Below are 136,523 nucleotides of genomic sequence, written 5' to 3'. Positions count from 1 at the left end.
TTTGCACAGATCTTGAAGATGAGGAGGAGAACACACAATGCTCTCACCAGAGGTCATGGCTCCAGAGATGACAACCTCTCTGACGTTGGCATTTTCTGAACGGGGAGCTATTTTGGCTGCCCTACAACTTCTGCTTCAGACATCCTGGGTTCAAAAGTCACATAGCAAGCACGCAGTGATGTGACACAGCATTGCGGTCACTTAGCTCCTTGTTTCCTACAAGCTGGAAAACATTTCTGAATCTCTAATTTTACTCTCTTAAGTTTGGAGTCTGGATTCTTAAGAAAAACATGCAAAAATAGTCCGTTCCTCTAAAGCCCTCAATTGACCATTTGTTTACATAGCAACTTTAGCTAGCAATTGGTGAAGAGTCTGCACTTTTCATGGAGAAAATCACAGCCACCAGTGGCATTTGAGACAACTATAGCTTGGCATCTCCTCTACAGTAATTCCAAGTCTGGATCTGCATCTGCTTCGGCTGTTCAGCACCATTCAGGTACTCCAAGCACAACACTCAACCTCCACAGCAGTGTGCTGTGGGTGTAAATACAGCCATCTTCTAAGATGTCTGCAGCCACTAATTAAACTTCCGCCTTGAGGTAATGAGAAAGGCTATCTCTCCTCGAAAGCAGCAGCCTTGACTCAGCAAAAGGAGCAGAGGGAGGGACGGTGCTCAGTTTCTTCAAAGGTCAGCAAAGTAACGCCCCAGAAACAGTGCTGTAACACCTCATTCCGAATGAACGTGGAGGAGCTGTATTTATGCAGCTGCCTAATTGCAAGAGCTACATGGACACATTTGCTCAACAGCAACTCGAAGCATGGATGCCTTTTGTTAGCCAAACGTTTATTTTGTACAGCTTGGTTCTGAAGAGAGTACTCCTCTGTTGGTGGAAACCAAAGCCTGTGGAAGAGCTGTTTTCAGTAAAGCAAACTGCAAACAATGTGGCACTAAAAAGTGCTAAAAATAGAGGTGGTGCTTTAATAGACGGAGCGCAAAACTGGGACACTGAAGATGAAGATTCTCATCTCAAGCACATCAACATCCTACACAATCTTGGGTAAATCTCTTAATCTGCATGTTTCATTTTCTCAAGCTGCAAAGCACTCAGAAAAATGACTTCTCAGCAAGGATGCAAGGCTGAATTCCTAAAGGTCCAGGAGCACTCTGAAATCTCCACACAAGTGGGGATGACATCTCCGTGTAACCGCATGACAGTGGTGGCTGAACTGGCTCTGTGACAATAACTTCACGTCATTTATGTGCAACACAGGTGACAGTTCCAGGAAGGCTGTGGCATTTACCTTAAGTAGCTGAAGTCACTAATTGCTTATTAGAGAAGCAGCAGCTCTGGGGCCAGTTTCCAGATGGCCAGGCACTGCTGGAGCAGAGCAGCAGGCAAAGCCTCCCATGCACCGGCCCTCACACCGCCCCCATCTGCAGGAAGAGCTCTGCAGGGGGGAAACATGTGACTCATTCACTCCGTGTAAACTACAGTCCCTTTAAACATCTTCTGATTTGCATCTAGCTAATGGCCAGAGGCAGAGGCACAAAGACTTTTAAAGACATCGTAACAACCTCTGTTTCTCTACCAGACAAGCACGTTCTCAGCCTAGAGTGGTGAGGCTGGCAGGGACCTGGATGTCCATCTGCTCCAACCCCAGCTCAAGCAGGGACATCTGGAGCAGGGTGTCCAAGAAATGTGAGGACCCACCGCTCCTGTTCCAAATTCCTGGTATCCCAGAGAAGCTCCGATGGCCAATCTCTGACCAGACTTGTGGGGGGACCAATGCATCCTCTCACTTCAAAAATTCAACCCACTGATGGCTACATGCAGTCACTGCAGTGTACCCAGCTGTGAGCAGCATCTGGCCTGCCCATGCAAGCAGCAGTTGCATGGATGCAGCTCTAGAGTCACCATCGCAGTTTCCCTAGTTTTTCTCCCTTTGATGCAGCTGTGTGAAGATCGCAACAGTACTTAAGAAATTATCTTTAATGATGATGCAAACTGCTGTGCTAGGAGACCTATGCCTTAAAAACTTCACTGCAATATACTTTAATGAATGAGAAAAGGAGCAGAAAAGTCATGCACTCCTGCATCTTCAGAGTGCGTCATTTATATTTAAAACATAGAGAGACTGCCTCTGAAAATGAGATGATGCAAACCCACAGTGAGAAGCTATCCTACCTTTGCACTGATGTAAAAGAGATAAGAATCTGCCCTTGAGTGTTTTGTTACCTTCTCCTCGAGAGTTCAACATAATATTAAAAAAAAAAAAAAACCAGCAAAAAACATAGAAGCCATGAAAGCCACAAATCATGCCAGTTTCATTACAAACAAACAGGGATGTTTTTCTTTAGCCATTTGTACCATGGCAGAAGTAAGAAGCAGGCCATTCACGTGAGTATGGTGAAAATAGCTGCAGGAAGATAACAAAACCAGTGAAGTTACTGGTTAGCTGTAACCGTCAGCTACCACCATCTTGGGCTGCGGCTGTTCCCACATTTCATCTCTAACAGAAGCAAAACAAAACACCAAGCGGGGCTTCAAAATACCAGCATATGATGGCCACATCAGCAGCTTTCTAACCTGGAGCAGTGGTAGGACCCTCCTCAAATGGGAGGCTGAGGCTGGGGTAGGGAGCAGGAGAGAGCGATGGACATGGCACAGAAAGAGCAGCCTCCTTTTTCCTCCACTTTTCCCCTCCCTGCCCTTCATGACGCCGGGCAACCCAGAGCTCCTGCTGCCCATCATGTTTTCTAGCAGATGAGCAAAACCATCAAGGACAGTCACATCACAGAATAAGGTTATTCCTTGTGTCACAACTTATGAAAATAAAAATTGGGAAAAAGTAGAGGAGAGCTCATTAATAAGGATCCCAGGACCACAGCCACGCTGCCAGACAAAAACATTATGTACAGCAGGAGCCTTCCTCCTTGGAGATCTCCAAAAGCTGTCTGGACATGGTCCTGGGCACCTTGCTCCAGGTGGTCTTCCTCGAGCAGTGGTTGGGCCAGATGGACCCAGAGGTCCCCACCAACCTCAGCCATCCTCCTGGACTTCACAGAACTACAGAATCACAGAACACCCTGAGTCTGAAGAGACGTGAGCTGCTGAACCTGTCCAAGGATTGTACAGCAGGAGGGGCAGTCATTCCTCTCTTCTGCACCTTGTTCACTGTAATTCAGCTCTAGGATCACATCAGCCCAGGACCTCAGCAGGTGCATGAGGACTGCAGAGCAAAGCACCCAGGTCTATTTTAAGGCAGAATGACACCCTTCAAAGCAAACCATCTTTGAAAAGACAAGGAAACTGTAAAAAAAAAAATGTAGTGTCTTAAAAAATAATCACGTAACTCATAACAAAGTGAAATTTCATTAAGAAAAGGGAAATTCAAGCTAGATGTCAGGAAATCTTTAACAACCTCATGCCCCTTCCTGCCAGGGGTGGGGGGAGGGAGAGGGTTCAGGTGCTTGTGGAACCTTTTGCTGTATAAGGGACAAAGCAGAAGGGACAAAGCAGGGACAAATCGGGAAACTCCTCTGGCTCCAAGCACCTGAGAAGAAGGAAAGGCCACAGCTTCAGTCACTTGCTAAAATGTATGCTTTGTTGAAAATAGAGTGGTTTGCATGATTCTCAAAGAGAAAAAAAACAAATGTAGAATCCCAGGAAATAGCAAGCATCCTACTCTTATGAGTAATACAAGACTTGAGTCTACAATGTTGTTATTATGATGCTTTGAAATGGTTCTGTGAAGAATACATTTACAATAGCACAAAAATGAGATGGTGACACTGTATCTCATGTAATGAAATACACACAATCTAAAGTCATATAATTGATTTTAAAAATATACATAGCAGCAATTTATTTGCATGAGTGACACTAGGAAGACTGACAAGCAGCCTCCCAGCACAAGGATGAGCAACCACCTACTGAAATGAGCAAACATAGCGACAGACGCCATGAGAAAGCCTGCAGAGATAAGCTGGAATACACCACTTTTCTACGTAATGATGCTCAACTCCCACCCTATTTGGCAGGCGGAGCAGTTTCCCAGGGACTGGTAGAGGAGGGATATTCCAAGGGAATTTCTGTAGGTTCATGGATGCTTGTACACACTTCAGTGTTGTACACTGATCCCGTATTTTGTTTTTCCCCAAACCTCAGGGGCACCTGCTCCAGCTGAGAAGACTGCAAAGCACTGAAGCAGTGGAACCAGCAAGATTTGGCTCTGTTTTCTGCAGCTCTCTGCAAAGCAATCCTGGAACCCACTTTTTGAAAGCTGCACCAAGGTCAGCTCTCTCTAGACCACAACCCACTGCCTCCAGATGAGTTTTGCATTCCCTGAATACTAATACACAGAGAAACAGCTTCCCAACCATCGCCATCTGAAGCCACCTCTTCTCACACTTTCTGCAGCCTTTTTTCCCTCTTCTGCACTGGCAGGTGATTGCTGAGTTCCAGACTGAGCCAGGCCTGTGCAGAGGTGACAGCACTCACTGCTGGGTTTCTACACAGCCAAAACAGTCAGCAGCTCACATTACAGAGAACACTTGTACTACCCAGCAGAAAGAGCTGCGAATGTTTCAAAAGCAGAACACAGCAGCAAACTTGGAGAAAGGAGAAAAACAGAAGGGAAAGTAAAAAGGGTGGGGGAGAATGGAAAAAGTATGGAAAAAGAAGAAAAGACCAAGGCTGGAAGGAAGAAAAAGATAGAGTTGGTTGACTTTAGCAAGGCTCAGGCACCAATCCAGCCTGAAGGCACTGGTCATCTGGCACCCTGCCCGCCAAGAAACAGGTATCGCATCAGGTGCCAGTTCCCCCACACCTCTGGCACTGGGCTGTGGTCTGCCTTCTGCACAGACAGCCAGTGATCGCATTTCAATCTTATAAATTATTTACATCACATATGAGGAATTGGAGATGTTAGAGATGGAAAAGATGCACTAGTCCTTCCCCCAGGGAAGAGAGCTGGATGCATCCCTATGTCACACTAGCAAATCAGTGATGCTCAGTTTTTCTTTGGAAAGCTGTTTTGCTGCTCAGTGCCCCTCCCAGGCTGAATTTCTTCATGATAACTTTACATAAATTGCTTTTGCTTTAACTCCTCATTCCTTTCGCCTGGAATTACTGCCTTCTGCCTGCGTCCTCTGCAGTCACACAGCATCACTGGCATGCTTCCCTCTTTAAAGCTATTTAAAATGAAGGTTTTCAAAGGAAACTAATCATCCTGTGGATCCCAATGAAAGACACGTTAAAGGATAATCCAAAGATCACATATTAAAAAAGAATTCACGCTGATTTTGAAGACTGAGGACCTTTCAACAGAAATTCAGTCTTCCTTCCTTCGCCTCCTAGAAGCAGAGGGCAACAGTTGGCTGGCGATGTGCTCAGCACGCAAATATTTCCTGTGCTTGGGTCTGACCACTCTATGAAGTTACTCCTGCAGCACCAAAGCAAAAGAGTGACTCCAGCACAGCTCCATCCCACATCCCACCGTGCTCTGGCGGCTGCAGCCAGCGACTCTGGGCAGCTGCCAGACTGACTCAGCCACCATTGGGCTGACTGTGCTGGTGGGTTACCTCACCCTGAGCACGGTGCTTTCCATGATGGCCCATCACCTCCACCTGAGGCAGCCTCACAGGGACATGAGGCCCAACACCCCCACTGTACCCTGGGGTGGCACCAGGCCCACCACTGTCAGCCAGATGAGGGAAGGGGACGTCCTGCTCTGCTCTGCGCTGTGTGGCCACACCTTGAGAACCAGGTGCAGGTTTGGGTGCCACAGTATAAGGGCATCATATTAGAGAGTGTCCAAAGGAGGACTAAGAAGATGGAGAAGGGTATGGAAGACAAGACGTATGAGGAGCAGCTGAGGTCCCTGGGTTTGCTAAGCCCAGAGCAGAGGAGATGAGGAGAGGCCTCATGGCGGCTGCATTTCCTCACAGGGAGCGGAGGGGCAGCGCTGAGCTCTGCTCTCTGTGACAGCGACAGGGCCCGAGGGAACGGCATGGAGCTGTGTCAGGGGAGGCGCAGCTGGGGGTTAGGGAAAGGGTCTGCACCAGAGGATGGTGGGCATGGAACAGGTGCCCCAGGGCAGTGGGCAGAGACCCAAGGTGCCAAAGTTCAAGAAACATTTGGATAATGCTTTCAGACAAGGGGTTTCATTTCTGAGTAGTTCTCTACGGAGCCAGGAACTGGACTCGATGATCCTGTGCACCTCTTCCAGCTCAGGATATTCCGTGATTCTAGGATTCTAACCATGGCTTGCCACAGGATGTCAGGTACTGGGACAACACCTGACTGCACTGCATGGACCCAACCTGGAGCAAAGTCCAAGGGCCAGATGGCCATCCACCACCACAGCCCTCTGTCCAACAGTGATCTCAGGGGACAGGCATCGCACCATTGCTTAAGCAGTGGCACGTGGCCAAGGAGCGACAGCCCTGGCCGAGGACGCTGTGTGGGGCCAGGATGACTCACCATCATTCAAGGAGGAAAACACAGCAGAGAGAGGAACTCTGTGGAAGACAAGCCAGCCAGCAGGTGATGGCACAAAGGAGCTGGGACTTCTGTGCTGCTTGCTGTGACTCAGTGCAGGATAGAAAGCGGGAGGCAGGACACAGAAAACAGCCTATGAGTTGTCCATGAGCAGCACCAAAGTATGAGACCACCTGGGAGAAGAAATCCACAGAGAACATTTAAGTGGTCCTTCCCAGTAATGCATGGTTTCATTTACTACCCAGGAAAGCTCCACAAGGTAAAACTTCCTTGGACCAGGTGCAGAAAAGCTGAAGGGAAGACACTGTAAAAGAAGAAGCCATAGGGAAGTGTAAGTTTCTGTTTTGGAATGGAAGTTCACATGTTAACCTTCAGTTTGAGAGTGAAATTCCCCCATTTAAAGGTGATGGTGGGGGAGTACAAGTTTCTCCCTGTCTCTCCCCTCCCTGCTACACACCTGGAGAGTACCCTGAATCATTGGCAACTACCAGATAAACTGTAAGTAACACAAGAGAGAAAGGGAAAAAGAGAAGGAAAATAACTGTTAATTAGGAGGAAGAAGGATGGAGAAATGAAACTGTATGCAAGCTCTAAGTATGGAGAAAAGCTTCTGGTAGAAGGAGATGGTTGTTTGCAACCTTCCAGGCACACAGAGAGTTCTCAGAGTATCCATCTGCAACCGAATCTTGATGCAAACTCCTCTGACCTACAGACACAAATCCATTTATCGCCAGGCTGGGACAAAGAGGAGCGGTGTCTCTGAGCTGGGTGCCAGGGCCACTCTCTGATTCAGCAAAGCCCTTGATAAGAAATGTCATCCTCCATTGAGTAATTTTAGCCTGTGAGATAAGAATCTCTATCAGGCTCAAACATATGGCTGGCTGCAGAGCACGCAGCAAAATGAGACGGGTAATTTATTTGCTTGTGCTAAGAGCACTTCCAGGCTCAGAAAAGCTGATGCAAAGAAACAATAAGTGCCAAATTACACTCCATTCTTCTTCGGAGACTTGAAGGAGGCTCCTGAGAGATACAAGAGGCTCATCTATGCTCCCCAAGGCATCCCTGTCTCTCTTCTGAACATCAAGCTATCACAGATACCAGTACTATGACCAATGAATGTTGGGCTGCATGGGATTTTCTAAGATTTGTTCCTCTCGTTAAGTCCTACTCATTACACAGCAACTTAGACCCAAAGACATGCTGGGTGTTCTGTATGAAGTGTCAGTAATTACTGTGCAGAGGAGGAAGCTGAGGAGTTAAGTGACAACTATGCAGTGCTGGCTGAGCCAAGGGTTGAACTCCAGCTTCAGGAGATAAGCACTGGTCATTACAGAAGTTTAAAATTTATGGCAGGCAGCACTACCGATGCAGTCAGTATTACCATCTCCCAGTTCAACTTAGCACCTATGATTTAGGTGATTTGGGCTAATCCGCAGGAACACAATATTGGGCCAGGCACTGCCAGGCTTGGCTGCCTAACCCAGGCTGATACCAAACTGGATGGTTTCAATCTGTATGGCCATTTCTATTCCCTCTCATCTTTATCAGCGTGGCTGTTACTCAACATGTAACATGTACTCCCCCACCATCACCTTCAGCTGGGGGAATTTCACTCTCAAACTGAAGATTAACATGTGAACTTCCACTCCAAAACAGAAACTAACAGTTAAATGGCAAACATTTCAGTTTGGTTCTTCCAAGGAACTGAGTGGCCTCAGACTTTCAAAGTGCCCTTCCTCCCTCTGATTCAAAGCCACTGTAGAAACACAGTGGCTACACGCTTGGTCACAGATAGGTCTATTCATTGATGTGAAATCAATGTTGTCTCTTGACCAGCAGTATCTTCCTATCACCAGATCTATCAATCATCACCATTGTCACTAGAAATATCAGCAGTTAAGCCAGAGACTGAGTCATGAAGATTAACAATTTCTCACTAATACTAAAAGATGGCCCTTCCAGCTCAGTGCTGAGACACAGTGGTGAAGGACAGCGGGAAAACTCTGATCTGCCAAGAATGAAAGGGTTATCATCTCACAGGGTGTTCAATCCAACACCGTTCATCCCCATCGAATTTATCAGACAACATTAACATGACGATATGGGTCTAGGTGCACTTGCTGGCAAGGCTTTGACTGCAACATCACACACAGCAACCTCAAAAGACGAGTCTGATGAAAAGCATGATTCATCTTTTTCTTATTTTGTGGGTTACATTGCCACTTGGAGCCTTACTGTCTTTCCATTCTTACTACTACACAGCCTTCATGTGAACCAGTTGGACCACCTAACGCACATCAGAGGAAAGTCATGCATCCTCCCAGTCATGGAACTCTGCCACCACGACCAAGCAAGCCCAAGGCCCCACTGCAATCCCAGCCACCCTTTCCCTCTAAGGAACCCTCCCAACATGCTAGACCCCAGGGCACAAAACAAGAAGACACGTGTCTATGAGCAACAACGTTTGCAGCAGTATCAACTTTCTTTTCTGCAACTAACACTTTTCAGTCCTCCAGAACTGGCAAATCAAAACCAGGTAACTGTGCTCTACGTATCCCAGCTCCCATGCTTCTCCTTATGTGCCTTTGGACAAGGCAACGCAATAAAGCCAGTTACTTCAACATTTGGAAAACATTTGTCTCTTTTGGGGTTTTTCTACCTTGTGAAGCATTAGTCCCACTGCAGAGGTGAGGATGCACATCTGCGGGATCACCTCTTCTCTATCCTCCTATATCTTGTGCACTCTTCTGAGCAAAATCCATCTCTCCAAAATGAGAGCTACACTCCAGGCTTTTCTCCCTTTGAGTACTTCTGACAGCAACACAGTATTGATTTTGATTACTTGTAGAAAGCAGCCAACTCCATCCCTTCTCCTTGTGTGAGTGGAAATAAAAACTTAACACTAGCCAGTTCCGAAAGTCTGCAGAGGGGGCTGTCTGGAGAGTTCAGAATATCTTTCCAAATGCTGTAAATCCAAGCCAAATCATGGCCCATCAAACTTCATCATCCAAATAGTGGATGAACCTACAAAGAAAACACAATTGTAACACCTGGATTGGGACAGACTTACAAACTTTCAGGATTCATACAAGTTTTTTTGTTAGTATTAGAAGAGCTGGAATGTTTACTCCCATGAGAGTGTAATGTTTGGTCCACCCTTCAAGGATATCTTGACCTTATAGTACTGACAGAAGAACACCTTGTTTTTACTCACAAATTCAGACAACAGAGGTGAACATGAGATGTCAAACAGAGCTGGAAAAAAACAACAGAATGATTCCATCGTCTTTGGAAGGTTTCAAGATCTTGATTTTTTTTTCCATTTTAAATGAGTGAGGAAAAAAAAAAACAACTCTGAAATTCTGGAGGTTGCTAAAACTCAAAATAATTTTGATTGGAAATGCTTTGTTTCAACAGTTGTAAATTTTGCCTTCGTTGTTACAAACTTCTACATTTTTCACTGTAACTTGCATTAGAAATAGAGTCTCTTCAAACACAAAACAAACTATACAAAAATTCAAATGGACAAATCACTAGCCAACCTTCTCTAAAAGATTACTAAACTTTTTCCAGAAAAGTGTGGGGCTGCTGGAGCAGGTCCAGAGGAGGGCTGCAAGGATGACCAGAGGGCTGGAGCACCTCTCCTATGAGGAAAGGTTGAGGGAGCTGGGCTTGTTTAGTTTGGAGAAGAGAAGGCTCCGGGAGACCTCACTGTGGCCTTTCAGTATTTAAAGGGAGCTTAAAAAACAGAAGTGAGACCAACTTTTTACATGGTCTGACAGTGATAGGACAAGGGATAATTCTTTTAAACTAAGAGGGGAGATTTAGATGAGATGTTAGGATGAAATTCTTTACTCTGAAGGCAGTGAGACACTGGCACAGGCTCAGAGAAGCTGCGGATGCCCCATCTCTGGAGGCGTTCAAGGCCAGGTTGGACGGGGCTTTGGGTAACTTAATCTGGTGGAAAATGACCCTGCCCATGGCAGGGGAATGAAACCAGGGGATCTTTAAGGTTCCTTTCCAACCCAACCACTCTTTGATTCTATGATTCTATGACCGGTGTGCTGGAAGTAAACAGCTCTAGCTCTTACTGGGACCACGGGGATCACAGCTAGGAAGACAGGAGCTGAAAAAGCTTTATAAAAATATTCCTAGCATTTGTCCTATGAATCACTGAGCCAGGTCTGCTCCTGCCATGTAACCAAAAGCACCAGATGGCTGACTCTTGGCCGGGTCATGATGCTGTGTCATGTGTTACAGAAAGAAACACGGACCTTCAGGCCGTCCATCTCGCATGCATTTTCTACATGCACGTCTCCTCCCCACTGAAGCGTTCGTTACACATCAACCACAAGCTTCCACCTTCTTCTCCCACTTAAACAACTTCCACTGTCACCTCACCATCCCTGGAAGGAGATGACACACTAGCTTAATTTTGAGTGATGGAGATTCTCCTTTATTCAAACGTTTGTAGCTGCTGAGCACCTTTCAAGACTGGGTGTCTACATCACTGCTTTTTGATGAGCTCCACAAACTGGTCTGCTCTGAAGATGTGCTGTGACACTGAAAATTATCCACCAGTAGAAGTCTTTGAGGAAGGCAGAGAGCGGGGAGTAAGAGCAATGTGGTGTGAGGAGATTCAGTGAATGCTGAGGCCAGGTGTGTATCAAAAGAAATGTGACTGTAAGTTCAGAGTTTGCAGTACATAGCCTATAAAGAGACTGCATGGCTCAGGGCATCTGGAATAACAGCGTGTTATCCTCCAGCTGCCAGGAGTACTCCCGTCAGCAGGGCACTGCGCTGACCCAGTGACATGGAAAGCACAGCTTCCAGCAGTACCTCCTGCACGAACCCCTGCCAGGGGCAGCTGAGCTGTCCTGAAGCAGACTCTCCCCAGGGGGTGCAGCGCATGCTGACAATCCTGGCAAGGGGATGAGCAATGCAGTGTCGAAGTGCTAAACACAGATACAAGCCAGGGAGCCAAACAGTTTCCCACAAATAGGGGGACTGACGAGGATATCTACGAAAGCGGAGCTTACTCTGTTCTCAGCTGAAATGAAGTACTGCCACTTCAGACAGACAAACACTTTACACACATCACTGAGCTGCAGAAGGTAGACAGTCACCCGTAACCAGGCAAATCCACTGGGCACAGTGCTTACAACAGGCAACACTTATATGCAAGACTACCTTCAAACATGCGACCTGAATGCTAAAAGCAAGAATAATTTGTGTTATGATCTGTATTGCCTTCCTCTCTTGCATTTCCTCAGCAAGTAGCTGTCTGAACCACTGCCTCCTCCATTCCTGCATTACTAATAGATTAGCATCACACACAGCACCAGGCAGTAAAATGCACCAAATGCACTGGCAGGGCTGCTGAATGCACTGTCTTCAACCAGCTTAGCAGATGTGCTAAGGAAACATCTGGATATTATTAGCAAAAGGCTTTCTAGGTTCCTCATCAGATCAACACCCTTGTTTCCTCTGAGTCAATACACGTAAGAAACAAAATAAAACTGATAATAAAAGCATGTCAGTTGGAAATACTGTCAGCCCATTGTGTCTAATGCCTAGAAATAAGCTAGCACTGACCAAGTACCCTCAGCAGGGCTGTCATTCCATGACTCCAAGGCAAGGAGCCTGGTGACGCGATGACAGATTGTGCCAGCAAGGGGCTTGCAGGTTAACCCTCTCTGTGGTTAATTTTCACGAGATAAAGTGATCCAACAACAACTTATGTGGTAAAAGAAATCACTGGACTCTGGGGTTCAGTGGTACATGGTTTTCCCTGCACCAGTGTGATCCCCTGGTAATATAACTGTGAAATCCCTCCTGTGAACCACCTACCTTCCCTCAGCTTTGGAAAATACATACCAGCAACTCTTGGCCATATAGATTTTTTGACATGAGGCTGGTGCAGAGAGAAAGGCTGAACTAGACCTTCTTTCAGAATACAAATCAAGGGGAAAAAATGAAAAAGACTAATGAGACGCTTAGTGTATTAAAGAAATGGCTATATGAAAACTTTTCAAACATGTGAGACCTACAGGACTGGCTGAGGCAAGAGGCATAATTAGCCCAACATGAGCTCACAAGGCAGGTCCACAATGCTTGGATGCACAAATGAGGGATGTCACGTACCAGCAGAGAGGCCCTGTTATCTTTGGGCCATGGGTTGGCAGTCAGTGGAGTGCAAGGTTTCATACTTGTACCCACACTTCAAGAATAATGCTGGAAAAACTGGAGACAGCTCAGAGAAAAGCTGCAAGAACAAAACCAGGCTTGTACCAAGGTGCTCAAGGAAGTCAATCAAAGGGAAAGTTAAAAGGTACCTCACAACCTGTAAGTACCTGTCAGTAAGAGTGCTCTCCAGCCTACCAGACAAAGGCAAGCAAGACCAAAGGTTGAAAGTTGAAGCTCGACAGAAAACAAACCAGAAACAAAGATATCACTTTTCAATGCTGCAGTGAATGAACAGAGGGAAAAGTCCTCCAATTGGTATGGTCAAAGCTCCAGCACTGGCAGTTTTTAAATTAAGATCAGATTCCACCTTCACCTCTCCCTGCAAAAATGCACACCTTGGTCCATCCACAGCTACTGAACCCAGAGCGGAAACCAATTCAAGGAAGTGGTACAATCTTTGCTGGTCAGATTAAACAAATACAATGGCCTTAAAACCTCAAAGTCAATGAACTACAGAGAACAAGTAGCCCAGTTATCAGCAGCTTGGGCCGCACGAGCCCTCAGGAATCCCAATCCCACTTGCAGGTCCTCTGCACCCTTCCAGCACCACAGCAAGGGACTTTGCAGAAGTGCCAGATCTCGAACACAAGTGATAACGCAAGCCACAATTAAACCAAGACAACCCACACTGATTTTTTCCAATTCCAAGTAAACTTCCCAAAGAATTGGGAAAAACCACAACCAGACAGAAACAAGTAAAAAAATTACCCTGACCAGGCAGAAACAAAGCATGGTAAAAGGCACACAAAACAGAAAGGGCATTTAGAGGTGAATTCAGGAAGAGATTTCCTCTCACAGTCAGATTTCTTCCCGAATGGCTTCTCAGCAGGCAAATTCCCTCCAGCTCCCAGGCAGGAGGTGATGAGACAAGCATGGCCCCCCAGTGCTAGCTGTATTTTGGAGGGCTGTCCCTGTAATTAGCTTCTCGGCAGAGCTGACTGCAGATGTTTGGCAGCCAAATTTACCAGTGGACAAGGAAATGCAAATAAATTTGAGCAAGGAATCACCCTACCCAGGTGCTGATGTCAGAAGCCTTCTGTGCCAGAGTGCAGCCCGGTTGCCTTGGGTGGCAGGGACATCTCCATGGGTGTTCCACCACTGCAGGCAGGAAGATGGACATTTATCAGAGCGCGTGACTTTCTGAACTTGTCAGAGCAGCAGTTAAAACCAGCAGAGAGAAACTGTGTTTTGACATTGTTCCTTAATTCTTCCTTTTGAGATGTCACCGTTTATTGTTATATCTTTATTGTTAGCCTGGAGAAGAGAAGGCTCTGGGGAGATCACATTGCAGCCCTTCAATTCTTAAAGGGACTTGTGAGATAGATGAGGAGAGACTTTTTTACCAGGGTCTGTATTGACAGGACAAGGAGTGATGGTTTTAAACTGAAGGAGGGGAGATTTAGGTTAGGTGTTAGGAAGAAATTATTTATTTACTCAGAGGGTGGTGAGGCACTGGTACAGGCTGCCCAGACAAGTCAACGCTCCATCCCTGAAAGCGTTGAAGGCCAGGATGGATGGATGGGGCCCTGGGCAGCCTGACCTGGTGGGCTGCAACCCTGACCATTGTAGGGCGTTTGAACTGGATGGTCTTCAAGGTCCCTAGCAACCCAACCCACTCTACAATTGCTAGTTTGTCAGGACAAGCTATCCGAGAGCTGCTGGGCCTCTCTGCTGTGGGTGCAGCTGGCATGTCTTCCCAGACACAGCTGTGATTTAGATTCAAGCTGTGACGCCTGCAGACTGACCATGTACTTCATACAATACAAACTGGACAGGGAGCCCTTTTCTTGCTTTCCCCATAGACCAGCTCACTGCGGTCACAATTCAATTAAGCTGTGCTCCGATGCCCCGTCTGCAAGTGGCTTGCTCTCACACAGAGGACATGAATATAAATATCAAGTCATGCCTCCAGGCCAGAGACAATGTTTGGCAGGATCATGCAGAAGAGCACAGCCAATGCTGTACACAGCAAAGCAGGTTGCCCGTCACTCAAAAGCTGTTAGTAGAATGTCTTCTTGGAAAATTTGTGTCTTTTTAAAATTCAAGGATGGAAGCAGGAAATTTGGGCATCTCACCAAGACGTAAATGCGGTGAGTCAAGGGAGCAATGCCAGCCACAACCAAGATGTGAATCAGAGCTTGGTGCATTTCTAACAGCAGGAAACCTATTAATTCCTGCTGATCCATGCTCCTCAAAGCTAGTTTTACCTTATGTTAATACGGGTGTTTTGAAGTCACTCAGCTCAAACGACATGAAGCCCACAGGATTACAGGAACTGTCTCTCAGGCATCTGGCATTAGAAAGGCTCTAAATATTTTAAGAAGGAGGATTACTTCTGACCACGCTTGGTCTTAATGGCTTAGGAAGAGGGTGGGGAAGAAAAGGTGGAAGTGGGAGGGCTAATTTTCCTCTTTGAGGAATGGAGATCTGCCAAAACTTTCACTAGTAGCAGCAATAATGAAACATCATCAGCAAAACGCAAATCATCACAGGCCCGATCAATGTCGTGATAAAGCTGGCAGGAGGCCAAGTGGGGGATCTGAAAGACACAGACAATAGCGCTGACTTGATCTCCCATGACTGTTTTTGGGAAGTGCTCGCCTTCCCTCTGAAGGAAGGACACGGCTGTACTTAAAAAGTGGTTATTAGCTATGTGTCATGGCACACATGCATTGGCCCAAGACAATTTCCTTTCATTCAGCATGGACCAAGCCAAGCCTAAAGGCTGGACACTCAGGGTTCAGAGCATGCAGCTCATCCAGACCCACACTGCCAAGTACGGTCAGCTGTTAAAGACTGGGTGCACTTTTCACTGTGAAAACATAAACTTCAAAATCTTGAAGATAGCTAGGGAAATATCTGTAGATCACAAAAAGCACTTGAAAGTCACAGATATATGACAGGAGACTTAAATACATATTAGGCATGCACAGAAAAGAACATAATGTATGCACAGTTATTTTAATCTGTTGTCTTTTTATGCCCTACTGATGATTTTGCTTTGCTTGTGTTATTGTCACACCTCAATTCTTCTGCCAGCCCACAATGAGCATGAATGAGGCCCATGTCCATGGACTAAAGGCACTTAGAGTGAAGTCTACCAAGCTCCCAGCTCTGATGTGCTGCAACACTCACAGACATTAATTACAACTGGACATCCAGGCTCTAGTGTCCCTGCAGTCCAGGATTTTCACATCTCCCCAGATCCCCTAAGCCTCCAAAGACTGTGACCCAGGGCCCTCTCCAGACCCTTGCTTAAACAGAACTAAAAAGCCCTAAGGATATAAATGCCCCATCCAGTCCTTCATGTGGACGTAAAGCAAATCCCCACTCCCAGCTGGCCTTATGTGAGGTGTTCCACATCATTTAGACGTTTAGATATAACGCTGGGAGACATAGTTTAGTGGGGTTGGTGGTGGTAGGTGGATGGTTGGACTAGGAGATCTTGTAGGTCTTTTCCAACCTAGCTCATTCTATGATTCTATGATTTGCACAAGGTATTGCTTGGTGGCTGTCGTACGCACCTAGCTACTGCAAACCTGGGCAGGACACAGCTGGCACAGCTGGCACACCGTGCTCAGCTGAGGCAGAACCAGGCAAGAGCAGAGACCCGGGCAAGCCATGTGGCTTCCCGAAGCACCTCAAGGGCCATTGTCAGTGGGTCTGACGTTTGTGTAACTGAGGTCACAAGCTCCATTCGCTCCCTTTGATTTGAGCCCCACTGCTAGTGTTTGCCTAAGCCCCACCTCCCAAAGAGGCGTGCAGGCTCCACGCAGAGATTTCAAGATAGGGAGAACCTAATACACCTTTTTGATGGCTGGCTCAAATACTTGAAAGCCTTTGGTATTTAAAAAAGGCACTTTAACTCTGATTTATCTCTATTTCATTTGCAGATAGGGGTTCCTGTGATATAGCTGCTGGCAGTGGGAGGTGCTCTGCCTGGTGATTTCCTCAGCTGTTCACAAAACACATCCTCAGGAGAAACCATGGGGCCCCGGCTCTCCTCCCCTGGAGACAGCCTGTCTTCTGCCCACACCCTTTTATTTCTTTCTAATTGCTAAAGGAGAAGATGAGCTTTCAAAGGTTTTAGCACCAGTGTCTCAGAGGGAAGGGCTGCAACAAGATAACAGTGACATTAAAAGGAGTGGGACCAAAAGGAAGAAGGGCAGCACAAACATTTCATCCTCATTTTTAACATCCCAAGATGAGCCCACTCATTTCTCCATTCCACCTTTATCTCCCCAGTTTCCACCTGCTCTCCCATGGACTCACCCAAAGATGTCATTCCCCAAACATCCTCGGCAGGGGTCTCACAACCATCACAACCACAACCTCCACCGACCTCGTGCTGCTCAAGCTCCCTTGGCCTCTTGTCAATAATAATTACCCTAGTCACAAAACCTTCATTACCTTAGTTACAAACCTTCTCCTTGCTGCTCACATCTCAAAGGGTAAGTTACCCAGGCTAGCTGCGCTGCACTCATGGTGAAGCCAGGAAATCTGGTCTAAAGGAGATGTTCATGGCCACACAAAGTAGAAAGTAGCAGAAACAATCTCACTCCAGCACCTCCCCTTGCCTGAAGCATCCTCACAGAATCATAGAACTGTTTCAGCTGGAAGGGACCTTCAAAGGCCATCTAGTCCAACTTCCCTGTAATGACCAGGGACACCTACAGATAGATCAGGTTGCTCAGAGCCTCATCCAGCATGATCTTGAGTGTCTCCAGGGAAGGGGCATCTATCGCCTCTCCAGACAACCTGTTCCAGTGTCTCACCACTCTTACCGTAAGAAACTTCTTCCTCATATCCATTCTAAATCTCCCTTACTTTAGTTTGAAACCGTTTCCCCTTGTCCTATCCCCTGTCACAACAGACACTGCTGAAGAGTCTGTCCCGTTCTTTCTTACAGCCCCCCTTTTATACTGAAAGGCTGCTCGCTACCAGGACTCCTCGGGAGCCTTCTCTTCTTCAGGCTGAACAGCCCCAGCTTTCTCATCCCATCCCACATGCAAGGACATGAGCTTCTGAGGCACTGTACCAATGCTTTAGAATTTCCATACAAAACAATCTTCAGTATTCAAAACATTTATTTAAAAATATTTTTGTTTATCTCTAAGCATGGATTAATTTCCAATTTCTGTCAACAAAATAAAAAGAAAAACACAAAACGAAGAAAGAAAAAAGAGTCCGCCTGACGGCGAAGCCTAAAAATAGACGTGCATATTGTAAATAGTGAACTGTCAGGTAAAGGCTTTGGATTGAAGGTTCAGATGAATAATGTGTTTGCTTTTCCTGCTTCAATACTTTTCTGCTGTTATCACTGTACAAATAAGTCAGCGCAGGCTAATTACTCTGATGGCAATTTCCTGGGAGCTGGTACTTAAGCACCAGCCCAGATTTATCCCCAGGAAGGTGAGGAGTCCCTGTGCCCTGCCTGAGCCACCCGTGGTCCTGATGCTTGAACAAGGCAATCTATAGGATTCCAGTGCTGCATTTAACTCTTGCAAACAGCAGATTCCAAGTGGGATTTGTGCAACAAAACCGGATTTAATCTTGGGAGCCTTGAGTAAAGATGCTTCTTATGCATGGACCCATACTTGCATGCATGAAGAGAAAAAAGATGGGAAGGGAAAATTCTGTGAAGCATTTTACAGGGCACCCAACAAACTAGTCTGAAGCCCCTGTTCAGATTTCCACCCCAGAACCACCCCACATGGCTCACTGAGCTTTTATTTATGGACAAACTACATCAAAGAGCCACCTAAACAATGCCTATCGTTTCTGTCCTTTTTTTCCCACTTGGTAGTTATACAGCCACGGATTTGCACCATAATGCAGTCAAGCACGTAAGAACAAAGATGAAGGAGGAGAGAAGAGGAAAAAAAATTTGCTGTTACCTGTGTTACATACAAAGCAGCAATGAATTTCTGTACAAACCTTTGGTGCAACCCAAAATCACAGGCAAGCTGGTCACTAACACACTGCTTTTGCAGTACAAAACCATCATCCTCCCTTTTTCAGCCTTTCATGGTCTTTTTATAGGTGGTTGGCTTGCCCTGGATTTATTGTATTATCATTCCTTTCTTCTTTCACTGCAAAGAGTTAAGCGACCTTTCAGATCCTCCCTGGATGCAACCCCATGCGTAACAAGAAAGCTTCTAGCCCAGTGAAAACAACTTGAAAGAAGGGCAGTGACCCAGGCACAGGCTTAAGTTTCAGGTCACAAAATTCCTGCTCAGAACCATCCATCTTTCTCTGGCCACAAGTTCGTGGCGAGTCGCCTCCCATTAGAGTGATTTGTCTGCAGGGCTTACAAGGAAACATATTTTTGGGACCTGTTACCATCCTGTCTTGAACCTCAGGTATAAGCTGTGAACACAATACGGACACAGGATCCCACTGCACTGAGTAGTGTTAAAAATATATTCATTACTAGGAAAACGGTGGAAAAAAAGCAACAAAAAACTAATCCTCTGCAATAGCAAGATTTACATTTACTCTCAACTTCTGCAATCCTAGAGCAGGGAAACTCTGGAGTTCATAACCTCTGTTCACATGCACACCACACTGCATGGCAGAATTAAAGCCACTTCACCAATGCTGGAACTCTGTGCTGTGCTCCTAAAAGCCCTTGGATAAAAGAAGAGAAGGGGTTTGGTGTCACCACACACCGAGCCTGGGAACACCAATGATGCTGGGAAGGAACTGTGGCTGAGCGTCAGCAGAAGGCTTGATGCCTAGCTCCTTCATGGCATTACGTGTGGTAACGTTCAGTGAGCACAGTCCATGCAAGCTATACAGAAATACAGGTGCTGGGAGTGAAACCTCAGCTAACTTGGGACAAGAATGGTCAAGCTTTGGTCACGCACTGGAACGAGGTACCCAGGGAGATGGTGGAGTTCATATCCCAGAAGGTATTTAAGAGACACGTGAACATGGCACTAAGGGACATGGTTTAGTGATGGGACTCGGTAGGTCACGGTGGTGATGGTGATCTTGAAGGTCTCTTCCAACCTAGGTGACTCTCTGACTCTAAGAAGGACAAGAAAGGCCAGCAGGGGCTTCCTGTTATGACACTGGCACTTGGCTCAGCTCTTCTCAACCTCACACTTCCACGCTCTGGTCTTGCTCTGGACTGATATTGTTGAAGGGTATAATGATGGCATTCAAAGAAGGAAAAAACTTGAGCATATAAAAATATCATCGAAAACTCCCAAGGAACATGCTGCATGTGCAGGTTAGCTGGGTGCACAGACTTTCCCTTCACCATCACCAACAAACCAGAGCAGGGAGGCAGAAAGCCCAAGGAGGTGCACGATTCAGCTACAGATCTCAAAGTTTCTGTGTGATTATGCCCATGGCTCCCCCAGCACAAGATTACTGGCATCAGATCCAACTGATGACATTGTTTCCATGCATTTCTCCATCTCAGCCATGTCAACACATGCCAGTTTGTGATGCAAAACCATGCACTGCATCAGGGAACTCCTTCTACAAATCAACAACTCAGGCAAGAAATTTTTTTTTTGCATTATTCAAAAATTGCTGAATTCGCCTCCACCACTAAGTGATGGCTTTCTGTACAATCCCACAGAACCCAAGAAACCAACTGTAAATACAAGTTGCAAACTTAAGAGCAGTTATTTCTGACCAGCTCTGCAAAAGAGTAAAACACTTGGCTGAAGTTCAGTGTGCACTTGAGACAACAGGTGAATGAGCTACAGCATCATAAGGCTGGACAAATTCACTGCTTTCCCCAACCAAGAAGTAGTGGATGAATAACAGAGTGGCTGAGGTTGGAAGGGACCTCTGCGCCTATTTGCTCCAAGGAGGGACACCCAGAACAGTGTGCCCAGGACCATGTCCAGGTGGATTTTGAAGATCTCTAAGGAGGGAGACTCCACAACCTGGGTCTGTGTGAGATAGTGATGGCCTTTAAAAGTGGCTTCAGAGACACAAATTTCGGGAGTAATTTGCTCCTAACTGAAAACAGGAGTAATTGAATAGATATTCTGCTTCCTCTCCTTGCACACATAAATCCCTTTGCTGCTCACCAAGCTATATATATAACTCTCCCTCTCTCTACATATAGTTATGGATATATATCTACTTACCTTATATTTTTATCCTTTAGATATCCATGAGGATAAAAAAGGGAAGGGCACAGGCTCCTGCCCCACAGCCCCAGCCCTCCTGAGAGCGAGAGCTGCCCAGAGCTCCTGCAGGTGGGACCAGCCCCACCGAGCCTTAGTTCAGCCCTGAGCCCCATTACTTCGCTCTAGCAGCTCCTGAAGTTCCATGAAGAGGCCACGGGAACCCATGTAAATAAATAACCCCAGCCTCTGCTTCCACCTAGGCACCATTTAAAATTAGACTATTAGTGAGAAGCGCAGGGAGGAGGCTGCAATCCCAGCCCTGAACCTCAGGAAGGTTCCAGCCAGGCCCTCGCCCAGCAGCTGGGCTGAGTCACCCTGCATGGAGGAAGGCTTTCACCATCCGTCGTGCCCCAACAGGCCGCAGCCATAACGGGTTCCTCACCGCTGGGCACAACGTGGGGCCGCCAGCCAGGGTGAGATCTGGTGAGAACAAGCCCTGGGGAAGAAACTCATCTCTGCCCTGGGTTTACTGCCTGTCTGCTAGGTGGCGAACCAGCCTTTGCACCGCACCCGCCCTGCGAGACCAGAGCCGACCCACAGGGCGGGCGGGCATACAGAGTCACACCCGTTCCCAGGAAGGTTTAATGCCACTGAGAGCCTGCACTGGAGCCAGGGTGACTGCAAGAAAGAGGAGCAAACGGGTAATGTTTGCTTTGATGCTCTGCCGCTCCAGAAGCAAAGCCCTGCAGTGGGGAGGAAGAGAAGGAAAAGGAGGAAGAGAAGGAGGAAGGCTGGGCTGCCAGGGCTCACCCCCGTGCTCCTGCCTGTGCAGACATGCAGGGCTGAGCTCACGGCAGGTGAAGATCACGGGAGGGAACAGGAGCACAGCAGCGTCACCGCTGAGCAAGTGCCTGCCATTTCGCAGCCCTGGCCGTCCCTGGCGTCACCCGGCTCACCAAGCTCCTCCACCCATCACAGCCCAACAGGACCCAGTGCAGATCCACGTGGGCCATGGCTCTGAAACTCACGAGCCAGCGAGGAAGGTCGGCACCCGGTACCCGACTGCATCACGTGGCTCTGCATCACCCTAACATATCGGCATGAGGCAAGAAGCACGCTCTGGCTTTATAACTCAGTAGAATCTGTACTTCAGTTGTAACACTGACGGATTCAGGATCCAGAGGAAGAGAAGGTTTCTCCAGGCACATGGTCTCAAGCCATGTTGTATTTCCTGCCACTGCGGTGCTGCACAGAGGCAAGTTGTTCTGAACGGGTACGTGGGTACAGGGCTTATTACAAAAGAAAACAAAAGACATGTGCAGGAAACTAAAAATCATTATCGGCACCTAAATCTGGGCAGAGCGCCGTGCCAGGACACAGAGGGTGCCCTTTTCATCCCAAAGAGGTTATGTTCCAGGAGGCACTAATGTTTTTTATCAGCATTGCCACTGCTGTTAGCTCAGTAATGATGTCAAGCATAATTCGGCAGTGACAGCAAGGTTCAGGGCCTTGCATGAACCACAGTCTTGATCTACCTCTAGAAAGCCGACAGTAGCAACGGGATCAGAATAAATATAAAGGTGATATGATGGAAAAGATATCCTGGTGCCATTCCTGACACTTGCATCCTTCCTGTTCTTCCTCTTTAACTCTCCTCCAGAGATCTCAAAGCTCTTTAAACCTGCTCCAGCCCTGGGACCACCACCTTCCTGAGGGACAAGCCACAATGCAGAGAGGTGCCCGCTGTCCTTTCTAAGACAACCTGCTAAGACCAAACTGCATGACTTGTTTCCTTTTTTTCCATCCCCATCAGAAATGAACTCTTTAAAGCCTGAGGAATGCTGACTTTCTGGAGGGAGCAACAGTTCTCATAGGAGGAAGCAGGGGTGCCTGTTTTCCTATCCATGAAATAAAATCAATGCCGGCACGTGTCTGCAAGCACAAAGCACCATCTGGGTCAGTAAGGATTTATTTCTGCTCCACTGTTCTGCTCCCACTGTCCAGTCTCAAACTCTCTGTGTCCAAGGGGACTGGATCATGGTTAAACCAGTAAGCATCAGGGCAGGAAAAGACAACAAACACAGAATCACAACACAGAAAATACCTCCCCAGACGAGCATTCTGGGACTGGGGTGACCCAGCGATCAACTCCAGCTCTTCATCTTTCCTGAAATGCAGGGGCTGAAGGAACTCCCTGTAAAGAACAGGAGGGTGGGGGCAGAAGCAAAGGTAGGGGCTGGCTCTGATTTCATGCTGTCATGATGGGAATTGTGAAGGCAAGTGAAAGTAGAGAGATGGAAGAGCTGCCCTGACACACAAAGTCTGGAAGCAGGAGGGGAAGATTTAGATTCAACAGCAAGAAACTCATTGGGGTTTTGCTGAAGTCTCCACAGTTGTGATTTTTGTTAATAACAGATAAGACAGCCATGCCAGAAGACCAACAACCTGGACATGGCACTTGTGTGCATCACATCAATCCTGCCTTCATGTGGCTGCAGTGCTCCTCAAAATCCTAAAGACTCCCCCACCTCTGTCCAGCCTAAGGCAGCATGTGGCTGGGGCATGGTAAACAGAAATGCCCGTAGTGAGGAGGGCCCCAGTCAGAGGACCACCAAGATTATAGAACCATAGAAAGATTTGGGTTGGAAGAGACCTCAAAGCACACCCAGTCCCAATCCCCTGCCATGGGCAGGGTTGCCACCCACCGAATGGATCAGGGCCCCTTTCAACCTGGCTTTGAACACCTACAGGGATGGGGCATCCACAGCTTCTCTGGGCAGCCTGTGCCAGCGACTCGCTGCCCTCTCAGTGAAAGATTTCATCCTAACATCTTTCTTAAATCTCCTTTCTTTTAGTTTAAAGACATAAGATGAAGCAACGTATTTCTGTTCTCCTGCATGCTGTGAAGAACTGCTGCTTCTCAATCCAGGGCGCTAAATGTGTCAAGTGGAGAGAACAGTGTTTCTCACTTTGCCACAGACACAAGAGGTTCCTGTTTGCTCTTGTTTAATTAATACACTTGCTCTACTGACCCCATGTTGTCCACCCCATCCCCTCATATTCCTCATATTAATTCCTCTGGCCTTGTCTTAACCTCCTAAACTATCTTGCAAATGAACACCTAAAGGATTATCACTGTAACAACTAAGGATGACATGTCCAAAGTTCACACCTCCTGAGAAGCCTGTCAACCTAACCACGTAGAAATTGGACAGGAGCTATCCACCAGCAATGCCCATGACCAAAAATGAATGTGTCTGACATGTAGTATGGAGAGCTACCTCTGCTTCAGCTCTGGCTGTATGGAGCATGGGAGCAAGGCAATAAAATCCAGAAGCTGGGTGCACTACCCCTGAGCACCTCAACTCCATCCCAATGCAAGTACGCAACCATCGATTCACCATCACACAGTCCTGCTGGGAAAGAGGGTTTAACTAACATTTCCCGGTATCAGTGAGTGCAATTGCTATGCTCTGAATGCATCCCAGCTTTGAACGCACCACTAATTTAACCCTTCAGGCATGACAGTCTCCCGGCAGTATGCATCACTGGGAGCACTGGTGTTCCCAGCTAGTGGCAGGGCAGACTGACGGGGTTAGGCTGCATCCATCCTCACTAAAGACCCTTCAAGGCAGCATCTGTTAAGGACAGACCTTAAATAAAAACCTCCACGTATGTCTGGGGCTCAGACTCAGCTGCCTCTATTACACTGTCGGCATGACTGTCCATGGGCAGCTTGCTCCTGGAGGCAAAAGCTGGAGCCACCGCGTCTCTGCACACATACACAGCTAGCATGCAGCATTCACCTTCGTGATACAGATCTGGTGTCACTCATTTCCCAAACTTCCCAGGCCCTTTGGCTTCACGTGAAACCTCCGCAGCAGAGCTGGAAGTGGTGACGGTGGCAGCTGGCCGTGCTGAGGACCGCATTCCTCCCCCGGGAACAGGCAGCACACATAAACCAAAAAGCCGATTTGACTGCATCTTTCACATTCTTAGCAAGCCAACAAAAAACACTGCTTTTGTTGTTGTTGTTGTTTTTCTTCCTTTCTTTTTTAAAGTGACAAGGCTTTTAGGATTAATATTTGATTTTTAAATGCCAAGGTACTGTTAGATGCATCCGGGGACAATTCATTGGAAGCACAAAATATAGAAAAGTAAAATACATTCCGCAGCACAATACATAGGAGCTAGGTAATAGCTGTCCTCCTCCTCCCTGCCTGAACTCCACAGCTAAAAAGCTCACATCCTTCTCAGCATCCATGCACTAGGTTAAAGCAGGGAGGCTGTGGGCTCACAGGACAAGGGACAGCCCCACACTGACACAGCCACCCCACAATGACAGCTACTTTGCTCCTCCTGGCTCCAGCCCTTCTCCCCAGCTGCACTGGGAGGGCAGGCAGGCGGCCAGCTCAGCCAGCCAAGAGGTGCAATTACCATTAAAGCTAAGCAGGCTGGAGCAGGGGAGAGGAGAGGACTCCCCGACAAATGAATAGGTTTAACGCCACTCACATTCCTGCATTCCTGCATTCCTCCGCTGCACTGTAGTGAATAAACCCTCACAACTGCAAAAAATGAGGCGGTTTTGGTTAAGCTGCGTGAGTGTGTGTGTGTGTTTTGTAACCTTACACCTTTGCAGACAGAGCCCTGCTATGTTTGTAATCTAGGAGCTGAGGTTTTCCAGAGCCAGCTCCTGTAACCAGGCGGAGACGTCAGCACATGACTATTTTATGGGAATAGGATCCCATCACAAGTGTGCAGCGATGGAATGGAAGTGTGCAGAGGCACCTCGCTGTGCAGCACAGGTCCCTGACACACACACACAATGCCAATTCTGATCATGTTACACTCAAGCCTTTTCACTATCTGTATAGGTTGAGCTGCAGAGGATCCAGTCTGGGTCTGGATGCAATAATAGTACTTGTTTGCTCACGGTTTTGTTGAAAAATGCAGTGCCTTATTAACCAAAGGTCAGAATTCCCAAGAATCTTGCCTTGCTCCTTTCCCATCTCTTCGTAATTCCCCAGCCCAACTTCAGGTCTCCCTTCCGTGGGTTTTGACCATGGTCACATTCTTCTCTTCCTTCCCTTCACCTCCATCAAAACATACACCAAGCTCTTCTCCTCACACATGACCCACAGACTTCCCTCTCTACTCCACACTGGTCTCCTTAAGCTCAAAATAAAGTCCTGGGACATCATTTGGATGCTCCTACATACAGCATCCAAATCCACCGCTACCACCCAGGATTTTATTTTTCCATATACCAGCCAACCCAACGACCCCTCCTTCAGAAATGTAACTTCTGTTTTCTCTACCCCGCTTCACCTTCTCAAAGCTCCCCTCCTTCCCTACCTCATCACACAAGAGCTCCCTAACTCTCAAGGCCTAACTCAGGCCCTACGCTAACTGCTACCTGCTGCTCACTCTTACAAAATCTACTACTTCATTGCAAGCAGGTCTCCTGGGCCAATCAATATAAAACATATATGATAGCAAATGATACTTTCTCCTTTCCCGCCCCTTTCTTGCCTGGTAGGAATTCCCCTGATATCTGCCAAACAATCTCACAGACTTTATCAAAACTCTCTTTTGCCACGACATTTACAAGAAACCTCACTGTGAGGTTGCTAGTGTTGAGATGCATCTGACAAGATGATCAATAGCATCCTGGCATTCTCATTTTACTCCCTCATCTGCATGTATTCAACCACATCCTTCTGTCACTGTTACAGACCATGACCTCCTTGGGGGATGGGCAGTTTTGATTCATCATCTGTACAAGGTGAATCTTGGGGCACAGTTAGTGCTCCTAACGTCACACTGGCATGAATAGTATGTGTAACACCCATCAGGGTCTGATATCCCTTTGTATTATGTATGAATCCTACATTTACAGCACAGAAAATGGCCCAAAAGTCCACTCACAAAATGTTGCCAGGAGACCACAAACTACCTGATGTCATTTCACAGTGCAACAAGAGCCTGTCTCAGCTAGGTGTGCTGTTGTTGCATCTGGGTATATTGGGTATATAAGATGTCCCATTCGTTCTCAAATCACGGAACAAACCATTCCTACCTGTTACTATGAGCATCTCTACATCATTCTTGGAGGCACAGAAGGCACCCTATGGCCAGAAACACACATCAGGCAGCTCTGACACTAGCAATTCAGCAAACTGCCTTTGCAAGGCTCTGTGGATGCTACTGAGCAAATGTGCAGGCATCTTTGAAAAAACATACTCCTTGTGGATATGACTTTCCCTTGGCTGTGTCTGTCCAGAAAGGGCTTACATGGCCAGTCCATCCACAATGTTATGTGGGTTGATCCTGCCCCACATCACCACTAGTGCCACCAGCTCACTGCCTAATGAAAATTCAGTAGTCACATGAGATGCGTACTGCATCACATAGCAGGATGCATTTTGTTTTTTTGCTTTTCATCCTTTATTTGCACTTGGTCTGAGTCTATTCAGAAACAAAAGAAGCCAGGCACAAGCCGCAGACAACACACTAGACCTTAGAAATAAAGTGAGAGCTCTCTTACCACTTTCAGTGCTCCTTCCTGGGACTCAGCCTCATCACTGCCAACCTGCCTCATGCAGAGAGACTTGCTCTGCCTTCCCCCAGGCCCACACTAGAGCCTCAGATGAAATCATTTTTCAAGGCTCAAAACAAACCATTTCGCAAACACACACGCAAAAACGTTTCTTGTGCTACACTGTATTTTTCATCTTGCAATCACTTGTCCTTTAAGTCAGCTACCAGAGCTTTTGGGCAGAGCTCCTCCAAAGATGAAAACACTTTTTTCTGAGAATCAACAAGATTCTGCTTAGTTGAACGTAAACAACTCCCTCTGTTTTATTAACACAATGTTTTCAAATTGCAGGCATTTTCAGCATCACTTTGATTATAGCCATGCATGTTCCATACGTCCAGTGCTAGGCACAGCCAAAGGCAAGGTCTAGGACTCAGACGAGCAGATCAAGGAGGAATTTCACAGGATCCTAGTGGGACACGTCTACCTAGACATGTTCAGGCAGACCTGGGCTTGCTCCACTTGTGCTAAGGTCAACTGGACTCAACTCAGCTTAAGATAAAAGCCACGGAGCCACATCAGCACAATGCTCTGCCCAAGCTTGTATGTCCGAGGTGTGTGCTCTGGGCAAATGCCAAGCAGACTTTGATTCTGTCTTCCACAACAGTTCCATGAGAATGAGAGGGTTATAAACCCACTATGGACCCACTAAGATCTGGAAATTTCCTAGCAGCTATGACCAGTAACTACTAGAAAGAACAGATTTAAGCGCACAACACTACCCCATTTGAATGGTGGCTTTCAAGCCAATTGCTATGGGAGCTTCACAGAGATCTGTATAGCATACTGTACAAGTTCATGGAAAACAACTAAGAAAGGCAAGCTTATTGTCAGGAGGCTTCAATTTCCTCGAGAGGAACCCACACTTCCACAAAACATAAAAATATTTAGGAACCCAAGAGGTGAGAATGGTGGAAAACCAGTTAAAAGGTGTATTTGGAAGACATATAATGAAGGGAAATCCACCGTTGGGTGGCAACAGCTGCTTAAAACCCAACCCAACTCAAACAAACAAAACCCCCACAACAATGACTTCACTGCTATGGTTTGCAAGGAATAGTTTATTCAACAAAAAAAGAATTGTTCACAGGGAAGTAAGTGAATTGAAATTTAGCCAACGCAAAGATAAATGTGAAAACACAAAAGCTTTAAGATCCTAAGTGATCATCAAAAGGCAACTCCAAAATGCATCTCTTAAAGAAGGGAAAATAGCCATTTGCTGCATTGCCAACTTCCCTGTGTACAGATGGCACCTGGACGTGCACAACAAACCATCCCAGCAACCACCAGGCTCAATCACATTTAGCTTGAGTGCCTCAGTAAATACATGAGAAGAAAGCATATTTCTAGATGTACATGGGTGACAAGACAACCACACACAGAAATAAAAGGAGATGATGTACTGGGCTTTTCCCTCCAGTTGAAATAAAATTATACCCTATGCTGTGCTTATCTGTGGAGGGTTTGTATTAGTTTTAGTACAGTTTGAAGAGCTGATCCAGTTTAGCAGGATGCTTGCAAGCAGCTCATCCTAATGGAACGATTCTGATTTTCCTTAAGGATTTCAAGCTGCCTCAGACAAACAGCAAAAACTATTCTCAGGTATCAAACACATTTATTTTATCTCTTTTCAGAAGGAAAAACACGTTTTGCTACTCCCTGCCTCTGTGTGAATGAACCAGCTAAGAAAGAAAATAAGACGGACACTTAGTCTAAGATATGAGGAATGGAATACAAACAAGAAGTTTTTAAAATTGCACAGAATACAGAAGTGGGAAAGAACAGTGAATGAAGAGACAAAACACCAAAATGCCCTTTGAAGTGGTGTGCAGAAAGGGCTCCAACATGGCCACTCATCAACCTGATGCTGCTCTCCCAGCTCCATGTTCTACCAGCACCAGTGCTGAACTAAATTCCTTGCAGTGCGCTGAGCATCCCACCCCATGTGGTCCAGCAGCCAAGCCACTGCAGACGTGTGCCCCACAAGGTGGCTCAGAGGTACAGTTTGGTGGCTTGCAGCTTGCACGGTGTCAGTGTGGTGATGCAGAACCAAGCCAAAATGATGAGTTTGGTGGAAAGACTTCATGAGGCACTGGCAAGAGTGCTCAGGAATGCACAGCCCTAGGGCAGGGTGTGGGAACATTTCAGTAGGGACCAGTCAGAGCATACAGTTCCATAGTGTCTAGGTAAGTTTTGATGGTTGGACCTGCTCGGCACTCATCCCACGGAGAAGCCCACATCTGACCTGGATCAAAGGCATGCTGTGGGGCCATCCCATGGTTCCAGGAAGGGTTGTAATGGTCATGAAACTCCAGTCTGCGACGGAGATGGAAGTGGGAAGTATCACCCTGGAAGCAGGTTCACATGGAGGAGGAGTGAGACTGTCAGTAGCTGCTGCGGTTGGTTTCCAATCCAGAACACTGGCAAACGGTGGGTGTAAAGAAATTACTGAGGCTCCAGTTTTGTGGCTTTCTGCTGCCTTCTGTGTAAAGCAAGTTTGAGTATTAAGACACACAAAAAAAACATAACAAAATAACAAAACAAAAAAAAAAACAGCTGAAGTGATAAATGCCTCATGTTTGAAAGAAACAGTGCTCCCAAAATAAACCATGTACGCTCTCGCTGCTAACTCAACTTTGCAAAGAAATACGTTCACCAACCAGAAACGAAATAAATGCATTATTCCCCACACCTCTTTTGCTCTTTACTTCTCAATGAGATGCTGACTTCAAAGACCGGCGGGAGCCATTTGGATGCTAATAGCATTAAGCACCTGCAATCTAAGAAATAAACCCTTTCCTGGAATCCACACCCCCACCTAACCCAACCCCCTCCTCATGCTCTTTCACCCACTGCTTGTAGATCCACCTTTCCCAGGGATGGCTCTTGTATTTCAGCATCCTTCTCTGGACTTTAACCCACCTAACTCCTCCTCTCCCCAGCTCAGTAGGCACTGGGAACAGCCTGAGGCAGAGCTCCACACACTTCAATGTTTGATTTTTCTATTTTCCTTTAACACTATTGTCTTTGGAAATTGTTTTGGTGGGGTCACAGCTGGTTTACTTACTGCTTCATCTATCCGAAAAATTACACAAGTACTCTGCAAGGCTATGGAAGTGCATCATCCCAATCCAAAGTGCTCAGCACTTGATCTATAGGCTCCTTGCTTGAGTTTCAGCTTCAGCTTCACCACTGAAGCCCTCTGCGTCATTGCAAGCAGCTCTCACTTGCTCCCAGCCCTAATTTCCCAGCTATTAGATGGGAGCAGCCAGACTGGAGCCTGCCTGGTAGGGACAGGGTGAAGGCTGCGCCCATGAGACTCACGGGCGCTGATGCATTAGGAAGCAGCAGCATTAGCGCCTGCGATGCCTAGCAAAACCACACAGCTCCTCCTCAGCTGGACAGTGTCAGTGACATCCATTAATGTAATTATAAAAGGAAAGCAGGTAAAGGGGGGAGTTCACGGGCTGCCAGCTCCATCAGACTCAGGTCTGCTCCCATCTTCTGCTTCTGGACCAAATGCAGCCACTGAGCCCTACCACATTTCACTCCCAGCATCTCTGACAAAGCTCAAGTTGCCCTCTTGAAACATGACAACATGGAAAGCTTTGGATCCAACCTCAACCAACCTTCCCTTGCAAATTCACGTCCAAAAAAGGTGTCTGGAGAGGTGCTGTGCAGCCTCAGCTGAAAGGCAGCTATCTTAGCACGAGGAAGGAGGAAAGGTGGGGAGCACTGAGCAGGAGCAGCATCCAGTGGTGAGGACCATGGGGTGCCTGGGGACACGGTGAGGTGGATCCCTCTCACTCCTACCTCGTTCCCAGGAGGACTGCGTTGGATGAGCTCCACTCCAGAGCAAAACTAACTGAAGGAAAAGCATGGATTTAAATAATCCCCTTTACCAAAAGCTATCAAAGAAGAAGCGAGTGGTAAATTTGGATCAGTTCTGAACTTAGAAAAGAGGAGGCTCAATCACGTTAAGCACATGTCTTCCCTGCAGAGCTCACCCAAAAGTAGCACACACCTGAAGTCACATACATGCAGAAGAAATAAATGAAAAGAGGTTTCCTACTCCTTTAATCAGCTTCTAACTCCAGCTGCTCGGTAAAACAGGACAGCTGCTCAACAGGAGCCCTATGTGAACAAGTCGGAGGTGCAATGGGCATTTTTGTGGAAATCTTCCTTTTTTCAACAAATGTACCTTAGAAATCAAAAGCAGCCCACGGGAAGACCCAGGGAAACCTGAGATAACAGCAGTCATTCAACTGATGTGTCATTTTCAACAAAGCAAAGGCAAAGCATTTAAACTCAGTGAAGTTAAAGCACACCTTGAAAGTTGTAAATGAACAAAAAGTTAAAGAAGCGCGAAGCAGAAAAACCTGAAGTTATTAATGGAAAAAGAAAAGGAAATGGAAAGAGAAATGGAGAAGGAAATGGAAAAAGGGGATAGCAGCTCTTCACCCAACCCACCACTGTTTTTAATGGGCCACAAGAGCATTTCAACACCTTCCGTCAAAAGACAACATTTATTTAACTTACACAAAACAGTGAGCTGGCACAGACTTGCTGTCCCCAAACCTCTTCACAGCTCCTTATTTTGCCACACTAAATCCTGGCTTTTTGTGTGCAGGCTCCTTGCAGGAGGCCGTGGCGACCATCAGGGCTGGGGCTTCACCCCAGAAACTGCACTGTGAGGGAGATATTCTTTACACAGAGGGTTGTGAGGCATTGGAATGGTTTGCTCAGAGAAGCTGTGGATGCCCCATCCCTGGAGGCGTTCAAGGCCAGGTTGGATAGGGCCCTGGGCAGCCTGATGTGGTGGGGGGCTGTCCTGTTCATGGCAGGAACTAGACGATCCTTAATATCCCTTCCAACCTAAGCCATTTTATGATTTGATGATTTTCTGCAGTATCCTCTCACTCAAACCATCCTCTGTGCTGTAAGTGCCACAGGGATGAGCACCAGCAGCCTGCTCCACATCACCAGGCTGTTTATGGTTTTAAGTGATATGCTTAAAGCAGAGGGAGGGGAAAATCTTCACTGAGAGGCAGAAAAACTGGGGAACAAGCAGAGAGCCCACTGCACATCACCAATTCGGAAAGTGTCAAAATACAAGGTCTGCAAGGCTGTGGGTGCTAAGACAAGGTGGGAACACGATGCTGCTCATATCACCCCTTCCTTGACACCTGACAGGATAAATTCTGTCTTCCTCATGCCACAAACATAGCTGTGAGGATCCTGGCTGCTGTGCTTTGCACCAGCTGTGCCATGAAAGTGAGAGTAGGAGGAGCCCTTCTCTGGGCCACCTGAGAATGGAGAGCATCTCCTGCCCTGTCAAACATGCACTGCTCAGAGCTGCTGCAGGGACAATCTGCAGCGATTCCAGGGCAGCCTGGGGAGTTTCAACAGCTACCTGAAAAGCAGCTCCCTCTGAGTGGCACACAAACACAAAAAATACAACATCAACTAGTGAAAATATCCTTTAAATATCCTAAAACACAGGATATTGCAACATGGTATTTCAACATCAAGAAAGGGGGGAAAAGACACCCACTCCTCCCATTCTTTTTCAAAACAGATCATCCACCTTATCAAATTAGAACAGCATTAGTAGTACCACTGACTGGCCAAGCAGCGTCCCCAGCTCAGCAAACTGCTGAATCCCAGGACCGATGAACTGTGGATCTGCCGCTCCCCTGCATGTAAATGGCCAGCCTGTCCTGTCTCATCCCATCCCACCTGTCCCATCCACTGCCATCCCATACCATGCCATGCCATGCCATGCCATGCCATCCCCTGCTATCCCATTTCATGCCATGCCGTCTCGTTCCATCCAATTCCATTCCATCTCACAGAATGCCTCCAGCCTCAGCACCTCACCCCAAAACTCCCACTGCTCTTTCCAACCTCCTTACTCACTCATCACAGTAAAGCTCTGAGCAATTTTCAGCATTGATTCAGAGGTCCATATTTCCTGATGATTTTTTTTTGTTTCTTACTGGCTGTGTATTTCTGGCTAAGTCAACAGCTACAGTCATTGCTACTACACATTGCCCTCAGTTGCAGGGCTAATTTAGCCCATGGTAAAAGAAACTGCAGTTCTTTCTGATTAATTCCACAGAAATGTCCATTGCTCAGACAGAAGTCTGCAAAGCCGACTCGAACTAGTCACTGAATTAGTTTAAAACAATTAAATTTCTGCGGATGAGGATCCTCTGGCAACCCAAAATATCCTTCCAGGGCTTTTATTCACTTTTCATGTAATTTTTTTTGTTCTGTTTTTATTGTCACCATCAGGTTTAATCACAAACAGACCAAAAACACCCAAACTGGTCAGCCCATCACGGTGTAACCCCAGTTAACAGTTTGTTTCCGTAACCAGCTTCCCTGCAGAAGGACCTACCCAATTTCAGGGTCAGTTCTGCACACACTTCAAGATTCACTTTGAAGGAACAGATGTCCACCAAGGAGGTGCAGGAGCTCAAGCAAACCCCAAAGGTGCCCCATGCAGAAGGCAGTGAAAAAAAGCAGGAGGCGATTTGGCAAGCAGGGTGTGATTTGGCAAGCAGGGTGCTTGGATATCATGTGCCATGCTGCAAGCGCTGGACAGCCATCCTCACCAAGAGAAGGTTTCACCGTGTCACTGCAAGCCACCAGGACCCAAAAGACTCTGAATCGGACCTGGGGCATACAGAAAAAGCCAAGTTTGCAAAGCAGAGATGCACAGTGCTCCTTCACGCACCTCTCTCTCAAATTTCATGAAATAAGAAAACAAGGCTGCAGGTATTTCCATCAGCTGGTACTTTACGAAACAAAATGCCTGTCTCGATGCTTAGAAGTAGAAGCAGAGTCAGTGCAACCCCATGCAACTCCCCATGCAACACCAGAAATGCCTCTTCCTCTCCTTTCCCTTTTGTTGAAACATCATTTGAAGCAAAAGCCCTGAAATGCAGTAACCACAGAAAAGCAAGCAAGCAAATTACAAAGTGAGCGCACAAAGCACATGATGACATTTAAAAGTGAGGTTGCTCTTACTCATTTGTATTTCAAAGGCCAGGTTGACACAAGACATTTTTCCTGTTATAGCTTTGTCTATTAAGGGAACAGTAGATATTTTTGACTGTACAGTGTTAGCCAAAGCCTTCCTGTAGATGCAGCTGCAGTGACATTCAGATCTCGAGTGGAGAGCTTTGGGTCTGACCTGGGAAACCCCTACTAGGTCTGATAGAGCCCACGCTAGTCTCAGAAGGCTTACTCATGTCCATATACTCATCGACCCTTCCAGAACCAGCTATGTCTTGGGTGACTATGAAGCCGAAAATGTTGAGTGTTTCCTTTCCTTCGGCAATTTCACACTGCTGAAACCTTCTCAGCTTCAGCAGAGCTCTCAATGAAAAAGGTGACAACAAGTGAAAAACCTCAGGCTCAACGTTTTAACACCTCTGTAGCCCCTATCAAACTGCAAGGTCTCCTTTCTTTGCAGAAAAGAATGTTTCGATGAAATCAACAGTAACAGCCCCAGTACTGAGGAAGAGGACCACAAGTGCTAATCTGATTATCTGGTGGCAAGCTGTGGTACTCCTCAAAGCAAGAGCCTCATTTTCTTGCAGTCCAGCATGTCCTGGTTTCAGCTGGGAAATTTCCTCATGGTGTTTCAGCTGTTGCTGAGCAGTGCAGTACAGAGCCAAGGACGTTTCAGTTTTTCAGTTTCTCGTACTGTCCTTCCAGTGAGAGGGGCTGCAGGGGCACAAGGAGCTGGGTGGGGGCAGAACCAGGACAGCTGAGCTGAACTGGCCAAAGTGATATTCCGTACCATATGGCATCATGCAAAAAAAACTTGAAGAACAGTGGGGAGTTGGCTGGGGGATATCAGCTGTTCAGGGACTGCCTGAGCATCGGTCAGTGGGTGGTGAGCAGTTAATTGTGTTGTGTATCACTTGTTTTGTGGTTATTACTATTATTTTTTCTTCTTCCTTTTCTGTCTTATTAAATAGTTTTATCTTAACTCACAAGCTCTACTTTGTGTTGTTTGTTTTTTTTCCAGTGCTCTCCCCCATCACACTGGGACGGAGAGGTGAGAAAATGGCTGTGCGGAACTGAGCAGCCTGCCAGGTTAAAGCACAACACAGCAACTTGATGTAAAATCAAGGTAAAATTGAACACACCAAGGCCCTTGTATGAGACTCTGATGCTCTGCTTAGGCATAACACCTCCCTCAGCTGACAACCTCAAAACTGGTAGTCAGGGTACATGGCAAATTTAGTTGTAATAATTTCACCCTTTTATCTTTCTTCTGTCTCGAGGAAACTAACCCTCCACGCCACCCCACAAGACATACCTTTTTAAGTGCCCATTCTCAGGTTATCAAACTCGAAACTCCGGAGCTTCTTGTAAACCTTTATTTGCCTATAACAAATACACCTGTCTCAATTCAGCTGGGCTGGCATTTACATTATGCAAACACATAAAACTGACATGGTCATGGCAGACCAGGTCTCTATCTCCTCTGCAAACACTATCTTGAGGCCTTAAAGACACGACACTGAAACAAAGGTCATTAATGTCCTTGCAATAGGAACATCATCTTCTGAGCAGGACCAAAAGATGGGCCAGTCAAATGGCCATCATGCTCCTTGGGTTCCTTCAGGTTGGAGCTGACCACAAGGGATCACTTCTCTTCCATGACTTGACCTTAGGGTTAAATATTGCTCCTCTTCTGCTTCAAGAGCACACTCATGCTGTTAGATTCCTCTTCCCATTATTAAGTTGGAGCACATGGCCCTAGCACCATCCAAATCCACCCCTACCCCATCACCTCAGGAGGAAATTTTAGTTACTCAGTTGTATACTACCCAAAGCAAGGCAAAATTCCATCTTGACACAGACCCATTTGAAATTACTCATTCAAAAGGATGTGAGGACGGAGGACAAGAGGGAAGAGAAGATGTCTGCAACCAATTTCATCCTGTACAACTTAAGTATTTTTTTCTAGAAATAAGGACAGTGGGCACACTGACAAATAAAGACGGTGACAAATATTTTCTTCCATTCACTAGACTTAGTGTCTGTATTGCAAACTTTCTGAAGAGTCTCCAGTGACACAGGCCATCATTCCAGGAACAGCTGACAGAGAAGCAGAAGTAGCAGGGCATAAAGGCCCCCCTTGCCTTCATACAGCAAGAGTGGTGGATAGTTCACATCTTCTCTTGCTGGGGAGAAGCAATGGTATCATTTAGGGATGAAGGGAAGCAAACTGGGACAGGTCACAGAAAGGTCTGGCAATGGACTCGACACATCTGACCCGACACCCCCACCACAAAAGTGAGAATGATTTCCCTGTGACAGCGCAGACAAGACAAGCTTGTATAAATCACATACAGTGATGCAGGCATGCACAGAGCTACATATGATATATATAAAGTATACACCAAAATAACACCAAGGAGTGCAGATGCCAAAGCAAGGATAAAATTAGCTTATTAGAGAAGAGGCAAAATCTTATAAGATCATGGAAAAAAAGCCTATTTTGAACAGTAACGATCATGCTTCAAAAATAGTGGATATTCTTGGCTTGGAGCCCCACATACCACAACAGACGATGATCACGTTGGATGTCACAAGAGAAAAATCAGCCAGAAGGTCCATAGCAGATATCCCAGGAAAAAAAAAAACAGACTGCACGTATTAGGGTTCTGCAGTAAATGACTTCCTTGGCATCACATAGCGTACAGTGTGTTGTCGATGCAGCCTTCTTCTGAAGTGCAATTTTCTTAGAATCATTTGCCCATACATGGCAAAAATAAGCAGAAGATTGGAAATAACTTTTCAAAAGCCATTCCTTTAAGGTTAATTCTATATTAACTACACAGAAAGAAATGTTGGCAGAGAATGCCAGGACGCCATCCTTGAGACTTAACCCAGATAAAGCAAGAAAGTCAATAATGTCAAATGTATATAAATTAGACTAAAATAATACTGTATTTAGCTCAATTACTTCAAAAAAAAAAAAAAAAAACAAGTCAAGGTGCAAAATGAGGCTGCAAACAAAAGAAAATGGGTCAGACAGTTGTCAGCACCTGTAATCTGCACTCGGATAACGTGCCTAAGGATATCAAAGGAGGCACACATGTATCCCAGGTCTAGGAACCATTTAGCAACACTACTATGAAGGTGAGGGTAATAAATACAAGGGAGCAATAAGCTGTAATAAAGGATACTATAATATTAAACAATAATTAATCAACTTCAAATAATGACATTAATTATATTAAGCAATAATAAATGCAAGCCATAATCAGAATCAGTGTGCCCAAAACTTGTTAAGAGCACCCAGAGAGGGAACAACATGGCCCCTGTTTGAAAAGACACACTCTGCCCCACTCCTTGTGGGCAAGACTTTGATGGCAAAACTTTGAGTAAAATCTCTCTCTGGCACTTTCTAAAGACAATGTGACACCTGATAACCAAACACAGCTCTAATTCTGCCAGTTCAGTTTACAGCACAAATTTTCATAACTTTCCTATCCTTTTGGCGGGCATTTTACTGGATCACTTGGTCACCGTCACAATGAATGAATTACACACACACAGTAACTTAGTATCTCTCCCCAAGGAGCAGTCCAACTGATAGCTTGAAGTGAGGTGCTGACCTTGGTTATCCTACCTTCATTATTTCTCCTGCAAGAAACCACAACAAAAACCTCAAGTGAAATTGTCCTAATCTCTCCTGGAGATACTGATTTCAGTTGTGGACACTATTTGAAGCTTCATGAAAGGAATATCTTATATAAAAAAGTTTGCGGTGCTGTACAGCAGTAAAATTGTTTTCAAAACCTGAACTCACCAGTTCACCAGGAGATACCCAAGTGTATGCATTAACCCTTGGCATGCTGGCATTTTCTAAGATGCTGCCTATGGCTAAGATGAGCACAACCTGTGATCCCTGACATAGTCACCTGCCTACTGCTGTAACCACACAGCAGTTCCAAATGTCACATTTATACTCCATTTCTGGAAAGCAAGGAGTTATTATTGAACTCATTTTTTATACAAGCAACATTAAGGAATTAACAGGAAGGGCTGCTTTCTTCCTAATCTTAGCTGTCCAGTAGTTAGGCATCTCCAGGTGGACCAAAATACGAAACAGATATTTAGGCTTTTGGGAGTAAAATAAACTAACCAGAATCACCAGCTTTATGCTCTTCGGGACTATGTTTGGACAGGAAATCTTTCCAGGAAAAGATCATCTGTAAAGCCTCATCTATATGGTAAGGCCTAAGGAATTATGTCACTTCGCAATGTATATCTGATGTCTTCCCAAAGAAGGACACAACTCAATTAACCAGTATTCTTGGTACGTCATAATAAACAGGCAATCTGCAGAAACATCAACTCTCCCTGTTATGACTACAGGGAATGACAAGATACAAAACCCTCACTCATCTCATCCCATCATGTCACTCAGAGCAACAAAACCTCTTTCCCATGGGCAACACTCTCCTCTACAGCTGAGCTTCACCTACTGCTGCTGAAGGCCTCTCAGGTCCTCCTGTTTTAGGAATCTAGTTGACAAATTCAGTTAGGGAGGCAAAAAAAAAAAGAAATCCAAAACCAAAACTAACTTATACAGCCACTTGGTTGCCCAGAGTTGTGGTAGACGCCCTGTTCCCGGAGACATTCAAGGTCAGGCTGGACAGGGCTATGAGCAACCTGATCTAGCTGTAGTTGTCCCTGTTCACTGCAGAGGAGTTGGATTAGATGGCCTTTAAAGGTTCCTTCTAATTCAGATGATTCTATGATCTGTCTGCAGTTTGCAGTAGAGGAGGCAGATATTCATCATGGTGATGGTTAAGAAACCCCAGAGCATTCAGATGTTAGCTCATAAACCTCGGATTTAACAACAAATCTTCCTTGACCTCCGCCTCCTTGCTCTAGCTCCATACTGTTTTCAATACATAGCTTAATAATTTGGAAAATAAATGTAGTCTTCTGGAAAAGGGTCAAATTTATAAGAGGAAGTTATCCCCACAAGAAGTTGCTACACCAGAGCCTCATTCAAGATTGCCTGGCCTTCATGAGACACCACTGCAGGACATGCTGTGGATGCACTCACTGCCCACTGGTGCCATCACTCGATGCCCAAGAAGACCTCTCCCTGCTTCCCCCAAACTCACTGAGCATCCCATCTCGGCTGAAACTACTAGTAAACAACAAAAGGAAGGGCAGCGTCCACAAACTGTGGCCCAAGAGGATTGTGCAGGGCACTGGGCAAATCCTTCCTGCAGGAAGAGTAGTGAAGGGCTGGAAGGGGCCATGTGGAAAGGAGGTGATATCTCCATTCCTGAATGTTCAAAAGACTTGGCTCTGGCTGCCCTCCCCCATTACTAGTAGAATGAGACCTCCCATGGTCTCTTCTGGCCAGCAGTGCAGGGTCTCCACCCCAGGTCCTGCTGTGCTGTAGGAGACCGTGAAGGCTCCCCGCCTCTCCACCAGCTCTGTTGCTCCAAGCTCCTAGCTGTGGACAAGGTCTGGATGACATCCCTCAACTCCTCAACAAGTCCTTCCTCGTCACATCATCAAGCCTTCCAGGAAAGGCAGCGCAGACCCTGGGAAGATGCAAAGGTCAGGGGCAGATCTGTGAACAGCGAGCAAGGCAAAGGCATGGAGGGATGAGAGCTCACGCAGAAAAGACACACAGGCTATGGTACAAACCACCTCTGAGAGCATCTGTTTGTACACATACAATTTAACCCACCACAGACACTTAGCTTTAATAGGAAGCAGCAAGACCGAACATACCGTTAATGTAAAACCTAAATAAAAGACCAGAACACATCTGGTTCTTTCACATTCAGCATCTTGACACTTCCATAAAAAGCTTCCACCTTACATTCAGCTGCCCACCCTGCCCTAATCCTTTTGTGTACAGATGATCCACATATTAGGTTATGGTCATCAGATGGTTCAGGTTTATGGCTGCTGTATTGTAATGTTTAACTGCCGTGTCCAGCCAGAAGACACGGTTAGAATGTCATAAAACAGATAAACATGACATTGCTGTGATGCTACAAAAGCAATATGCAGCTAGTTCTGATCACAAATGCAGACAATATATGCAAATATTTCAGTGCTTCATCTTGCATATTTGAAAAAATAAAAACATCTATTTAGTGTTAACTAAGTATATGCATCACCCACTTCACCTGTCAGAAAAAAAATACCTGTGTCAGTCTTTCCTGTATACCTCCACCAGACCTTGCATGTGAGACCCAGATGGTCATAGACACAACCCAGTTCACAAACCAGAATGGACTGCTTTGCTTCAAGGGCGTGCTCCTCCTGAGCACCACCGTGTGCTGGCTCAGATGATCGTGGGAGCTGCTGATGAAGAGCAGCTGAACATGGAGAGGAAAATGCAATGAGCTGAAGGAAGACAAGACGGAACAACATCACCGGTTATTTTTTCCAGATTTATTGCATCTGTTCTGAGAGGATGTAATGCCTCAAAACTTTTGATCCAAAGTTTTGGTGGTGCCCACATGCGCAAGGATGAAGCACGGTATGGTTGTGTGCTGTGTAACCTGCTGTTCCCTTCTCCGGATCTGATCTGGGCATTCATGCAAATGTTTGTAATCCCATTGGGGGGGCTACTTTAGAGAAGTAAAAATGCCTGAAATAGGAGAAAGCCCAAATGTTTATCATTACATCCTGCACGTATCAAATGAAATCAGAAAGGGGAAGGATCAACACACAGCCAATAAACATTCAACCCTTGTGGCAAAGAGGCAACACCTTGGCTTAAAGGGATGCTGAGAAAATGCTTGTTAACAGAAGAAAAAATAGACAATAACACAATAAAATCATCACTGAGATGAGGTGGGGCATGTTACTTTGCAGGACAGCACACATAACTGCCGACTGCAATACAATAAAAATACAGCAGGAAGAGGGAGCAAGGAGGGAGAACTGCCATCCATGGGTGAGGGGTTAGCCAAAAATGCTTGCTAGAAAAGACAAGTGCCAAAATCACAGCATAAGCATCAACTTAAGAAGAATTACAGAGACATCTTGACTGGAAAAGACCTTCAGGATCACAAAGTTCAACCATCAATGTAACCGACCGAGTCCCATCATTAAATCACGTCCCTTTGAGCCACATTACATATACCTCAAATACCTCCAGGGATGGGGACTCTACCACCTCTCTGGGCAGTCAGTTCTAATACTTGACCACCTTCTCCATGAAGAAATTCTTTCTGGTATTCAATCTAAACTTCCTCTGGTGCAGCTTGAAGCTGTTGCCTCACATTATGTATCACTTGTCACCTGAGAAAAGAGACCAACACTCTCCTCATGGCAACCTCCTTTCAGCTAGTGATGAGCTCTCCTCTCAGCCTCCTCTACTACAGACTAAACAGCCCCAGTTCCCTCAGGCATTAGGCAAAGTACAGCCTAAAATCTCCTGCAGGTACATTTAAACTAATTGCTACGCTGCTTTTGCAACAGCAAACAGGCAGTGAGCTTTGGTAGCTCACCACTGGGCTCTGAGCCCTCAGACTGCATTGACAGAGGAAGGCTTTAAGCTGCTATGTGCACTAGGGTCAGCATTGACTTAACTATTGCAAAATCTGAAGGAAGCTTCATCCAGGGCCCTCCCGAGGGCCAGAGAGTTATCGTTAGCTGTTATTCACTACTGAAAACGCCCAAGGTTGAGCACCCAGCTCCTCAGGGACCCAGCTCCCAGCCAGGAAAGCAGACACAGCCCACCCTGTTGAGCAAGACCCATCTCCTGGCCTATCTGCAAACAACTAGGCCTCTGGGCTCAGTCCCTTTTTGCCTCTTTGTAAGATCTTTAGGTTTGAAAGGGTCTCCTGAGGCAAACTTAGTGGCAGAACAGGGCATTCTGATGGCTCCTTTTCTGTCTCACAGTTTATTTGCATCCTTCTTCTCTGCCTTCAAGGCAGCTCCCAGTCGACAGAGCACCTGTTTTTAGCCTCTAGAAAACAGATAAAAAATCTCCTCCACCCAGCCCAATCCACAGTCACAGAATTACAGAATCACAGAATTGCAGGGGTTGGAAGGGATGTCAAGAGATCATCGAATTCAACCCTTGCTAAAGCAGGTTCCCTACAATACATTGCACAGGTAGGTGTCCAGGCAGGTCTTGAATAACTCCATAGAAGGTGACTCCACAACCTCTCTGGGCAACCTGTTCCAGTGTTCTGTCACCCTTACCAAAAAGTTCCTTTGCATGTTTGTATGGAACTTCCTATGTTCAAGTTTTAAACTACCGCACCCTATCCCATTGCTACACACCATTGAGAAGAGCCTAGACTCACCCGTTTGTCTCCCACCTCCCTTTAGATATTTATAAACATTAATCAGATCCCCCCTCAGTATTCTGAACAGACCCAGGTTATTCAGCCTTTCCTCATATGGGAGGTGCTTCAGGCCCTTTATCATCTTTGTGGCCCTCCTCTGGACTCCTTCTAGGACATCCTTGTCTTTTTTGAACTAGGGAACTCAGAACTGGAAACAGTAGTCAAAATGTGGCCTCACCAGGACATAGTAGAGGAGGAGGAGAACCTCCTTGGACTTGCTGGCCATACTCTTTTTAAGGCACCCCAGGATACCATGGGTCTTCTTGGCCACAAGGGCACACTGCTGGCTCATGGCCAGTCTGCTGACCACCAGAACACTCCGTCTTGGTGAATGGCAGTACAGCCTTCTGGTGTGTCAGCCAGTCCTCCCAGCTTTGTATCATCAGCAAACTTGCTGAGGGTGCACACTATTCCTTCATCCAGATCGTTGATGAAGATATTAAACAAGACCAGACCCAGCACCACCGCTAGTTACAAGCCTCCAACAAGACTCTGCGCTGCTGATGACAGTCGTCCTTCTTAATGTTTAGCCAGTGTCCCCAAGACTTACAAATCCTCCCCACCCCACTACTTTAAGCAGGCTGCTCATTTCATCAAGGAGGTGAGTGCATTCTCCTGTTTAAGTGCTTAAAGAATCCCACAGGCCCTCAAATCCCTGCATTCCACCAACCCCAGCTAACAAAACCTAAGGAGAGAGAGAGAGAATGAGCCCTGCACAAGGGCATGGGCTCGGTGGCCCTGCAGCGAGGAGAGGGCAAGAGTTCCAAATATCCGAGCCCCAATCCCCAACACTCTGCTGATGATGGAGGTGTCAGACCAGAACAAGCTTCCAAAAGTGGAGGGAAGGAGGCAGAAAGTCAGCTGTTGTGCCGGATGAACTTTATTTAAGAAAAGCCAGCAAGACTGAGAGCAGCCAAGTGAAAAGAAGGCTTTTCAGTGGGAGCCACTGATACCACAGAAAGCATCCCACTCCAGTTAAACACGCGACTAGAACTTGCTGCTGCAGTCCTCTTCTTTAAGGTAATTATCACAACTGCAAAGATTCAACTCCCTGTTCTCTGGACAGATAATTGAGGTATGGCTTGAGAGCAAAGAGACCAGTGGCAGAAGCAAGCACCTGACCCAAGTCTCTGCAACACTTTCTGGTCCCAAGGTGGATGTATGGAAGGAGAAGATGTACACAGCCCCCATTTGGACATGGCCACAGTTCAGCCAAAGGGCAGTGACCATACAAAGTTACTTTGACTCTGTTTCCCTCACTATACATTCATTCTCGCATTCCATTTGCCCGCTTACAAGTGAACGACAGTTACATAATGCAGCAAATTACATATTTTCCTTGATCTCAGGTGACAATCTTGAAAACACATCATCAACATCAGTCTCTCTTTCTCAACACAAGGCAGTGTGAGTTGCACCCCTGAGAGCACATCTAGGGCATCAGGGAGACAGAAGTATACAAAAGGCCCTCCAGAGTCACAGCTGTTCAGATAAAAAAGCTGGTACATCTGAAGATTATCCTTTTTTTATAACATATTTAGTCACATTGCAATATGGACCGGACAGCACATGCTGAGCATTCTGCAAACACACGCAGAAAACAAAGTTCCTGTCCTGAAAAAGCTTACGGTGAGGAAGTGCAGGGGAGGAGACAACTCAGCAAAGGCAGATGGATATCTAGAGGGAATTTCCAGAGCATGGAAGATGCAGTGATGTGCACAAAAGCTCTCAAGAGAAATGCTAACCAAGAAAACCCTGACACATAGGGCTCTTTTTTTCACATTTTCACATCTGGGGACCACTGCTGAGTTAGTGGGATACAGCATATTCCAGTACCACCGTGCCACTACAGTTGCCAGCACTGGTGCTGAGTCACTATGTGTCATTCTGGGTGTCACAATGTAAGAAGGACACAAACTATTAGAGAGCCTCCACAGGAGAGCTCGGGAGGGATCAGGAAGGGTCTAGAGGACAAGATACATGAGGAGCAGCTCAGGTCCCTGGGTTTGCTCAGCCCAGAGCAGAGGAGAGGCCTCATGGTGGCTGCAGCTCCTCACAGGGAGCGGAGGGGCAGCGCTGAGCTCTGCACTCTGTGACAGCGACAGGGCCCGAGGAACGGCATGGAGCTGTGTCAGGGGAGGGTCGGGGGAGTTATGGAAAGGGTCTGCACCAGAGGATGGTGGGCACGGAACAGGCTCCCCAGGGCAGTGGGCACAGCCCCAAGCTACTGGAGTTCATGGAGTGTGTGGACATCGCTCTCAGACACAGTGTTTGAATTTTGGGTGGTCCTGTGAGGCGCCAGGAGTTGGATTCAGTGATTCTCTTGGGTCCCTTCTAATTCCGGATATTTGACGATTCTATGAGTCTAGGACACCAGTACAACAGATGTCTTGCTGGTCCCTACTGGGACCGCCACAGCTAGCGTGAGATGACCCAGTTGGACTGCTCTGCCTCGGTGATGATACCTATCCCTCAGGAACGTGCTTACGCTGCCAGTCAGGGTGTATGAGCACAGAGGGCAGGCTCAGACAAGCTCACAGATGTGGGCTGCGTCCAAATCACTCTCAAAAGAGAAGAAAATTCGGGGGCGCTTGGTAGGTTAGCAGAGGCCCAAGCTCTCAATATCTTTTGGAAATCCAAAGCTACAGGAAACATATTGGACTCAGGTCCTCCTGCACACGGTGCAGACACCACACATACAATTCCCCCAGACAAATGTAGACCGTACGCTCTTACAAGCTGTCCATGGTGTGCCTGCAATACCAAGAAACAGGTACTGTAAGGAATCACCCATTCTGACAGCTGCAGCAGGTCAGGGCCAAGTGCTTCCTAAAAATATCCATTTCCCTCTGCTGACTGTACAAGAAGGAGGGCACTCATTCCGCTGCAGGTAATTGCAGCAGAGGTCTCTCAATACAGGGGAATCCAGTCCCATGCAGTGAATCCCAAATACAGTCAGGCCACAGCCAGAAACAAGGTTTGTGTGATCCTACAGCGTTCTGCAATGCTGATCACATCAGCAGTCTAAAATCCTCCCATCAGCCTGGAAAAGCAAAAACAAAGAAACCCATAACAAAAAAAATCTGGAGGCTCAGTAGAAGAGGTCTCACCCAAAGGCTGCAGGGAAGCCCAGGTGGGCCTGAACCTCTGAGCGCTGAAAGCTGTCACGACTCACCTCACTTCCCAAGAAGCCACGGCAGGACCTGAACTCCCTGCACACACTCCTCCTTTCTCCTTTTTGCAGTCAAGTGAGACCTATACAACATCGCAACAAAAGAAATGTCAGCAAGCCAAACCCTGTCCCTTCCCTCCGACCAAAAAGCTTCATTTCCTCTCTTCTTCAAAATAATGCTGCAAAGTAAACCAATTATATATGAAAGTGATCGCTCCAGCCCCCAAGGTTGCAATCAAAGACACAGGGAGCGAAAATCCCCCAGCGACGTGAATGTAATTGCACTCAGGGTGTGACGTGCCCCTGGGGTGGGGATGGTGCTCTACAGAGCTGTGCCCATCTCATGGTGAACACCTGCAGTGAATCAGCAATGGGACACCAAAATGAGCCTGGTGGCTCTTCCAGTTGACGTATGCTCCTGGGATGTTTGCCAAGAGGGCACGAGCATCACTGAGAGGGCATAAGCTTTTCCTAGCAGCCATCTCCATGTCTTAGGGACATCCCACTCTACACCCTGATCACCCAAGGGTAACAAGGGACACCCAGAGGGCACCAGGTGCTGCTCTGTGCTGGAGCTCTGCTTTCTCCCCAAACTAGGGCTCTCTCTTCCTTCCTCCAGGCCTCAGGACCCCTTGGAAGGGTGGCCATATATCACACAGCCCCTTTGGTAGACTGAGTTTGAACCACAGCAGGGAATGGGACCTTTATTAACATCAGAATAGCATCATCAGGCAGTGTACTTAACCGAGTGACATTTGCACTGCTAAGTTTGGGAAGTATGAGAAGCATTCTTGCAGAATGGGATGAGGGGGAGGGACAGGCGGTCTTTGGCCTTCTTTAATTTGCTGCCAAGCACTCTGTGATTCAAAGTCCACGCTCCTCCTTCACTCAGAGGTGCCACCCCGAGCTGCCTTAGTGCAGATGCCAGCAAACCAAGAGATGCGCTGCATTAACCCACGCGAGTCAGCACTGTGCCTAGATCAGACCAGGCTTTCTGAAACAGAGGAAGACCTACAGCTCCCACTAAAATACAACGTTTCTGGGAGGTACACGGGGAGAAACTGCGGACTTCTGTCTCAAAGAAGGAAAGCAGATGCTTAACTCCAAATAGCCAAGTCTGATGACACTGTGCTGAGGTGATACATTGCATAGCTTGGTAGTTGCACCCAGCAACAATCCCTACATTCAAACTGATTTAAGAATTTGTGAAGGATTATTTTCAGGTGCAAATACATGGACTAATCTGGAAAATCAACATTAATACCTGCAGCAAGAGTGGGCTAGCTGCACTAAAAGCACGTAGCAAAATCACCACTCCTGAAAAACAACCCATCCCTCATCTTTCCTTTGGATTTCGTAGAAGGAAATTAAACCTCTGTCTTGCTCTTGTTGCTGATGGGTAAGAGAAGGAAATGCAGGTTTCAGTAACCTTCCTGGGCCTGTTTTCTGCAAACATAATCAACACCTGCATCTTCAATTAGCTCCATGGAAGTCCAGAGAAATGTGCCTCTGGAAAGCCAAGCCATGAGACATCTTCAGGGGAGCTGCTGCCCACATCCAACAAAAACATTAATTAATCCCCAAGCGTGCCAAGTCCGCTGGCATACAAGGTGAGCCAAAAATCCTCCCCAGCACCCACAGTGGGATATTTGAGGGAGCTTTTGAGGAATCCAGGAGTGAGCCTGTGCAACCAGCTGCAGCTGCTCAGCTCCTCTTGCTCTCTTGGATCGCTTCCCAAGTGATTTGCACACACACAAAATCCAGGCTTACTTTCAGTAAAAGTGGGCATCAAACACTCTGACATCAAGCACGATGATTAAAGACACTCAGTTACAAGGAAAGATTAAAAGAACTAAGTATGTCTAACTTGGCTAAGCAATGAGTAAGAGGAGACATGATAAAAGACTTCAGGCATCCGAATGAAGGGAGTGGCACTGAATTAAAGAACTGAATAGTTTGAATGAATAAAATATCTTTTTGAGAAATGGATCCGTCAACGATCTCCCAAGAGATAAGGTACGGGTCTCATTTTTTAAGCATTTAAAACTAGAAGCTGCGTTTTTGAGGAGAAATCCACATTGCCCCGAAGGCAGTATGCACTAAACCCTTTCATCTCCCATGCGGGATGCTACAAACAAAGTGTGCGGTGCCACAGGGAAGCACAACAAACTTGGGAAGAGGCAAGTGTTTAATTCCACCTCACCCAAGAAACAGATATGCTTTTTCACTGCATGATATAATAATAGTGAAAAAATAAAAAACAGGTCTGTATTTTCAGTATCCTCTGCAGCTGACTCAGGCTCTTTGCTGGGCAATTCCAGCTTACAGTGGTTTTCACCCCTCCTTCTTTCTTCAGCACACCCTGACATGTACTATCTAGGGTTAAAAAAAAAAAAAAAAAAGAGGGAAATACCCACCATCATATTCCAAACTGGAATATGGTGCACCACCTCAAATGACTCCCTTAGGTGAAAGTGCCAGCCAGGAACCCAAGGCTCATCTGCTGCAGGAGAAGACAATAGGGTCAGTGTGTGATGAAATGTATAACCTCCACCAAAAAAAGACCTGTGACACAGTAAGGCAACAGAATCCTGGAGAGCAATCCAATACCTGGCTCTGCTGATATGGTGCCCCTCAAAGAAAAGCACTCTATGACACCAGCGATCTGATAAGCTTTGTAAAGATTAGATGCAAGTCCTGAGCCCTAAGAAAACTGCCTGGGATGACAGCTAAGCCTGTTGCACTGAGTTTGTCCTCAAAAACATGTGTAATGCATGCAACGCACATACGTACCTTAATACCAACTCTGTGAAGCCGAAGATTTTGGATATTTTCACACAACCTCTGTTCTCCAGCTTTAGGAAGGTCTCCTGACAACCTCCATAGGCATGGACAGAGGATGTGCTCAGGGGAAGGAGCCTGCCCTGATCTTTATTTACTGAAAATATGCACACAGAGCATTAGGTCAGGCCAGGAGGGCTGCCAGCAACACCAGCTTATCAACACTTTTGATATACCCAGGGGTTGCAATTCACCCCCAGAAGGTCTCACAGGTGTTGTTCCTCCTCCTAGTATCCTTGAAGCAATTGGCCACCAAGAACTTCTGGATATGATTTACAAAGCTCAGATTTGGGTATTTGGCAGGCTCCTTCATCCTCAGCAGGGAGAAGCCAAAGCCCCTTTGCTGAGGGTGCAATTTAAATCACAGTCAAGTTCACTTGGTGGCCACAAGTCATGGAAGGGGTGGCTGGGCTGATGAGTTCATGCAGGGCCATCAGGTCTAGGAGAAAACCAGCAAGGGAAAAAAACAAAGGTGAAGATTTTTCCTCTAATTAATTCCCTAAACCAGTTCAGTGGGGTTCAAGCAAGTACTAGAAATCTTTCCCCTTTTGGCATGAGCTGGATCAGCTGAACAGCAACATGTGACCACAATCCAAGGCAACCTTTGTTTGCAAGACCAAGAGAGGATCTTTTTGATTTATATTTTTTTCTTTCCCACAGCAAGCTTTTAGGTCTGCAACAGCCCTTCTCCATGGGAACAGGAGAACCACCGTTTACTGGCTCATGAGTTTTATAGTTTTATTGCAAAGCTGAAACAGAAACTTTTCTATTTATGTGTTATTATTATTATTTGCCATGTAGAGCATTTTAGTATGCAGTGAATCATCTTGCTTTATTCTTACATGTCTCTTTGGAAGGCTGAAATACACCACCAGGCATCAAGATTCACTCTAAATGCTGAAGAAACATGACCCTACTTAGTCTGAGAGGAAGGGTCATGTAAAATGCCCATTCAAAGCGTAGCAACCTCTGCACTTACATCATGGGATAAAAAGACAAAATTTGAAGCATCTAAAGCATCACAATATCTTCTACCAAATTTTCCTCTTTTTATCTAGAATCAGCTGTTTCCATCACTGCAGCAACACTGATACTCAAGATAACCGTGCTCAGGCTATCGCTGTCATACAGAAGTACAGGCTTGCAGGTTGTAGTCAGACACACACTTCCTGCCCTTCTGAAGTTGATTTGGGGTATTCCTGCTCAGGCCATTTCTGCAGTTTTACACCACTCTCACCAGAAATTAAGAGCTCCTGCAGCTCACCCCACACCAACAGCTTCAGGAAGTTCAGGAATTAAATGGACAATTTTGACACTGTAGGGAGGTAAGGGTGATTTTTTTTTTCTTTGCCATGCATCTAATTAGCAAGAAATAATTGCCTCCCATGTAGCCAACGCACTGACAAGTTTCTACTATTCAAAACACTGGGTTGGTTGGGGTAATTCATGTGCAAAAAAAGAAGAAAAAAACCAAACCAAAACAAAACAAAAAAAAAACCAAACAAATAAAAAGGAGAGAAGCCTGAGATGGGAGAATGTGAGGATGTAGTGAGTGCAGGTATATTCCCTCCACTCATCCAGCCCTGCATTGCATCCCTGGGACCTGCAGCCAAGCCCTGGGGAGACATGCTCGCTAGGGAAGACCCAGGAAGGATGAGACGTGCACTTTCTCACACTGACACACAGATTTGAGTATCTAAGTCAATCCCTGCTCCTGCTCAATCTTTGCTGGCAGCCATTTGCAACAGACATTTTCCAAATGCTTCCTGCAGCGTTCCCTGCTCTCCCACACTACAATAATCATTACACTATTTTTACTTGAGATCTGAGAACGTGTCAGGGAGAGACGAGAGCTTTTTGGGAGGTGGTCTGGCACAGGGAAGACCAGCACTGCTGCAGAGCAAGCCCTCAGTGGTGACGCTTTGGTCCCAAAGTGCTTTGGGATGTAGCAAAGCAGCACAGAAGGGCCCCGAGCACTGCTGCGAGGAGCCTGGAAAGAGTTACCGCCGGCTTTGGAGGGTTGCTCCTTCCCAACAAGGCAGGAGGGGTGAAGAATGCAAGTGACGCAGCAGCATCCTGGCAGGAGAGAGGAAAAAAAAAAAAGTAAAAAAAAAAAAAAAAAGCCAACAAAAAACCTAAGGCTCTTTGGATGAGGTTCAGGATGACTACACTTTTACTGTAAGTGTTTGGTAACTCAGAGTCGCATAACCCTTCTCTGCCCACTTGGGGCTACAGCAGACGGATTACAACAAGAGCCGCTCTACACACATGCACACACGCCCCAATTCCCTGTCCAAGGGAGGACAAAAAAATATAACAAATTAAGCTGTGTTTCCCATTTAACAGAGACCGACTGCTATTTATTTAACAATTTTAAAGTGTTATTTTAGCCTTCCCGGTCTGTGTGTGTTCAGAGGCTGTTTCTGGGACACGAGCCAAAGTCTATCAGAGCAACTTGGCACCAAGACTGGGAAGAAAAAATGAAGGGAGGTGATGGGCAATGCTTCCCGCACTGACAGTCCCTAGACCTGGACAGGGTGAAGAGGAAAAATGGGGACAGCCATGGAAAAGCCAGGTGCTGGCAAAGGCTACCCACTTCCCAGTGCGAGCACGCCGCACCAAGAGCTTCAGGACAAGTGCACTGAGGGAAGAATGAAGACACTGAGTATCTCCCAGTGGGTAACCTCAAGGTCCACCTTGGGGTCTTGCATTCAACTTCCCCCCCTCCTCCCTTTGCCATCACTACCCCCCCAGGGGTAGCATCAAATCCACTGCCCCTCCCTAAGGATGGGATCTGAGACTCACTTTTGCTCCTGCTGCCTTTGTTGTGCCTCTGGATCTTGATGTTGAGCAGACAGGTAGAGGCAAGATGCAGCATGGCAAAGGGGGAAGGCTGATGCCCCACATGAGTTCTCCTTCCCTTTGAGTACTTATTGCTCCCCCAAGGTTCAGAGCAGATGAGACAGCTTTCAAACACCAGGATGCCGTGAAATCAAGTGCCAAGCAAACATGGTAAGTCATCCTGTGCATGGCTAAGGCAATGAACAACATAATTGCTAAGACGATGAATAACATGGCAGCCCTGCACTAAGCAGGGGGGTTGAAACTCAATGATCTTTGAGGCCCTTTTCAACGCAGGCCATTCTATGATTCTATGATAATGGGAACCTACCTGGCACCCAGCAATGGAGGCTGCAAAACATGCAGCTCAGGCAACAACCAGTCCATTTCACACTCACAAAATATGTTTTATCAGTTAAAAACCTTCCCATCTTTTCCCACATTGCAGCATCAAACACTGCCCTCACCTCCCACTTTCTCTACTACTCACTCTGTAGCACACAGCTGCTGCACAACAGCTGGCTTGTGGGATTGAGAAACACTTGCATGCAAGTACACAGACAGCTCTCACTAGTTGCTTCATGAAGGTCTGATTCAGAGCCTGCTGAAGCGGATGGGAGGCCCCAGTTTTCCCAGATATGGGCCAGTGGGACTGTGGCTGAGCCAATGCTATCAAGTCCTGCCTCTGAGGATGCTCCAGGGGCTCCCCGCTGCTGGAGTTCCCTGCATCCATGCTTTTCCAATGATGAATTAATCATGTTTGCTATCAGTCTGGGGCTTGCAGGCAGAAAATTCTTATATGCTTCACTTCTTCTTCAGCAAATGTGGAGGGCAAAGACCTATCGTGCTGACCCCATTCCAGATACACGGTGTCCGGGATAACCAGTGCAAACCAGACACTTCCAAGAGCCTGGCAAAAGGGCTGCAGTTGGCCAGAAAGTTGAGTAGCTACAGCCACTTAGACTACCCCAATGAAGTCATTAAAACAAGCACAGATGTGCATCGAGGGCATAAGGAACCCATCCTCCAGGGATGTATACAAATGAGATCCCCACATGAGTATCTCCAGTGATGCAAAGCATTAGGTTGGATGGGGAACTGGGCAACCTGATCTAGTGGCCTGCACCTCTACCCACAGCAGGGGGTTGGAGCTGGGTGGTCTTTAAGGTCCCTTTCAACCCAAGCCATTCTATGATGATGCTATGAAAGCAAGGTTTGGTGCTGAGCAAGGAGGTGATTGCATGGGGTAACTCTGGCACCGTACGAGCAGCCTTCCTCCGTGCCACCCTGCAGCAGCACAGTGATCCTGGACTCAGCAAGTGGGAGCAGCCTGCAGTGAGCTGACCCTCAGAGCTGCAGTTTCTCACTTGGGAAGAGAAGACTGCTGCAGCTCCTCTTGCACTGAACCAACCTGAGATGGCATCTCTGCAGCTCTGCTCTCAACAGCCCTGGCATAAGCAGCTCTCAGCAAACTCAACTGGAGGACACTTGCACTGGGAGCCTTCAGGCTTTCTGCTGAAAGCAAAACAAAACAAGTCTGTCCTTCCTCCTTCGATCAAGTCCACATCCAACAGAACTCGCACATGCTGCAACACAGACCGCTGCCCCATGGGAGCTCTTTGCTCCATGCTTTGCACTAGAACCCCTCTTGGTTTTATTTACACACAGTGTCAGAGCTCCTTTCAGCAGGTCCAGCACGGTTGCCAATGGCTCACCTCCCTGCAGCACGGGTTTACAGTTGCATTTGACTTCTTTCCAGCGTAAGCCCCAGCCTGTTAGCTGTGAAGAGGCAACACACGCCAAATCACTTACTTACTTCTTCACCTTCTCTGTAATCTTTATAAAACAAATTGGAATTGTTTTATTTTTAACTATTTAGATCAACACAAGTCAGATACAGTGCCACAAGTCACAATCAAGCTTCTTTTTTTTATTTTTTTTTCACAAGGGATATTTTAGCCCTGACTAAGTTAGAACTAAAATCCAGACTTTCGTAGCAAGGCTCACTTCTTCCTCCGAGACACTGTGCCCAGAGGCCATGCTCAGTGTGGGATCACAGCCTGGCAATGGAGCCCTGCACAATACAGGGGAAGGTTCTGCAGCCTACAAAAAAGAGCAGGCATACCCAGTAGCTCTGCCTATCTGTAATCCTTCTCTCAAGGCACTTTTATATCCTCCTGTTATTTTAAAAGCTAGCACACACCGGTTTAGCTTTGATGCTATGCATTCTTAATATCAACCAGAAAACTCTTTCTTCTTGCAGTAAAACCCCTTTTTTTCCCTCAGGGGTACAGCTGGTAGGGCAGAATAGACTCAGCATTTAGCATTTAATTGTAAGCATGAGTATCAGCTTGAATCATCCCAGCTTGCAGGGCTCAAGAGCATTCCCAGCGGCTGTGAACACCGTCAGACGGCCGCTGCAGGGGTATTTGGTTCAGCATTCATCAAGGAGGAAATCAGCAGCTTGCATCACAGCACAAGATGATCACTTTGTGGTCAGCTGAACCAAGAGCCAAAAGCCCAGTGCAATGCAGTCATGTCGGAAATCTGGTCTGGATTGCTGCGATGCTTGGGCTCAGCAGAACCAAAGGGCAGCAGCCAGAAGCAAGCCAAAACCCGGATGCAAGGGCTGCAGAAAGGTCCAGCAGCCATCCAGCCCCAAGCCACTCAGCTTGTTTGTCTCCACGCCGCTCTCCAAGGCAACACCAGCTCAGCTTCTGCCAAGAAGGAAGCCAGACTCGGCCACCGTTCCCAGCCACCAGCAGCCTTCTCCTTGCCATCCGGGAAGGGCTGCTGTGCTGCTAACAAAGCATTTTCTAACACTTCTTGGGCCAGCTCCAGAAGCATTCATTTTCCCTCACCGCCACCACGATGAACTGAAACCTATACTTTGAGAAATAGCAGCCTGCCCCACTGCCACTGGGCACAACTGCAAGGCAGCAGCCAGAAACCACGTCCTCCTGGGCAACTTTGTGCCGGTCCTGCTCTCACACAAGGGGAGATGCTGATGGCCACCTTCCTGGGTGCTTCAAATCCACTGCATTCCCTTCAAAGCTAGACCCAAAGCAGATGTTCAGCTGTCTCTCCTCTTCCTGCCCTTCCTCCTGCATCTTATCCATTGTCCTGGACAAAACGTGTCACCAAATTGTGAAATAACTGCTGAAGACAGCGCCCCGTCAAATCATACCCAGCACCTGTGGTGGTGGTTTTTTTTTTTCTCCAAGTTTAGCATATGCAAATCTTCCAGCTCTTCCAGGTAAGTGAAGCTTCCCAAACAGAAGCTTCATCCTCCCAAGCTGCCTGCTTTCATATTAAAAACAGAGAGGACGGATGCTCTATTTCAAGCAAGGTTTCATGAGACAGCAGAGACTGAATTGTTACCTTTGCTGTTTCTCTGTAGGCTATTTGAGGTCTGCCTTTCTTGTAACAGCATCCAATTCTTAATATACAATCAGCTTATGATTCACTGCATCTTCCAGGTCTTTTCTGCAGTTAATGTGTTATTGTTCATTCTGGGTACATGCATTCAATTGCCAACTGTGCTAATTTGCACTTGTCTTTACTGAATTTATTCTTCTTGTCTTCAGACTACCTCTGTAGCTCATTACGACAACAACAAGCGAGGAGACTATTGCGTGAAGTATCAGTAGCGCCTTAGGTTGCACTTGTGTCTTTTGCAGTCTACCACTCAATCTACTACAGAAAGCAGACCCTAGGCAGACCACTCAAAAGACCCTTTTGATCCTACAGCCAATTGTTTTTGAAGTATTGCTTCTTAAATACTAAGTTATGACTATTTCATCTTCATCATAACTCACAACAAAAAGCTTATATCCAAAGGGTTAACAATTTTTTTCCCATGATCTTTAACTCGCAAACATTAATTCCACTGGAAAAAGGAACATTTCATTTAAAAAGAGCAGCTGTTGGGAAGAATAATGCAGGGCTTAGAAAGAAATTTAAGAAAATAAAAGAAAAAAAAAAGAGAAGCAAGGGGAGAAAGCAAAATAACACTTCCAGAAAGTTTTCCAAAGGAAATGAGTAACCACTTGTAGTTAAATGATAAATCACAGTCCTCGGGAAGTGGCATTGTCTGTGGTCTATTTTTAATGAGAAAATACCCATGTCAATGGCATGAGGGCTGCACATGCTGATGGGATGAGTCTGCGGGCAGTGGGAGCGGAGCGCTCACGGGTAACCATCACCTCATTCCTGTCATTCCCACTGCCTATCACGAACCAAACAGCATGAAAAGCAAGTGGCTTAGAGGAAGAAAAAGGCATCCGGGACAACAAACAAGGCCGCTGCTTTCCAGGGAAGAAGGACAAGAGGAAATGCTAGAGACCAAGAGAAGGAGCAAGGCCACGTGTGCAGTCTCAGGGCTGTTTGCTCATCCTTTCCCTGGGCCAAGGATGTGCACAGAGCCACAGGTGAGCTCTGTCCTACCAGGTAAGCCAACGTCCTACCAGGAAACAAACAGATGACCATCTCAGTGTCACGTGTGAGCATTCTGCAAGTCCTCAGGATGCAGAATTTGGGCATGCAATGACCCATCAGTCTCTTTTCCCTAGGGTCTGCTACTGAGACCAAGAGCTTTCCCAGGAAGCTGAGGGCTGCTGCAATGGGGCCAGCACCTCATGCTGCAGCTCCATTTGTCACTGAACATTTCAGAGGTATAATGAGCCTCATTTGAGGTTGATAATGAGTCTCAGATTCCTGTGGTGACATGATTCAGGCCCTCAGACTGACAGGGAGGGAGTACGTGGTGCCAAGAGGCCATGCCAGGGAAGGAAAACAAAAGTCAGTGAAGCAACAACTAGGATCATATCCCTACCCATTCAAAAAGAAGGAGGATGCTCCTCCATAAAATGTGATGGAGAGCCCGCAGACGGATCTGGCAGCGCTTAGCGAAGGTGACGGACCAGCATTCCTGGAACAGGGAAGGGGTGAGCGCTGCCCACCAGCTGGGCACATTGCACAGGGTGGCCTGAGAACTTTCGGGTCTGGAGGAAGATGCTGGGGAGCAATGACAGAGTGAAAGGCAACCTCCAGCCATGACTCAGAGGTGCCTTCTGACACCCAGGAACACAGACCCAAGATGAAAGACAGTGCGCTCTGCCTGTTTTCGGTGATGTATTACTTTGCAACTCGGCACCTTAACTTAGCTTTCACTGACCTGGTGCAAAAAGACTGTAATTTTTCAATTTCTCAACTATTTCTAACATTCTTTCCATATATGAGGTTTAAAGCTTTTTTTTTTTCACTTCCTTTTAATAGGAACAAAACCCCACAGTTTGCAAGAGATTATACAACACACACACACACACACACCACTGCTCCAAAACAGCATCTGAAAGCATTTGTTTGATGTTTTCCACTCCCCCACTATAAAACACCACCCTGCTGGTCTCATTTATTGTGTGGCATTTTGCAACGAAGCGTAAAAACGGAATTAATCATAGCCCTGAAAAACACAAACTTCTTCTCTGAGGTTAGAAGTAACCATTTGGAAGGAAAACTTCCAGGAGCCAGAAGGACTGACAGGACTGGAGACTGAAGTCCCTCTTTTCAAAGGCCAAGTGTGTCCCAATATATCCCTTGGACAGCTGCCCCGAGCCAAAGTTGTAATAATTTATTCTTTTTGCTTGCCTACGGATCAGTTCAAGTAGCAAGGAGATTTGGTACAAAATCAGGACAAATACCCAAAGTGAACAGGGAGGTTCAACAGGCGAACGTGTCATAAATCCTACAGGAGGCTCTAGCTCTCACTGCAGCTTTTGCACAGGCTGATGTCCAGAGCCTTGGCTCTGGTCCCTGCCTCCTGTGCTGGGATGCTGCGGAATATGGGCACCTTCCCCTCTTGGGCAGCGCTCAGCATCCCAGCGCGAGCACTGACACTCACCCCTGGCAGGAGGCGTTGCTTCAGCAAGTCAGAAACACGAAAATCTGGAAAGCCTATGCCAAAAAAAAATCATTATCATCTTTATGTTTTCTGGCTCAACACCATTTAAGAAAATTACCTTCTACATAAATCAACCTCCCCTTTCTCCACTTCTGCAGATTTAGTGCTTTGCATGAATTCAAGGAGTGGCTTCTGTCAAGGATGAAATTGGGAAAAACCATGAAGCTATTTTTTACACTAGATGTTTTAGCAGAGATTTGCAGAGGGCCTTGGAATCCCTTTGCATAGGAGGTAAAACATTAATAATTTTAAACCCTCCTTTTAAATTAGGAAGAGCATTCAAAGAAACTATTGAAAGAGAAAAACCATCAAGCCTGCCATCACATCCAACTCAAACACTGACATTTTCTCTCAAGCCCCAGGAGCGGTTTCAATGAGCTGGCAACCAAAGAATTTACCTTTTCCTTATTCGTCCTTCCCCCACATTGGCCCTGTGGCCCCTCTCTGCTCACCCTGAATCACAGAATCATAGCATCACAAAGGCTGGAAAAGACCACCTAGTCATCTAGTCCAACTATCAACCAGTCTCCACCATGCCCACTAACTCTATGTCCCTCAGCATCACATCTCCATGTTTCTTCAACACCTCCAGGGACAGTGACTCCACCACCTCCCTGGGCAGCCTGTTCCAGTGCCTCATCACTCTTACGGAGAATAAATTTTTCCTAATATCCAAGCTGAACTTCCCTCGGCACAACTTAAACCCATTACCTCTTGTCCCTGCATACAAAGCAGTCAGACACTGCTTGCACTTCTGTTGAGCTCTCCTCACAGCTTCAGAAAGAGGAGCAGAGCTAGGGGCAGAGGCAGTTCAAGCAAGTACCAAACGTCTTGCAAGGGATGCAAAATATTTTGTTACACTTGCTCTCCTCCTCTGACAACTTATCAGAGGGTTTTTTTCCTTTTTAATTTTGCAAATTAAGGTCAATCACGTGCTTCAGGCTGAAGGCTGATGGTGAAGAGGTTCAGTTAAGGAACTGGCTCACTGGTTTTCCACTATACTGTTCAACTGCCTGAATGTACCTATGAATCCTTCACCTCCACAGGATCAGAGCATGACTGAAGTTGGCAGGGACTAGAGAGGTGGTGGATGCCCCATCCTTAGAGGCATTCAAGGTCAGGCTGGGCGAGGCTCTGAGCATCCTGATCCAGAACCATATCCAGGTGGCTTTTGGAGAACTCCAAGGAAAAGACCCCACAGTCTCTCTGGGCAACCTGCGCCAGTGCTGCTTTCCTTCAAAGGACCACGCAACAGCTGGTGGAGCTGCTCTACATGTCAACTCTTATGTCCGTCTGCACTCTGAATTTCCTTTTTTCCCAGTGAAATTTGGGCATTTTCATCACTGAGTAAAGTCTTTTTGGCCAATGTGCCGCAGGCAGGAGCAGGGTGGCAGGGGCGATTGGTGGGGGAGCATGTTGGCAAAAACAACTCTGGTACAAAGCAACATGGCAGGCACTGGGAAAAAAAGTTAATTAAAAAAGTTTTTTTTTTTAAAACTGCTTTGTATTAGAATAGCAAGGGAAGAAATAAAACAATCAATAATTGATCTTCTTTTCTTTTTAATCAACAATCCCAGACTTTTGTCTGTGCTGGTGAAGCATTCTCCTTATTCAAAGCACATGTGCATCTGCCTGTCTCAGCTACTGATACGGTTTCTTATCAGCACGTTTCATTCTTTCCCATTCTTGCAAGAGTTCTGCAAAGTAAACAAAGGATATTATCTTCATATTTAAGAGGCAAAGAAAGGTTGACAGGGACAAGCCCACCTTGCTATCAAGGCTTTTGCAAGAGCAGGAACAATGTGGCAGCCCAAGATCTAGGGCTGCCCACACAGCCTGGCCACACAGCCACTCAGCCAGCAGCCATTCTGGTAACGGGGCAGCCAGCCAAAGCATGTGCTCAGAGAGGTCTGCCCCACTGCTGCACCCTCGACTTCCAGATGTTTGCAGAGAAAGCTGCATAGGGTCATTATTCTTTTCCTCCATCTCTCAGACTGCCAGCAAGGAGCCCCAGCTCCTCTTGGACACCGAGCTGCAGGAGATTTTCACACTAATTTGAAACTCCAGTGCAGCACGGTCATGCTCTGAAACCCATTAATCTCAGTGATGCTTTGGCCTGGACCATCGTGCTGCAGCAACATGGGGCACAAAGCCTAAAGCCCCAAGATCTGCAGTCCTCTGGATCAGTACCCAAACCCAACCAGCACAGAGCAACCCAACCTCTGCAACCCGCATGGCAGCTGCAAAAACCGCAATGGCTCTGATCTCAAAGGAGAGGATGCAGTCCCTGAGGTTGCTTCTGCCCGCTGCAGTGAAAACAAAGACAAAATTAGTTCTCCACTAGAGAAGTGGCAACTGTCCTGAGGCAAACCCAGCTCTCAGGGACTTGCAGGGCAAGCTTAATCGCAGCAGGGGTCATGGAACTCAGCCTTGCCCTTGCTGGTGTATTTTTGGAGAAATAATTCATGCAAACACTGGCAGAGCGCAATCTCACTTCTCCGCAAAGGATGCTTAAATATGTCCTTTTCCTCTGGAAAAACAGGGGAAAACCTACATGTCAACAGGTCCACTGATCAAGCGCCATCCTCCAGTAGTTTTTTCAGACAGTTATGAACTTGAAATGTATTTTGTCTCCTGCTCCAGCAGTTCCTAAACAGTGCGAGCTAAATATTTATAGAAGAGTCACTGTTTGTTTAAGTTTCAACCCCTACTTGCCGAGCTCCACGATGCCCAGACCCCAATATGACAGCTGATTACAGAAGAGCTTGAAAACAAGGCAGAGGAGACGCTGAGGCTTACCAGACCTTTCATCTGGACACTTTCTCTTGTTGTTGTTTTGGGTTGCCTCCCACAGCTGGCAGCGCTCCTCCTGCTGGGACCCCGCTCCAGCACAGCTGCACACAAGTGCTTGTTGAGTAAGAAAGCCCATAAAATCGGGCTGGAAACAAGTGACAGGCACATGCAGAATGAGGATGCTTCCCTTCAGCACCGGGCCTATTTTTAGGATCTTCCTGCTGAGGGTCAGCACCCCGTGAGCTCGTGCCCCTGGCAGCTCCGCACCTTGCCACTGCTTCACTTTGTCTTTCCCCTTACCACCAGCCCTGTGAATCAAAGCAATGCACTTGCTGTGTTTCAAGGGAAACACAGCTTCTGCAAGCCAAGGGCTATTCTTCATCCAGCACTTTGGCAGAGTTCTGCTGGATGCTACAGCCCATTTGGGAGAGCTCCTGGTGCACTTAAGAGCCTGGTTCTCTGTGACGTACAGTCAAACAGCTCAATTGCTCCTGAAAATTCAGTGTAAGCACCTGAACTGCTTTGCAGCATGCAGCAAGGCAAAGTGCAAACACCTCAGAACATCCGAGCTGGTGCAACCAACCCACTGCAAGTGGGAAGTCTGGATTTAAGCCCATGCATACAAGTATTACTCTGAACAGTCTCTTCTCTTTCCTGCATTAAGGACCAGCTTTTCTGATTTACCATAGTATCCACTTCAGTGGTACAGTCGTATAATCATAGAATCATTAAGGTTGGAAAAGACTCCTAAAATCATCATATCCAACCATGTCCCTCGGTGCCCCATCTACACGGTTCTTTAACACCTCCAGGGATGGTGACTCAACCACCTCCCTCAGCAGCCTGTGCCAATGTCCAACCACTCTTTCTGAGAAGAAATTCTTCCTAATATCCAACCTGAACATCCCCTGATGCAAATTGAGGCCACTCTCTCTCATCCTGTTAGCTGGGAGAAGAGGCCGACCCCCACCTCACAACCACCTCCTTTCTGGGAGTTGTAGAGAGCAGTAAGGTCTCCCTTGAGCTTCCTCTTCTCCAGACTGAATAATCCCAGCTCCCTCAGCAGCTCCGCATAAGACTTGTGCTTCAGACCCTTCACAGCTTCACTGCCCTTCTCTGGACACGTTCCAGGGCCTCAATGTTTTTCTCGTAGTGAGGGGCCCAAAACTGAATACAGTACTTGAGATGTAGCCTCATGGTGCTGCACAGAGTTACAGGTGAGCAACCAAAAAATTAGACTGCTTTTTAGATGTGGTGATTACAACTTATTCATTCCATACAAATATCTGTGGGTACAGGTGAACACTTGGGATGTAAACGGACCTATATACTTGGACCTGAGCAAAAAGTGGCTTACGCACCTTGGATAGGTGAGAGACTGGGACAACTTTGCTCAAATCCTATTACTGCCAATGCATCTGCAGCTTTGAGCAGACCCTCAGATGAGCATGGATTGCTGAAGGACTCAAAACCACCACCAACAGCTGTTTGCTCACACACATCTGATCAACCTTAAATCTTTCTCAGAGCAGCAGCAAAGTTGGACTCTGTTCTGGGCTTCTCCAGGGAATAACAGGGCCTGTTCTCCACAGCACAGGGTGTTACACTACACTTCTCCCTAACAGAATGCAAGATGTGGCGTCAAGCAAGACAAGCACCAGAGTACTATCAAAATCAGGCCTGCATGCTGAGACCACTGGGATTCTTGATATCCAGAGTGAAGGCCCGTGTATGAACCAACACCCCAACCACACAAATAACCATGCCACTGTGACGTGTGCACGCATTGCACTCCCTTCTCCTTGCACAGTTTCCAACCCTGCGTGCATATGCACACGCAGACCGGAAAGCACCTTATTAAGCTTTAGGCATGTGCCCGTATGTGCATTCCTGAATCAGAGCCCTGCACATGAATATGCATGAGTACACAGGCACACCGCAAGCAAGAAGGCTGATAGAAGAGATTAAAGAGAACACTGAAACATGTAGGAGGCTGGAAATAATGACAAGTGCTTTCATCAGTAAAACCCAAATTACCCTGTCTGCACACAGCCTCTCATCTCCTACCGAGCAAGCAAAGCTGCTTATTATAGAGATGCCTTTACCGTAATCTGACTTGTGCAGAAATGAGAGGAGCTGCCCTTGCTTTCAAATGGTTTATTTTTCTGCTTCTTGGGGGACCAATTAATGGTGGGAAACACAGCTGGGCTCATAGGAAAGTTGCACCTCCCTGCACCCATAGGCTGGGCTCTGCCCCTCAGTGCTGTACTGGCTTTGGGCGCAGGTGGCTGTCCCCATGCGCCAGCCGCTGTCCTAGGTGCCAGCCTGCAGGCAGCGAGCATGGACCCGCAGCCAGGCTCCTCAAGCACTGGTGCTCCATGGAGGACACAAAGTTTTACCAGGATGCACAAGGGAGACTTTTTGTTTTGTTTCACCTGTCCTAAAAAGGAAAAAAAAAGAAAAAAGGAAGAAAAAAAAGATAAAAAACATCTTTCCATCTTACATAAATATTGGATCTGAGCACTTTGTGCTCAAGAAGTTAAAAATAGGATATAATATCAGGTCTGTGTGCTGCATCTTTTATCAAAGCCTTTTATGAACATCAAACCGGCTCCGCTGCTCTCTTTTATACTTCCCTGCCATCACTCACAATTCATAAAAGGGGACTACAGAGATACAAAGGGTACGGCACTTCCCAGCGCTGTCATAGGCATCCAGGGACAAAAACAGCTTTTGCTCAAAGCTTTGAAATCTAAGAGCAATTTTATGATGCAGTGTCAGTTTTAGCACAAGAGATGAATAATAGATATGCAAAATATAATAATACTTTCAGAAGTAAACAACGCTCTGCAGTGTCAAACCTCTTCAGAAGCCCTGTCAGGCTGTTCAGAGGGAGCGGCGCTGAAATCACAGAAACACGGAGGCAAAGCGAATGCTGTTAGAATAAACACGTTCAGCCAACAGGCACGGCTTCTGAAAGGCACGGCACGTCCAAATCCCAGCTGTGTCCTCCAGATATACACATCCAGATCCCCCCTATAAAAAGGGGAGGCAATGGAGATTAACAAGATGAACCAGAAACTCTTCAGACATAAACTTGATGGTGACCCTGCCATCCCTCGGTTGAGCCACGGTAAATCAGAACCTCCTCCTTATCTGTACAGTGAGCAGAGCTGCACTCACCTATACTCAAGATATGAGCATTAATTAACTTAACCCAAAGAGAAAAAACACACTTCAAAGATGGCAGCCGCTAGAATATTCAAGATTCATTCCCAGTTAATTTGTTACAAAGATACCCGGATATGGAGCAAAATCCCTATGCAAAACAGAGCAAACCTGAGAAAGCCTTTCAGCTATTCGGCATCCTTTCTATGGAAGGCAAGCAGCATAACTTGCAGTCACCATTATTTTTTCTGCCCCATACTGTAACTGTTACGAATTCCAAGGGTGGAAGTGATAAACCTGTGATAAAACAAATTCCAGTGAACTCGGAGCATTGCCCTAACCAAACAAGAATTTCCTCCTTAGTCATCCGGCAGCATAGTAAGCGAGCTCCCACACGAATTACAGAAGAGTAGGAAAAAATGCTTATCTGGGAGATTACTTTTTTTTCCCAGTACCTTGTTATTTCATTTTTAAGCAGGGCACAGGTCAAACAAAAACCACCTGATGCTGATGTGAACTGCTGAGCACGAGATAAAACTGTGCAGGGATCACAGCAAAAGGAGTTTCTCCCTGCGAGGAGTTTCACAGAGAACAAGTGACGGTGCCAGCAGGACGGGTGGAGGCACATCCCAAACTCCAACCAGTCAGCTTCTCCCGACCTCCGGGGATCCTCACATCCTCCTGTATATTCCCATGCAGTGGCAGAGTTGGGAGGATTCTTCCTCGGAGGTGGGCACAGCCTAAAAGCGACACGAGAGCTGTGACTCCTACCCAGCACATGGTGCCAAAACATTTACATTTTCACAATAAACACAAGGAGACAGACAAGGCAGACGAGGTGGCCGAGTGGTTAAGGCGATGGACTGCTAATCCATTGTGCTCTGCACGCGTGGGTTCGAATCCCATCCTCGTCGGCAGGTGAAAATTTTCTCCCCTCCAGGTCCTGTCCTTGTGAGGTCCCATCTGGAGCACTGCGATCACACCAGGTCTGGGGACCCCAGCAAAAGAAAGACATGGAGCAGTTGGAGCGGGCCCAGCGGAAGAGCACAAAGATGATCACAGGGCTGGAGACATCTCCGGTGAAATGAAGAAAGGCTGAGGGACCTGGGCCTGTTCAGTCTGGAAAAGAGACGGCTGCAGGGAGACCTCATTGCGGCCTTCCAGTGTCTTGAAGGGAAGTTATAAGTAGGAGAGTAGGAGGGGAGTGACTTCTTACATGGTCTGGTAGTGAGAGGACACGGGGGAACAGCTTTAAACTAAGAGGGGAGATTTAGGTTAAATGTTAGGAGGAAATTCTTTACTCAGAGAGTGGTGAGGCACTGGCACAGGCTGCCCAGAGAAGCTGTGGGTGCCCCATCCCTGGAGGATTTCAAGGTCAGGCTGGATGGGGCCCTGGGCAGCCTGATCTGGTGGGGGGCAACCAGCCCATGGCAGAGGGAGTTGAAACTAAATGAGCTTAAAGGTTCCTTCCAACCTAAACCTTTCTATGACTCTATGACTGCAAGACACCTTTACTGAAAGGCCCCTCCACAGGCCCCTCAATGCCTCAGGATGCCAGCCAGCTTTGGAGGTTTTACATTTAAGTGGCATGAGGCAGATTTCAAAACAAGCTCCTAAATACTAATCCCCATCAACTGCTCAGCAGATGGGAGCCCAAGAAAACAGCCTGTCAACACCTATGGCTCTGCAAAACCCAGCAATGTAGTACAAGGGATTCAGTAGCCAAGATGTCATCCTTGCTTTGCTGGTTCTAGCCATAATGCATCTGCTGGATTTCACTGTTTCTTCCCAAGGACAATGTGAAGCAGGACAGTGAGTCTGCAAGCATTCAGCCAGCACTTTACAGGCACAGCAAGTCAGGAACTGCAAACAGTTATTCATAGCAAAAGCAAAGATCACTTTTAAGTAAGAACTATATCCTGAAAGTAAGTACTGTGACGGTTTAGTCAGTGGAAAGCACTGAGCAACATCTTGAAACAATAAACAAAGGAACATTCATCACATACTAGTAGGATCATTCCAGACCTTAACAACAACAAAAAAAAAAAAAAAAAAAAAAAAAAAGAAAAAAAAAAAGAGGGAAAAGACCACCAAAACTACAATTTTGCACAACCTAATGATTGAGGACTGCTATTAATTGGCTTTGCTCAGGCTGGCTGTCACTGCTGCCCTCCAAGTCAGTGCCCTCCAAACTGCAGCATCAGGGTCAGCAGCAGCAGGATCTGCAAGCAGCACTCGCCCCTGGTTTATCTTTCTTCGTGGTCCCTTCCAACCATTCTCTATGAAATCCCCCAACAAGGACAAGATCAAAGCAAAACTTCAGCATCAGTAGCATCAATACATTCCCCAAGCAGCATCCTGGAGGAAGAAGTGAATTCAAATATTAAGCTGTAAATATTTTTAAAGTGCCAGATAGGCTTTTGGCGCCCAAGATAAGAAATTTCTAAAAGCACTCGCATTTACTACACCCACCTTCAAAAATCCAGTTTGATGAACTCGTAAGGTAGGTACCCACAAACTGAAAACTGAAGCTAGCTTCAGCCCCAATACCAGACAACTGGGAGTAATTTTTAGAAGTAGGAAAACAGCAACCAAGAGGCAATATCTGTAGATTAAATCCTCCTCCTCTGCCAGACTTCAACATATTCAACTCAGAGAACCATAAAAAAAGTTAAGAATTCAGAAAAAAAACTACATTGTCGAATTTATTTTATAGCTTTGAGTTTTTTTCCCTTTAACCAATAAATACTTGCAATTCCTTTATTCACTGCCAGCTGGAGATAGACTTGAAAACTGCTGCAAACCTGTAGCTTCAGTGTTTGTCTGTGCTGGGCACCAAAAAATTCCTCTCCAGTGAGTGCGAGGGGTTAGTCATGGCTGGAGCATCCCTGCTATGTGCCAGGGCTGCTTTTTCACTCTCACGTAACCACCAGTAATACTGACTTAGCACTGCTGTGACTTTTACAATGCTGTTACAATCTCTAAATCAGCTATGTCCTTTTGAATCATACAAACACTTGCACACCCGAATACACCACTTTCACAATCAGCGGAAGCCTTTTTTAAATTAATGATCATAGAATCAGAAAGGTTGGAAAAGACCATTAAGATCATCATGTCCAACCACACAACCATTCCCACCATCCCGATAAACCATGTCCCAACATACCACACCTCCACATTTCCTGAACACCTCCAGGGATGGTGACTCCACCACTTCCCTGGGCAGCCAGTTCCAGTGCCTCACCACTCTTTCTGAAAATAATTTTTTCCTAATATCCAACCTGAGATAACATGCATTTTCCCAATATCTAACCTAGTATCATGCATCTGTCCACAGACCTACAGGTAGCATGGATCCAGAGCAACGCAACACAGCGTAAGCAGCAAGGCCAAGTGAAATGCATCGAGCTGCAGCTGCACCCCAGGTTTGCCAGTCCATGTCACCTGCATGGTGCCAGGCTCCCAGGTGCGATGGGTTTCCGTAGCTCAGACAGGATGGGCAGGACTGAGTTTTCAATGGGCAAAGCAGAACAGAAAGTTTGGGTACATCTACCACAGCTTTTCTCCAGTCCCGGTGGCAGTGAAGAACCATGCACTGTAGCTCACTGGTGCTGCTCTACATCACCCAGCGATGGACAGGTTTTGTTCCATCTCCAAACAAACATCTCCAGAAGCACCAAAGCAACTGCATCACAAGAGCCTGTTTTATGGGGTAGGCTTGAGCACCACACGTACTCCAGAACTGAAGCCTACACCCTGTCTTATACTGAAGATACACAAAGAAAGCAGTATACAAGCAGTGATGACGCTTACTTTGCTGTTTAAACAAAGAGGAATCCCAGGGAACTCCCTCACGTCAAATTACAGAGATGCTGTTCCTGAAAGGCTGAGCAACAGGGCTGGGATGAGACCAATAAACACATCTTGCACACGCATTCTAGGTCTTCTGCAGGTGTTCATGGCTCTAATTAGGACTTTTTTTGGCTCCAAGCTCCTGCTTATGTACAGAAGATAAAGCTCATGCTGCCGTAGCACACTGCTGACAAAGGAGCTTTTTAGATATTGACGATGTTTACTTAAATTGTAGTTAGAAAGCTTGTACTTCCAGTGATCTTTCTTCGGTGCCTTAGAAGTTGTTAGGAGGCAGTTAATAAAACACTGGGAATTTCCACGCGTGGAAAATTGCATTCTGTATTCACAAGGGATAGAAATGGGCTAAACTACTTCCCTGACTGACCCGTGCAGGGTCTTGCCTTGCAAGTTACCTACATACTGCTATAACACAATGTTATCTCCTTACAAGGGCGGAATGAAACAAACAAAAAAAATTATTAAGTGACTTCACCAGAGGCACAGTTGAGGTTACTAGAGGAGCCAGCTACAGGAAACAGATTTCCTGATTCCCTTTCTTCTCTGTCTCAGCCACCAGAGAAAGCAGCCTTCAGAAGTTCAGAAGATGCACTTCACCATGCAAAAGAAATACAATTATTTTCCAGGGTATTTTCTGCGCCATTTGAGCTAGATTGTGACATGCCAAGTGAGCAGGTCAAGTTAAACACTGAACATCCCAGCCCATGGGGATGCCTCTGCCCCAAACCTCACAGGCTGCTGGCTCTACACAGAGCCCTCCATTGACCACCAAGCCTAAGCGATACACACGACCCACCCCAGAGACGTGGTACAATGCTTTCACTCACCGCAGTTAAACTCCAGTCTCTGTTAGAAGCACAGCAAGCACTCAACTTTCCTGATAGTTAAAGCAAAGAACCTTTTAATTCTCAGTCTCTGTCTATCTTCTCAATCTGGCTTAAGTATCACATCAAATTCAAGAGACGGTCAACTGATTTTGCTCCCCTGGCTCCATTTCCTTCCTTTAATCTGATGTAAAACTGTGCTTACAAAGCAATAAGAAGATGAAACTTTTAATGCCTCACACATGCTGATGGGAATGCAGAATAGTATTTTCAGCAATTTCCTTTTAGCAGTTCTTTTTTGTATAGTCAAAATAAATCTGGAATCTAGATTTTTCTATTCCCTATTCTTTAAAAAACAAAAAAAACATTCTGTTCATAAGCACACACAAGCAGATTCATTCCCCAACACTTCCAGAGCAATTGTCAAAACTGGGATTTTCATAGCAAACTGACAACCCCAGAGACCAACAGAACAATCCAATTCTGGAGTCGAAGAAAAGAAAAAAGCTCAGTCACCTTTACAAAAACATCCAAGTCATTATAAATCTCTATAAAAATGCAAATTTAGTAATTATCACTGCAATTACTGAGTTATCTATGTCTACATTGAATACAAATCATTTTCAAGTTAAAATTTAAAGCCATCTCCTTTTTTATAAGTCATCCTCTAAATGATGCCATTCTTCAATAGAAGCACTGTTAAATTAAGATGAGAAAAAATGGATTGAACACTCATATTATCTCCTCTGAAATTACACGGCGAAGCCTGATAAGCAGGTTCACACACAGCCAGTGTCTGCTTCGTGCTGTAAGTACACCAGTAACTGCTGAGTGGCCAGGGGCGGTGCAGGAGGAGGAATTACGAGGCATGAACATGAGCATCCCCACCCCTTCGCTAATGAGGAAAAGCCATCTTCAGAGTATGACGCCAAAGAGATGGAAAGGTCTTACCTTTAGCAGAGGCTAGTAAGGAAAGAAAATGATTCAATTCCTAAAAGTCAGGAAAATAAATTGGGTGGCAAATGAGAAAACCATCTACCTACCTGGACATGGCCACTGCTGCAACTGGAAAAGCTCAGCGGAAGGGAAAAAATATCCTTCTGCCTTCTGCAATAATCAGTCTGTTTTGAGCAACCGGAAGGGAAGGTGTTCCAGTAAGGATGGCAAAAGACTGATTTGCTGTAATCCTCAGAGCAGAGATGCTTCCTTCCCAACACTCGGCGACCCAGGAAAGACAGGACAAAAAGATGGCAGGAATTTCCAGACGGTTTTGTCAGCAGCTGATGTTCTCCAGAGGATTTTGCAGGCCCATAAATCCCATGATCCTAAAAATCCTTGGAAGCTATGTAAAGGATCACACTGAGATCCTCCCAGCATTACTCCGGAGTAGTGGAAGGCACAGGGCTGGGACCTTGGGAGAGAGGACAGGGATAGCCATTACATGAGAGCAACCACAGGGAACCAGAAACCACAGGCTCTTCCCATCTATCTTATTCCCATACAAACTCCTATCTTTTGATTCACTTTTGCACAGGAAGAAGTTTCTAGGGTATTTTTTTTCACTTTTTTTCTCCTTTTTTCTTTTTATTTGTTCCCTATTAGCCTGGTTTATTTAAACACACTGAGCATAGTTAGCATAGCTCCATGGGACCACCATCTCCAGGGGCCTCACAGGTCCCAGGTGATGTGAAACAAGGAGGACTATAACTGAAAAGAAGTTATCACCTACCCAGCACATCCTTCCAAAAACCCTCTTTTTGGCCGGGGAAAGGAGACAGTTTTATTTCTCTTTTTTTTTTTTTTACTTTTTTAAACCTAATTATGTGTTTTCTCCAACAGGGAAGAGAAGGTAGTAAAAGGCTGCAAGGAAGCAGCTCAGTAGGACTTTCTGCTTTCCTAATGTCAGAGAGAAATGCCCATCCAAAGCACCTACGGAGTCTGGGTTGAAGTGGAGGAAACACTCCCATGTATCAGCTGGATACTAACCCTGACACCTTGGAAACACTCAGCTTCCAACAGTAGAACAACTGTGTTTGCACATCTTACCAACTCAAGTACACTGCCCATCTCCATGTTCAAATGAAATAAAAACCTCTCAGCAAAGTGGCTTCATATGCCCAGGGAATTAGTCATAAAGATTCCAGTTATTTGATGTGTATAAAGCCATCAAAACTTGTTTTGTTTTGTTTTTTCCTTTTAAAACCTGATATTACTAATCATGCTGGGAATCAAGTTGCTGGGATTTTTGTTTGTTATTTTAAGATAGGAAAACTGTCACACAAACCCAGCCAATTGCCAGGCCCGGAAATAACGCTTTGCAAGCAGTGAAAGGAAACTCAAATAACTCCCTGCCCAACATAGCTTTCTAGTTCATCTGTAATAAAAACAGCAAAGAGCAGCTCAGAGCCAAAAGATTTTTTTTTGCTTTGTTTTAACTCTAGCAGCACAGAAAGGTGATATCATTGTGTAACGTAACCAAGCAAATGAGTAATGAAAGTGCAAGCAAACACATTAAATAGCACCAGCTTACATAAAAGGTGTGATAATGATTTGTTTTGCTAATTGTGTCAGCGAAGTCCTATCTTCAAACAGATGAAACGTCATCAGAAATAAAAAATAGAAGAAATAATCAAGTGAATAATTAAATGTTCAAAATACGTTTTTTTTCCCTCTTTAAAACTTTGGAGAAACCCATGCTTATTATAAATAGAACTCCACTCACTTCTATTCTATTTACATCACCTTCAGTATGAAACCTGCCTTTAATCAAAACTTCTTCCTCACTAAGGAAGACAACAGAATTGCCTTCTCCGCTTTGTAAAGACGCAGGCTTAACATAATCCAAGCTCACCTGAGTCAAAATTGCCACCAATAGGACTGATGACACTGTAACTCACTAAAATCTGGTGTCTTCACAATACATTTAGGTTGCAAACTACAAACTGTAATACCCAAAGCAGTGCAAAGCAATTTGAAGTCTTCCCTCAAGTCTGCTAGTTCTTGAAACCAGAAACCTGCATGGTCTCCTTGCTTCTTCAGTTTTCCAGTGATAGGTAGAGCTACCAAACAAAATATCCCCATGCCACGTCCCACTTAAATGAAACAAACCTTCAGAGTTTACCAGAATCCTGAGCTGATAAAAAAATCTTACAAAAGGATGCAATTGCCACAAAATAACTCCCATCCTTCTCATCATACAGCAAACCTCAGCCACTTTGATGACTGTACGACACTTAAAATGCTTGTAAAATGTATTTCTCCACTAAAAGAACACTTGCCTGAAATCCTTGAGCTGTTTTTTCTCTAAACTAATTATCTACAAAATATGTGCATGTAAACTGATAAAAATCCATCACCAGTCACCTCTGTGCCAGGAGGAGCGGGGCTTCTGTTCTAGCTCATTGTACACATATCAGTGTGCACTTTCACCAGGAGATGAGTCAAAGGAACAAAAGGAAGAAAATACAAAAATGATGCTTTTCCTTCTCTTCTTCTCGCCATTATTTGCCTACAAAGACAGCTGGGACCCTGCTTGAAGCCGGGGTAGGACTAGATGATTGCAAGTGGCCCCTTCCAACCTCAGCCTGCATTGAGGGGTTGTCAATCAATTCTGTGATTGTGGGTGGCAGCAGGACCTGAGGCTATGGAGCAGCTATGGACAGGTACATCACTTGCTCATTATGCCCACATAAACATCCACCTCTTTCTAGTTAGGCTTTAAGAGACAACTGATAAACCAATGATACATGTTCATTTTAAGCATATTCCTTCATGGTGTGGCAGACACAGCACTGATGTGTTCCCTTCCAGGCTGCGGACACCTTCCTTTCCAGGCTGTGAGGACAGGATACAGGACGTCCCAGTGCAGGATGCAGATGACGTTCAAACTCTTGTGCTTGGGAGAAAAACCCGGAAAGTCAACTTTCCAGTTAATTTCACTTTGCCCTTAAAATCTTGTATGCATCTGCTCTGCAGACCTCAGCTCCAGTGCTCTGCACTCCAAGCTTACAGCAGCCTTCTGCTTCCCTCACAAATTAGGGGTCTAAGCATTGCTGAACACCTGCAGGTCTTGCCCAAAATAACATAGAGAAAGTCATGCAGCAGTACATCTACACACTGCAAGTGACAGTCCAGCACCTGAGAAACACATTCCTTCTCATCCCTCAATGAATAACAACTCTGGCACTTGATCAGCAGGGCACAGTTCAGCCACCCACACTGAGCAAAACACTGAGCACCAGTCTGGCCCCAAATAAACACGGCATAGGCTGCAAAATACCACAGCGCTCAGAGCCCTCAGCTCCTTCTCAAGGGCAGCAAGACCAAGTCACATGAGCTGAAGGAAAACAGCAGCAAGCAGAGCACTGTGGAGAGTGCCCCGGCGAGCCTCAGATGATTAATAGCCAAATAAAAAAAAAAATAATAAAGACTTGCTGCTAATTAAGAAATACAGGGGGAGAAGAGAAACAAGTAAGGACTTCCACCTGTTAAATATTTACCATTAAAGAGTCCCAAGTGCAACATCTGTTTTAAAAAACAAAGGGTGTTTTTTGTGCCTGTGTTTTTGGTTTAAGGAAAAGGCTGTTTTTCCACTTCAGCTTGTTCATTGCAACCCAACCATGTGAGCTAAGTGCAGTGAGGGACCTGTAAAACCTCACTATCTGCTGCAGATTACTACAGCAGGAACTTTATTATGGGCGCAAGTGCAAGCAAGGCTGTTTGTCTCTGCTGTTCCTGTCCCACATCCAATGTGCTCCAAACTCACCCTCCAAAACATGGCAAACATTCCCAAAATGGCCCTTCTCTACGTTCCTATGCAGAAACACATTTTTTAACATCCAGATAAGGAAAGGAAAACAAAAAGAAAAAAAAAATCTTTTATGTTTTCCTGTGAATTCTCCATCTCCTTTAAGCAAATGGTTGCAGGTATATTTACTGCAAGGTAGCAATGCTTGGGTGGAGGTTGCGAACCACCACAGGACACAGTCTGTCTTCTCTCTCTTACCTAGGGCCCTGCTGGGGTCAGCTCATGTGCTTGCCTAACACCCCAGGCAGCAGATCCAACTCAGCACAGTGCATAACCCAGCCACCACGGGGGAATGGACTTCTCCAGGTTTGGTGAGCTCAGCCCCAGCAGCGCTAGAAGGAGAAGGGAAGGATCAAACTGGACTGTCCTTTGCATCAGCATACAGCTGGTGAACCAGTTCAATCCATCCCTGAAATCTCTCCTCGGCTGTTACCACTCTGCTCTCAAACACAGAATTTTAGAAGAGCTATACACAGAACCTGGCAAAATGGGAGATTTCAGGTCAACAGGGCTTGTGTTTTTCATCAGTGAGGCAGTGTACAGTTTGAACTCATTTACTTCAAGGAGTCACAGAAGGACACCAGTGTTTGTCTGAGCATCATATTTATGTCCTCATAAAAGAGCAATTGAGAAAATCCTAAAAACAAAATACTTCAAATATTCTGTTGTTTGTTTGTTATTTTTCTTTCCAAAAAAATAAAGGCTGCTACTCCTTTTCACTCTCAGCAACACCAAATTCTTAGAGTAACGTGACCACTTTTGAAGGGTTCACAAGTTTGACCAACCGCCACATCCAGGCAGCATCTAGAGAGGGCTTTGGCTCCCCTGTCGGAAACTGCAGCGATGGTTAGGACGTGATTAATATGAGGAGGGCACCTTGCAGGGGCTCCACCAGCACACCCAACTAGCAACGCAAACCAGGAGACGACTTCACTCTGCCCATTAAAACCTAAGAGTCAGTCGACTTGCCTTGTGCATCAGTCTGAGACATCCTTGTATGGACTGCCAGAGCCACTGTTTGCATTACACAGTACTGTGGGAAAACAAGGTGAAGACCACAACCATTTATCCTGTCCTGTCCCATCACTTTTTGTTCTGAAAAGTTAATGCTGTAGACTCCAACCAAAACAGGTTCAGAGGAGAACGACAAAAACAGGAGGATCCTCCAGTGAGAGTGGGAACAACCACCTACGTTTGTTCAATGACAGGGCATTGGATAAAACAAAAAACAGTGCTTCTAAGGATGGCTGATTCTTGCGAGACTTCTCAAGGAAACGCACTTTTTACAGCATACACCTAGATGTTCCATTTTAGGTATCATCACAAAAACTCTCCCCCATAACCATTCAGGACTCTTCATACATGTCCTTGGATATGCATACTTGATGGCTAGTGACTTGATACTCAATACTAGTGACTACCACAGGCCATTTTTCCAAGCTCAATGCTTGCAAAAAGAAGCACTATTTTCCTCAGTGCAAGCCAGACCTCCAGAAGTCCTTGCCAGCACAAAGTCCTTCTTCAACAAGACCCTGGGCTGAGGGAAACCAGGAGCCATGGATGCTGCCACTGCCTTCAGCTGCATCTTAAAGGAGGGATGACAGCCACAGCTTACATTGATATAGAAGAGCTACATCATAAGCATAAAATTACTGCGTTTGTGTTTGTCTTGGTAACCCCACAACTGTTCAACGCTTAACAGCAGATATACATCATTGCTACCTACCTGGCCATCAACATACAGGGATAATACAGCTGTGCTTCTCCTCCCTGCTCCTCCCTGCTGAAAGGAACTGGAGGGGCTCCTGTTTGTAAAAATTTACAAAGCATGACCAGTATCTTTTCCTATTTCTGAGATCAAATATAACAAAACAAAAAAACCCAGAAAGACGAATGCCCAATTATAATAGTTTAAGCTACTGAAACACATGTCTACCCTCACATCTGCAGCAACAACCCTGTCGGGGCCGAGGCTGCCTGGGTCAATACCCTGAGCAAAGCATTGCATCACCCCTTAGAAATAGAGAAGAAAGGAGATGGGAATTCATTATTTCCAAAAGGCCTCGGTGACTGAGCTCTGCGCGCGTTACAAGTGAGCGGGAGGCAATCACCAGCTGTGACAAAGACCCAAATCACAGATCAGGCACGATAAAGAGCTCAGCTACACAGAAAAGCCCTTTGAGGCAAACACTGCTAGCGGACGGCCCTCCTAAGCAGCTGACTTCTTCGCTTGCAAAAGAAACAAAAGGCACTTTTTATATCTTGCACGGATGCAATTACTTTGGTGTTTCGCTTATGCCCAGCGGAGTGTGCAGCAGTTATAATGGGACAAGGACTGTGAGGTGACCACGGTCCCGGTCAGTGGAGAAGATAAGCTACAGATAAGCCTGAGTGGGAGCCTAATTAGCACACAGGCTCAGCCTTTTTGGCTTTTTAATTCTGTAATTCTTTTAATTCCTTACAACAGAATAGACATTCGGTATTTACCCTGGCACTTGCCCAGGTTTCCATCCCTGCCCCTCTGTTGACACCCAAGCGGGCACTGCTTCACCTCCTATGCCGCCGGCGGGCTCGAACAAGAGCCCCTTTCTTCCCTCAGGTTCCTTACACAGGCACGTGGCAACAAGGAAACCATCAGCTCTCCCGCCAGCCCATGTCTAGCCCAAAAGGCCTGAAAGAGCTCTCACAGGTATGGGATGGAGTTGCTGCTCCATCTCCAGGGCCCTGGGGCTGCATCCTGCACTGCCTCCTGTGGGACTCCCTCATCAGGTAGAGCTGAGGGACTCCAAGAAATTGGGAACCCCCCAGCAGACTCGCTTCTTGCTTTGCCAGTGATCACCTGAGCTTGGCTTGATCCCTGAGAGTCATCCTGGTTTCCCAGAGCTATCTAAAGCTTGCCACCACTTTTGGCTATAATTATTTTATGACTTTTAGTCTACAACAAAGTTAACTAGTTTACTAACAAAAATCACTAAGCCAGCCACATAAATAATCCTTCTAATCAGTATATTTTAGCTCTTTATGTGAGTCCTATTCTTTAAGTTTTCAGGATTTGTTTTGTCACTGTGAAGGCTAAAAGCATGCTTTATAGTTAATCAAATACTGAAATTCTCACAACTACATCTTTCTAAGAGCGAAGGAGTTGTACTAAAATTATAAAAGTGGCTAGGAGTGAGATGAATTAGATCTTACTAAAAAAAGAAAGAAACAACAGAACGTACCAACAACTTACTTTTCAAAGGTAAAACCAACCAACGCAAGGCAGTTCCTACGTAGTTAAAAGTTGGCTTTCATCAGCCCAACACTACTACAGCTTCCTCTATTTTTATATTCCTCTATTAAGTTGGGTTTGCAATTCACGCTGTTACACCCTCCATGCTGCCACTGCTTCTACTCCCAGGAGGCACAGATGTGCCAGCTGCTGTGGGTGGTTGTAAGGGCACACTAAAAGCCCTTGGGCACTGGTCGGACAAAGACTCAGCCAGAAACCACCGTGCTGGCCACGTTTGATTGCTGCTACCACCACATTGCACTGATGCAGCTCCAAGTCCGCTACTAGCAAATGGGTTTGTTGGTTCAACAAGGCTTGAGGGATACGTTTCTGACTGTGCTGCAGTTCTCCAGCACCCTCCAAGCACTACTTCCTCCCTCTGGTGCTTTGTAGGCCCTTCTCTGCCTACAAAGGTGTGCAAGTAAAGCAAACCAGTCCAAAGCAAGGGGATGAGGGTCAAGCAGGAAAAAGACATTTTTTAAATCACTGTAAATCACTACTTCCATGCATGGCTTACGAATTTCAAGCGTACTGTTTGGCTCCTTTCAAAGCTTAATTCTCAGTGGCTGCCTCCTCCTCCAAAACCTAGATGCAAGACAGCAATAACTGCTTTCATTGAGCTTCGTCACACATGGCTTAAGGTCCCTGCTCCAGCCTGGGTGCACACCCACACCCCACAGAGCTCGGGAGAAGTCCCCCTGCTGTGGGCTGGCACATGGTCCTGTGGAGGCAACCAAGGTGAAGGTTTCAAAACATCACTGGGAACAGCAGTCCAGAGATGTTTTGGCAGATTAGGCTCTATCTTCCTGTTACTTTTTTTAACCTCCCATTTACTAAGGGCACATGTTCAATACTCTGTAAATAATAACAGAAAGTGTTTTCACTTGAACCAAAGCCCATGGAATACTTTGACTCATTTCAGCAACTGCTGGCAAATCCAAATAAACGCCTACCTGCCGATACAGGCAGCATTAATGTGCAGCACAGTTACATTAATGGGCACTAGCTCAGGACCCTCTCGAGGTGAATGAAAATATTATCATTATTAGGAAAGATTTCATAACAGCATAGGATTAAGCTTCATCCAAACATAGATGTAGTGTTGGTTTAACTAAATCCAGCATGGAAATGTTTTATTTATTGCACCAGTGCAGTTCTGTTACAAAGCTACAGCCCAGTGCTCATTCTTCTGTCTAAAGGAGCGTCCGTCTTCTGCTTGGAGGAAGAGATGTGAAGATTCCCATCAAGTGCCAATGTCCATGCTCTGTTTGCTGGCAGGACAGCAGTAACGCTCCGGCTCAGCTGGAGGGATGGACACCTCGACATAGGCACAAAACCAACTACATTTCCTGCAACTCAAAGAGGAGATCTATTTTTATGTTTTATTTTAAGACTGGTGATGCACTGCACCTCTTATCTGCTGCTAATAATTTAAATTGTCATGTCATGCAGTCCAGGCTCTTTAGTGCCCAACACTCACATTTTCGAGAGAACTTGGATGCTACTTTTGAGAGGAATTCCACCTCTTGGTGTTCAAACTAGAATTATGAGAAAACTAAATAAAAACTGGTAGGTTTACATTAGCATCTAAAGGCATCAGAGGAATTCCCAGCCACATGCCATCAGCTCCATGTGAATGCAGCTAACTACCTCATTCGCCTGTAAGGCACGCTCCATGCTCCATGAATCTCAGCAGAACAGAGTCCAAAAGGTCCCTTTTCTCTTACCCAGATGACGATGCCCTGCCAGGCGCAGGGCTCCTAAGAATACGTTTCTCTCATTGCTGCCTGTCTGTTCTTTGCCCCATTACAGTGGAGAAAGGCACTGTCTACCACACCACCTGTGTGTAAAGTCATGGTTGTGCCACCCTACTGTGCAAATACATCTGCTAAGTAGATCTGCCTTCCTTAAGCATAGGGTTTAATTCTCGTCGCACATCCGTGCCAGGGGGAGTCTCACTGGGGTTTCTCCACTAAATCCAGCTGAGTCAGGACTTCTCTTCCACAGTCGTAATCAGCTCTACGGACATGGCAGGGAAACAGAAAATCTGTTTTCATGAAGATGGCCATCCTTCATCCAAGAATCTTTATCCAAGAATGGAGAGAGATTACTGCAAGAGGACGTGATCTTCAGTGAAGCAATTCACAGGTCTATGACCCACCCCAAAATACTTGGAAGTATCTTCTTCCAAATGTCAGTCCCTCAAGAAACCCTTTTTGCCAATCCCCTTTCCCATTTGCACACCCTCCTATCAGGGACTATGCAGGAGCAAACGTTAGTGGCCTTTCTAGACAGCTTTCTCTGCTTACATAAGATAGCAAGTGTATAACCGATAAAAGGAGATATTTTTCCACATGGTACGTAATCAGACTGTGGGATGGATGTATTTGGTGATAGAAGGTCCCAAGGTTAAAGAAAAAGAAAAGAAGGAACGAGCAGGCACTTCATCAAGAGAATCACAATTAAGTGGCACTGTAACAACTGAACTTCATTATTTGAAGCTTACAGGCAGTGAAGCATAAACATAACACCGAATACAGAATATTCAACTTATTTAGTCACTTCTTAAGAAGATGACACCTCTCACCCTCTTCTGACCGAGCTAATGCTGCCCATTTTGGGGTCAGGACTTCAGATCAGACGTGTCTACAGCACAACAAACATAAACTTTCACACACTCACTCACCATCTCACACTTCTCCAGTCCCCAAAACCCTTCCCATGATCCTGAAGCAGCCCAAGTTGATGAGGAGCAACCCAGCAGCTGTGATATGATGCAGTGAGGCTAAGAAAAAGCCAAAGGACACAGCTGAGAAAGTGGCAGCACTCGGTCAGCATCACCTTTCACCTACATCTTCCAAGCTGCTTTCCTGATAAAAGATTATCTTGGAAAAACAAGGCTGTCACGGCTGTTCATTCCAGCAGGTCCCAAGACCTGCCACGCCGTGTCCTCACTGGACCCGTCCACACACTGTCACTATTTACACATGACCATACCAAAATAAGTTCACAGAATCACAGATGGCTTGGATTGAAAGGGACCTCAAAGCTCATCCAGTCCCAACCCACTGCCATGGGCAGGGCTGCCCCCCACCAGCCCAGGCTGCCCAAAGCCCCATGCAACCTGACCTTGAATATCTCCAGGGATGGGACATCCACAGCTTCTCCAGGCAACCTGTTTCAAGCTACAACAGCTTTGATCATACAAAAAGCACCATAACTGCTTTTTTTTTTTTTTTCCTAATGGCTAAATTGAGATACCAAAGGAAAAGAGTACCACACAACACAGAACAGGCCTGCAATCATAAGACTGCCAGAAGAATCAAAACTCCTCAGGGACATGCTTTCAAGAAGAGAGTGTAAAGATCCTGGTAGATATTTGCATTTTTTTCTACCTCAAAAGCAGCACAGATGAACAAAGTCAATGAAAATGACCTGAAAACCTACAATGAGAGTTAGAGTGCCGCGGCCTTGATTTTGATCTTGAAATAACCTGGCCCAAGCTCATGAATCATTTTTAATGTTTATTTTTAGGATGATTACCTTCAAACCTTCAGACTTGTCCTTTAAATAGTTTGACACATTCGATACCTTTTCCATTTTTTCCATGAGGCTGAAAATAAAATCTGTGAAGTCACATTTATCAAGGGAGACTTGTCCATCATCCGTATCTCAGCAAGTACACTTCCAAGGAAAGAGCTGTTTGTTTTACAGCAGATGTAGGTTTTCCAAACACCTACCAATAGGAAACGCCTCATGCCAATATCCAGATATGCCAAAGCCAGCCTGCTCTTTCCACAGCTACACTGAAGTTTTGGCCTTGAGTTGACAAAGCTTAATTGAGGTGGTAACTTATTCTCACTTACGTGGACAGGAGTCAAATCTGAGGAAGAACTCAATCCCTCAGAGCTACTTTTTCTCAGAGCCACCAACAACAGTCCTTTTGGCTACTCAAGATGGACTCAGATGTTTTGTTGCAGGCAAGAAATAATTATTTGCAGCAATTCTGAGCACATTTTTAGTTTATTTGTAGAGGTCTCCACCAGGTTTGGGAACACATACAGTCACTACATATGTGATTCCCCATATCAGCATAATCATCAGTCGGCACCACACAAAAGAGGGAAATTTCTGGTCCTCTTTTAACCGAAACAGTCTCACTAGTAGAGATCTCCATGAATGCAGCCAGGCCAATATGACAGTATCATATCTTCCTTTCTTTTCATTTGTGCTCACAGTGATATAAAGCCATTGGAGGCAGCACATGGGACCAGGACAGCAGGAGCCTGTTCTCTTCTAACCCTAATGCAGCGGAACAGGGAGGCATAAAGAGCCCCACTCGTGGGGCACTGAGGGATTAGAGATCTTGTGATCCTCAACTGCCTTAACATCATCACTTCCTGCCACCCTCCTCCTCCTTACGCTCCCCACAAAAACAAACCTCTGGAAAACCGTGAAATTGCCTTCTAATTCCAAATCCTCAAGCATCCCCATGGACGTGGGCAACCTGGAGGAGTTTATTGTACATCATTATAAATGGTTCAGTTCCACCAGTGAAGTCCTATTCATTAGGATGCCCTGAGGCATGCTAGGCATTAATACATCCGCATCACAGCTCCGCATATCTAAAGGAAACCAGGAATAACTGAAGAATTTGAACCCTGCGGAGACCACGTGATGAGCCTTCCTGTCAAAGGGATGGGTTTTAAACATTGTAACACAGCGATCAGCAGACAAGATCAAACCCAACCACCATCCTTGCTCAGCATCTGGTCTCCAGCCTCAGATGCCTGGAGAGAAGACCCACACACCTAGCAGGATTCCTCCGGACAGTCCTGTCATTGCCCCATTGGGCACCAGCATCCACAAGTGACCTGCTGCACTATCCAGCTTAAATTTTAACAGTTTAAACTAATTCACCAGCTGTCACTTGCAGCAGCTGAGGAGCTGACACAGTTCCCCTTCCGCCACTGCTGGGGACCACCACAGCCCTACAGGAAGCAGAGCAGACACAGTGATGACAACATCTACCACGGCAGTTGCATCGCCAGGAGACCACCTGCCACAGCCCTTACAGGTCCATGTAACCACAGGGTCACGGATTAAACCAACTATGTGTTTTTATGTAGATATATTCATATATTATCTCACAGACAGCTTTCTTACCGTGGGTTTGACCCATCAGACCTATTCTGACTCTCACATCTGAATGTAATTTCAAATCACAAAAATCTCTGGCAGTAGAGGAGGGTGTTAGTCTCCTAGCACAGATGAGTTCAAGTCAGATAACTCAGGTATTTGCTACTAACTATTCTTCACTTCATTACTCTTCCCAGAAAAGAGCACAGAGTACTATTAGTAACCCATTTCAGGTGACTTTAATATGACGCAGTTGCAATGCATGATAACATCTGAGCTGATTCACGTGATGTTTCCCATTCCCACGAGTTCCAGAACAAACTCCAGAAGGGCAGCGCGGTGGCTATATCTACAAGCGTTTCAGCCACCCTGGCTGAACCTCCTGCCGGTCAAAACCTTGCACATTACATCACTGTGGTTATGCATCGCGCTGACCTCAAATGCACTGCAAACTCCCTTAGTCAGTAGCTCAGGTTCTGGCGCTGCAGAGATGAGTTCCCACTATCACCTAATATGGATAGAGCTTAATAAAGGCAAAGTCACTCAGCATGCCAGGAATGGGCATGGCACTGGAATGGGCTGCCCAGGGAGGTGGTGGAGTCACCGACCCTGAGGGTGTTCAAGGAATGTTTAGACGTCGTATTGAGAGACATGGTCTAGTGAGAACTACTGGAGATAGGTGGATGGTTGGACTGGATGATCTTGTAGGTCTTTTCCAACCTTGGTGATTCTATGATTCTATGATTCTATGAAGTAGCAAGGCATGAGCATGTTCTGCACTCTAGTAAACAGAGTGCATGCGGTTCCAGTGACTCACGAAAGCAAAGCACCGGCTCTTGAGAATGGTCGCTCCTACTGCCAAGACTGAGAAATATAAAAAGATGGATGAGGAAATGAGGGGGGAAAATAAATAAAACCCACAACACATCGTGGCTCATTTATTGTTTCAAACAGCTGTAGCAGAAATTCTGCTTTTGTTTTTGCTGGCTTTTCTCTTTTTTTTTTTCTTCCCTTCCACACAAATGAAACAAAGCATGGAAAGCAAGGGCTCTGCCAGCATCAGTTCTGCACTGATGGCTCATTCCTAATGGCTGGCTTCCCTGCTCATTGCAGGAGAGCTGGACTAGATGACATTTAAGGGGCTCTTCCAACTCAAACTATTCTATAATTCTATGAGATGGGCCTCAAATTATAACCACCAAAAGTACAAATAGGTAGGTAAACTTCTCCCAGACATACAGCCCTTACTTACAGCACAGTGCACACCTATTTCAAGCTCTACTGCTACAAAAAGCATCTTCAGCTATCTACAGCATGGAGTTGTTACTGACTTCATCACAGTGGTAGTTGGAGCTGCGATCAACCCACAGTGCTGAGGGGGCCCTAGGAAATCAGGTGAACCATGGCACTGCCTAAAACCTTCAGAGTTTCACTTCAGCTCCTGAGATCCCCGTTAAAAAGATGCAAATTCTTTAAACAAATAACTGAAGCACCTGCCAGTCTGAAGAAAACTGTAAGAAGAAATTTCATCTTAGTTGCAGAAAGTCTATTACGATCACAAACATCACAATTACAAGAACTGTATCTTCTCAGTCACCAATATAAAAATTAAAACCAAAAATAGATATACCATGATATTAAATGTAATTTTTATATCCCATATTGCCAAACAATTCTGCTAAAAAATACTCAAATACGGAAGAGAAACATTTTCAATTGTTGTTTCTTCTAAGAATGCCATACTTTTTCATAAAGACACGAAGCTTGGGGCTTGGTTCCAGCAACGGAGGAAGATCAATTTGAGTTATGGCCTTAACTAAACACTAGATATGTTGTCACTCTCTGCAGGTAGACTGGGATCAACCCCTCATTTCTCCAAGCATAAGGGTTTAGAGAGAAGAAGACTCAATACTACATCCCTGTGACTCAGACATCGCCTAAGGCTGGGAAGAGACAACCAGAGATGTCAGCACAGTAGGTCTTCAAGGTCTACGTGATTCTGACAACTGTAGGAGAACAAAGTATTTCTGGTAGATTTAGAGAAGATGTGAAGCTATACCAGTAACAGCAGAACACCTTAAGATATTACGCCCCATCTGGGAGCCTACATTCAAGAAGGATGAATATGAACAGAACTCACCAGAGCTGCCAGGAGGGAATGACAAGTCCCTCTTACAAGGCAGATGAGAGCTGCCAGTGTTTAACCTGCATGGCTCTGAGGGGACAGGATTGCTCTTCTTATCACAGAAACAGCGATTAAAGCCAATACTTGCACAAGGCCAAATGAGTATAAGCTGGTTATGAACAACTTCAGACGGGAGCAAAAAACCTTCCAGCTACACCAAGCTCTGGATGTTTTTCAGCAGTAGCAGAGCAGGTGGCCCAACCAGCCTTAAGATTCAGATTGATTTATTAATTGGTAAGATTATACCCCTTTGCTGCTCGGGAAGGTAAGAAAGGACTCTTCACGATCCCAGCACCGTTCTGCATTCATGTTCCTCTGCTCATTGATAACATCTCTTAATTGGCTTTTTCTTATTCTCCCTCACCTACTTGCCACACCTGTTACAACCATCCACTGGGATGGGAACTCATTCTGGACATTTAACGGGAAATTCCAGAAAGTCAAAGCTTTAAAGGACTACTGTAGAGAAAAGAATTACAGCACACCTGATTTTACAGGTGCAGCAATGAAGACAGGAGGAATCTGTTTCTGCAGCAAAGGAAATCTGAGCATTGTGCTATATAGGTGGAATTAACAGGAATTACACATCAAGCTCAAACTACCAGCAAGGACAAAACCACACAGTGACAGACAGTGCCACATTATCCCACTCTTCTAAGCAGAGTTACCAAAAGAACAAAGCTTTTAACTGAGCCTTTTGTCAGCCAAGCAGGGCTCCACCACTCCATCTATCACTGTTCCTCCTGTGCACGCTACAATAAATCCAGTATAATTTCCTCCCAATTAATGCATGTAAGAGTAGGATTGTTCCTACCACTGCCAGTGTCTCCATTCCACTAGCCAGCAGTCCTCCTGATACAGCAGACAGTTCTGTTTCTTATCCCCCCAAATTCTTCCATCTCCTTTTTTACTATGTCTTGGGAGATTACTGCTCAGCGCTCATTTAAGCCATTTATTTTCAAAGGCGCTCAGATTCTTTGCCTGTACCTCTGATACGTTTCCAGCTTTCAGATCTGTATGTTTAGATAAAAAATAACTTCTCAAGTCCAACATTCAGAGTTCAGCCTTTCAGCTGCAGATTTTCAATGAGTAAATCTCAATTAAGCCAGTAAATGTGGCTGCTGCCTTGCCAATGCGTGACACCACTTCCTCCTGGACATCCCCTGTGGCTTAGATACAACTACCAGGATATGTGAATTGATTCATTTCTTGTATTCCATCACCTTCTAGCACAATGCCTGATTTGGGAACTGCGAGGGTTTTCATGACATCAGGGGGTTTGAACCAGATAGGACACCCCCAGCTCTCTGTGGGACTGGGAAATCTGTCCTGGCATTTTTGCTAAGCGGTCCCACAGTGCTCAGTGATGTGGGGACCCTTTTGGCCCTCAGGCTCTCCGCCAAGCAAACAGGAAAGCCTGGCTATACACAGACATGGCTGCAGCAGGGGCTGAAATAAATCCCATTGGCACTGAGCATACAGAGAAATGACTGAGCACAGGCAATACCCTCTGCAGACCACAGGGGCACACGGATAATGAGCTATCCCACAAAACAAACAAACAAACAAACAAACAAACAAAGGGAGCATCCTCTAAAATGTTCCAGCTGTAGAACCAGGATTTATCTTCTGATCTTTTAATTCAGATTGAGGCAACACCTGAATTTACTCCCATACAGCAAGCTCAAGCTTGGGCAGGTCTTGCTGAGCACCGCCAGGCTGTCCTGAGCGCTGATAGCTGGGTGCCAATTTCCTGGAAGAGTTCCACCTTCAGCAAAACCTCATCTTCTCCTCCCCAGCCAAAGCTTCCCCACCCTCCTAGGCAGAAACTATGGCCACCGACAGCCCCGGGCTGCTGCGGATTACTTAACGTTTGGACAAACATTTGAAAGCAAGGAGCCCTGTGAAAGCATTGAGAATTATGCAAATACAAAGTCAACAGGAAGCACTGGCATTTTATACAAGTTTGCCCTCATTCTATCAAAGCCTTGCAGTGATAATGTATTTCCCCCCCAAGAAGAGCTGCTGGAATCGTTTCACCTGCTTTAATGCACTTGTATTTAGACATTTCCACATACCAAGAGTGCATGAATTAAATCAATATCTCCATTTCATTTTTATTTAGTGTAATGAGGGGGGAGATCTTTGCAAGGGGAATCCACATCCATTTCAGACCTTTGGCCAGGCTCAATTGGATGGATGTTTGTCATTTCTTTACTGTCCCTGTCTGCTCCCATTGCTATCACCCTATCATCACGGATGGGACCAGCTTCAGAAGCACAGTTGGCCTACACAAGCTGAGATAAGAGACTGAAGGCAGAAATCAAGCACTTTACTATTCCAAGACTTAATTTCCTCCTTCTAAGTCCAACACAGGGGAGGAAAAAATCCATATCCAGGACTTGCAAATTCCCCATCCTCACACCCAAAGGCTCATTAGCTCCTTTCCACAGACAAGAAACCAAAATATCTCACATTTTCCTTTGCTTGATCTGTACTTAATGTTTGCTGGCAGCCTGTAAAATTATGAACAGAAAATTAAAATAAATATGGAGATGCATCTCTAAAACACACTCACAGCCCTAATCACACTGGCAAGATGCGAGTAATTTAGAACAGGCTAAAAGGTATAGGCTGGGGAGGGAGAGAGGAAGGAAACAGAAAATTGCTTTTGCTGCAGAAGCTTATTGCTTTCTGGAACTTGTTTGGGTTGCCCCAGCAGAAGAGCTGTGCAGCACAGAGTGGTCTGCAGAGCCCCGTGATAGCAGTCATCCAGAGTAGCAGCAGACCAACCCCACCAGCCTGCATTCACATTCCTCAGCTCTCCACATACTTCAACAATGAAGTCCCCCCAAAAATGCTGCTTCTTCCTGCCCTACAGTAAGGCAGCAAACTCAGACAGGGAACTGATTTGGCTTAAAAATAACCTGGCACAAGACAGAAAAAAAAACTAAAACATCTATAAACTTCATAGCATGTGTTATCGCTCCATCAGAGCAGCTTTAGGTGCATAAGGGCAGTGTAACTTGGAGCTGGTACCAGGAACACCTGGCTGCCACTGCTGAACCCAGATCTTGCCAGTTTTTCTCTGGGGATAACATTTATCCTACTGCCAGTATCTTTAACAGTGAAAAATTAAGAACACCACAAGGCAAAAAGAACAGTCCTGGTTTTGGGCCTTCAGTACAAGAAAGACATCAAGGCCCAGGATGTCCAGAGAAGGGCAGTGAAGCTGTGAAGGGTCTGCAGCACAAGTGTTACGAGGAGCAGCTGAGGGAGCTGGGATTGTTCAGTCTGGAGAAGAGGAGGCAAAGGGGAGACCTTACTGCTCTCTACAACTCTCAGAAAGGAGGTGGTTGTGAGGTGGGGGTCAGCCTCTTCTCCCAGGTTAACAGCGATAGGATGAGAGGGAGTGGCCTCAATTTGCATCAGGGGATGTTCAGATTGGATATTAGGAAAAATTTCTTCTCAGAAAGAGTGGTGAGGTATTGGAACAGGCTGCTGAGGGACGTGGTTGAGTCACCATCACTGGAGGTGTTTCAGAACCGTGTAGATGGGGCACTGAGCAACATGGGTTAGTGTGCATGGTGGGGATGGGTCGATGGTTGGACATGATGATCTCAGTGGTCTTTTCTAACCTTAATGATTCTATGATATCCCAGCAAAACACTTTGCTCACCAAAATTTAAACCCCTGCACCTCTTTCCTCTGTCTCTGTATGTACATGTGAATACAAGCATGCACGACTGCACAGGTTTTCAATTCTGTGCACGAACCTTCAAGCAATGCAAGTACTCTAAATTTTTTTTAGGGCATACAGGGCATAAAGCAGCAGCACATATTGGTAATGTAACATAATTAATGTCACTTACTTGCTTCATCCAGGAAATTAATCTAATCAGCTAAAATAACACAACAGCCAGAACTTGGCACCAAAGGCAGAAGCTGCCACATGGGGCAAACCAGCTCTGCCACCCACCACGGAACCACTTAACCCCAAAACAATCTCTGGGGGGATGTCTGTTGCATCTCACACTGTGAGCAGCCCTGGTCCCAGGGATTGGGTCAGTGCTGTATTCCTGACCCTGTTCAATGAAATAAAAGGTTAGGTGTTAGCTTTTTCTTCAAATTATTTGTATGTATATCTGTTGGGGAGGGAAGTCAAAATGAGTTTAACACAGTAGGACTCACAGTCCAGTCTGAATTTAAAAGCACAATGAGAGTTGGTTTCCAGAACAAAATGCCAAAAATAAGCTACTCTATAAAAATATCAGTATTTGAATTTCTTTTGGGTTTTAGACTCAGGCAGCTGTAGGAACATCTCTGGGAAAGTGACAGCTAGCTTACGTCAGTGCATTTACATTGCTGAGCTGTGGGAGCTGGGTGGCCATGACTATACCAAACCCTCCTTAAATCAATAAATCACAGCAAAGAGCTCTAGGAACAGGTGCTGGTTACCAAAATGGGTTATTTTAAGTTGCCCCTCTCACTGCCTAGCAGTGATAGAGGTGCAGGGCTGCTGCCCTGGCCTTCGAGGCTGTGGGCAGATGGCTGGGGTCACCCAACTGGGACGCACCGCAGAGCTGAGTACTGCTGCGGGGAGACAGGGCTGCATTCTTCCCTGATGAAACAGCAGTGAAAGGGCTCTCGTTGCTACTCTGCCCATTAGTCAGCACACAGGAACAAAAAAACAAAGCAAATCCGCTCTGTAGTATTAGTGATTATGACTCAGACTTTTATTCCCCCCAAGCCGTGATTCATTCGCTTCAGCCGCACAGCTCAGAGGCACAGACTCAGAGCAGCCTCATGATTCCAGGCTCCCCCCCAAACTGGGGGGGGGGTGGGCTTTTTCCTATCTCTCTAATTAACTCTCCTTTGCAGTCAATGGTTAAGAATTCCCATTTTTCCCTCCCCTCCACTCAGCTCCTGGGCACTGGGCCGGAGGAGCTGAGCGTTGCACGCTGGGTCCACGTGTCTGTAGATGCTCTGTGCCCAGGAACTCGTCACAGCCCCGTGCGAGCCGCGTGACCACCGTCAACACGCGCAGCCCTGCAGCCGGCCCCTCCGGTGAGGGGGGGCACGTTCAAAGAGAGACAAACAGGAGGTTACTCGAGGCCAAAGGGAGGGCCAGCAGCAAAGGGATTCATGGGAGGCATAAGGAAAACATTGGTACAGGGATGCAGCTTCAGAGAGGTGGCAGTCATTGGTCAGTGATAAGCAGTGTTCCATACAGCAGGTGGGACACATGGGGCTGGGGATGACGCTGCGGTGCCTCTAGCCCAGCCCATTGTGCCACGCCCATGGGCTGAGCTGAGCAGGGAACAGGTGTCCCCACACTCACCATCATGTACCCCATCACTGAGTTTCTTCCAGCAGCATGCTTTTGAGGCAGAAATTGTGGGTTGTTTTTGGTTTGTTTGTTTTTTTTTTTTTAATTTCCATCCCCTGCACTACACTTGGTGATCCTACTCTCCTCTGCCATACTGAGGCCACATCTAGAGCACTGTGTCCAGTCCTGGACTTCTGAGTTCAAGAAAGACAGGGAACCTCTAGAGGCAGTCCAGTGGGGGGCTACAAAGATGATGAGGGGCCTGGAGCATCACCCTTATGAGAAAAGGCTGAGAGATCTGGGGCTGTTCGGCCAGGAGGAGAGAAGACTGAAGCTGGATTTTATTAATGCTTATAAATATCTAATGGGCGGGAGACAAGTCAGTGGTGCCAGGCTCATTTCAGTGGTGCCTAGTGACAGAACAAGGGGCAGTGGGCACAAACTGGAACACAGAAGTTCCATACAAACATGAGGAAAAACTTCTTTACTTTGAGGGTTACAGAGCACTGGAACAGGCTGCCCAGAGCAGTGGTGGAGTCCCCTCTGGAGATATGCAAAACCCAACGAGACACTTTCCTATGCAAGCTACTGCAGGAATCTGATTTAGCAGCATGGTTGGACTCAATGATCTGCAGAGGTCCCTTCCAACCCCTACAATTCTGTGATTCTGTGAACAAAACAAGGAGTCTTGCAGCCTCTCTGCATCTGAATACTAATAGTGGCAGACGAATTCCACATTTCAAACAAAGATAAGACATTAAACAGAGCCTCTGTAGAGAGATTAGATACAATTAAAAAAAAAAAAAAAAAACAATAAATCCTTATGTTCTTGGCAATGAGCTGATTGGTAGCAAAAGCCAGGAAACACAGCCTCTTTTCCCCCGACACCATGGTGCCCTGAAAAAACAAGTGCATTAGAGTTCAGCTGCTTGCCCAAAGGGTAAGGCTGCACAGAAGCTCATAGAAACTCACTGTGTTCCCAGGTTCATACACATCTGTGAGCTCTTGCTACTCCGTTCTTCCCAGAAAGACTATGTAAGGGCACTTCAGCAAGCTTGAGATGCCAGGTGAAGAGCACCTCACCTTCTCCGGCACAAGAGGCTGGGCAAGCAGGGCACAATAAAACAGAGTGAAGTAACAGCAACCTGTTTTCCCTGGTACTGCTGCACAGGGAGAAGCTACAAAAACATTAACTCTTTATAGGGGTCCTAAAGGGATTTTTTAGTTTGAATGTCAAAAATAAACTTTAGCAAAGGCCGGCAGGGAAGGAATACTAAAGGAGTGAAAAGCCTCTTAAATCCTCTGATTTTTTTTATTTAATAGTTATTTCTGTTGTGCACTCTCCAGAGGAAGTCACTGACTCAAGTGCAGTTTTCACCACACGTCAAGATTCCTAGCACCCTCTCCACTCTGGAGGCACTCACACTCCTCTTGTCCCCCAACCCATGTCCCAGTGCCAGACTCTGTACTGATGCTACATGAGGCAGATATCAAATAGTGACCTTCCACTGGAGACTTCAGAGAGGGATCATAGAATCCTTAGAGTTGGAAGGGACCTCTGAAGGCCATTTGGTCCAACTTCCCTGCAATGAACAAGGACATCCACAGCTAGAGCAGGTTGCCCAGGGCCTTAACCAAACTCACCTTGAAAGTCTCCAGGGACACGGCATCAACCACATCTCTGGGCAACCTGTTCCAGTGCCTCACCCTCCTCACTGTAAAAGATTTTTTCCTTATATCTAACCTAAATCTATCCTCTTTGAGTTTGAAACCATTTCCCCTTGTTCTGTCACAACAGACCCTGCTACAGAGTCTTGCCCCTTCTTTTCTGTAGCTTCCCTCCAGATACCAAAAGGCCACCATCAGGTCACCTCACAGCCTTCTCTTCTCCAGGCTGAACAGCCTCGACAGCCCCAGCTCTCTGCCTGTCCTCTTAGGAGAGGTGTTCCATTCCCTGGATCATTTTTGTGTCCCTCTTCTGGACGTGCTCCAACAGCTCCATGTCTCTCCTGTACTGAGGACTCCATATCTGGATGCAGTACTCCAGGTGGGGCCTCACCAGTGCAGAGTAGAGGGGCAGGATCACCTCCCTCGCCCTGCTGGCCATGCTTCTTTTGATGCAGCCCAGGATACGGTTGGCTTTCTGGGCATGCGAGTGCACACTGCTGGCTCATGTCCAGCTTTGCACCCACTAGTACCCCCAGGTCCTTTTCGGCAGGGCCATGCTCAAACCTTACATCCCCCAGCTTGTATTGGTAGCGGAGGTCACCTTAGCCCAGGTCTAAGACCTTGCACTTGGATTTGTTCAACCTCATGAGGTTCACCTGGGCCCACTGCTCAAGCCTGTCTAGGTCCCTCTGGGTGGCATTCCATCCCTCTGGTGCGTTGACCACACCCCGCAGCTTGGTGTCATCAGCAAACTTGCTGAGGGTGCACTTATCTAACCATTTTTCCACTGATCTTCTCCAGCACAGAGGTAAGACTGACAGGTCAGTCATTCCCAGCGTTATCCTTTTTACCCTTTTTGAAAATGGATGTAATGTTACTTTTTTTCCAGTCACTGGGGACTTCACCTGACTGCCATGACTTTTCAAATATCATTCAGAGTGGCTTGGTGACTACATCAGCTAATTCCCTCAGGACTCTGGGATGCATCTCCTTGGGACCCATGGACTTGTGGATGTTCAGGTTCCTCAGCTGGTCATGAACCTGATCTTTGCTTACAGTGGGAGGGATGCTGCTTCCCCAATCTCTTCCTATCAAACCAGATGTTTGAGGGCTGTGCAGCGAGCATTTATCAGAGAAGTCTGAGGCAAAAACAATTGTTAAATACCTCAGCCTTCTCCTTGTCTGTTGTTTCCAGCTTGCTTGCGTCACTCACTAGAGCAGGTACACCTTCCTGGACTTTCCTTTTCTGGTTGAGGTACCTGTAGAAGCCCTTCTTGTACTTTCTGGCATGCCTTGCCAAGTTCAGTTCACACTGGGCCTTGGCTTTCCTTGGATCCTGGTTCCGAAACACTACAATTGTCAGTGAAAGAAATCTGCATCTTAGCGGGAGGCATTGTTCCTCTTCTCCTGCTATTTGACTTCGGGAAAAAAAAAAAAATAATCCTGTCCATTTTACAGTATCAACCGAAATTATGTCAACAATTAAGATTCCATTTAAATAACCTTTTCTTCCTTAAGAAATAGCTCTTAGATTAATGATTTAAGAAAACTAACATCTAAGTCTTAATTTAGTAAAATGTGATTGCATCTATTTAAAGTCATAAAAAGCATGAAGCTTCAATGAGCTGTTAAGTTTGCTGATGATACTAAATTAGGAGGAGCTGTTGACTCCGTCAAGGGCAGAGAGATCCTGACAGACTGGAGGGCTGGCAATCATCAATCATATGGAGTTCAGCAATAGCAAGTGCTGGATTCTGCAGCTGGAGCAGGGCAACCCTGGCTATGTGCATGGTCTTGGGGATGAGAGGCTGTAGAGCAGCCCAACACAAAATGATCTGGGGTCTCAGCTGAATACAAGTAAGTAGTGTGTCCTGGCAGCCAAAAGGGCCAACCATACCCTGGGGTGCATCTGGCCAGCACTGCCACCGGGCAAGGGGAGGGACTGTCCCTTCTGGTCTGCGCTGGGTGCAGGTTTTGGATGTCGCAATGTAAGAAGGACACAAAACTATTAGAGAGCCTCCACAGGAGAGCTACAGGGATCGGGAAGGGTCTGGAGAGAAAGACATATGAGGAATGGCTGAAGTCCCTGGGTTTGCTCAGCCCAGAGCAGAGGAGCTGAGGGGAGGCCTCATGGCAGCTGCAGCTCCTCACAGGGAGCAGAGGCGCAGTGCTGAGTTCTGCTCTCTGGTGACAGTGACAGGGCCCGAGGGAACGGCATGGAGCTGTGTCAGGGGAGGGGCAGCTGGGGTTAGGGAAAGGGTCTGCACCAGAGGGCAGCAGGCATGGAACGGGCTGCCCAGGGCAGTGGGCACAGCCCCCAGCTGCCAGAGTTCAAGGAGAGTCTGGACAACAATCGCAGGCATAGGGTTTGAATCTTGGGTGGTCCTATGTGAAGCCAGGAGAAGGACTCCATGATTCTTGTGGGTCCCTTCCAATTCAGGATATTATGTTCAGTTATTTAAAAAGCGCTGTTTTTCAGTACGCGCAAAACACAGGGACTCTGGTGGCAGTCCAAGTTCCATCGATGTATTCTGATGCTCTGTATTGCAGGCAAGCTTACAGACACATTTCATCTTTAAAACATACCCTGTTTCTTCTGTGTGGGGAAAAAAAAAAGTGTTCATGAGTCCGGTGGAGAGGGACTCTCATCTTCACTTCCACAAATGAAGAAAAAAAACGCAAGAGCAACTCTGTTCATTTTTCTCTTCTCACAGATGAGCAACAGATACTTGGGTGAGGACAAGAACTGCTTGCTCTGAAGAATCAAGAGAGATGAGGTGCAGGTTTTCAGAGGCGTTAAGGATCAAATTATCAAGATTTTCACATCATATCAGAATACCCAATATCTAGATAACATCAGGTCACTGACAGAATCACTACAACACATAGAATGTGATCCATGTCTTCACGCACTTGGGGAAGCCTACTCTATCAAAACCAAACTGTCAGTTAATATTGTCCTACTTTTAATAAAACCCTGCTACAATAATGCACCATACCATGGGGAGACAAACACACACAATGGCAAGACTGTTCATGCTTCCAGCATCTGATAGTAAAATAAAAAAATTAATCTGATTAATATTTGCTAGCAAGAGTTCTCAAATATGCTGACGTTTTCTAAGCATTATTTCCTTACTTGAATTTCCATGCCTCTTATTTAAGTGCTATCTTAGTTACCTGACTAGAAAACACCTCAGCGTTTAGCAGAGCATATTTACAGAATGATGAACACTTACTCCAAAAGGAAAAGCAAGAGCTGGGAGAAGGCAATAGGAAATAATCAGAGAATGAGTATGAATCACGCATTTCCCTAGACAGACATCTTTCCATTAATGATGAATATCATAATTCCCCTAAATAATGCAAGGAAAAAATGTTTAATCATTTAAAGGTATCATCAATAATAAATATGTCAGTTCCATATGCTAACATCACTGTTCTTCTCTGCTCAGGGACTGTTCTACTATAAAGACTGAAATCACCATCACCTTCAGTTTTGGAAAAATGCTTAAACATCACAGCCACAAGAACTAAGAAAGTATGTGAGACAAAGAAATGAAAGGCAGGGCATGCTCACAACCTGTGCAGGGTAAAGCCTCTTTATATCCTGACTGCTGTTCCCATGTGATAAAGAAGTAAGGAAAGCATAGATTCTTATCTGCTCAGAGTAAGAGCGCACCAGGTGTGTACTGAGATAGACCCAGCCAGTTAGAGTCCTTTCCCCAGCTCAGATGGTTACTTACCCTTACAGCCTTTCTAAAGGCAGACCACACTGAGAGCAAAGTGAGCAGATGCTCAGTTCTCTGGCCACTCTGCCATCAGCAAGCTAGAAGAATGCTGGAGGACCAAGGGCAGGACTGAGATACAAGGGGACAAGTCTCAACTCAAGGACAGGGTGTGGAAAACTGCACCATGAGATATTACAATGAACACTGGGCAGCTGCACTGCAAGTTTCCAAAGTCAGCACATCAAAGACCTGCCACATGCCAGCTGCGCCAGCAAAGGACACAGGAGGAGGAGAGTGAGTACTCAGCTGAAGGCAAGCTAGGATATCACCACAAAAGGACAGGGTCACATGGAAGGCAGTTCACCTGCTGCCTGCAGCACTATAGGCACAAAGAGCCACTGCACAGGGATCAAAACTGGGCTCCACAGGCAAACCCAAATAAGGGGTACAGAGATGCATACATGAGCACTAAGATCCATGCCTGGACAGTAGGAAACAATGCTTGCTACATTTCAACAGCGGATTGCTCAGGAAGAGCAGAACGTGCTTTAAGAGACTTAAGCCACACTGCTGCAATGCTGCCAGCAAAACTCAGTGTGCTCAGGGCACGGGCACCTGAACATCCCCATAAAATCATGCGGGTTTCCCAGCTCACCTTGGCGCTGACTCCTCTCAGCCCACCGCCATCTCGCCACCACTCCAGCTGCACCCTCCCCACAATGTGGGCTGTCTTGACTCAGTGTTCTGTCGTGAGGAAATCATAATCCCAAGGGCTGCTGCTGCCACGGCAATTCCAGTGACTGAAAATAAACACGGTAGATAAGCTGTGTAGAACTGGTATGAAGAGCTATAGGTCCACTTTGGGCAGCTCTATTTGCCTAAGTAGTAAGGAAGAAGGGCAAGGAAATGCAAGTTCAAAACCCCCAAAAGACATCGTGTTTCCAAACCATGGGCATATTTCCCAGAATAAGATTTCCCTACAAATACAGGAGGGTGTAGAAAGCAGGGGAATCAGGCTGCACAGAAGAAAACCAATGGAAACTACACCAAAGTGATTTATTGGAATCTCTAAAATAAAGGGGGACAACCACCCATGGGGAAGATCTAAATCCAGTTCCATACAGCCATCTAAAGCATGCAGCATTTCACAGCGAGGAAACCCTGCCTGATGTCTCTGCCAAATTTCTATCAGGGTTTGGGGTGGGACAGAAAGTTTGTGCCACCAAACCATGATTTGCATTGTTTCAACTTTTTCTCTTTTCCCTAGAGTCACTCTTCCGATTTAGAATCTGTACTATTTTAGGCAACCGTGCTAAAAAACAGGATTTAATGCTTGTTTGGGCTGACCATAAAAATCTTTTCCACTGGAACAAAGATTTAAAACTGTGACTCAAAATGTCTTTACAATGGGGGGTTGATTATCAAGAGGACCAGAATATCCTCTTATTAGAAAAATGTTCACTGGTCTTTCCTGAACTTCACACAGTAGCACTAACTCAATGGCTCGTTCAGTTGCACACAGGCAACAAAAGTTGTCTTCGAATGTGGGAAAAAATATATGCTGTAATAAAGGAAACGAGCATGTATGTGTGCATGTATATCCACACATGTACATACGTGACTGATACGACAAGAAGAAACAGTTTGAAACTAAAGGAGGGGAGATGTGGGTAAGATGTCGAGGAAGTTTTTCACTCAGAGGGCAGTGAGGCACTGGCAGAGGCTGACCAGAGAAGCTGTGGATGCCCCATCCCTGGAGGCATTCAAGGCCAGGATGGATGAGGCCCTGGGCAGCCTGATCTGGTGGGTGGCAACCAGCCCACGGCAGGGGCTGGAACTGGATGGGCTTTGAGGTCCCTTCCAACCCAAACTTTTCTATGATTCTATGATTATTGTCAACAAGAGATATAGGAAAGAAAAATGTCAAATCTCAGAAAACAAGGTTGGATGGGATCAAAGGACATACTCCACCTGCTTGCCTGAAGAAAAACAAGCCTAATTAAGACCTTTTTTTATTATTCCCCTATTATACAAGTCCTATGCAAATACTTAGGCAGTTTTAAAGAAATCCACAGAGGACAACCAGACATCAGAAAAACTGATGTAATACCTTATGAGTACCCTATATTAATATTTTTTTTTTTTTTAAAGCCTTGTTCATATACATACAGTATTCACATGTGTAGGTTGGGCAGCATCCAAGGTGGATGCAGAATTACAGCCTGGGTCTGGGGAAGCCCAGCAGTGCTCACAGGAAGTATTTCCCAAACACTGAGCATGAAGGCGTAGGTGACTGTGTGAGCTCTCCAGGTCCACCACCAAATCTCCCCACAGCCTCACCTATACAAGAGCACACAGCTGCTCCTGTTCTTTTCCATGCCTCCACACTATCACAATCTCACTGTTTTTCCTGCTGTTTTTCAGCTGGCTCAGTTCTCTACAGAGGCTCACTGCATTGCCAGCAAAGCAGCCAGGATGGTCTGGAGCACCAACTGCTTGGGATGCCTCTATTGCTGCAGCAGGGCTCTGGTACCTAAAAGGTTGGCACAAGGCCACTGAAGCCACAAAGAGCGGAGGAAGGAGTCAGGTCTCAGAAATGGCCCCACAGCTCCAACACCAAAGGTTATGGGAGATAAAGTGGGGCAGCAGCACATGGCCAAAGAAACCCTGCCCTCTTTATCAAGCATTGCTGATGAAACATCAAAGGAAAGTATGCGTAAAATCCATAGTTCACTGCTATGTGGAAGGGCAGATTAGATTTTAAGGCAGCAAATAATCAGTGACAAGCCTACAAACACATTTAACAAATGTCAGAGTGGCACTGTGTAACAGATCTCTGTCACAATCACACCAACTTGGATCCAACCTTGCACCTGTAGAGGAAAGGCTTTGGAAAGCTTCCTATCCCATTTTTTTTAAACCCTAGAGCTAAAGTTTGGGTTCTTGGCAAGCAGAGAGAACATATGCAGCATCTGCATCCAAATTTAAAAAAAAAAATGAAATTACCGTGAGGAGCAGAGCACAGTGTGTAGAACTCTTATTTACAAGTTTTCTGGCTGCTCTTTTATCAGCACAATTCACTGAAAAACTCAAAAGCAATCATTGCTTTACAAGCACGCTTTGCTCTGTGTGGTTCCTGCACAGAACCGTACGCTGAAAACGTCAGTGGGGGGACGTGAGCCGAGCATCTCGCAAAGCAGCTGCAACATGCGCTCCTCTCACTATGTCAAAAAGCATCTCTCCGTTTCTACAGTATGCAATCATTATTTTGCTAATCACAGGGTGCTCTGTGCTTCTCAACCTGAATTATTATTATTATAGTTGGCTCAGCTGCAAACGCGTCTGCTTTCCAAACACACAGAGCTCGGCTGAAGAAGAGGGGTGGGGGCTCGAATCCCTGCAGCATAAACCAGTGAATGGCATTCCAGCATGTAATTTCTTATAACAGGAAAAATAACGTCTTTCAGGAGGTTTTCCACTTTAAGTTAGAACAGAATCACCACAAAAAGAAGAAAAAAAAATACTGAGTAAGGCAACATAACACTTACTATGGCCTCCTTTCAATTCACCAGATCAGAGTTATATTTATCTCCCAGCTTCAGCCTAGAAACATATTTCATCTAGAAAAACTTTTTAGCTGCTTAAAAGAGACACTCAAGCAACAAAGGCCACACACTTAGATACTGAGGAAAAGAAAGAGAAAAAAGGATTTATTTGTTTAGATGCTGTTAGCTGGCTGACATCTCCCACCTACAGCTCATAAACAACCACTCCAGTGGGCAGGCATGACTTGGGCTTGTGCCAGCCTGAGCATGACATGCTGCGGGAGCAAAGGGTATGATCTGGCTACTTTCTGGCCATCTAGTTCACTTTCACCCACTTCTTCTACAAACATCTGGTTTTAACCAGGGCCAGCAGCAGGAAGCTGTGTAAGGTAAACACGAGCATCTGTGGCACTCAAGCCCAAAATGCAGGAGGAGTTAGCAGTTAGCCATAAACGCTAACCTGGTACAACTTAGGATGGTGACAGCTCCGCATAGATCTGGCTTTTAAAAGCTACTCCTCCTGCCAGGCTACCTCAGACATGATTCGCTCCTTATCCATCTCAAGGCAAGGGCCTCTGCACCTCCCAGACCACCGCTCCATGCTGAGGGCTATAACTAATAGAGAAGCGTACGTGCTATGCCATCTCCAAACGCTTTGTTAGATAAACAGCCTGTCTCTGCTCTGAATTAAACTGGGGTAAAAATCTCATTTGGGTATGCAAGGGAAACAGGATCAGGCCTGAGTATCCTGAAAATAGAAATCCACCCTAACAATTGGCATTAGCTGGCGCTTGTCTGCAGGAGTCATCAGAAAGATCAAGTTATGGCTGTGTCCTGAAACAGCCCCTCACCCCAGGGGTCAGAGGTGGGTGACATGGGGACACATCACTGCTTTGCACAGACATTTCGAGAAAAAAAAAAAAAAAGAAGAGTCATCCTGCATGAAACGTAACACTCAGTGTTTACATCTTATTGCAGAGGTCTCAGGTATCACCAGTGACACAGATAGGAGGGGCTGCTGCTTTGCTTCTGCGCGTTCACCCTGATGGCACCCCTTGAAATGATGTGATTACATCACACCTTTCCAAGAAGTGACCACTACCCACTGAAAGCCCGCAGACATGTTTGCACCAGCCTCATTTGTTAGAGATCACTCAACCTGACCGCAGAGGAGTGCGGGCAGAGCACGTTCAGGAATTGTCACCCATCAAAGAAATGCTTGGCCATGGCTGCTAATGCTGCACACAGGGGCCTGGAAAGTGTTGGCTTTCCAGAACGGGAAATGCGGTGCTGAGTCCTGGGATTTTTTGGAAAAAAACTGCTGTGCAAGCAAAGCCATCCAACCGAGTCGCTCGCTGCCGTGGGCCCACGACGCTGATGCAGCCAAGAATAAAAGGTCTGCCACAAAGTGATATTGAGCACATTCTTCAAATTGCCAACATCAAAGCATTTCCCTATTTCAGATCCCTCCGCTTCTATAATCAGAAGCAGTCAAAACACTCAGCTTTAAAGCCTATGAATCCAACTAAAAGATGCTGAGCTTTACAGCAGTCCCTGCTTAAATGAAAATGGAAAGTATTGTACAGGACATCACCTCAGCTCCATTTAGAGTTCCCTCTGCTCCCAGCACTGTGGGGCCAGCACTGCCACATGCTGTCTCCAGGTGTTTTCTTAAAGGGATGGAGATTGCTCAAACTGATTGAGCTGTTATTGCCACATGCAAACCTGCTTGGCTGCTGGCACCCCCAGGATCCCTCTCTCTCAGGAGGAGCTGAGCAGCAGCACAGCCACATGGCTCAGCCCAAAGCAGAGCCAAATCCCTCAGAAGGGGGGAAACAGGTTCACAACCAGGCTGGAAAGTCCCAGGCTTGCAGCAAGCTAGAATGCTATTAAAATTAGCAGCTGACAGCTAAGAAAGCTAATGTCTGGAATGCAGACCCAGAGCTCTGAGCAAAGATTGCAATCAGCTCTGATGGAGGGGAGCAGCACTACAACCACAGACCCCACTTATGCACTGCTTTGGATCTTACCATTGGGTCTGGGATACATCATACTTGCATGCAAGCTGCAACCTGAAGGAGGTATGAGAAGCAAAAGCTGACAGATTAATATTTAGAGAGAAGGGAAATGGAAGCAGCTCCTGCTCCTCTATTCCTTTTTTTGAGAAAAAAAGCGCAGCTGTGGCTGCTCCTCTGGAAGCAGCAGACTATTGGAGCGTGCAGAGATGCTACCGGGGTGCTTGAGTGATCCGCCTCTGTGAGAGGAAGGAGGAGCCAAGCAGAAATGGTGAAACATCTTGGAGCAGAAGAAAAATGTGGATGAGAAGGTAAAGAATGAACACCCAGAATAGGAAAGAAAGGGGAAAGAAGGAAAGAAAAAAGGGAAATATGTACATGAAAAACACCACAGGCATAAAACTCAGAACATGAAGTGGAACAGAAAAAGAGAAGTAGATGTAAACTAGGAGGGGAAGGAACGAGAAAGTTACAACAATGATGCTTTCAAACATTTGTATATATAAACACACCTAAAACATACATACACAAGTAGAAGAACCATGCTGTGTTTTATCTACATTGCCTTGAGTAACACTGAGAAGTGGTGATGAAGTCATTGCCTCTGACAGGTCAGCACAGTTTTCACCTGTGCAGGGATGATTTCTGCACACTTCTTGTACCAAGCTGACCCCCATTTACTCTCATCTACAGAAGAAAGAACGCAGAAGCCATGTAAAAATATTCACAGCAGAGCAGCATGTTTACAGCTGCAACATCTCCATCAAGTGTACACAGACAGCCGCAGATCCTCATGAGGACTATTAGCACCGTTAGTTATTGGTATTGTTTATAGCACCACACATAAAGCACCACCAAGAGCTGGAGAAACCAAATGTGTCTGTGCTTGATGTTAAATAAAAATAGAACAGAAGGGACAGTCGTCGTTCCAGAAACCCAATGACCTAAGGCAAAACCAAGATACAGTGGGAAAGTAAAAGCAAATAAGGCAGGCATAGCAGAGTGAAGCAAGAAATGTGCCAAAGGAGATACCATCATCTGCCCATACGGTCCTAAAAATCTTGCTTTAAAAAGGAATCCGGGAAGGGGTGAACCACAACAGAGTGCGGGCAAAGGCCCACCCATCCCCTGTTCTCCAAATTCCCACTTAAACCACTAATGAAGATGCTGTAAAGATCCCCCATTACTGAAACAACTAGCAGTAAGAAGGAACCCACATCAGAAATCACCACATCCATCAAACCACCCGGAGAACAACCCCTAACTAACGTGGCCACAATGTCCGTCAGGATCCTGACTTCATGATTCCTGTTCTGCGTGCCCATTTGTTAAAATGCCACATCTTGGGACACACAAAACAGAAGGCAATCAGGAGTTACTCATGAGTTAACTTCTCTGAGTCCATCCACAAGGTGATAAAGGAGCTAACATAATAAAAAGAATAATAATTTGTTTTAATACATCAGTAAAATAAAATGGCCTGCTTTGAGCAGCTAATATGACAGTGTTAATCTTATCTCCACAGAAAAATCCTGGTAACTAACCTTAGTTTGAAACAGGTGAAGAGCAGAAGGAAAGGGTAAAATTTAGGGATGTTTGCGTACATATGTCAATCTTTTTACTCCTTAATTTTTTCAACATTCTGAAAAGGCACAATTGGAAGTTCAGACGAATACATTTTCCTTGATGCTAAGTTTAAACATTGAAGCCATCACCAGATTATCTTTCAGGTAATGTATTAAGTGATGAACCGATATCTGATACGTGTTACTTCTCTTTTTTCCAACCCAGCAGTGGAGGGCCTGGTTTTGCTTGCATATTCCTTAACTATCTTTAAACATTATATGAAACATCGCTATATATTTCGAAAAGGCACAACTGGGATAATATACCTTGCACTTCGGAACAGAATATGAAGAATTTTGTAGTGCACGTTATCACAAAGAGGGACTGGACAACCCAGGACAAAAATGAACTCTCTGAGAGCAGAGCTCCATTTCCTTGCAGAAAACTGCCGTAGTCTTTGGCCCAAAGATTTTAGCAGTCTTTCTGTTACCTGAGGTGATAGAGGGTGCACTTTGAAAAGCTCTATCTGTATTTCCAGCACAGTCAATTCCTTCCTCATGCCCATCAGCTCTTCTGCATTGCTAGAGCTCAGCTTTAGAGGGTTGCTCTTCATCCATGAGGTGGTAGCTGGGTAAAAGGTTACACAAAGCTAAGGCTTATCTTTACCCTCAGAGGCCCCAAGGATGGAAATTGGTGGGAGGATGCAATACTATTGTTAATCTCTGGGTACCAGCCACCCCAATGGACTTGAAGATGACTTCAAGCTCCTTCTTCTGAAACCACAGGGGCCTGCCGCAGCAGAGGAAGGCTGGGAGCCTCGCCGGGCAGACTCCCTCTGCCTGCCAAGCCTCCGATGTAACCACAATTGCATGAATTCAACCTTAACACTTGCCAACTTCCAAGAAGCATCAAAATCCTGTAGTTTCTTTCCAATAAGTATTAATGTTATCAGCAATATTTCATGGGTCTGCAGGCTTCGTCTCACCTCAGGGAGGCCTAAAACAGATTTAGGCCAGGCTCCAAGACTTTCAAGAGAGAGTGGCATAACTGAGAGAGTACAGGCCTGGGAGGCAGAGATCCCACACATGAGCTCTGTTTCTGTTGGTACCTCCAGTTCTCTTTCTGCTGAGTGGAGTCAACACCATTTTAAGTGCTCAGCATCCAGATTTCTAAGCAGGAAAAAACACAAGTATTCATTACTATGGATATTTGCACTCCTAACACTATTACAAGGAGGAAAAATGTATTAGCAAGACTAGACAGCTGAAAGCTCTCCTGGTCACTGTGGATCAGCACAAGTGACTGCAGGTTGTTTCATCACTCTGTCTTACTGTCTCTTTCCATACTGGCTTACTCTGAGATGCTGGTATAAGTTACTTAAGGAAGAAATTTTTGATATTTAGGGTGGTGAGACCCTGAAACAGATTGTTCTGAAGCAGTGGATGGATGCCCCATCATCAAAGTGTTCAAAGTCAGGCTGGAGTGGGCTTTAAGCAACCTTCCTAGTGAAAAATGTCCCTGCCTATGGGACAATCTTTAGAGGTTCTTCCCAACTCAAACAACTCTATTCATAGTCTACAAATGAAAAGAATTTAAATCCTATTTACTGTAATTTGTCTCATGAGAGTATTCAAGAAAAATATTCACTAGAAGTTACTGAGAACATCCTGCAGAACAAGTTTTTTTGCTAAAAATCTCTTAGGTAATCAAGATTTTGAAGGACAGGGACAGTGAGTACCAGCATTAGTACACAGTCCACAACACATGGCAATATGTTATGCCTTATGCCAAGGAACAGTATCTTGGATTTGGAACACTCTGCAACCTCTCCGAAACATGGTTTTACTTAAGTTACCACTAAGTAATCTACTTTAGTAAATTCTACTTTATGCACTTAACTTTAAAATTCAATTTTTTTTTTCAATTATTGCAAATCTCCCTTCCATTCCGCTTTTCCTTTTGATACTTCCCCCATGGGAAGTACAGCAGACTGCGCTACCGACAATGAAAAGCTGGTACTCAAATGTACCTTTCACACTTAGCTAAGAGCTATGGAGATTTTAGTGCCAGTCCTTCAACACTTGTGTGATCTCATACAGCTACTCAGTGAAAAGCTTTCAGAAGTTTTATTCCTGCTTAGCTGTGTCAGCTGCAGCCTACCAAAGTCACCGCTGACATTTCTGACATCAAGCCAAGTAGAGGCTCTTGACCATTTTGGTGAAGCACTGAGGGTCCAGCTGATGTCATACTGTCCTCCACTCTGAACAAACAGAAAACAGCATCTTCCTCAACATATTAGTAGATTAATATGTGAGCAGAAGGGGAAGAAATGGCTGCTGAAGGTAGAACTCCCACATCTACCCATAGCCAAGTATGGGGAACCCCATCATCTATCCAAACTACCTATAACAACCGGTTCTCATAGGTCTTAATACCAACTACCTTTATTTAGCTCAGACCCATGTCCTTTCCTTTCAGCACAGAACTCCACGTTTCCTTCCCATGGAGGCCAGAACATGGCAGTACCACTCATTCTCATCCCAGCAATGAATCAAAACACCACCAGGCAGGCACTGGGACCTGGACAGTCTGCTTCACTGTCCCATGGAGACAGTGCAATGTATGTTCTTCCTTCTCCTATGAGGCTTCGGATCGTAATGTTTATTAAATTATCTTTTGCATTCCAGAAATTTGGGCCTACTTCCATCTCATTCCACACACCAAAACCTGAAGCCCTTCTTTTCAATTTTTCCTCAGTAACCACAGTAGTGGAGAACTGCGGTGGGAAGAACCCTCTGGGGTCTCCAGTCCAACCGCTCATCTTATAAGCAATTATTTTCCTCTGTAACATCAAACAATTTTTTTTTTTACGTTCTATCATCTAATAGCAGCCTTTTTAACACTTAAGAAAAATGTAAAGCGTTGCCCACCCCATCCTTAAAAGCAAGCTAATAAAAGAATGAGCACCAGTTGTGAGATACCTGTGAATGAAATGATCCAGCAACTCAATTAGCATCTGAAAGCCCCAGAGCAGCAGGCTTCAAGTTGTCTGTGCCCAGCATTAAGCACTTGGCCTTTGCTCCTTCATGATCATTTCTGGAAAGTGTCTTTCAGACCTTCCTTTATATGTAGAAATAAAATAAACAAGTCATTACTATTTAAATGAAGCGGGAAATGTTACTAAATATTTCCAAACAGATGCACAGTAGTGTTCTGTTCTGTGTGCCAAACTGTAGATCATCATATTGATAGGTGCGACTACCTACTGACAACATCAACTGAAACAAAGGGGCTTGGGGCTACCATGTCTAGGGTCAGCTATAGCAGGGCTATATTAATACTGAATAATAAACTTCAGTATCAGCAAAGAGAGATTCATGCTAGAAATTTTCCATTTGGAGAAGACAAAACACAAAGGGCTTGAGGGCAGTCTGTGCTTTGGCCATTGCTCCACATCCCACATGCAATGATGCAGGCCAAGCACTAGCCCACGGCTGCTGTTTCCCCCAGGTTAACCAGCACACAACACCACGTTTGTGTTACCACATTTACGTCAGTAGCACACAAGAAGCAGCAAGGCTTCAGTTTCTTGCACCACTTCTTGCACAGCCAGCAAGCCCTTTCCAGTTATGCAGGGCTCACCCCTTGCCTGGGCAGGGAGCCAAACAAGGCAACACAACGCACTTTACTTTTGCATGGATTTTGCTCAGCTCCTGTTTTCAAGAAGAGATGGTTACAGGCCCTGCAGTGGACTGCTTCAGAGCATGGGGGCTCCCAGCATCATCCAGATCATGGTGAACGCCTCCAAAAGTTGCTGTTTGTGATGGGATGTGGCCTTACCTCTCCCACCCACCCACCTCTGCTCTTCATCACCCCTTAAGGAAGCAGCCTACAGCTCTGGGCTCTGCTCCTGAGCTAGAGATCTCTGCTACCTGAACAGGGGAGAACCTCTGGGAGCTTCCTATAGGACCCTCTGTCACTCCTTCCCAAGGGCTGGGACCAGCACCTGGACAAGCCCTCAATTGGTTCTGATTGGTAATATAACAAAAGGTTTTAAGCAGAGCAGCAGCGCAACCTCATATTCTCAATCAAGGCACTGAAGAGGTGATGCTCAAAGAAAACGCTGCCTTCCAAAACATCTCGTAGCAATGTCACTCCTCCGTGCAAATGCACAGAGCAGCCCAGAGTGCCGGAAGGACTTCCTCACCAGGCTGCTCCCATCTCAGCTCAGCCCATGCTCTGCAGAACTGAGCAGCTCCTACCACCTGCACAATCAAACTGGGAGAGGGCATGGCCAAATCTCCCTTCTCATGTCAAAAGAACTGATTTGCAGGGGCCCATCAATAGTTTCCATACAAAACATCTTCTGCTGCTTTTTCCAGGTTTTAAAAGGCAGAAATGACCAAGAGAGAGAATCCATCCCTCCTCTTGGTAATTTGTTCCAGTGGCTAATCACCCTTGCCATCAAAGTCTTGTGCCATAATTTCTAATTTGAGCTGCCTCCTAACCTGCCTGGATTCCCAGCACTGGTCCTAGTGACAACTCTCACTGCTGCATGATAGAGCCTTTTGCAGCCTGATGCATTACCACCGGCAGCAACTCACACACAAATCATTTTTCTGTCGAGGCGATGGCAGGTGCAACCACCAAGAAACCTAAGGCACCAACAGCAGCAAGGATGTGATGGCAAGGGCTGCAGCACAGGCAGGACAAACCTGAGATACTCAGCCAGCCCCATCTGTAAGATACAGCTCCATGCTGATACCCACACCTGTACCTGGAGGTCACATAAAGAATCTGACACCACCTCAGGGTGCAATAAAAGGCATTTAAATCATACAGACCTGGCATGCAAACAGCTCAGACAGCAGTGCACACCTGGAAACACTCAGGAACAGTGCTTTACTACAACACTGATAACTCTGACAAATGCTGTTCTGCCCTGACCCTCAGAAGCACGGTGAGCACAGGGCGGGCACTGCATCCGCAGGTATCAATGAACCACGTGGAGCTGCACAGGCGGCACAGCCTGCCCTGTAAGACACCATGCTGCATTAACGCACACTGACTCAGAAGAGATGCAGCTGCAACAAGGGAAAATGTGGCCCATGCACAGTGCTAACGGGTCCAAGAGATGGATTATTTCTTTATTCCCCACCACAAGCTCTGCATAAATCTAGCCAGGAACTAAGCAGGTGTTTGGTATTAAAGCTATGAGCCAGCAAGGAGAAAGAAAACAACACATCATCCCATGCTTCAAAGTAAGATCTGTATCACCTTGCAAAAACAGCCAGAAGCTTCCTGACCAGGTACACATCTTCCTCTCTGCTATTTTGCTTTGCAGCTCTATACCCTTCTCAGCTCACAGAGCAAGACCCTGCGCTGGTGCCGTCCCTGGGCCAGCAGCAAAGGGTAGGGGCAGAACACCCACTGAGGCTTGGGCAGAGCCCTCTGCATTGCCCAAGTGCGGCAGAGATTATCCCAACTCCTCCTCCATTGCTCAGCATACCCAACACCAGACATGACAACCACACCGCTCACACCTGTGACAGCAGCCTACGTGGACAGTCCCTGGCACTGCTGCATGCTGCAATGCTTGGAGCACCCAAAGCCCTGCCAGTACGCAGAACCAGAGGTACTGGAATAGCTGCCTCCATACTCAAGGACAGGGAACAAAAGGTAAGCCCCATGGTTCCTGCAAGCCACGGAAACACCTTTCAGATCACAAAAGTCAGTGCCCTCCTCTTGACACACATGGCATGTCAGCGCTATCGTATGCATGGACCAACGGAGAAAAAAGTGTGTGTGTGTGTATAAATGTATTTTTTATGAAGATGCCACACATATAAGCCCTAACCTACCTGCCTTCCTATAAACTCTACCCCTTCCTAGTAGGGCTGCACCAGCATCATTACAGAAAAGCAGTGACACTGTAGTAGCCCACTGAACATCCTCATCTGAAAGGTGACAGAAGAGCACAACGATATTCTGATATATTCAAAGATGGCAGAGACACAATTTTTTCCCCAGTCTTTTTCCACACCCTCAGCACTGCAGTAATTCCTCTATAAAAAGTTAGTGAGATATACACAGCCACCAAATGCAAGCCCTTTGCACAGCATTCTGATTAAAAACAGGAAGACATGGCTCAGACCCTGCAGAGAATTAGGCATAAGCTCCAAGTTTAGCAGATACAGCCCTTGATTGGGCAGAAATCTAGGCTTTGGTTCGGCAGAGAGAGAACAGCACAGCTGCAGAGCTGTGACACGAGCTGTGCCGTCGGCACACAGCTCCCAGTCTCAGAGAGCAGCCAGCTCCCACAGAAGTTGTATTCCATGCACGCAACTTCACACAGGGAGCCCATCTTCCATTTTAAGAACTAATTCCTATACATAATTCATTTTTGCAACACGCAGCGCTTTCAGCAGAAGCAGGCACCAGCCCTTCCTTATTTTCACCCTTGGCAGGCTGCTCTGACAGCACGAGGACATCAGCACGCAGCCTGAGCAGGGGATGCAGCACCTCGGCCTGCAGGGGCAGGGAGCTTGCAGTGCTCACACTGTGCAGGGATGCTGGAGGTCCACAGCATGTCCCACACCGGACAGGTACAGCATGTCCCACACCGGACAGGTACAGAGGCACTCCCAAGGGCTGACAGACTGCACCTGTACACCTCACTGCCTGCGCACAAAGGCACAGCCACATCTACCTGAATTACGACATCCTAACCCAGGAGTAAGCCACGCTTATTGCTATGAGACGGAGAGCAATGGGGAAAAAGAGAAAGTCAGAGGTTTTCTAACACAAAGCAAACGATGTATATAGCACACACCAAGCTCTGCGGGTGTGAGCCAGCATCCATCACACATGGCACCCAGCACAGCACCTGGCTGCTCCACGTGCTCAGAGAACACACATCCTTCCTAAATAATTTCTAAAATCACAGAGGAAAGGAAAATGGTGTCTCTGAGATGTTATCAAATACTGCGTTGTAGCATTATTTCTTATGGTGATGTCAACACTTCAGGGTGAGATTTTTTTAATATATTTTATAGCAACAGATAGGCATGCTTCTATGCTACTCCAAACCAGTCGGCACAAGCTGGCAGTAAGGAGACTGTATTTCTGCTCGATGAAGAAATATTCTCATTTTGCACAGCCATGGCACGTGCACGATAGTGCTCCCTGCCCTGACCCATGCTGTGTGTCACTATGCCCCCCCAAAAGCGCATCACCCAAACACTGCCCTCCAAACCAATGATCCCGATACTGCCCGGTTTCGCAGACACACATTAATAAGAAGGAAGTGGCGTGAGGTCCGCAACTCCCTCCGCCTGCCCACAGCCGTGGACAGGCAAAACAAGCCTCGACTTGTCAGTCCGATGGGCATTGGGCCTCCAGCATCCCTCAGGCGGGGCCACGGGCATCGCTGCGGGCATCGCCCCGCCATTGCCCCGCCGCGTGCTCTGAGATGCGGCTGCCCAAGGGCTTCTCAGTTTAGGACCCGAGTCCTAAAGCGTGGAAACACTGTCATACTGTTGACAGACAAACACCAAAGGTGGCCTCTGGAAATTAAGTTGCACTTTGAAGTACGGAAATAAACAGACAGATAAATGAGAAATTAAACCAAAAGGAGGCTTTTTAAGGAAAAGGCAGACTGGGAACCCCTCGCATTTTCCTCCCAGTGCCCCCAGCTGACACCCGGGGTGCACGCTGCCCCCCGGAGCAATAAGGGCCAGGCACCCATCACTCCCCGGCCCCACTACGGGGCTCGGGGCATCCCTTCCTCCTCGCCTCCCCCCTCCGGCTGCCTCTGCACCCCCCGGCCTTATTGCGATGAAGCATCGCCGAGGGGGCACCCCGAGCCCTTCTCCTCCCCATCCGCGCGGATTCCGCTTTGGCAACGGCTATTTTTAGCCCTCCGTCGACGCAGCGTTTTAAAAAGAATTAATATCAAATATATATAAAATGCAACACCTCCCCCCCCCTTTCCTCCTCCCCCTCCATCTGCACGAGCCCCGCGGCCAAGCTGCTAACTCCTGCAAGGCCTAGCGAAGGGAAACGTACAGCAAAAGGGGGGGGGGCTGTTTGTAAGGAAAAAAAAAAGCCATAAAAATAGCAAACATGGAAATAGGAAGAAAAACAGTAAGAATCAAAAACGGTAAGAACAGAAGTAATAAAAATAAAAGCGATAATAACAATCCAGATCATTACAAGAATAATAAAATAAAAGAAAATAAAATCAGACCGCAAGCCGCCCCCCACCCCCCACCGCCGCTCGCCTGCAGCCCCGCTACTCACCGCGCCCCCCCTTCCCCGGGCTGGGGTCCGGCGGCGGCGGCGGGGCCGAGCGGCGCGGAGCGGTGCGGGCCGCTCTGCCCATGTGCTCGCCGGAGCACGCGCTCGCCTCAATGGAACGTTGTGCTGGCGAGCGGCTCTGTGACGTCACCGCCCCCCGCCGCCGCCGCTGCCGCCGCCGCCGCCGCCGCCGGCCGCAGCCCGGGGCAGAGCGCGGAGCCCGCCCCCGAGCGCGACGGGACGGGACGCGGGGTCAGCGGGGTCCGGTGAGCTGCGTCGTGGAAATGGGGTGTATCCCGGCGGTGCCCCGTTCGGCCGGTGGTCGGGGGTGGGATGGCATGGGTGCCCCCAGGAACGCGGTAGCCCGCAGTGAAGAGGAGGAGGTGACTTAGCGGTCCTGTGACGGCTGGGGGGGAAGGAGAAAAATACAAGAAGAAAATCGTACGTGCTAAAAGAAAAAAAAAAAAAAAAGAAAAATAATGGACAAATAAGGACAAAATAAGCGTGGTTTTCCCTTTTTATTTATTTAACAACTAGGTAAAAATGAAAGATATCCTCAGTTCTGGGCTGGAACTGAAAGCTTCAGTGCTACATGATTTTTATTTTCATTTTTTGCACTATTTTTGCTCTCTCCAGGAAGCGTGGCTATCCTGACACCTTCCCGTGTGTCCCAGCAACAGGCACAGCCCGGGGTACCCGGTAACCCCTGCCCAGCCCCACGTTCCCCACACCCACCTCAGTGAGGTCGCAAAGAATCACAGAACCATCGAACCTTCGAGTTGGAAGGGACCCCTAAAGGCCGTCTTGTCCAACCCCCCTGCAATGACCAGGGACACCTACAGCTAGAGCAGGTGCTCAGAGCCCCATCCTGCCTCACCTTGAGTGTCTCCAGAGATGGGGCACCACCACCTCTCTGGGCAGCAGGAAAAAAACTTTTTCCTTATATCCAGTCTAAATCTTCCAAAGTAATCTTTAAAATGTGTCAGCATGTGCTGCTTCAGGTAGTAAATATGCTCCCAGCTCCTCTACAATATTACAACCAAAAGCTTATCTCCAGATACGAGCCAGTCATTACAGGAAAAATGGTTGTGAAAAGGCACAGAATGATGGTATAAATGGGGCTTCATCCGAACTGTCAGTCTGTGGTCATGCAGTTTAAGCCAGGCACAGAGTGCTGGGTGGGAAAAAGAGGCTTTGCGTGCTCATGGTATGAGCCAGGAGAGCCGGGTGGGTCAGATTTGCCATCAGCAACGTGGTTTAACTGTTTTGAACTGAAAGAGGGGAGATGTAGGTTAGTTATAAGGAAGAAATTCTTTACTCGGAGGGCAGTGAGGTGCTGGCACAGGCTGCCCAGAGCAGCTGTGGGTGCCCCATTCCTGGAGGTGCTCAAGGCCAGGTTGGATGGGTCCCCGGGCAGCCTGAGCTGGTGGGGGGCAACCAGCCCATGGCAGGGGGTTGGAAATGGATGTACTTGGAGGTCCCTTCCAACCCAAACCTTTCTATGATCCCTGGGATACTGTGGTTCAGTGGCTCCCTGTGCACAAGCAGGCTGGCACAGGTGGCAACAGGGCAGCTTTGGGCCATGCTCCTGCAGCTGGCCACAGCCTAGGTCTGAAATAAATAACTTTGGAGGTCGGTGGAGGTGGGAGAAAGCCCCAAATGCAGGGTCATTGCTGTGATCAAAGGGCCACCATGCTGGCTGCAGGAGCCCCATGCGTGTGTTCTCAGTGCTCCAGCTGTGCGGGCTGGCAGGAGTGGTGGCACTGAGCTGTCACCGTGCCACCGGGTGGGTACACCCGTCATGGGGCCCTGTTGGCCTCCTCGGTCAGAGTGTGAGGGAAGTATCTATTGAACAGCCCTGAAAAGTGAGGTTTCATTCTTTTCTCCCTAGGACTCCCTGGCTCAGCAGAATGCACGCACAATGTGCTGTTAAACATCAGCTTGCATTAAAACAGTTCTTCCCAGTGCTGCAGCCTTTCTTGTGTGCACCAGCAGCACGGCTGGGAACACAGATGAGAGATAGGCATCTCCACTTGCTATTTGTGGCCAGGAAAACATCATTAGGAGGAGACTGGAAGCAGTTCTGTGCCTGGTTACCCACAATCATGTGCACATATGCAGCTGAAGCTGCAACCCAGGGCAGAAGGACAGGCTGCTGCCACTCCGGCAAGGCAGCCCCGGGGCTTGGGAGCCTCCAGGTTCCATAAAACTGCACAGACCATCCTTAGGGCCACGGCCTTTCCTGGGGAGGGTGCTTGCTGGCAGCTCAACAACAAGCTGTGACACAAGTGACCTGCTTTATGTCCGGATCATTCAGCTCCTCAGCGTTTGTAGTAGTTGCCCTCCGAAAATTACCCAACATTACAGCCTTGATAAGCTCAGGGCATGCCAGTAAAGCACTTGGCTGTAATCGCCTTTACAGCAGCCTCGCACACCCACACGGGGCGATTGCACTGCTTGGAGTTCACCCCTGCGAGTTAAGCGTAGCACGGCCAAGGCCAAATGACGCAGCACGCTCTCGCAAGGCCAAAGGAAGATCTGAAGCAAAGATCAGGGGTCACACTGCAAAGAAGCTGTGCCGGCTTCAGGCTCCTGCCCTCCAGCAGCTTCCTATTGCCTCTCTCTGTGGCCGTACCAGCTCTGCCGGCTGCGGGGATCACATGAAAGCTCCTTAATCCGCATCAGGCAGAGCTGGCCAAGTGAGAAGGGGTGCCAGCAGGGGGAGGAGAGCCGTGACGCTGCCCGTGGTGGCCTGAACACAGGGAGGTAGAGGAAATGGGGCTGGGGTGAACACCTCAGCACCCACCTCAGAAATGGGTTGTGGAGAGACACAGAGAGAAAAACAGCTGGGATGCATCATGGTGATCATCATGGTGATACTTGATGCTTTCCCCAGTCCAGGGGTTAGTTCTGTTCCAGGTTAACTCTGCAGCCAACCAAAAACACAAGTGATCTCCAATGTTCAGAAGAAAGGGTTGGGTCACTGTGTCTCCTCCTCTCCCCCTAAAGCCATCATTTCAACACCAGCCTGCCTATCGTCATCAAGGTGAGCATCAGTGTCTTGTCCTCACCTCACCTCTAGAGTGTTATCTCGGAATTTCTCTGAAGGTTGGAAACCACTAAATTTCCATCCCAAATGTATTCAGAGTCTGTATACACCCATTTGTTTGGCAGCAGGTGTTATGGTATGACAGAACCAGCTCTGCTCACCCTTACTCATACCTCCCTGCTGTACTGACCAATATCAAGTTCATTCAGTGATAAAATGATGGTACAAGGCAATGGGGCTTGTCATTACTGGGCATGGTGGTGATGGACTGATGGTTGGACTGGATGATCTTGAAGTTCTTTTCCAACCTTAATGATTCTACCACTCTATGATTCTATATTTCTTATATACCCCCATCTTTTAATTTAAGTACTCATATTAATCTAATGATTCCTGTCCCAAGCAGTGATCCATCTCTGGTGGCTCAACTGTGACTTTGGTGGGTATGGATCTCCAAGAATTAGGAGCAGGTGGCAATAACAGAGCAAAAACGGTGACTGGAAACTCTCTGGAGCTGATGGAAGGGCTCCCACCACCTTCCATGTGCTGTCAGTGTCAAATGTGTGATGAAGAAGAGAGGAGAGGAAGGTCTCAGAGTAGTATGGTGGCTACTCATGAAATATCCCTGCCCAGAGCTGTGGCAGCAGGTTACAGCATCATTACTGCCAGTCCCATTTTCCAGAACACATGCAGTTAATACATTGCTAGATATTAATATAAATATAAACACGTTGCTGGATTTCTGCCTTTCCATTTATTTTCCTGAATTGTCCATAACCATAGGTTGTTGGCACCTCTCTTGACAGCTATATTGGGCATAGAGTGATATTACACATAAAGGAAGCAGAGGGATGACTGATTGGGCAATACAGCTACTCTGGTGAAGCCAGGCACAAGGTTGCTCACAGTCCAAAAATGCATCATGAATCCCTCTCTAAAGGACTGCAGGAAAGACATTTGGCAAAGAAGTAGGAGCATGTTCCAAGGAGCAGATTCCTTAAGGCTCTGTTTCAGAGTGGTGACTCCAGAGGAAGAGGATGTGCAGGGTTGATATGAAGCACAGAAATAACAGGCTTGCTTCTGATGACACAACTACAGGAGCATGTGACTCAGATGAGAGTATGTTCTCCAAGTCTGTGGAATTAAAAAAAAAAAAAAAAGAAATTTGATGTTTTAAAGTAATGTTTTCCTGAGTTTGCAGTAAGAATGATAGTAGGGCAGAGAGGTGCTAAAACGCAATTTAAGATTATGAAGAGCATTTAAGATGAATGTGATTTAATAAACAAAACAGTAGAAAAAAGTGAAGTCAAATATCTGCATTACTAAATTTGTGTTGGAACAGTGAGATAGAAAGTAGATGCAGATATGAGCATGCTTGAGTTTGGAGGATTTAACAAACTATGAGCTGGAGGTATAACATCAGCAGGGAAAAAACAAATGTGAGAGAAAGAAGAGAGAACTCGGAGGGAGAGGCAGCTCCATTTAGGTCCCAGCCAGAGTTCCCAAGGAAGACCCTGAGAAAGGCACTGAGCAAGTACTAGGGGAGAAGGAGCAGAGCCTATTTGTCTTGTGTGAAGGGCAGAATGATCAGACCAGAGGCTGCAAGCCTGGGAGAGGAAGCAGGAATTGGTGCTGTCAGCAGGGACAGAAAGCACAGGACAGGAAGACATCACCAGATAAGAGATGCAAGTTGGGGGTCTGGTCACATGAGACAGCATGAGCCCACCAACACTGATGCTGTGGCATTAGGTGGGTGACCCACACTGAAGTGATGTGCCAAGGGGACATCCAGCAGGAGATGCTCTGCTTGAGAAGCACAGGAGATGCCCAGCTGTGGGGATGAAGACTCAGGATGAAGAGAACAGCCCTTTCCCACCTGTGAGGCACTGAGCTCGCAGAAAACAGCAGGGGCCCTGCCCTCCCCACACGCAGATCCTGTTGCAAAATTGCAGAGAGAAAACAGTTGGACTTGTCAGTTATTCCTTGGCACCTGTGATTGTGTCAGACAATATAAACAGGTCGGACCAGCCAAGCTGGCACAAACTTCTGCGGTATCCCCAGGATGCTTCCCTTGCTGTTTTAACATCTTTTTTAACCTTTACACTAATCTCTTCATTTATAAAAAAATATACAGTGTCCTTGTGAGCTATTTCCATGTGAGAATGAACCGACAGCCCCTGAACCATCATGGCAGGCTTCCTGACACAGCGAAGACATGCTTTGCTACTGGTTGCTCAATGTTCGTCCAGCAGTGGGGTGGGAGCGTGGACAAGGTACTACCACAATGTTTGCTGGTGGCAGCCAGCCCACTCCTCTCCAGCCCAGTTACTACTCATACACTCACCTTTTGAGTTCACCCTTCTCTAAATGCTTATGTATGGATGTGTCCCAAACTCCCCTTATGGGTGCCCAGGAGCAGGAGTTAGGTCTCAGCCTGGTCCTTTGGGGGCTTGGGCAGGCTGGTGAGCGGCCACAGGGCCCCAACTTTATGGAATAATAGAATCGTTAGAGTTGGAAGGGACCCTTAAATGTCATCTAGTTCAATTCCTCTGCAATGAACAGGGACACCACAGCTAGATCAGGTTGCTCAGAGCCCCGTCCAGCCTGACCTTGAATGTCTCCAAGGATGGGGCATCCACCACATCTCTGGGCAACCTGTTCCAGTGCCTCACCACCCTCACTGTAAAATATTTTTTCCTTATATCCAACCTAAATCTACCCTCTTTGAGCTTGAAACCATTTCCCCTTGTTCTATCACAACAGACCCTGCTAAAGAGTCTGTGCCCTTCTTTCTTACAGTCCACCTTTAGATACCAAAAGGCTGCTATCACTTCTCCTCGGAGCCTTCTCTTCTCCAGGCTGAACAGGCCCAGCTCTCTCAGCCTGTACCTTCTAGGGGAGGTGTTCCATCCCTAGGTTCTGTTCCCAGGTTCCCTAAAATAGGTCGCACAGGTAGGCATCCAGATGGGTCTTGGATATCTCTATAGAAGGAGAATCCACAACCTCTCTGGGCAACCTGTTCCAGTGCTCCATCACCCTTACCATAAAGAAGTTCTTCCACATGTTAGTACAGAACTTCCTATATTCAAATTTTAGGCCATTATTCCTTTCCTATCGCTATGCACCACCAGGAAGAGCCTGGCCTCATCCATTTGCCTCCCACCTTCCATGAGATATTTATAAACATTTATCAGATGCCCCCTCAGTCTTTTCTCCAGGCTGAGCAGACCCTTGTCCACATCTCAGGCCCACATCTCTCCTGTACTGAGGACTCCACAGCTAGATGCAGTACTCCAGATGAGGTCTCACCAGTGCAGAGCAGAGGGGCTGGATCACCTTCCTCAAGCTACTGACCATGCTAAAAAATGTGGAGACATTTGCTCTTTTTAGCACAGCTGGTGACAGTGGCACCACTGCCCACTTCTATACAACAACCCAGCACTTCCCTGAGAAGTGAAAGACCTCGCTTTTCATCTTGGCCTGCACTTGGGCTGCAGCCAGATGTCCCAGACTTTGCCCTGTGTGGGCCACTATCTTTCCGTTTCCCCTGTAAGAGGTGAAGGTGTGGGCAGAATGCCATCCTGAGACTTGGAAGCTTACTTCACAGCCTTTGTCATGATGCTCCTACACTATGAGACATAGGATTCCCCTGGGACAGAAACATAAATACAGGTAAACCGGGGAACAACCACTGAGCGAACTCCACAAGCACTAAAAAAAGACCTAAGGAGAGAGGGAGAAATAGTGTGACTGGACCCCTCCCACAAGCTGCTCACTGGTTTAGTACCATGGAGCATCCCATTTGAGCCCCAAGCTATGGATACCCATGCAGTGGGTATTTGCTCGTACCAAGATGAGATTTAATCAATTGCATACAGAATCATAGGATCATTGAGGTTGGAAAGGACCACTAAGACCACCTAGTCCAACTACCAACCCATCGCCACCGTGCCCACTAACCCATGTCCCTCAGTGTAACAGCTACACATTTCTTGAACATCTCCAGGACAGTGATTCCACCCCCTCCCTGGGCAGCCCATTCCAATGTCTTACCACTCTTCTGAGAAGAAATATTTCCCAGTATCCAACCTGCACCTCCTCTGGCACAGCTTAAAGCCATTACCTCTTGTCTTACCACTAGTTACCTGGGAAAAGAGGACTTCCTGGAAAATACGACAAGTAAAAACTGAAATCAGCACTCCACAGGTAGATAAGCACCAGGCTGTGCTTCTTCCCTATTGCAAGCAGTGATCATTAGTTTTGTGTTGTGCTAGGGACGCAGAGGGAATGAAAACAATTCAGAAGCAGTAATCATCAAAGAAGTTTTATAATGCCCCTAAGATGCATGTACATGCTGTACCGAAGTTCACAGTTATGTAAACTGAGCCATGGGTATGCAAAATCCTTTGCCTGTAGCCGTCCAGGGAGTTTACATGGACTTCTGTCTGGTGTAGAGAGAGGGACTGACTCCCAGCCTGCCACCCTCAGTGCTGGGTGACAGATGGGGCTGACTGAGTGGGAGAACCTCGGCTAGCATCTCTGCTGTATCATGATTCACAGCCCTTAATCACTGTTAAACAAATCAAAATGAAATTACACGTAAAGAACTGGGAACTACAGAGTCTGAAAAATGCAAACGTTCTTCACCATCAAATCTAATTAGATTTGCCAAAATCAGAGTGCATTGATCTGTGATTCAAACAGTATGCTGATAACAAATTTTCATGATAGACATGGTTATGAAGCTACTTGACTAGACTATGAATTAGCCCTTTCAGCAGGAGCTCTCAGCACATTTTCTCAGCGTGCTTTTCCACGGTGAGCTTTTAATCCAAAAATCAACATGCAATCCCATTGTTTAAGGTTTGCTGGGCTCTCTGCTGAGCATCCAGCAGAGAAGTGAGGCAGGCGGCGGAGTCGTGTTGACTATCAATCTCTGTTAAAATCAACACACCATCTTTAGCCACCCAGCTAAGCGCACTGCGGTACGTGCTGGGAAGAGACCTTTCCACTACTAGGCAGAGAAACTCATTTTGTTGCCGTGCTGGATAGCTTCATCTCAGTGATGATGGGGAGAAAAAGAAGCGCTTTGTATAAAGAGCATTACATAAGTAATAATGGACTCCCATTCCATAAAATTAGTTCTTCACAGGTACAGCATGCCTGCTACCAGTCCAGCATTCAGAGATGTTTAATGTGTGTTTTTTTTTTTCTCAGAAGGTGGAGTCATGTCCACGATGGTTTTCCTAGTGCCAAGTGATCATTTTAGGTACAGTGAATGGAGATGAGAAAGTCAGGGCAGAGCAGGAAGTCTTGAAGAAGTCAGAGCAGTTCCTGGAATGTCAGAAGAGAAGGGAGGACAGGATTTTCCATTTGTGCTCAGTTTCAGCTGAGCTTTGCATCCACTGACACTAGAGAGCTTCTGAAAATGTGACTCCCTGGAGCTAGAGTGCATCAGAGTGTAAAGTTACCCAGAAAGTGTGGCAGAGGGCAAGCAGGGCACTTGTATCTGTCAGTACCTCAGATTTACCCTGTCCCTGCTATCTTTTCATCCAGAAATTGTTATTGCTACAGGAGAATAGAACAACAGTAGTTTTTTCGCCTCATCTTTACAAGACATGAACATCCCCAACTGCAGCCAGAGGAAATGGAGCCTACAGAATCATAGACTCATTTAGTTTGGAGAAGACCACTATGATCACCTTCTCCTACTGTTAACCCATCAGACACTCAGCACCGCTGAAAATGGACATGCTCTGTGTTAAACCATGTACAACAACCAAGTGTGACCCCATCCCTGGTCACAGTCAGGAGGCTGAGCACTGGCACAGGTTGCCCAGAAAGGTTGTGGAGTCTGCATCCTTGCAAAGCTTTGAAAGCCACCTGGACATGGTCCTGAGCCACATTCACAGCGAGGACGAGAGCACAGCTTGTCCACATGTAGGTAGTCAGCAGTGCATGGCAGCAGTATAGTATTGCTGTGTGGCTAGGCAAAAAAATGAGATATCAGTTAATTCATAAGCCAAGTACATGGAGCAGCAGCACACTGTGATTGCTGCCTTTCAGCCTACACTGTGGATAAGCCTCACCATGGATCACAGACTCCCCGCCCACACAAGAATTGTCTGCCAGGGGCACTGCAGAAAGAACACCCCCACCAGAGACAAGGTGGGTATCGACCCACGCTTCCCAAATTCACTAAAACCAGAACGGTCTGCCTTGAAAAACTCCACAAAATCCTGTCTGCCCTCAGTTTTAAATTTGATTTATCTGAACTGGTTTTAAAACTGGCTGGAGAAGTGCGTGTATGCCCCAGAACAGGCCAGCAGGATCCCCAAGAAGAGGCAGAAATTCAGCTTCTGACGCCTGCACCCATCAGAGCGGTGTCCCCTCTGCCAGGCTGGGTGGAGTGCCTGGCCTGATAAAAGGCTGAGCAGAGCAGACATTAAAGGGAGGTTGTTAGCAAAGATCAAAAGGCATGAATGAGAGATAGAGCTGGAACATTTGCAAAGTTACCTAAGACTTCCAGTGCGAATTAAGAAGGATGCTGTGATGCTAAATGAATGGGAGCTATCTAGATAATGATATCAGAATTAAATCAATTAAGAGAAGATTAAAGAAAGATTGTAAAATGAAGGCTGTAATCCTGACCCTGCTGTAGTCAATAGGTGTTCTGCAGGTGACTGTGAAGAGGTTGAGATTTTGCTCATAATGGATACCAGGACAAAGGAAGTTACAAACTGTGGGCTAATTTACACAGATTCAATCCAATTAGGGAATAAATTGGTTGTGATGGACTTGTAGTTACCAAATCGAAGCCATGCATGGCTGGAGATGGGATAAATACAGTTTGGATCAACAGCACCATTGACCTGCATGCTCTGGAGTGTTTGTGATAGATTGCAGCAGGACAGCCTATACCTGATTTACCATAACATCTGGACAGAGCTTTCTATTCAAAGCATTTTAAACAGATTTAAACTGGCAAAGTCAGTTTGCGCCAGTTGATACTTTGCATTGTGTGGAAGCAGGGTTCTGTTCCAGGAGATGGCACTTGGTGGGATTTGCTGTTCCTCAGAGCAAGTTCCCCTAGAACCAGCAACAGGCACATTACATAGACTCATAGAATCATGAAGGTTGGAAAGACCACTAAAATCATCCAGTCCAACCATCAACCCATTCCTGTGTCCATTCTTGACCATGTCACTCAGTGCCACATCCACTCTTTTCTTGAATACCTTCAGGGACAGTGATTCTACCACCTCCCTGGGCAGCCTGTTCCAGTATCTCACCACTCTTTCTGAGAATAAATCTTTCATAACATCCAACCTCGCCTGGTCTAACTTAAGGCCATTACCTCTTGTCCTATCACTTTTACCTGGAGAAGAGGCTGATCCTCACCTCACTCCAACATCCTTTCAGGTCATTGTAGAGAGCGATAAGGTCTCCCCTGAGCCTCCTCTTCTCCAGGCTGAACAATCCCAGTTCCCTCAGCCGCTCCACATAGGGCTTGTGCTCCAGACCCTTCACAGCTTCATTGCCCTTTGACATGCCCCAGAGCCTCGACGTAGAGAACGACTCTCAACTTGCAGAGAAACCTCCAGGAAACATAACTGAGCTTAAAATTTTCCAGGAAGTAGGATTCCCGTGCAGCAGTTCCTTGACATTAATGGGAATTTGGCCATGGGTTTCAAGAAAAATACTTGAAAAATCAGAAGAAAGGCATGAACCCAGAGCAAGGCAGTGTGATGCAGCTGCACAGAGGTCAGTGGCAGTAACCAGGCTCTTTAGATGTCTTGCTTCAGCTGCTAAGCAGATCATAACCATGTGGCAATCATTTTGGCCCCTGGTGCTCTACTGATGTTTTTGCAGCTTGTGATCACTGCTTTGGGTGTCACGCTTTGTTCTCAGTTCCAGGGAAGCAAACTGAAATGAATGGGGAAGATATGGGTTCATTTTTAATTAAGAACCCAAGACCAACACTTAAATTCTGAATAGAAGCACATATGCTGATGCATACTTTTGCCCTTGTTAGACGTGGAAAAATGCCAGCTCATTCCATAAGGGCAGGAGATTCATTTTTCTCTCTTTCACAAATTTAGAAGGAGGAAAGTGCTTTTCAGTCAGAATCCAATTTTACAGGGGGGGGGAATAACATGTTACATAGCTGAATCACTTTGATGTCAATTTTGGTTGGCAATTGTTTCATAAGATATTCATATAGCCTTTTACATTCTCTCAATATGTGGAAATCTACGCACAATACAATATTATCTTTACCACAATGATGAACGATAATGAGAATGCATAATAAGATTTTACTTGTGCCCAGAGAAAAATCTGCTTTATCCCAGATGAGAGGAATTCTGCAGATCAAATTAATATTATAAAACAGTACAATTTGTCAAAATAATATGTCTTTTCTTCTCCAAATCCATTGCAAATCACTGTGTCTATAGCCACGGTGAGCTGTTAAAGTCTGATGGATTTTTTAAAAAATCTCTATCTGTGAAAAACATTTGGTTGATACAAGCAAAAAAAAAAAAAAAGAGAGATAATAATAATTTTAAAAAATGCCCTTTTCCACTCTTGTTCATCTTGTTTGGTGGATGACCCACTCCTGCAGGCATTCAAGGTCAGGCTGGCTGGGGCTCTGAGCAATCTCCTTTAGCTGTAGGTGTCCCTGTTCATTGCAGGGCAGTTGGACCAGATGGCCTTTAGTGGTCCCTTCCAACTCAAACAATTCTATGATTCCATGTTTATACAATGCAAAAAATTATAATATTTAAAAGCGAAGTTGTAGCTGTTATTCAGCAGTTCTTCCTCTTCTTGTGAAAGAGAGAAGCACCTTTCATCACATTCCTCAGAAATAAATGAATCAAATTTGATTTCCTTCTGAAATTTGCATGAGCATGGAATATGGGCTGTAGCACAATGCTTGTAATGTATTTTGTTGCACCCTTTTAATCTAGATTCTGGTAACTCTTCTATATTCCCAATTTTAATGTGCAGCCTAAAAGCCACTTAAAGTGTGAAATAGTGACAAAAACGTGGTGGACAATGGAGATAGAAATGTCGATCTGATCCAGCCTCCTCAATATATTTTTTAGTCCATTTTTACTTGTTTTCAACAACTCTAACGGCAGCTTTCTGAAAGCACTCTTGCTGGAAATCCTTGCTGTGTGGCACTTATTACTGAGCACAATTAGTATTTCTTGTGATATATATGACATGAATGAAAACAAATTATTTAAGGAGTGGTTCTAGGGCAGTCCAATGAAATCCCAAAGAACTCTAGGCACAACACTGCCTATATTGCACCAAACAAATCTAAGGTGACAACACAGCAGCGCGAGACCGGTTGGGAGCCCGCTGGGTGCTGCAGGTACTGCATTTCGGCAGGGGACAGACTTATAGGATCATAGAATCGTTTGAGTTCAGAGGGTCCCTTAAAGGTCATCTGTTCCAACTCCCCTGCGCTGAACAGGTACACTTACAGCTAGAGTGAGTCTGCCCAGACTGCCTTTGAATGTCCCCAAGGATGCAGAATCCACCACCTCTCTGGGCAGCCTGTTCCAGTGCCTCACCACTCTCATTGCAAAACATGTTTTCCTTGTATCCAGTCTGCACAGCTACAGAGAGGATCCCTCTTTCCCTAACTCATCACGGCCTTGGTCTCCAGCCAAAAAGGCTGTGTCAGACACTCGGCCGGGCACTCAATCAGAGACACTACCTGCAGCAAGAGACTTCGTTTGATTCTGCCATTGTTGAAAAGCAGAGAAATTGGAGAAAAAGCAGTGGAAAGAAACTCTTGCTCCAGCAGTTGCTATCCTCCAAGCAGCCCTTGCGCAGAAGAAAACCATGTGCTGCAAAACAGGACCGATGCTCTGCAGCTGCAACCTGCAGCCAGCCCGACGGCTGTGGGTTGTGCCCAGGACTGGGCTTTAGCCTGCAGACTGTTTCTGTTTGCCCACTTGCAGCAGTTGTATATAAAGCACAATTCCTCTGTTTTTTTTTCATTCTATTTCTGTTCTTTTTCATTACGGATAAATTAACATGAAAGGAGCTGATGGGGCTAATTAGTTCCAAGCAGGGAATTGCTCTCCATTAATTTCTCTGCTTGGAACTCTTTGTTAACCGGTCAGATTGTTCCATTTTTTGCAGCTTATATTTTAAAACCTCTTCATTCATAGCACCTAATCCTTTATTTCTTCTTGTTTTTCTATTTGATCCTGTAGGGAAAACATAATTCCACATAATTGGGGCATGGAAATTATACATGGTTACAAGAGAGGTTTAGCCTTTAATGGAAATGTATTCAACAAACAGTAGCCATAGGAAAATCTGCAGAGATACATGAAAAGTGAGTTTAGAAACAGAATGCAGTCAGCTGGACATAATGCTAGGAACTAACTCACCCAGATGCTTTCTCCCAGACTTGTGCAGAGCAGGGAATAACTGCAATTTGTATGGCAAGCTGAAAACGGGAGACAGTGCTTGAGGAGTAAGATGCTCCTCCATCCAAGTCATAGAATCATAGAATGGTTTAAGTTGTAGGGGACCTTAAAGCCCATACAAGTTCCAACCCCTGCTGTGGGCAGGGTTGCCAGCCACCAGATCAGCCTCCCCAGGAGCCCATCCAACCTGGCCTTGAATGCCTCCAGGTCATCCGAAGTTGTGTCATTGAACACTTCCCAAGGACTTTCCCTTGTGTCCCACAGCTTCAAGCATGACCATGCAGATGGGCATCAGAGATTGGGCTCCCATTCATAGGTGGGGATTTGAAGCAAGGTTTGCTCACTAACTAGAGATATTAAACAGTTTGAGCAAGTGGTAGATACAACTTTTTAATATGCTTACTGCCAAGAGTTGAATCTTTACTCTGATGGAAGAATAACTTACCTCGTTTCTTAGGAAGATGGAGCTCCAGCTCTTCCTGGGTTCCATTATTCACACCACTGAGTCCAGTGCTGTCAGCAGGATGTAGAAGGTGAATAGGAAAATTGTGAAAATTTAAAGGAAAACAAAAACCAAAAGAAAAAAAAAGATTTTTTACTTCCTTGTTGTCATTCTGAATCTTGGACAACGTTCTCTTGGTTGCATGTCCCCAGTGACTGCATAACCATGCTCAAGATGAGTAAATGATACTAAGGTACGTAAATGCTGATGGATGTTGAACACTCATGCTGGAAATGAAATCCAGCTTTTGTGGCTCATTTATCTCATTTCTCAATCTTTTTTTTGCTAGGCAGGTTTGAGCCTAGTTTGTGTGGAAACCTCAAGGGGAAGCCAGGGTTAGTTCTCAGTCAGCAGAGCGCTTTTTCAGAAGCTCCCACATACATCCTTTAAAAATGAGGAAACAGCAGAACTGTGAGCTGGGAAGTAAATCCTTGGTCTCTTCCCAAGCAGTCTGGCTGTATTAGGATGCCATATCCTTCAGGTTTGTTCTGATAATCTGTTGGCAGATGACTCTAACACAGACCAATCCAAAAATGAGTTAAAAAATCCAGCGTATTGAAAGCTTGTTCATCTCTGTAGGCAAAACAACCACCTCTACCTTCCGTTCTGAATAAATTCAGATGTTAACTGAAGAGGCCTGGCATTTTTCCAGCGCACAGTAATTCTATTCTGCTTGCCTGAAATTCTCCTTTTAACATAGTTCTGATGAAATGCTTGTCATCTTCCCACTGCCCGCAGTGGTTGCAAAGTGCTGCAGGAGCAGTAGTGCTCATGGCAGCAGCGAGGAAAGGGATTTCTTTAGAGGCAGTGATCAAGATTCCAAAAACATCCTCCACTGGCACGGGTCCGTTTCCCTTGATGAAACCTGGAATTCTCACAGACATAGCATCGACGGGGCTGAATGAAGCCAGCACAGGTGGTTTTGAACATCCCAATGCTACGCCAACGCATTCTACATTAGTATGCCGCTGCCGTTTAGATTATTAGTAAAGACAGAAGGAAAAAGCGAAGCTGGAACTCTAAAAATCAATGTAATTAAATGTGAACGGTGAGGATAGATGATCACTTTATTTCCACCATGACGGTTTCCTTCAAAGCCATATTTTGCCTAATGTTTTTCTGGAACAGAAGTGGCTTGAAATCTCCTGTGAAAGTGAAGGAGAAAAGAGATGAAATCAAAAATGCTCCTTGTATTTCAAGCAGTGTTTTGGTACACCTGTTTGGCAAGTGCTATAAATACTTATTTCAAGATTGAGAGGTTTCTTTTAGAAACTTATCCCCTTTACTGCTCCAAAACAGCAGCAAAACCCAGCACTTCCCTGCCCATATACAATGCATTACTAACTGAATCCAGCCTGAGAAATCCAATGGAATGTCTGTGTCTTTTGAACATCCCAATCTCTCATTCTGAGATGGAAAATGGACCCCCTTCCCCTAAACAGTAACAGCAGTCACTTTTTTTTCACTACATTAATTAGGTACCTCAAAAACCTCCAACAAAGTAAGAAACATCATTAAATACAAACTTCATACCACAAATTCGTAATCGTTTTTGGAGTGGCAATTTGGGGTCATGTTCATCATCTGTCCATAAAGCAATGGCAAGTGGAGCTGATGCCCCAGTGAAAGGTGAACTTAAGAAATTAACTAACTGACAGTATCTTATGCATCAAAAGACTGAGGACCTTCTGCAGATAGAATAAAAAATATATATTCTCCAAATGATTTAAGAAGCTGACAAATATGGAGAGGTTTATTAATCACTGTGGTCTAACCGCATTTAACGGGAAGAAGCAAGGGAGTTTTGCTAACACAAGAAACAGGACCCAAAGGTGGCAGAATCTTTTGAAGATCGTGGAAGGATCTACACTCTGTTTCAGAGGATGGGGACGCACTTAGAAATTCTTGGACAATGACCCACTTCTGTTCCTACCCAGTATCTAGAATAGGTACAGACAAATCCATGTTAAAGTAAGCTAATCTGTTTAATACAAGGTAGAACTTCTTTGTGATGCAGAGCTGGAAGAAGTCCTGATTTACTGTTCAGATACGTTAATACTTTCACATCATTCTGAATATCTGAATCACACACTGAAAAAATGCAACTGTGCCGCTTCTATGAACTCATTTGCATGCAGGTAGTGCAAATAGAAGAAAAAATGTTGCTTTCTCCCAGATTTTTAATAGAACGATGTTTCTCCCAAGAAATCTTCAGTCTGACACCTAAAACACCTAATCAAATGGGATTTAGAAATTCATTTCCTTTTGAATGTCCCACATGCAAAATTGTCGGGACATTTATTGTAGGCTTTTCAGGGCAGAAACCTTTGGCACCTGCTCTGTCCATAAGCTGCTATCTCCTCTGGCTGCCCCATGTCATCCTGCACCCTTCCTCACCCTGCTCCCAACCTGAGAGCAGCAGGAGACCCAAAGCCCCTGTTCCAGTTTGGTTGCTGGCACTGGTTAATAGCCAAGCAAACAAGTATTCAATGGGAATTGTGAAAATGGACAAATATAAAGTTCAGATTTTGTAAAAGCAGTTTCTCCCTCCAAATCCAAGGAGTCATTGATTTCTTGCTCATGTTTTGACCAAGGCTGAGCTAAATAGGTGAAAGAAGGGGAGAAAAAGTTCAAATCTCATCTTTGGAGCTGCGTCAGGTAAGTGCTTTATGGCTCACCTCAAGTTGATCGTGAGACAATTCCTGAATGTAAAAGCCATGTAATAAGGACTGACAAATGTTAGGAGTCTGTCAGAGCACATTCTCCTGATAAGAAATAGCTCTTCTTTTCCTTTGCTACAAGTGTGGTTCTGAGTGCTCCCTGTCCTTGAACTCAGTATTCCCTGAAATCCCACGTAACTATTCACATTAATAAAGTGTTAGGGTGTTTACCTAGAAAGGTTGGCTCTGCTGATTTCAGCACTTAAAAGGGGAAACGGCTCCGTTGTTTTAACAACGTCAACACTTACCACCTCGGTTTATTTTGTTATCCCATTAAACTTCTGTTCAAAATCAAACAGGAAGCAATTAAGGTGAGTTCACTACAAAGCAGTCCTCGAAATACATAGCTGGATCCCCAGTGCAGAACAGAGGTCATGCCCCTAAAACATCATTAAGCTTATTTGGAAAGAATGCAGAGCCCATGCACTGGGCTCGTGTGAAAAAAAAGTGGCCCCGCTTTACCTTCAGAAAGCAGAGATCATGGATGGGCAAGATGGACATGATCACCATCACCTTCGTTGGGGCACACAGCCAAGTAGGCAAAGCACCAAGAACACTGGTTTCATCTCCTGGAACTAAAAGGAGTGGGGGAGATAAAAGAAGCCAAACTCCCCACTGAGCTTCGAACTACAATTTCCTCTCACCTAAACCCACTTTCAACTTTTCTCAGGTCACTGCTATGATGACAAGGAGAGGGATGTCATGGAAACAAGCATCTAATGGCAACAGTGGAAAACAAAGGAAAGTCTTTACACAGGATTTAGCTAATTATATTTTGGGCAAATATTTATTTATCTAAAAACAAAATAAAAATCATTTTTAAAAGAAAAATGTATTTAAATAAAAAACAAAACTGTGAAATGTTATGGCACACAAGTTCAAGACAAGTATAAATCCAGTTGCCACAACTGTTGTGTATTAATGTTGCACATTTTTCTATAAAGACTTTATTAAAGGTATTTACATGGCAAGAAGATGTGTAAATATATACAGCAATCTGGGGACAACTCTTTTTGGAATTCTCATAAGAAAAAAATGCCTTAAATACAAAATTTTAAAAGAAAAAAAGTTGAAGAGTTCGTCCCCAAGCATGAAGAATGTCCCATCATCCCTTATGCCCAAAGTATCAATTATGAGGCAGTTTTGAGGTTCTGGCCAAACCGTTTGGAGATTCAGCCAAGGTTGTGTAGTCTCAAGTTAAGCCGCACAGCATGCAGTTGCAATAGTTCCATACTCGATGGACTGGTGTAGTTCATAAGTGATATTAGAAACACTAATATTTTACCATAGTTTCAGTCTAGTTTGGGGTATTCTAAGTGATGTCCAAGAGTTCCTATGCACGAGAGTTCCTTAGCTGCTCAAGTTTGTGTTTCAACTGTTCCCTCCTCCGCCTCAACTGCTCTTTCTCTGCGATCAGTCTGTGCTCGTCCGATTGGATGGACAGAACGTACTCTGTGGCTTTTTTCAGGATGACAACCTTGGGCGCCTTCTCGTTGTTGGCCACCTCGGGTATCTGGTCGCGCAGGGCAAAGAAGCTCAGCTTCAGCTCATTCCTTCGCTGGCGCTCCAAGACATTGTGCGTTCGCCTCTTGTCGTTCTCCTCTGAGTCTGACGTGCGGGGACTGGAGCACTTTCGGTTGTTGCTGATCTGTTTGAGGACCCTGCCACTGTCCAACTTTAGCCTCTTGGCGGCTGGGTATTCCACCTTGGTGGAGGGAGGAGCAGCGTAGTTGTGCTGGTGGATGTTGACATGACACCGCTTGAGAACCAGCGGACTGTGGTGGGGCTTACTGTGCTCCTCTGATGCTTCTGTGCTGGACTCTGTGCTGGATTCAGACTCGTTTGTTTCAGCTAATGTAACGACATCAATTTCCTCATCTTCCTCTTGTTCTTCTTCTGCATGGGAAAAAAATAGTATCATGAGCTGATCTGTGCAAAAACTCTCAAGACAGCCTGACAAGGGGTTACTCCAAGCCACGGAGCAAGAAACCCATTGACAAACCTACTTTAAAACCACCCGACTCTGCAAGACTCCCCATTCCCTACCCAAGAGCCCTTCCCTTAAGGAAACAAGGTTTCAAGGACTGCCCTCGGAACTCTGGCTCCCGATTTCAAAAGTTGCACAGCTCTTGCATAACTCCGAGCGCAGAGATAGCAGCAAAGTTTAACCTCGGCTGTCAGCAGCGCAGCGCAATAAAGCTCCCAGACTCAAGCTGCCCTTAATTAAGGATTTAGAAGGCTTTGGCCACGCCTCAGAAGAAAGCTTACTTAACACACATGTGTATTCAGAGACATTTTCTCAATCTCTCTTGATCTGCTAATTCGTGGAAAATCTAAACAAAAAAAAAAAAACCCTAAAAAAAAAAACCTAAAAACCCGAAGGCTGCAGTGCTTGAGTAGCCACTCGCTTTCAACCCAAATTTTTGAGCGAGCGGAACACGCTGTCAAATACCTAAGGAAGCATTTCTAAAACTTTCCCAGCCCCATTCACTCACTCCTCGCAGCCACTTTCACTGGCACCTCCCCGCCCGCATTCTCCCCGCGGCTCTCGGGCTATAGTTAACTCCTTCCCGACCCGCGGGTGTCACCGGGAAGCGCTCCCTCCGCTCCCGCGCTGGGGACCGGCTCTCAGGCTCTGACCCCGTTACGAAAGTTTTTCCCTCCTTCTTTTTTTTTTTTTTGACTCCTTCTTTCCTCCAAAAGGGTGGAGGGAAAACTGTTTTTCCAGGAAATAAACTCGCAGCGCGCCTCGCTAACGTGGCATTTAACAGAGCGGTGCGCGCAAGGGGGGAGAAGCGGGGTGAGGTCCTGCGCGCAGGGGGAAGGAGGAACGCTCGGGTCCCCAACACGCGTGGGCGCCGCTCACCCGAGTCGCTGCTGGTCGTGGGCGGCGTGTCGTCCCCCAGCAGAGCCGCGGGGCTGGCGCCGGGAGGGGCGGCTCGCGGGGCGCGCTCGCTGAGCGGGTAGGGGAAGACCACCGAGGGGTCGATGCAGTCGGCGGCCGCGGCGCCCAGGTCGTGCAGGTAGAGGCCGGCCGAGGCGGCGGGGCCGGCGGNAAGAAAGAAAGAAAGAAAGAAAATTTCCCCTGCGCGGGGCTCGGTGGGGCCGGGAACGGGCGCGCACCCGCCCGGGCGGCTTCGGGCTGGGCGAGGCGGCAGGGGGAGCAGGAGAAGGAGAAGAAGCGGCAGAAGAAGAAGAAAAGGGTGGGCAGGAGCGGCGGGGCCGGGAGGAAATCAATGGGCAGGCTGTGCCCGGCCGCGCTTTGTTGCTTTGTCGCGGCGCACAAAGGCTGCGGGGCGCGGGGAGCGGCGCGGGGCTCCCGCACCGAGGAGGAGCGAAAGAAGAGGGAAGGAGAGGAAAAAAAAAGAAGAAGAAAACCAGCACTGGCCTTTCCCAAGTGGGTTTTGCCTTCCCTCCCTTCTTCCCCGGCCCCCCTCCCTCCCTCCCTCCCGAAGCCGTGGCCCAATGCTAGCGACGCGCCCCCGAGCATCCAACAAATAAAGGGAAAGATTAAATAGATTACTTTGCCCCGGCAGCTCCAGCAACGTTTGCCTTATAGTCCCTCCAGTTGCTCTTCTTTTTTATCCTCGGCAAGGCAGTAGAATAGATGCGCTAAGGCGGCCGACGGCTCATGCGCCGGCCGCGGGGCCGTGTGGGGCCCGTAGTGCCGGGCCGGGCCGGGCGGGAGGCGGCGGCGGGGCCCCCCTCCCGGCGGGCAGCTTGGTAGGAGGCGAGCTTCTCCGACACCACCTTCTCCAGCTTGGCGGCGGCGGAGAAGCCGCTCCACATGCAGTCCTGGATGATGATGGATTTGACGAAGGATTCGTCGTCCGGGTCGCAGATGAAGCTCTGGTTGACCATGTCCCCCCCCAGCAGCTCCGTCACCATCTCCAGCTGGTCGGCGGTGGAGGGGAAGCAGGAGGCGGCGGCCAGGCTGGAGCGGCGGCTGGGCGAGAGGGGCGGCGTGGGCAGGAGCTCAAACTTCTTCCAGATGTCTTCGGACGGGGCGGGCGGCTGCAGCTCGCTGCCCCGCTGCTGCGCCGCCAGGTAGAAGTTCTCCTCCTCCTCCTCGAAGTAGAAGTAGGGCTGCACAGAGTCGTAGTCGTAATCGTAGTTCTTGCTGGGGAGGCTGGCGCTGAGCGGCATCGCGGCGGCTGCTGCCTGCGGGCGGGAGGGGGACACGGGGGGGCCGGGTGAGCCGCGCTCGGGACCGCGGGGCTCCGCTCCCCCCGGCCCCTGTAGCGGGGGAGATCGCCCCTCGGCGCGCAGCGCTCCCTCCCGGCACCCCGCGCCGTCGGATTGAAAAATTGTTAAAAATACATATATAAAATAATAATAAAAAATAAAATAATAATAATAAAATGCACGACCTCCCCTCACCCCCTCCCCAGCTCGGCGGGGTGACCGGGAGCCGCGACCCCGTCCAGCGAGGGGTCAGCTCCTGGGAACGCCCGGAGCCTCTCCCCGCGGCTCTCCGGAGGGGCTCCGCTCGGGCACAGCTCCCGCAGCCGCCGCGCTCACCCGGTGCACAGCTCCGGCACCGGGAGCCGAGCGGGAAGGGCCGAGAGCTCCCAGCGCAGAGCCGGGCTGCTCCCCAGCCACCCACCTGGCCGTGCACGGAGCTGGGCAAACTTTGCCAAATTTATCATATATACATATATATCCACACACACACATACAGAGAGGCGTATATATGTGCAATAAGCATAACCTGCCCGAGCGTACGCTGGAGAAGCAAATGCTTCTTGCCCTCCTCCACCCCCCCCAAAAAATAAAATTATTTCCAAGCCGAGCGCACGGAGAAGGATGGGGAGCGCCGTGCCCCGGCGCAGCGCCGCGTCCCCCGGGAGGCACCGGCGGTCCCGCGGCCCCGCGCTGTCAGCCCGAGAGCGGCGGATCGAGTGATGGGCAAAGCGGAGCCCCGCGACTCACCGGCTCCTCCAACGCGCCGGCTGCGAGACGGAGCGAGGCAATAATTGCGGGCGGTGCGGGGAACAACAAAATCAGGAAATATGAGATAAAAATACAAAAAGAGCCGCCGGAGAAGACGGGGGAAAAAAAGGAGCCAAAACGCCGGGAGAACGTAGATCTCTTCCTCCCACCACGATGAAAAAAATAATACAGCGGAGAGAGGGATCGCCTTCCCGGCGTGCGGCAGATTGTACGGTCCAAGGCGGCGCGGCGCGCTCCGTCCGGTACAATAGAAGTTTTCCTCCTTTAAAACGCCGGCGAGAGGGCGGGCGGGAGATGCAGCGGGGGCGGGAGCACGAGCAGCGCGGCGGGGCCCCGCGAGTGTGCGCGCTCCCGCCGTGCGCGTCGCCGTCTCCTCCCTCTCGGCTCCGTGCGCGGGGAGGGCGCGCCGCGAGGGGGCGGCCGCGGAGCTCCGAGCCCCCCCCGGGCACTGAGAGCCGGAGCTGGGCGGGCGGGAGGGAGGGAGCGGGGCCGGGGAGAGGCGATGCGGAGGAGCGGTTGGCTTTTTTTTTTTTTTTTTTTTTTTTCAAAAAGGGGGGGGGGGAAAAAAAAAAAAAAAAAAAAAAAAAAAAAGAAGAAGAAGAAAATACTAGCGGGGATGAAAAGGGCGCCTCGCTGCTTCCCTGCTCGCTGTGCCCTTCCTCGCTGCCTCCCTCCTCCTCGCCGCTCCCCCTCTGCCCGCTGCCCCCCGACGGTAGCAGGGGAGCTTCACCCTCCGTGTCCCCCCGTAACGCGGCTGCGGGTGGGGGGCGCCGGCTCCCAGCACAAAGGAGCGTGCGTGGCTTGCGCACCCCCGCCCGTGTCGCTGCTTCGTTATCCCGGAGGATTAAACGGGAGGAGGCTGCGGGGGGAGGGGGGGGCGGCGGCTGCAAGGTGACCCCCGGGGGCTCTGCACCGCCCCCCTGCTCGCTCAGCACCCCCCTACCCAGCGGCTCCTTCCCCACCCCGGGCTCACCCCTTCCCCGCTGCCCATTCCGGACGGCGCGCGGAGCCGAGACCCGACGGGGCGCCCCTCACCGCGGCTGCCCGGCCCCGCGGGACCGCTATCTGCGCCCCTCCCGCCGCAATACCCGCACCTGCGGGCACCCCGCTGAGATATGTGGTTTTATTCTAATTCCAATTTTTAATTTATTTCTTATTTATTTCGTATTTATTTCTTCACCCCCACACCACGCGTAGTTATAAGTATTTGTATGATTTCTAAGCTCAGAAGCGGGGCTGGATGCGGAACGCCGAGAGGGAGGACCCCGCACCCCCCGCCCCATCCATCCCCGGTGCGGTTCCCCGGCCCTGGGGGCGGCTCCTCTTTCCCACGGCCGCCGCTACCGTGGGGCCATCGCGCCCTCTCCCGGCGCCGGATCGCGCCCGCGGGAGCCAGCGCGCAGCCCCGGCCCGGCACCTGCGCGAACCCCTCCCGGCAAAAAAAATAAAATTAAAAAATTTAAAAAAAATCTCCCCCCTCCTCCCATTTTTCTTTTCTTTTTTTTTTTTTTTTTTAGTGGAAATCCGCTGAGCAGCGGAGTGTTTGCAGCCAAGTTCCACTCCGAGCGCAGTTGGCCGCACTTTCTGCCGCTGTTGGGTAGCAAAGAGGGATGGATTCGTGAAAAAAAAAAAAAAAAGAGGGGATCGGCACACTGGAAGCGCTGTGCAGTGCCGAGGTGGGCGCTTCACCCACGGGTATTTTAAAAATCGGGTTTACCCTTGCTCCGAGGTGGCTTAAAATACATCGTGCTATTTTTGAAGGCTACACCACTTTGCAGTGGACTTTGCTGGTGTGACTGGAAATAGCGTGTGGCTGAAGGACTCCACCAGAAAGGTGCCAGGATCTGAATTAATTCAGTTCCACCCAGTGCAGAAGTTTGTAGGGATGCTACCAGAAAGAAGGGGACAGACTCTTTAGCAGGGTCTGTTGTGATAGACACAGGGAAATGGTTTCAACCTAGAACAGGGGAGATTTAGATTGGATGTAACACAATTTTTTACAGTAAGAATGGTGAGGCACAGGAAGGAGTTGCCCAGAGAGGTGGTGGATGCTGTGTCCTTGGAGACATACAAGGTCAGCTGGACCAGACTCTGATCGAGCTGTAGGTGTCCCTGTTCATTGCAGGGAAGTTGGACTAGAGGGTCTTTAGTGGTCCCTTCCAACTCAAACCATCTAACGATTCTTTTATCCATTTAAGAACAGCATCAGAATGACTCAATAGGCAATAATGCTCTCAGAGCTGTAAAAGCTATTTAAATTCAGCTGGAAATAGCAGAAATACTCAAAAAATTACTCCAGTACACATAGGGTTGAGAATCATAATCCTGTGCTGCAATATAATTATAGGCAGAAAAACTAACTGCAGTATCGCAGAGCATTATGACTTGAAGTGAGGAGTACGGAACATAAGCAGGTGGACTCCTAAAATACCTCATGTTCATCTGAATGGAAAAATGAGAGAGGAGGACTGCAAGAAATGTGTTATTGAAACAATAGCCTTCAGAAAATCTTTAAAATGTTCTATAGATTTCTTTCGGTCTCAGACTGAGACTTCCCTTTTTCTTGGAGCGACAGTGTTGAGGTGCCCCAGTGCAGTTCTTACGTGGCAGAAGAAAGACGTTTTGCTATCATAGAATCATAGAATGGCTTGGGTTGGAAGGGACCTCAAGGATCATCAAGTTCCAACCCCCCTGCCACAGGCAGGGTCACAAACCTCCACATCTAATACCAGACCAGGCTGCCCAGGGCCCCATCCAACCTGGCCTTGAACACCTCCAGGGATGGGGCATCCACAACCTCTCTGGGCAGCCTGTTCCAGAGTTCCTGTTGCTCTGATTTTTTATGTCCAAGCCCAGAAAGAACACAGGGAAAGGTGTGAAAACAGTAAGTATAAATCTCCAGTAAAAGCCATTTTGACAAAATAGCTGTTATATGGGAAGAATAAATATGCAACTATAACGTGAAGGAGACAGCGGAGTCAACATGATTGCTTTGATGTCTGGGATTCTCATGACAAATAGGAGGTGGGAGGGTGGAACTGATGAGTGACGGCACATCAGGAACCTGCGAGCAACAGAAATGAAAGCAAAAGTTGAGAGCGAAGTGGGGATGGTGGAAAAACCTCTCACACCTCTCTGTGGCTGGAAACCCCTGAGACAACTTGTGATATCACGGTACTCGTTTCAGCTGCTGCATGTCATATTTCCAGGGGACGTCTGCAGTCTCCTTTCCAGTGGGCAAAAAGCTGCCTGAAAGTTGTGGCTATCTTCAGAAATGGTCACTTCAGCTCTCCCCAGCTTTGTGGGTTGCAGGGTGAGAATGGGAAAGCTAATGAGGTACTAGTGCTGGAAAGAGCTAATGACTTGTGGGTGTGAGGTTTACTCCCCAAAATGTGGGCTTTGTGCTCAGAGCCACTGAGATCAGCTGGGGCACCTGTATACATCCAATAGCATTGTGTAGGGATCCTGGCTCCACAGTGGTCCCATAGGACCCCAGTGCAGAAAATAAATGGATTTACCTTATTAAAAGAAGAGCCAGAAAAGAGACGTGTAACTTTTTCATCTCTTTCAGTGGCTGTACTTTCTGTAACAACAGGAGGTGAGATGTGTGTAGGCAGAAGCTGACAGTGCTGTCTCAATAACATCTTCCTACCCTCTCCCAGGGCCAAAACGACACATACATGGCCCTGACAAACACCTCGGTGGACTTCCCCACCATGAATGAGAAATGCAGGTGTCTGGGGGCCACTGTCACCATGAAGCACAAGGACCTACACACACCTCTTGTGGCAGCTGCAGAAAAGGCTGTGCTCGTCCTCACCTTGTGAATGCCCACTCTCATACAGTGGAATTATAGGGTGAGCAAAAGTGGTATTGGATGGCGTTTATTTATTCAGTTGTCACAGCTGCGTGGCCAAGGGGCTTCACAGCAAATATCACAGCTTCATGCCCTGTGCTGGCTTCTGGTGGTCTGCCAGCCTGAGTTCCTCACTACAGAAAAGTGCAGCCCGCTGATTCCCCCGCACAGAGGGAAAGAGCAGAAAACTAAATGGGGAGAGGGCTGTGGAATGAAAGATCGGCTATAAGGAAAAAATATTTTACAATAAGGGTAGTGAAGCACCAGATCAGGATGCCCAGGGAGGTGGTGGATGCCCCATCCCTGGAGACATTGAAGGTCTGGTTGGAAGGGGCTCTGAGCACCCTGATGTTGCTGTAAGTGTCCCTGTTCAGTGCTGGGGGAGTTGGACTAGAGGGCCTTTAAGGGTTCCTTCCAACTCAAACGTTTCTATGATGATTCTCTGAAAGCTTTACGCTAATAATATTACACCACTCTCTCAGCACTGCGGTGAGTACCATATCCCTCACAGAAACCCACCGAAATACATTCCATCACTGGGAGAGTCAGAGCAGAGCCTGAGCTGCCCCTTGGCTTTGGCCGAGAACATTGGGTGTCAACTGGCATCAGGAGTGAAACACGGGAAAAGATTTTCCACTGATTTTGAATACAGAGAAGAAAATAATTTTCACCACCTTTGGTCTTTCCATTGAGCGTACCTTTTTTGCTTCAGGTTAGAACTAGTACAGCTGTTAACTTAACTCTGTTTACAGACAGTTTTTCTTTGCAGTCCTTTCAAACCATCACAGTTAGTTGGGTATCAAATATTAGGCAGCCTCTGATTAGTTTATTCTTAGATATGTAAAATAAAACTGTTCAAATGTGTATAAGACTATTTAATATTTCAGTACCAGCTATGTAATATTAGCTATTTTTGGTGTTTGAATATTTTAACTTGTGAACTAATATATGTCCCATTGAAGCAACTTTCCAAAATTTGGGAAGAGTTGGAATGGCCCTTCCTACAGATGAAGATTTTGTTCAGGAATGGCTGGAAGGGACCAAGCCAGCAACAGAGGTTTTGGCTTCTCTTGATAGGAGAGAGTTCTGCCCAGTTGTGGATTAAGGGTGAATTACAGGAAATCTGCACTGATTT

At 46.6% G+C, this 136,523-nt stretch overlaps 1 protein-coding gene, 1 long non-coding RNA gene and 1 other non-coding gene across 7 annotated transcripts; 1 reads left to right on the top strand and 2 right to left on the bottom strand.

Annotated features, from left to right (window-relative positions):
• LOC110393760 lies at positions 28,485 to 109,993 on the bottom strand. Of its 5 annotated transcripts, none has more exons than XR_002435179.1 (6): positions 109,855 to 109,993; positions 95,083 to 95,227; positions 69,341 to 69,708; positions 48,413 to 48,498; positions 45,999 to 46,078; positions 28,485 to 29,925 (listed from the first exon to the last, which is right to left on the bottom strand). It is a non-coding gene; the product is annotated as an uncharacterized LOC110393760 (long non-coding RNA). The 5 variants fall into 5 exon arrangements; XR_002435182.1 differs by having other exon boundaries at positions 48,413 to 48,495; XR_002435183.1 differs by lacking the exons at positions 95,083 to 95,227; positions 109,855 to 109,993 and adding exons at positions 102,539 to 102,722; positions 104,535 to 105,399.
• TRNAS-GCU lies at positions 64,433 to 64,514 on the top strand. The gene has a single exon. It is a non-coding gene; the product is annotated as a tRNA-Ser (tRNA).
• Positions 127,339 to 131,802, bottom strand: MYC (MYC proto-oncogene, bHLH transcription factor). The gene is made up of 4 exons (XM_021388395.1): positions 131,512 to 131,802; positions 130,224 to 130,740; positions 129,446 to 129,634; positions 127,339 to 128,475 (listed from the first exon to the last, which is right to left on the bottom strand). The coding sequence occupies exons 2-4, from the start codon at positions 130,723 to 130,725 to the stop codon at positions 127,913 to 127,915; spliced, it is 1,254 nt and encodes a 417-aa protein (XP_021244070.1). The 5' UTR covers positions 130,726 to 130,740; positions 131,512 to 131,802; the 3' UTR covers positions 127,339 to 127,912.

The sequence above is a fragment of the Numida meleagris genome, chromosome 2 (genome assembly GCF_002078875.1).
Source record: "Numida meleagris isolate 19003 breed g44 Domestic line chromosome 2, NumMel1.0, whole genome shotgun sequence".
In the NCBI taxonomy this organism is placed as follows: domain Eukaryota; kingdom Metazoa; phylum Chordata; class Aves; order Galliformes; family Numididae; genus Numida; species Numida meleagris.
Note: the sequence above shows the minus strand (reverse complement) of the source record. Positions and strands in the feature narration are given on the sequence as shown.

Bases quoted from the DNA above. Each gene is read 5' to 3' on its own strand.
- MYC (XM_021388395.1), bottom strand. From the start codon at position 130,725: ATGCCGCTCAGCGCCAGCCTCCCCAGCAAGAACTACGATTACGACTAC. The intron at 128,476-129,445 runs GTGAGCGGCGCC...TTTCCCATGCAG, and splicing joins CACGACCAGCAGCGACTCGG to AAGAAGAACAAGAGGAAGAT.